At 40.5% G+C, this 144179-nt stretch overlaps 1 protein-coding gene and 1 pseudogene across 4 annotated transcripts; both read right to left on the bottom strand.

Annotated features, from left to right (window-relative positions):
• Positions 1-3490: 3490 nt before the first annotated feature.
• LOC150005846 (large ribosomal subunit protein eL15 pseudogene) lies at positions 3491-4189 on the bottom strand (annotated as a pseudogene).
• Positions 4190-36129: 31940 nt separating this feature from the next.
• On the bottom strand, positions 36130-102166 carry RMDN2 (regulator of microtubule dynamics 2). 4 transcript variants are annotated; one of them, XM_090280219.1, is made up of 12 exons: positions 102052-102166; positions 100541-100636; positions 87857-88324; positions 68496-68670; positions 67392-67494; positions 60501-60561; positions 54598-54673; positions 53632-53709; positions 50191-50289; positions 44684-44737; positions 44517-44597; positions 36130-36232 (listed from the first exon to the last, which is right to left on the bottom strand). In XM_090280219.1, the coding sequence occupies exons 3-12, from the start codon at positions 88306-88308 to the stop codon at positions 36179-36181; spliced, it is 1233 nt and encodes a 410-aa protein (XP_090136345.1). In that variant the 5' UTR covers positions 88309-88324; positions 100541-100636; positions 102052-102166; the 3' UTR covers positions 36130-36178. The 4 variants fall into 4 exon arrangements, with proteins under 4 accessions (XP_090136345.1, XP_090136346.1, XP_090136347.1 ...); XM_090280220.1 differs by lacking the exon at positions 102052-102166 and having other exon boundaries at positions 100541-100662; XM_090280221.1 differs by lacking the exons at positions 100541-100636; positions 102052-102166 and adding an exon at positions 97335-97372.
• Between the last annotated feature and the right edge of the window lie 42013 nt (positions 102167-144179).

The following is a 144179-nucleotide window of genomic DNA, read 5'->3' as shown; positions in this document are numbered from 1 at the left end:
GCAATTTATGGTTAAAAAAGCACTTCCACACACATCACTTCTGCCTCTGCCTTGAATCATCCTGGACAGAGCCAGACCCCTGGGAGACTGATGTTGCTACACAGAGAGACACAAACTCACAAAGCCAGCACCCAATTGAGGTAACTAGGGATCAGAAGCAGGTCAAAGGCATTTTTCATGAAGGAAATATTCTAGATTGTTTGAAAATGTAAGTGTTTTACCATAGACTAGAGAACACAGCAGTGAAATTCTGGAAAAATTTAGACCCATGCAGTGTAATAACATCACTAAAACAAAATTGAAAAACAGATTGTGGCTTCAGGAAGTGAAGTTCTTGTTCAATTATTTTCTTCTTCCCTAACTATTTGATCTCTGTAACTTTACATCATTTGAGAGTGTACCACAGTTTCACAATTAGTACACATAATCTAAGATAATGTAACAATTAAATAAACTAAATTCTTTTTATATAGTCACAGAGAACACTCTGAAATGTGTTTTTGAAGAATTCTCATATGTTCTTAAATGCAGAGCACAGTAAAATCAAGTATAATTTTATATACATTCCAATAAGTCAAACCAGAATTTATTCAGTGTCTAGTTTATATTTCTAAACATTAAGTACTATTAGATAATGTTATGAATTAAACCTGTTATAAAAATAAACACATATCCTGATTCATAGGTGTTCATTGTCTATTCCAGGAGACATACTCAGACACCCTTAAAACAGGGTGATGGATGGTATAACAGAGATATGTATGAAGTGCTATGGGAATAAAGATTAGGAAATACCTCATTCTCCTGAGGAACTTGGGGAGACGAGGGTTAGGAAAGGCTCCACATAGGAGGTGCTATGTGAGTGAGACCAGAGAGATGCAATACTGAGGAAGAGAGGGGAAAAGGTCCTGAACAAGTCCAGGAGGCATGGAAGAGCATGATCATCTATCCTAATCCCTGTGAATCCCCAGGACATGGCACAGAGCTGGCATGTCATATGTGCTCAATAACTATCCGTTGAATGAATGATATGATATTCTTGGGGAGTGGCGATAACCCAGGTGGAGTGGGAGAGTGTGTGTGTATGTATGTATGCTTAGTAACACATTATTTGGGAACCATTTTGGGGACTAAATGAGAATGACTTTTAATTTAATATTTTAAGTGTCTGTGGAAAAATAAATGGTACTTCTTGGAGCCCTTTGATAGAACTTGTACTCTTTCTTTAGCAGCACTCCTGAAGCTCTCTCTTGCTCTGGCACATATGGTAGATAACATGTACATGTTTCACATTCCCATAAACCCCCCCCCCCCACACACACACATTTTCCAGGACATTTAACTTAATAGTACTGAGATACTTAACTCTCGATGCATCAGTAATGGTCACTTGTGATTGAATGTTTGGTCTTAGGTAAGACAGACTGTGGGTCTTTGGCAATTATATTTGTTTTTGTTGTTGTTTAAATTTTTTTTAAAATTTATTGATTTTAGAGAGAGGGAGGAAAGAAGAGAGAAAAAGAGAAAGAAACATTGAATTGCTGTTCCATTTAGTCATGCATTCATTCGTCAATTCTTCTATGTGCCTTGACCAGGGATCAAACTCACAACTTTGGCATATTGGGACAACACTCTAACCAGCTGAGCTTCTCAGCCAGGGCTGGCAATTGTATGTCGATGGCACTGTTTTTTCTCTCACTCAGAAAAGCTTATCATGACTCAAGGAAGAAAAGTTATGTTATTATAGAGATAATCTTAAATCAACCACTGTCACTCTTATTTATTTTTAAGAGACATTATTTGCACTAGTTGGTATTTTATTTTTAGGAACACAATACTTTCAATTTAACAATGCATTAAAATATAACTGGGATTAAGAATCACTACTTTGAATGACAATAGAGCCTTGACATTTGTAGACTGGGCAGTCATGGAGTCAGTGGCTGAGGATCTGTCCCATGTGGTGATCTTGCTGAGGCACGACCCCATGGACAGTGAGGCCACAGTAAGGGGGTGGATCCATTAGCTAGTGAGCCCAGCTCAGTGCCCACCCTCTTGTGTCAAAGTAGTGTGAATGTTTTCTACTTGACTTCAGGGTCTCTGTGGGGATTGATTTACAAAAGAAGTTTATAGAAAATAGCCCCAGAAGAAAACAGCAAGTGATGGTGATGGCAGTAAAAAGAAAGAGCACTAGTCCTATGAAGAATCATTAAGAGTAAAAAGTTCATTTCCACCTCACTGCAGTGTTCAGAGGGAATTTAAAGTCCCATCACCATCCACAAATGCCTCCAGACATAATGTCCCAATTGAGTGTGAAGTGTTGACTGTATTCAACACTTGTCTCAAAATTTTGTGTTCACTGAATTTGCATGGCCTGAAAGAAAGGATTGGCAAGTCAAAGATAAACATCAAACTAGACTCAGTCTAATTGCATAAATTCCAGATTAATGAAGCCTGAGCTAATGAGGTTTCATGGCCCTAGAGTAAGTCTTAATCCTTGTCATTGGAGTTGGTGATGTTTTTCCTGAAGAGGAACACCCCATCTCCTACCCCCAGGGAACAGCCACCATCACCAGGTCCCATTACAACTTGTTCTTCCTTTCCACAACTCTGATTCTGGTGCTTATAAATAATGTGCCCTAAATAATGAGACAGTTTCTAGGTAATTTTTCCAGGCAGAAAGTTCACAGAAGCAAAGGATTATCCATGAGCCTTCTCTGTATGCTGCTTCTTTCATCTCATTTTCTTCTGATTATTAGGCATTGACCATTTGGGAGTTGCCAAACTTGAGTTCTAAATGTCAGTTAATCACTTATATAGCCAGGAAGCTAGATTCAGAGTAAGATCTACTATTCAATTTCAAATCGTGATGTTTTTGTTAGAGCACGAGAGGAAACCATAAATAAAAATCATTGGGATAATCACCCCAAACTAAATAAGAACCCATTCCAATTTCTTAAACTCATGTCTTTCTTTTTTTTTTTTTTCCTTTTTCACAGAATTTATTTTACACCTATCACACCAAACAGCATTATAAACACTGACATAGAAAACTCCCTAACAAGAAAAAGCAGCGATTTTCAACTGGTGTGCCGCAATTTTTAAAACATGCAATACCCAACTATTTAGCCAGGGCACTGACTTCTCCCCTTAAGATTGTCAAATATAAAAATGACTACAGCCAACACAATAGCCATCTGGTGTGAATGAATCAAAATTACACCTATATTTTTGGTCAGATCAGCATAAAACTAATACATTTTGGTGCGTCACAGAATTTTAGTAATTAGTTTATATGTGCCATGAGATGAAAAAGGTTGAAAATCGCTGATAAAGCAAAAGCAAGTGTTTTATCTTAGGAGAAACGATACACCATCACTTATAGTCTCCGAACATTATTGCACTTTAACTTTCATAATTTGACAATGCATTCAGGAAACAATCTGCAGACAACTAGTTTTAACAAATTACACTTTTAAGCAGACATGACTGTCCTAAATTGTTTATTAGGTAAGAATTTTACAAACATCCCTCAGATTAGCGGTAACGGTGGAGCTGGAGAGTATTGCGCCTTCTCCAAGCTGCGCGGCGAGACCCACGGATGGTGTGGTGGAACTTGTGGCCCTTCCCAAGGCCACGGCTCTTGCGGCCGGCAGATGTCAGCCCTCGCATCTCCCTGTGCTTGTGGACCGGTTTGGTGATCCACTGGGTGTCAGGATTCCTTCTGATAGCCTTATGGAATGGATCAATGAGGATAACCTCAAAGAATTTGTATGTGGAATCTTCACCGACCCAGTAAGAATTCAGGACTCTCAGAGCCCCGCAGTGGCGCCCAGCTCGCTCCTCAGCAACAGACTGAAGGTTTCGGGCGAACTTTAGCTGGTTGACACCATGATGGACAGGCTTGCCATAGGTGGCACCCTTGGGAACGGGGCGTTTGCGGCCACCACGGCGCACACGAATCCGATATATGACATAACCCTGCTTGGCCTTGTATCCCAGCCTGCGCGTTTTATCGGGCCTGGTGGGGCGGGGGGCCCTGTGGAGTGCAGAGAGCTGGCGGTACTGCCAGCAGTGCACCCGGAGAAGGAAGCGCATCACATCGGACTGCTTCTTCCTCCACAGCTCCTGGATGTACTTGTAAGCGCCCATCTTGGCTTATCTGATGGCTGCGGCCAGAAGGAAAGGAAGAGCCTTTCTCCTTAAACTCATGTCTTTCAAGTAGTGTCTTGTTTTGACAGAGTGCTTGACTTTTAAAGCTCTTTTAATATTTATTGCCTAATTTTCTGTTAACATAGATCCAATCATCATCATCGGCAGCCGTCCGTCTCGAGAGACGATGGTGTAGCTTCTTAAGAGTCTATCTGCACCGCCGAGAATGGTTGTGTAGTCCGACTCGGGAGTGACACGGTATCTGTCTCCTCCCGTGTTGAATCGACATCTTGCGATGACGCTGGAGTGTCCTCTCCAGTGAAGCTGAAGCTACAGAGCCTGGGCAGGGTGATATGGAGGGTCTGCTGTTGCCCATGCAGCAGACCCCCCCCCCTCTCTTCGCAGCTGAAGGATCCAAGGGAAAGACGGAGTCAATACAGCTTGGCTTCAGGTGCGCCGCAGGAGTTGCCGGTGTTGACTACAACGTCAAACTGCCTTAGGGACTCCGGCTCCGGATTTTCGGGGTTTACTCCCTTAGCCTTTCCCCTGAAGAGGTATGCTGCAAGGCAGCAGAGGTTTTTTGGAGTCAGAGTTTTCCTTCTCTGATGTGCCCTGACTGGAAGATCGAACCAGCGACACTTAGCTCACAGGCCGACGCTCAATCCACTGAGCCAAACCAGCCAGGGTGTAGATAATAGATCCAATAGATAATAATATAAACTGCAATTTAATAGAACACATGTTATTGCACTAGCTTAATAGATGAGGAATGAAAGTAATCACTTGGAGCCATATAGTGAAATGGTCCTTTGTTCTTACTTTAAGAAATATACATGGAGTTCACACAGAATCATGTTTTCTCTCACTTCCCAGTTCTCCATGAAGTGACCAGGAGTTCTATTAGAAATTGGGACATTGCAGTGTTACTTGATAGGGATAGCCTGGACCCAGACAGTGGCACCCTGGATTGAGTCTCCCTCAAGCTGGCCTAACTTTGTGTAGGAAAGATTTCACAACAGGAGTCCAGGTGATTTTGAGAGTATGCTTATTAAGCCTGGGGACAGGGACACAAAGGAAGGACTTAGAGTAGAAGAAATAACAGGAGAGAGCTTAGGCAGTGCTTGGCTTTGGCTCCCTAGAAGAGTTATAGGAAAGGAGTGAGCCTAGGCAGGGCTGCTGTTGGCTCACTGGGACATCAGAGAAAAGGGGCCCTGGAGACAGGATCAGGGGGCAAGTCCTGGTCAAGCTACTGCTGCCTGCTGTTCCTCTGGCTTCAAGTTTCCTGGGGACCCTTACAGTTTAGGAGAAAATAAAAGGTTCTTGCCCAGGAAGGGGCATGGGCATGTTCTAGAGAGAGCCCACTATGAGTCTCTGTTCTGGGGGCTTTTTATCTTTTTTCTGTGGGTGAGAATCTTAGGGGAGGGTTTCAGCAGAATATTCATTAGCTTTCCAGTGCATTTTTAATAGCCTGATGTATTAAAATGAGCACATAGTGGGGTTTAGGAATATTCTTTGGTCTTCTCTACTGTTTTACTTTTACCTTGGGTCTGCCTGGCTTTTAATGGGGTTTTGTTATTTGTTCCCCTGACTTCACCTGTCCTTGGGTTTAGCTGGCATAAGTGACATTAATTGGGTCTCTCTGTTCTCTATTTCCTAGACCAGGGAGATTTAAGCTATGTATTCTTTGGTTAGGGTGGAGAGGTATAAACCATTCACTCTCACGTGTCCCTAGTTAGGGGAGATAAGGTCTTATGATAAACTGTTCAGCTTTGTTTAATTTTCTTGTCTCAATTTCCCCATTCCACTTGCCCAGGAATTTTCCTGGCTTTTTACTATCCTGTCACAGTAGGATACCCAGGCCAGCTTTTCTGCCCAACTGAAAACTAGATTACATCTTGTCAGGCAGGGCATAGGCCCTATGGACTTCTTAAGGCTCCATAAAAACACCTGATATGTGAAAACAGTGTGATGGGCTGATCACATTGCTAGTTTTTTTTAGGAACAGGAGGGGAGAATCAGAGAAATTGGTGCTGTATGTGGGGACACATGGAAGGAGATCTTTTTAAAGAAGGTAATGCTTAGATATGTGTGTATGCTCGCCACAGAGATCCAATAGGGAAAGGAAAGGATGAGGCAGAACAGGAAGGAGCGTGTTATAGGAGTCAAGTCCCTGAGAAGGCTTGGGGATGGCATGGATGCCAATGTGGATGCTGGGACAGTATGGTGATTACCAGAGGAAAAGGAGAGTGGGGGGCAAGTAGCTGAGGGTAAAGGGGAGGGATAAACAGTGATGGAAAAAGACTTGACTTTGGGTGGTGAACACACAATATACAGATGATGTATCATAGAGTTGTACACTTGAAAACTATATACTTTTATTAACCAATGTGACCTAAATAAATTCAATAAAAATATAAGAAATAAAATAAAATCTACTGGTGAGCTTCAGATGAATCTCAAGCCTGACAACTCATAGCTTTGTACTTCTCCCTGAATTTAGGTTACAGTGGGTTTGGTGCTAATAAAGCCTCCCTCTCCCATCATATATGTGGCTTGGTAAAGGTATAGTCTAGACATTTCTACAACTTGTTTCTTGTGCAGATTGGCCCCAGAGGAAGCAGCTTTTACACAGAAGGATTTATAGCAACCTGGTGGTACTATCATATGTTAAAGTTTCTTTTCCAGATGTCTTGACTCCAGTTTTGAATTGCCAGCTTTCTTTTCACAGTGAAAGCTCAGTTTCAGGTTTTTACAAATCAGTTCTGTGTCTTGTCAGGAGTTCATTCTTTTTTATCACTAAATAGTACTCCATTGTATGGATACAACAATTTTGTTTATCCCTTTACCAGCTGATGGACATCTGGGTTGTTTCCAGTGTTGGGCTATCATGGATATTGCTGCTATGAACATTTATATACAAGTCTTTGTGTGGTCATATTTATATGAACCTATTTTACTTAGATATTTGCCTTTTCCAGTGCACTTTGTTTCTTCATGAGAATTTAAGTTTTTATCTGATGCCATTTCCTTTCTGTCTGGAAGATTTCTTTTAGTATTTCTTGCAAGAAAGCTCAGTTGACAATGAAGTCTCGCAGTCTTTGTTTATCTAGGAATGTTTTCATTTCATCTTCATGTTTAAAGGTCAGTTATGCTGGATATAGATTTCTTGGTTGAGAATTTTTCCATCTAAGACTTTGATTATGTCATTCTACTTCCTTCTAGCCTATATTTTTTCATATGCAAAATCAGCTATTAATTGTTCATTTATATACAATGAGACCTTTTTCTCTTGCTGCTTGCAAGATTTTTCTTTTTGTTTTTAGATCTCAACACATTGACCATGATGTATTAGGCATGGATTTTTTTGAGTTTACCTTGAGCTTTTTAGAGATGCACATCAATGTTTTTTATTAAATTTTGGAAATTTCTTGCCATTATTCCATTAAATGTTTTTTTTTCTGTCCTTTTCTCTGTTGCCAATATTTCTGTTTAGTCTTTAAAAAACTATTATTCTTATTCTTATTTTTATTCTTAAGCCTGGTTCCCACAGGGTTTTCCCTGTGATGGCATAGCTTAGTGGTCAGCCGATGAATGATAGGTTAGAGGTTATGCTCGAATACTTTGAGTCAGATAGTTTTATATCCTTTGCCAATGAATCTCTGTGTGTGTTGGAAAATGCACACAAAGTTTAGACAGTTTACAAGTCTACCCCAGACGTTCACTTTTTTCCCAGCTCTTCAGTATTTTATGTGTGCAATGACTCATTTAAGCCAAGAATGTGTGAATGATCAGGGTCTTCTCTGGTCTCTTCTGAGTGAGTATGAGGCCATGGGCATGTGTGCAGCCTTTTAAACTTTCAGGATATGTGGGAACTCACTACTTCTACCTCATTCCCTGGATCATACTGTTAAGTTTCTAGTTAATCTGTCTCTCTTATGCATGCCTCAACCAGGATCACAACTTTAGGCTAGCTGCGATGTTGGCCTTTGTTTCTCACCATGATCGCTACTGTTCATTGCAACACTCACTGGCATTGGGTTTTTCCATCCTTTGTTCCAATCAAGTCATCAGCCTTGGCAGAGGAGCTACAAGATTTCATTGCATGCTCCACCCTAGTATAACTACCATATAAATTGAGTTAGGGGCAGGGAGTAATAAGAACACTTCCATTCAAAAGTGCTACATATTACAATTGTTTTTAGCTAAAGTTCAGTGAGTTTTCTTCAATTAATGCTCTTAATTTGTTATATGCCTTTGATCAATTTCCAGAGTCCCAAAACAGTTGTTTTAAAAATCGTGTCCAGTTATACCATAATTTTGGAGGGAGAGAGTTTCTAAGCTTCTTGCTTCACCATTGCAGAAGTTCTGTCTCTGAGGAATCTGTTGCCCTCCTGTTTTTAAAATTCAGGGTAGAGGAAAAGCAAAAAATCAAGCCCAAACCCACATGTATAGAATTTAAGAGTCTAGTAACCACTGAATGTAATACACATAACAGCAGTCAATGCTTTCTTTTTGTCAGTCCTGTTGCCAAGTGTGTCACAGGTATCATTTCTTCTCATTCTTATAGAAATACAGAGTTTGGTTAAATTCTTGAAAACCCCTTACTTATTTCCTTCTAAAGGGATACAAATAAAAAGAAAAACAATGACCAAAAATTTGATAACTTAAGTGAAATGGACTAATCCCTTGAAAGATGCAAACTACCAAAACTCACACAAGAAATAACCTGAATAAACCTATATCTACTGAAGAATTGGAATGAGTAGTTAATAACCTTCCCCCCCAAAAGGGCCAGGCTCAGATGGTTACTCTGGTGAATTCTTCTGAACATTTATGGAAGAACTTATACTAATTTTCTTAATCTCTTTTAGAAACCAGAAAGGACACTTCTCAACTAATTTTATAAGCTAGCATTAATTACTCTAGCTTCAAAATCAGATAAAGAAAGCTTAAGAAAGAAAAACTACAGGCCAATAGCACCCATGAACATAGATGAAAAAACTCTTAAATGTTAACAAGTCAAATCATAAATACATAAAAAGTATTGTGCACCATGACCAGGTGGGATTTATTCCAGATTTGTAAGGTTGGCCTTACATCTATAAATCAATTAATGTAATCCACCACATCAACCAGCTAAAGGATAATTATCATATGATCATATCAATTGATGTAGAAAAAGCATTTGACAAAATCCAGCATCCATTCATGATTTAAAAAAAAAAAAAAACTCAGAAAATTAGGAATAGAAGGAAATTTTGTTAACTTGATAAAGAAGACTTACAAAAAATCCATAGTTAACATCATAGTTAATGGTAAACTGGACACTTGTCTCCAAAGATCAGGAACAAGTCATGCATGCCCCTTTTCAACATTCCTATTCAACATTGTACTGGAAGTCCTAGCTAATACAATAAGATTTTTAAAAAGAAAATAAAGGTATATGAATTCTGAAGATATAAATAAAACGGTCTTGGCTTGCAGATAATGTAATAGTTTATGGAAGAAATCCCAAAGAATTGACAAAAACTCCTTAAATTATTAGATAATTAGAGCAAGACTGAAGGATACAAAATTCACTTAACAAAAATTAATTACTTGCTTATGTATCTTTTATGAACAATTGGAACTTAAAATGAGAAATATTATCATTTATAATAGTACACAAAAATGGAAGTACCTGGGTATAAATCTAACAAAATACGGACACAATTTATATGTGAAGAAATATAAAATTTTGATGAAAGAAAGCAAAGATCTAAATAAATGGTGAGATATCTATGTTCATGGATCAAAAGTCTCAATAAATTAAGAAGTCAATTCTTCCCAACTTAATCTGTACAATTTAGTGTGGTTCTGATAAAAATGAAGCTATATTTTAGAATGTGAAAAACTGAATCTAAAGTTTATACAGAAAGGCAAGAGACTCAGAATGGCCAATACTATATTGAGAAGAACAAAACTGATGACTGACACTATCTGATTTCAGGACTAACTATAAAGTTACCGTGATAGCATGGTAATGATAAAAATAGACACTTATCTCAGAGGAATAGCAGAGGAAGTCTAGAAATGGAGGCAATGGAGAAAAAAACTGTCTTTTGAACAAATGGTGCTGAAACAATTGGATGTCCATATGCCAAAAAAAAGGAAAAGAAAAGAAATCTAGACACAGATCTTACATCTTTTACAAAAATTAACTCAAAATGCATTATGGACCTATGTAAAATACAAAACCATAAAACTTCTAGACTTCCAGCCAAGATGGAGGCCTAGACAGCCACACTGCAACTCCCTCCACAACTAAGAAGAAATACAACTGCGTCAAAACTAGAGACAACCAGAAGTTCCAGAAAATCGAGCTGCATGGAAGTCCAACAAAAAATGATATAAAGAAGGAATACTCATCCAGACAGGTAGGAGGGGCAGAGCCAGGGCAGAGAGGATGCAGTGTGGTGGTGGCGGCAGTGGCGGCAGCAGCAGACAGGCAGAAAGTACAGTCACACATTTTAAAAAGTGGGGAGGACAAACTTCTAGCTTCCGACTAAGATGGAGGCATAGACAGGCATGCTGCATCTCCCTCCACAACTAAGAAGGAATACCCAGATTGGGGGAAAATCAAGCCTCATTGCTTTTGACTGTGCAAACCAGTGGGGGTTAGGGTGGAGGAAGAAACTGCTAGTCTCTCAGCATAGTCCACTTGTTTAAAGGGCACCCACAGTCCTAGAACGTCCACAGACCCACTGACTCTGGGAACGATGGCCAGGGCAGGGGCTGGAGGGGTGCTGGTCTCGTGCAGAAGTGGGAGAGATGCCTGGAGGAGGGCAAGTTCTGGGCAAGTGGCATTATTCCTTCTCAGACCCCTCCCCCACATATAGCGCCAAAACATGGTGAAACAGTTCACCCATTACTGACAAATCCCTAAGGCTCCACCCATTACAACATTGTAGGAGCGACAGCTCTACCTGGGACATGGAGGCAAACAAATACAGGAGACTTCCAGCCAAGATGGAGGCCTAGACTGACACGTTCCGTCTCTCTCCACAACTAAGAAGGAATACAACTACCGCAAAACCAGCAATAACCAGAAGTTCCAGAAAATAAATGGAAGTCCAACGTATGAAGTTATAAAGAAGTGGTGCTCATTCGGACTGGTAGGAGGGTGAAGCCAGGGAGAAGAGGTCAACCTGTGCTGTCGGCGGCAGCAGCAGCATCAACGGTGGCAGGACAGCGAAAATGCCCCAGCATGGTGAGACGGATCACCTGGTTGTGACAAGTGAACAGGGCTCCACCCTCTATAGCGTAGGAGGTGTGACAGCCCTGCTCAGGAAGCAAAGGTAAACACAAAACTGTTTAAGATTATGATAGAGATCCCCGTGATGCAGTTGATCAGACAGCAAATTTCTAATCTAAGAAGCAGCAGATAGAAAATCTTTCTGAGGTAGTTCAGAGCTTTCATTATAAAAGTGCTTACAGACCTAACAGCAGATCTTAAACAAGACAGGGAAGGAATGAAGGCTAGTCCTGCTGAAATGAAGAAAAACACATACGAAACTAGTGGTGAGGGCAAGAAAACCAGGGATTAATTCAACACATCAAAACATAGGGAAGGAACAAATGTCAACAAGTGCAGAAAGAGAAAACAAGAAGAGAGGAAAATGAGGACAGGCTCAGAAACTCATTGGACAGCTATAAGTGGGCCAACATCCAAATCATAGGGTTTCCAGAAGGTGAAGAAGAACTAGAAATGGAAAAATTATGTGAAAAAATAATGAAGCAGAACTTCCCTAACTTGGGGAAGGAAACAGACTTACAGGTCCAGGAAGCACAGAGAGTTCCAAAACAACTGGACCCAGGGAGAAACACACCAAGACACATTATAATCAAAATGTCAGAAATTAAGGATAAAGAGAGAATCTTAAAAGCAGCAAGAGAGAAGAAGAGAATTACATACAAAGGGGTCCCAATAAGACTCTCAGCTGATTTCTCAAAAGAAACTCTGCAGGCAAGAAGGGACTGGCAAGAAATATTCAAAGTAATGCAAGGCAGAAACCTACAACCACAATTACTCTATCCACTGAAGCTGTCATTTAGAATAGAAGGGCAGAGAGAGTACTTTCTGGACAAAGTAAAACTGAAGGAGTTCATCAGATCCAAAGCACTGTTATATGAGATCTTAAAGGGGCTTGTTTAGGAGAAAGGATCACAACTATAAACATCAAAATGAAAACTATATCACAACAACCAACAACAGAAGCTAGGGAACTGAAACAAAGGCAGACTAAGTAGGTAATGATAGTGGGAAAAGAATTATAGGTCTGGGGAACATTTTGAGGAGAGGTCAGTGGGGAGGGGGGTAGGGGAAAGTGAGGGAGATGGTACAAGAATTAAGAAGCATAGTAGGAGGGAGTGGAGTAGAGAGGAAGATGTTGAGAAGAACTATATGCACAACCTATGGGCATGGACTAAGTGTGGGGGACAGCTGGAGGGAGGGATGTCACTGGGTGGAGGGGAACAAAGGGAAAAGAAATCGGAACAACAGTAACAGCATAATCAATAAAGCATATTAAAGAAAAAAAAAGTTGGGAGGGACACCTGGGGAGTGTTTTTATCTTCTGACCAGACCACGCATCTCACAGTCCCAGCGCCAGGGAAAATCAAGCTTCATTGCCTCTGACTGTGCAAACCAGTGGGGATTTGGGTGGAGGAAGAAACTGCTGGTCTTTCAGCAGAGTCTGCTTGTTTAAAGGGCTCCCATGGTCCTAGAATGTCTGCAGACCTACCCACTCTGGGGACAACAGCCAGGGCAATAGCTAGAGGGGTGCCAGTTTCATACAAAAGTGGGAGAAGTGCCTGGAAAGGGGACGAGTGCTGAATAAGTGGCATTGTTCCCTCTCTGATCCCTCTCTCAGATACAGCACCACAACGTAGTGTACTGACCAATACCTAAGGCTCCTCCCCTTACAACATAACAGGAACAACAGTTCTACCTAAGACACAGAGGTAAACAAACACAGGATCCTGTCAAGATGAGGAGACAGAGAAGTATGGCCCAAAAGGGGGAATGGATCAAAGTTCCAGTGGGAGAACTAAGTGACAAGGAAATAGTCAACCTAACAGATGAGGAGATAGCCAACTTAACAGATGCAGAATTCCAAATACTGGTGATAAATATGCTCACAGGCTTGACAGATATGCTTGAGTATAGCAAAAGCATAAGAGAAGAAGTGCATGCTATTCTAAATGAAACAAAAGAAAATTCACTTAAAACCAATGGTGAAGAGAAGAAAACCGGAATTCAAATTAATGGTTTGTAATATAAGGAAGAAAAAATAGTCAACCGGTACAGAATAAGGAAATAAGAATTGAAAAAATGTGGAGAAGCTTAGGAACCTCTGGGACAACTTTAAACGTGCCAACATACGAATCATAGGGATGTCAGAAGGAGAAAAGGAAGAGCAAAAATTGAAAGCTTATGTGAAAAAATAATGAAGGAAAATGTCCCAAATTTGGTGAAGGAAATAGACATACAAGTCCAGGAAGCACAGAGGGTCCTAAAGAAGCTAGATCCAAAGAGGACCACACCAAGACACATCATAATTAAAATGCAAAAATTTAAAGATAAAGAGAGAATATTAAATCAGCAAGAAAAAAAGCACAGAGTTACCTACAAAGGAGTGCCTATAAGACTTTCAGCTGATTTCTCAAAAGAAACTGTGCAGGCAAGAAGGGACTGACTGGCAAGAAGTATTCAATGTGATGAAAACCAAAGACCTACAACCAAGATCACTCTATTCAGCAAAGCTATCATTTAGACTGGAAGGGCAGATGAAGTGCTTCCCAGACAAGGTAGAGCTAAGAGTTCATCATCATCAAGCTGTTATTATATGAAATGTTAAGGGGACTTATTTAAGAAAAAGAAGATCAAAACTATGAACACTAAAATGACAACAAACTCACAACTATCAACAACTGAATCTAAAAAATAAAAACAAAATCCAACTAAGCAAATCAGAATAGGAACAGAATCGTAGTTATAGGGATCATTTGGAGAGTTATCACCTGGGAGGGAGAAGGGGGAGAAATGGGGGAATGGTGCAGGGACTAAGAAGCATAATTGGTTGGTACGATATAGACAGGGGGAACTTAAGAATAATACAGGAAAGGGTGAAGCCAAAGAACTTTTATGCATGACCCATAGACAATAACTAAGGGGGGTGAAATAGCTGGAGAAAGGGGGATATTGGGAAGAGGGGAGCAAAGGGGAAAAAAATTGGGACTACTGTAACAACATAATCAATAAAATATATTAAAAAAAAAACTTCTAGAGGAAAACCAAAGTGATTTTGGGTTTGATGGTAAGTTTTTAGATACAACAACAAAACATACAGTGGAAAGATTGATAAGCTGGACTTTATTGAAATAAAAAATTCTGCTCTGTGGAAGTCACTGTAAAGACATTGAAGAGACGAATCACAGGCTAAGAGAAAATATTTGCCAAACACATATCTGATAAAGGACTTGTATTCAAATTATGCAAATTACTCTGAAAACTCAACAATAAGGAGGCCAATAACTCAGTAAAAAAAAAATGGGCAAAATATCTGGACACCTCACCAAAGAAAATGCACACGTGGCCAGTAGGCGTACAAAAAGATGTTCAACACCATATGTCATAGGGAATTACAAATTAAAATGATGAGAAACCAGTACCCACTGATTAGATTGGCTAAAATACAAAACAGCAACAACCCCAAATGCTGATGATGATGTAGAGCAATAGGAACTCTCATTCACTGCTAGTGGGTTCCACAGGGAACCCATGGTTCAGCCTCAGGCACTGGATGATTTTCTGGCAAGGAAAGGAGAGGGGTCTTCTTTCATTGTGCTCAAAAGTAATTCTTCTGAGTGGAGGCAGGGCCTTTCAGTTAACAACAGGAGTGAAGAGTAGGATGAATGTTTGCATCAAAGCAGAAATGATATATTAGGGGATCAGGGTGTGTTGGCTGGAGGGACCGTGCCCCTCGAGGAAAGGAAGCCATGGCTTCCAAGGAAGACGTGAGAAAATGGAGTGCCTGGGAACTCAAGCAAAACTGCTTTCACTTGTAACCCACGGACTTGAAACCAGATAGGCCTGAATTAGAATTACATTTCTGTGGCCTTAGGCAAATTACTTCACTTCTCTGGGCAATAGTTATCTCATCTACAAAATGAATGCAACAGAGAGATTGTTCCATGAGGTGGCTCAGACCTGTGAGCTGGGCCTGAACCAGAGGAGGAGATTATGGCTCACAGCCACCCTAGAGACTGTCTGATGGAAATAGATGTTTTCCTGTGACATGCATGAGCTCCTCTCCTCTGCCACCCACTATGTGCTGGTGGCTGGAACAGTCCGTGGTTGTGACCTGGTCAAGCATATAAAGTAATTTCCTGCACCTGGTAGCATTCACGCACTAGCACCTACACCTACCCCCCAACCCCCTTTCACCTTATATAATTGTTTGGTGTCTGTCAAGCAGCACAGAGAACATTCACTTAGTCTTGCCACTGCCCAAGACTTGCCTGCTATGTAAGTTCTCTTAATAAACTCCATTAGTTGCCAGACTGGAGTGGGCAGCCTCTTTCTTCCTATTCTCTGCCCTGCTCTTACAGAGGTAGACTTATCAGTCCCCAGGCTCTCCCCTTGGTCTGTGTGTCCTCACAATGAGGACAATCCCAAATGATGAAAACCCCAAATTGTTACAGAACCCCTGGGCTGCTCCAGTTGAAAACAAACCCACGGGCTCTTTAGTTAGGGGCCCGATTGTCCGCCGCCAAAATTATAACTCTCAATACCAGAGTTTGGTGAAAAGAAAAAGAATTGTTTATTTAACAGTTATATAGATTTAGTTATTTGCGGATTTCTGTTGTTAAGTCTTATGCTCTTTAAAATACCCACAAACACATATCCTTGCCTCCCCCCCTTCCAAACCAGGCTAGTTTTCGGAAAGTCAGAGAAACTGTTTCCCTACTTTCCAAACACAGTTCAGCTTTACCAGCAGCTGCCAATCATTCAATCTGATTGGGGAGGTCCTTTCTGTGCTGTGGTGCCCTCCAGCTCTCAATGCAGGACCGCCTGGATTCTCAGCCTCCTTGCAAACTGCCTTCTTCCTGCAAACCGCGCAGATCTCCTCTCCTCCTCAAAACCGCATGGCGAGAGCCTCTTAAAGCAGCCCGGAGACCCCTTCTCCAAGCCACATGGAGAAGGCCCCTTCACCAAGCTACGTGGAGGGAGCACACGGGAGAGCGAGAGAGCGCGAGCGCGAGTGAGAGCCCGAGTCAGAGCGCCAGAGCGAGAGCCAGAGTGCCAGTGAGAGCCAGAGCCCGAACGAGAGCTTGAGAGAGTCCCAGAGTGAGAGCACAAGCGAGAGTCAGAGCGCCAGAGCGAGAGCCAGAGTGCCAGTGAGAGCCAGAGCCGGAACGAGAGCTTGAGAGACCCTGAGCGAGAGTCTGAGAGAGTCCGAGCGCGAGAGTCCGAGAGAGTCTGAGTCAGAGCGCCAGAGCGAGAGCGCGAGCCAGAGAGAGTCCAAGTCAGAGTGCCAGAGCGAGAGCCAGAGTGCCAGTGAGAGCCAGAGCCCGAACGAGAGCTTGAGAGACTCTCAGCTAAAATGTCTGCAGCTGCTTATATATCCCTGACTGCGTCATCTGACGCAGTGGGCGTTGCAAACAGTTCTGACCATTCACAGGTCCTTACGTAGGCTCTGTGTGCTTTCTCCATACTGTCCCCTGGTTCAAGACTCCTCCCATCTGCCTGAGGCTTTGGATGCATTAAATCCATTTGCATAAGAAAGACAGTAGCCACCAGCCTCAGGCATGTGGAAGCATTTGAAAAGCTGCTTACTTCTCCCCATCCCCCAGCAGCAAACTCTGGGGATTTTTGGACTCCCCTGTTTCTGTAACAGTTTCCCCCCTTTCAGACTAAGACCCTTTATAATCTTATAAAGGACAATGGGCGAAGGTCTCATGCTCCTCTAACTGCTTCCTGCTGAACGTGGTCGTCGTCCTACCTACCCTCGGGTCTAGAAATCCCTAATAAGAGTGGGGATGTAGGGGAGGGTGCCCTTCCCACATGGGGAAGAATCTTGCAGAGTCCAGGTCAGTTGGCTATTCCTGGGTAGCAGCATGCTTGGTTTCCAAGGGCTGGTACTGCTGGACAAGCTGGCATTCTTGTCATATTCTGAGGGCAACAGATTTGGCAACAGGGTTAAAAAAAAACACAATTCAACCTACAACCACTATATACAAAAGGCAGGAGTTAATTTTTCAATGCCCCACGTTAGGAAAAGAAATGGCTTCTTTGGAGGAAGGTGTGCAGGGCATGTCACACCTGTCCAAAGCCCTTTTGCCCACTATACTTAGCTTGGGCTGAGGGGTATAAATTTTGGATTTCCCCCCTCTCAGACCTCTGGGCCCTTTCTGTCCAAGCCATTAGGACAGAAAAGAAACCAGTTTTAAAGTGAAGCCTGCAGACCACCCCATACTTCACCAACTCAGCCACTTAGTTCAGCCAAACTGTTGAGTCTCAGGAGGTGGCAATGCAGATGGGCTTCTTAAGTGAGGCCTATATGTACAGATAATTACTCAGGTAGAGATCATAGGCTTATGCCCTATGAAAACAGAAAGAACATGCATGTTAATTTACACAACACAGTTCACAAACCAGTCTCTTAATCTGAGAGACTGTCTTATTGGGAAGACCTCCAGTTGCAAGGCATTTGACATTCTTCTTGCCTGTAAATAAAGCATCCTTTATAATGTCACAGACTTGGTTTAACTTTTAAGTGAAAACAAACTTTATAGACAGTTAGCTGCACTGAGCATTGCGATTTTCCTTGTGTCACGATTTTTTTCTCCTTAAGATCACCCTCCTTGTCAGTAAAGGGACTGCATTAAGTCCAGTTTTAATTTAGCCTGTTCATTTGCATAAACACAACAAGAGCAGTGATTGATCACATATGATCTTTAAGTCTACTATGCTGGAACTTACGCAAGGAACCTTCATGTTGACTTTTAGTTTGCCCATTAGGGCACAGAAGCTGAGCCACATACCTGACATTCAGCTTTGCCTGCAAACACCTGCTTTCCCAAATCCTTTGGGTTTTCCATTGTGCCTTGAGGTTCCTTTTATCCATCCTTCAGGAAAGCAACCTTCGTTCCTTCCCTGGAAAGACTGCCATGAACCGCACAACCAACCAAGGTGTCAGGCCTTTTTCCTTCTGGGCTTTCCTTAGCTTCAAAAGTCAAGTCCAGTTCCTCAGGGCTTTCTGGTAACAGCCAGAGCCTAAGCATGCCTCCTTCAGGCATGTCATTCCAGTCAAAGGTCTTGGTTAACAATACCTTTATTAACAACTGGTCTTTTTAGTTTTATGCAAAGAAACCTAATGTCATTTCTTACTCCTTTAAATTGCCAAATTCTGGAGGGATCAGGTAAGGAGAAAAATACACAGTGTGAAGGAAAATCCTTGTCCTTCTAATATTCCCAAAATTGCATTTCCATGCCTTATACTTTCTTCTGTTCACTTTCCTACATGTGAAGTTTTTTTAACTTTCTCTGGGAAACCTCAATTTTCCTTTCAGATTATATGGCCAGTACCAATACAGAGAATTCCAGACCCTTCCTAGGCCTCAGGGAATTCTAGACCTTACATAGGTCTCTAATGGCTAATGCCAAACCAATACAGGGAATTCCAAATGACCTTTCATAGGTTCCCAATGGCTAAATGCCAACACAGGGAATTCCAAATGACCTTTCATAGGTCCCCAATGGCTAAATGCCAACACAGGGAATTCCAAACGACCTTTCATAGGTCCCAAGGCTAAATGCCAACACAGGGAATTCCAAATGACCTTTCATAGGTCCCAAGGCTAAATGCCAACACAGGGAATTCCAAATGACCTTTCATAGGTCCCCAATGGCTACATGCCAATACAGAGGTACAGTAACCATACAATTAGACCACAAGTAGTTGAGGTTTCCCTTTTCCCAGGTTTAAAAACTTTCACAACCTTTCTATATATTTACCCATTCAGATTTAACCATAACCCATTTCCAATTCTTTTCCACACTGTAAAGGACTCTACCCAAACTCAGTATTTGGCAGCTAAAATTCCCTAGATTTGCAAGCACATGCCTAAAGCAAAAGAAACACTTTTAATCTGTGTTTCAGTTCACTGTCCTTTTTTTCGAAAGAGTAATTTCAAATCATCTTCCGGAGTGCAGGTCCAACTTTCCCTTTCGGTGTCAGTCCCAGCAGCAGGGTCTGTGTCCTCCTCAGGCGGTGCTCGTTTTACCCGTGTGTGGTGTATCCAGGACTTGATTCCTACCAGCTTCAGTGAAGAATGTGTTGTTAGCAAAACATCATAGGGACCAGTCCATTGTTTAGCCAGCTGCTGTTCGGGACCTTGCGTCTTCCAGGTCTTCAGTAAGACTCTGTCCCCAGGTCCGAATGGGTGCAAGGGTTTTCATTTATACTTCCCTTCTTACGATTTGGACACTCATTTTTCCAATGGCCCTTCTTTCTGCAATAGGCACACTGGTCCTTGCCCAATGGCTCTTTCCTCCTCTCTTTAGGGTCCTGTTTCTTCCTTTGGCCTCTCCAGCCTGTTTTAAAGAACATCAAGTCCTGTCTTCTCTTTTCTACTCCCCTTGCATGGTAAACTTTAAATGCGATGTCCACTAACTGAGAGGGGCTCATTCCTAATATTCCATCTATACGCTGGAGTTTCCGTCTAATATCTGGGGCACTCTGCCCAATAAATGTCATGTTCACCATTCTTAAGTTCTCTTGTGCCTGTGGATCAACATCAGTGTACTTGCTATAGGCTTGATAGATCCTCTCTAAGAACTCAGAAGGATCCTCATCTGGTTTTTGCTGAATAGTCTGTACCATATTCAGGCTTTTTGGCTTGGGTACCCCTTTTCTAAGTCCTTCCAATATACACTTCCTGTAGTGTTTCAAAGGAACTAGGCCTCCACCATTTGGGTCCCAGTTAGGCTCTGTCCAAGGAATTGCCACAGTTGGGTCGGGGGTCCCATGGGGATCCTCTCCATGGAGACGCTGAGCCTCTTCATTAGCCTTACTTGTAACCATTCGCCTCTCATCCCCAGTTAGAAGAATATTTAGGAGAGCCTGTACATCTGCCCAGTTCGGGTTATGAGTGGCAAAAATGGAGGCAACAAGCTCTGCCATTTTCTGAGGATCTTCCCTATATGAGGGGTTAGAATTCTTCCAATTTAGCAAATCTGAAGTGGAAAACGGAGTATGGGCCCAATAGTAGCCAGAGGGCTGGCCTTGCTGATTTATTCCACCTATTGGGTACTGCCGTAGAGGGAATTGGCTTGCTCCAAATTGGGAGGCCCCCTGACTATACTGAGTTCCTTGGCGGGTTCTGGCGGGGGAGACCCTCTCCTCCTCCTGTAAGGGTGGAGTCATTGACTTTGCAGTCACTTCAGAGGCTGGCTCCAAAAAGGGTGGCGCGAGAGAAGTCCCTTGAGTTTGCAAAAGGGTGGGCACCACGGAAGCCACTTCCATCTCTGGAGGTGGTATGGTGGAAGCAACCTCCACCTGCAGAGGGTGCTGTGCCATCGCCACTGGCATTGCAGGAGCTGCGGCTGCCTGCAGAGGGTGCTGCGCCACAGGAACCGCCACCTCGGAAGCCTGGGCCTCCTGCAGAGGAGGTGGAGCCACTGCTGCGGAAGCTATGGCCTCCTGAACTGCCCCCACCTGTGCCTGGCTTGGTGCCAAATTAGGGCCTTTGTCTCCCGGATTTAGAGAATTAAAGAGGGCTACTTCCTCATTCTCCCTTTCTTCCGGCGTTTGACTCTCAGGAAAAGGCTTTGAGACCTCTTTTTTCCTCTGCACCATTAATTGGGCCTCCATTTCTGCTAAGGTCTTATTATGCAACTCTGCAAATGCATTTAGATAATAAACATCTTCCCAATTTCCTGATTGCAGGCAGTACCTTTTCAATTGCTTAATGACATGATAATTCAGGGTACCATTCACAGGCCACCTTTTCTTACCACCCAGAACATACTCAGGCCAAACAGTGTTACAGTAATAAATTAATATTTTCTTAGTCATAGGATAACGACAGTACATATCCCAATTTTCCAAAATTCTCTCCAGTGGGCTGCCATCAGGGACTTGCCCAGAACTGCTCTTATTAACCCAGACATACATGCTAATGGCTATAACCAAAACAATCCCAAGGACTAGAAAACATATATACCACTCCGGCATCCATAATTCTTTTACGTCCAGGAATTCTCCTAATCGGACAAACAAATCTAGTATCCACGATGCCATTATTTTAGAAATACTTCAGAAATACGTTTTAGCAAACAATCTTACTTCTCTAATCCCTTCTCAGTTCTATTTTCTTTTCACCACACTGGCGTGCTTAGGCGGTCGGCGCCCTCAGAAGGTGTCTCTCAAGGGGGTCGACCTGCCACGGGCAATTATTAATGTCCCATCTGGGTCGCCAAATTGTTACAGAACCCCTGGGCTGCTCCAGTTGAAAACAAACCCACGGGCTCTTTAGTTAGGGGCCCGATTGTCCGCCGCCAAAATTATAACTCTCAATACCAGAGTTTGGTGAAAAGAAAAAGAATTGTTTATTTAACAGTTATATAGATTTAGTTATTTGCGGATTTCTGTTGTTAAGTCTTATGCTCTTTAAAATACCCACAAACACATATCCTTGCCTCCCCCCCTTCCAAACCAGGCTAGTTTTCGGAAAGTCAGAGAAACTGTTTCCCTACTTTCCAAACACAGTTCAGCTTTACCAGCAGCTGCCAATCATTCAATCTGATTGGGGAGGTCCTTTCTGTGCTGTGGTGCCCTCCAGCTCTCAATGCAGGACCGCCTGGATTCTCAGCCTCCTTGCAAACTGCCTTCTTCCTGCAAACCGCGCAGATCTCCTCTCCTCCTCAAAACCGCATGGCGAGAGCCTCTTAAAGCAGCCCGGAGACCCCTTCTCCAAGCCACATGGAGAAGGCCCCTTCACCAAGCCACGTGGAGGGAGCACACGGGAGAGCGAGAGAGCGCGAGCGCGAGTGAGAGCCCGAGTCAGAGCGCCAGAGCGAGAGCCAGAGTGCCAGTGAGAGCCAGAGCCCGAACGAGAGCTTGAGAGAGTCCCAGAGTGAGAGCACAAGCGAGAGTCAGAGCGCCAGAGCGAGAGCCAGAGTGCCAGTGAGAGCCAGAGCCGGAACGAGAGCTTGAGAGACCCTGAGCGAGAGTCTGAGAGAGTCCGAGCGCGAGAGTCCGAGAGAGTCTGAGTCAGAGCGCCAGAGCGAGAGCGCGAGCCAGAGAGAGTCCGAGTCAGAGTGCCAGAGCGAGAGCCAGAGTGCCAGTGAGAGCCAGAGCCCGAACGAGAGCTTGAGAGACTCTCAGCTAAAATGTCTGCAGCTGCTTATATATCCCTGACTGCGTCATCTGACGCAGTGGGCATTGCAAACAGTTCTGACCATTCACAGGTCCTTACGTAGGCTCTGTGTGCTTTCTCCATACTGTCCCCTGGTTCAAGACTCCTCCCATCTGCCTGAGGCTTTGGATGCATTAAATCCATTTGCATAAGAAAGACAGTAGCCACCAGCCTCAGGCATGTGGAAGCATTTGAAAAGCTGCTTACTTCTCCCCATCCCCCAGCAGCAAACTCTGGGGATTTTTGGACTCCCCTGTTTCTGTAACAAAAGGACAATCCTAAAATGAACATTGAGCTTTGTAAGACAACCATATGAATTAAAATAAGTGTCAAATAGTATCTGGCTTTTTAATGGGTGCTCAAAAAATATCATTACTTTCATTGTCACTTACAAAACTCAAATCAAAGCTGGACATAAGGGAACCCCATGACCACTTTGGCTTCCAGTGGGCATACCTCACCGGGAGCCAGGTGGACTCCAGAATCAGGTGTCTCCTTCTGTCTGTCCACAGTATACCTGTCGTACCAGCCATGTACGCTAGTGAGAAGCACCCTGTGTAACCCACCCCCTTTCAGTTCTGATTCTAAAAGACTTTCCCTGGGCACCTGCCATGTGGCAAGTTTCATTCCAGATGCTGGCACATGAAGGCTGAAGATGTGTGGTTTCTGTATGGCTGCACCCTGGCTCAGGTGAAAGCAGGACACACACCATGCCCTCCAACACTAAGGCCTTTTCCTAGAAGGTGCAGATGTTTCAGGGTGAGGAATGCAGACAGCGGTAATCAGCCCTGATCCATGCAAGAGACACATTTCCCAGGAAACAGCTTACATAACACCAGGTATCAGTTTTCTCTTTGGCTCTTTACTTCCATGTACCGAGCAAACTGACCCAGTAACAGAGAACACGATTCATCTGATTGTTGGGAAAAACCAAAAATACCCCAAGGGAAGGAAGGGTAAGCATGCTTTGTACAAGGGAAGACTCACAGTTAGTAGTCGGTCCTACCTGGCCCAGATGCTCCTCGTGCCTACAGACAGGGCGCTGGCCCCCGTGAAAGCATCAGGAGACCAAGGCAGACGCCCTTCCGTGGAAAGTCCCCAAGGTCCTTCCCCAGGGCTTGGGAAGTTTCTGCCGGCTAAAATGGAGCCAGTACATGCCTTTCTATGGGCTAAATGGTGGAAGAAACAAACAAAGAAAGGAAGGGATGAGGAAGAATAGAGATGAGAAGAGGGAAGGAGGGTAGCAAGAGTCCTGCATGTCAGGCTTGCAAGCAAAGTCAACAACTACCAGGCCCTAGAGGTTTCTACAGGCTTACAAAACACCTGGAAGGGTGGCATTTTGATTTTTCCTTAAAATTCTCATCCTCTCACCATCTCACTGAAAGAGCTGGGTGTGACTTGCCATTCAGGGTCACTTGCTCTGTCACACTGTGTGAGTTATTGATGCTACAGGGAGCGTGTATTTCAGCTCATGTAAAATGGGCACAGAGGCCCTATGGGGATGATTCAAGGAGCCCAACAGTGTGAAGCATGTGAAACAGTCTCATTTACATCTTTACACAAGCCAACTCCTTATAATAAACTCCTAATTGCGTTTAAAAAACAGTTTGTGGGTTTCCTTCCTTGTGTTTCTTTCAAGCTCTCCATAGCCAATGGGAAACTGGAAACACCAACAAAAAATGTGAATTCAGGAAAGTCTCACCAGGCTTCTGCACTGTGTTTTGGGACCCAGTTCAGTCAGGAAACCCAGCAGCGACTCGCCATCTGTGTGTGCGCAGCCCAGTGTGTGACAGGATGAAGCACACAGCTTCTCTCCCACCATCTGCACAAAGTTCCTTTGATGCTGCTGTGGGCTTCTACAGGGGGTCTGTTCAGTGAGCTCATTGCTGAGCCTGTTTCTGGAGAAACTTATTAACACACCAGAATCTATGGGAAGAGTCAACAAGTGCCTACCAAGTTCTTATATGTGAGCAACATTAGTGGCACTGCAGGGGTCTGTATAAAAAGCAATGTGGAACTGTTTAGGGAAGATAATAACAGCCAGGAAACTGTCCCTCTCAGAAGGGAAGCTGAGAAAGTCTCCATTTCTATGTGCCGATTATTTTATGTATGTTATTTAATCTCTCTACAAAATTCTTCATAGTAGGGATTTTTATTACCACTTTACAGATGAGGAAACTAAGGCTGGGACAGTGTAAGTCACTTGCCCAAGCTCATACGGGTAGCAGGTTCCAGGGCTGGATTTGAACCTAATTTGGAATCCAGCAGTTTTTCTCTTTTGTATCATGTCACCGTTCCCTACAAGCAAACGATTCTGGGAAATAAATGAACTCCAGTGATAAAGCAGCATATTTTCCCATGATCTTTGCTCTTGACCCCCTCCTCCTCTTCCTCTGGAAACAGATAACAAGGCCACCAGGATGCCCGAGGCAGCCTTGGCCGTCCTTGCGCCATAGTGCGCACAGCAGCCATCTGGCCTAGTTGCTTCCCATCAGATTTTTGCAGAAAGAAACACCATACCTGCCAGCTCAGTTCAGCACTTCTCTGGCTGTTTCGCCCATGGAAAGCTGGGAGCCTGTCTCTGTATGTGTTATCAGACCAGCTAAAGAGTTAACATATGTCAACAGAGAAGAAGAGAGCTTTGATGTGAGCCCCGCATCCAGGGAAGCCCTCGCTGCTGCTGTGCTCTGGCCGGAGCTCTATGGCTTTCATCGGGTTCCACAAAATGTCCCACTGCCTGCAGCTTGAAGGCAGATGGAGCTGGAGGCTCCCAGGGTTACCGCTCCTCCCCGGGACCTGCATATGGACAGGGCAGCACAAAGAGGCTGATGATTTCATGGCTCTCCCCTTAACTTCCTTTGGAGAGGGTATCTGGACTCTTGCTGCTCCTACACTGTCCCTGGACACCGTAGCACCTCTGGCAATAAAAGGTGGTGACAGTGAGGTCAGTGCACATTACCAGCAAGGCTCAACTGAAAGTGAATAATTACTGCAAACTATAGATCTTGCAAAGTGTACGCTCATATTTGTCACGTCACATCCTTCTTATGTGAACCCCAGGAGCTGTACACAGCAGGAAGGCATGTCCCCAACAACAGGTACTTGGTTTGCTCAAGATCACACAGAGCCCTGCCTCTGGACTCCTGATATGGATGGCTTGCAGGTGACAGGTGTTCCCAGATGACACGTCCAGTCCTTCTGTGATTAGATCTCCATGGCTCTCTGTCCTGGGCCCCACTTTATCCCTCAGTTGGGCCCATCAATAGCCTAGCTAGGCTATTCTCTCCCTCTCTCTTTTCCTCTTTTTCTACTTTTCCTCTTTAATTCTGAGCCTTGATTTTCTTCCTAGTTGGCATACCTTTCCCTGTTGTGGTATTCCAGCTAAAGAGCGTGAGGACCTTTATTGGGTCATGTATAGCTCCAGAGGCAGTTGTGCCACTTCGAATACACTGCTGGTTCATATGACACTGCCGGTGCCCTTAGGAGGATCTGGACCACCATGGTGTGATGGGAGGGTGGGTCTCAGGATGCTGCTGCCCCCTGCTGGTTAAAAGAGATCTAAACCTGCTGCTTAATTTTCCCTATCCCATCTTTCCCACTCCCCTTTTCTTCCATTTTTGGAAGAAGGCTCATGTATTGAATGACCCATTTCCTATGCCACCTTTATCCATTATATTAAATTGGTATGTGTATTTGGTTGTATTTAGGGCTTTTCTATTCTCTTTCACTGATCTGTTCATCTGTTAATTTACAATATTGTTTTAAATATTATAGACTTACATTAAAAAAAAATCTGATAGGAGTGGTTTTCCTTCCTTACTCTACATTTTCAGAATTTCCACAAGTACTCTTGCTGTTTGTTTTTCTATTTGACTCTTATAACACAAAAAGAATTTTGTTGGTACCTTAATTGGAATTGCACTAAATTTATAGATTAAGAGATGTTTGATAACTTTAGGATGCTGTCTTCTTTGTCAAAATATAGTGTGTCTCTCTTTGTTCAAACCCTTAGGTCCTTAGATTTCTGCTTACCTACCAGGCATGATTCTTGGGTTTATTCCTAGCCATTTGATTTTGTTATGTGGTTATAATAAATGGGGTATTACCTTTTATTACATCTTCTAATTGGCTGTTATTTGTATTGATGATGGTTTTTAAAATTTTCTACATGTTAGTTTTTTACTGTATAACTTCAGTAAATTCTCTTATTGTTCACACTAGTTTTGAAGTTAATTCTCTCGGGTTTTTCATGCATATAATTTTATTTATCTATATATTGGGTTGGCCAAAAAGTTCATTTGTTTTCTTCCCCCATAAGAAGGCTCTAGTAGCGCTTAGTTGTCTTTAACTTCATTCAAAACAATTTTCTTAGATTGTACTGAGACAGCTGTCATATCAGCATGCATTTAAAAAGGAAACTTATCAATATTGGTGAATTTTTGGTAGCCATTTTAATATTGGAGATGAAGGGAAATATACATTTTTGGCATATTATGCTTTATTACTTCAAGAAAGCCCTGGCTGGTTTGGCTCAGTGGATTGAGCCTCGGCCTGCGAGCTAAGTGTCGCTGGTTCGATCTTCTAGTCAGGGCACATCAGAGAAGGAAAACTGACTCCAAAAAACCTCCGCTGCCTTGTGGCATACCTCTTCAGGGGAAAGGCTAAGGGAGTAAACCCCGACAGAAAATCCGGAGCCGGAGTCCCTAAGGCGGTTCGACGTTGTAGTCAACACCGGCAACTCCTGCGGCGCACCTGAAGCCAAGCTGTATTGACTCCGTCTTTCCCTTGGACCCTTCAGCTGCGAAGAGAGGGGGGGTCTGCTGCATGGGCAACAGCAGACCCTCCATATCACCCTGCCCAGGCTCTGTAGCTTCAGCTTCACTGGAGAGGACACTCCAGCGTCATCACAAGATGTTGATTCAACACGGGAGGAGACAGATACCGTGTCACTCCCGAGTCGGACTGCACAGCCATTCTCGGCGGTGCAGATAGACTCTTAAGAAGCTACACCATCGTCTCTCGAGACGGACGGCTGCCGACGACGACTTCAAGAAAGGTAAAAATGCAACTGAAACACAAAAACAGATTTGTGCAGTGTATGGAAAAGGTGCTGTGATTAAGTGAACATATCAAAAGTGGTTTGTGAAGTTTCATGCTGGAAATTTCTTGCTGGATGATGCTCCATGGTCGGGTAGAACAGTTCAAGTTAATAGCAATCAAATCAAGACATTAACTGAGGACAATCAACAGTATACCACACGGGAGATAGCTGACATACTCAAAATATCCAGATCAATAAAGTTATTGGTGAAAATTAAAAATGTGTCTTTTTATTTTATGAAAAAAAAACTCAAAAGACTTTTTGGCCAACCCAATAAATAATGATTTTATTATACTCCATTAATATATTACTTTCAAATGTTGTACTGTAATTTACCCGTCTTTTCTAGTTAGAGCTGGTACTTCCAGAACAATAGTGAATAATGGTAGTGATAATGTCAGCTTTTTCCCATCCCTGACTTCAGTACAAATGCTTTTAAATTCTACGTTAATAAGCACGATGGACTCAGATATATATATTTTATTATGTTAAGTAAGTTCCCTTTAGTTCTACTTCTCTAAGGATTTCCTTTAATCAAGAAAGGAGGTAATCTTATCCCTTAAAATGTTCTGTGTGTGTTTTGTCATGAACAATTTAGCATTGATATGTATAATTTATAAATAAACATAAATATTGGGGGATGCCAATTTTAAAAAACGGATTCAAGCATGCTATCAAAAAACTGGAGACCATTGGGTTTAGAAGATTATAGTAAAATTACTTCCATTAATGTATTAACATTTACTACATACATTTTAATCTTCCTTTTTTAAATGTAGAAGTCACCTCGGGATCTTGAGTGCTTTAGGATCATTGTTATGGGTATCCGTTCACTTATCAGTTGATGGAAGATTCGGTAACTGAGGATCAATTTTTGGAAGGGCTTAGCTCTCCCCAGAAAAATTCCGATTTTTTGTGGCCCTCTGAATGTCTTCTTCTACATTGGACAATTTCAGTGAAGCAGCTATACCCTGTGCTCCCCCAGCCCCTCTCCTCTCACCCCCATCATGTAAGCACCATGGCATGGCAGAGGCAGGGAGAGAGGGTGAGCTGGTGGGGCCTGAGCCTGGTCTCTCTGGATCATGCCTTGCACAGGTAGACTGTCCCAACTGAAAGAGGCACTTTCTGGCAGAGGCCGTGTGGGAGCCAACACACTTATGGGCAGACAGGTCACACAGAGACCTTTTCCTTCAGCCCAGTGGGCCTTCCAGTGGGCGGCTGCCAGAAGTCTTCCTGAGCCGCGGATTCTGAAAAGTGAAGAAACACCAGTATTCTTTGTAGTCATAAAAAAGGGGAAAGATAGCTGGAGGGATAAACATCTCAACCAACAAATTCTTTTTATGGGATGTCTGGCTTTCTGCAAATTTTACTGAACCGAGACATGTGTTCTTCTAAAATTAATACATGCAGTGCAAAAACTCAAAACAATATGCTGATTTATTCTATGAAGATAATTTCCAGGCTAACTGTGGTTTGTTTTACATTTTCAACAAGTGTAGCGAGTGCGTGTGTGTGTTGGGGGTGGGATAGATCTCATAAAGTCCTGGAGATGAAAAGTTTGGGTTCACATCCAGAATAAAATTCAATCTAGCCTCTCTCTCTGTCCCTCTTTCTGTGTTTGTGTATAAAGTTGCAAATTTAATTCAACTTTTAAAATATTTTTTGAGCATCACCAAACACTGAATCAAGATGCGTTGTTGTCTTTTAATCTATTTAGGGAATGAATACATGTGCCTATGGAGTAGAAAACAACTCAAAGAAATATAGACCCAAGTAACAAAATTAGAAGCAATAAACTGTGCTGTGGGAGGTCAGAGGACTCACGACTGGGTATTGGGAAATGGGTTCCTATAAGTACAGAAGAACAAGAGAGGAAGAGGCACAGGCGATCGATACCTCCCTTCTCCCAGCAACGTTTAGTGCCACAGGCTCAAGATACCTGCTCAACTGTCGATGCAGGGACTTTTGGAAAGTCTGTTTTGATGGTCTTACCCTGGGACAGGAGAAAAATTAGAGCTTCTGTCACTCTTTTTTAATGTACTGCTGGTGTTAATTCAAGAAAGAAAAAGTAACAACTGACCAGCAACTGACAAGGATGCTTTGGGCAGTAGGATTCTTGACTTTAGTGTCATTGAGCTAGTCAGAGCCGTTGAGTCACAGAAGGTGTGCCCCTGAGCTCAGGAAAAGATGCTCAAATGACTAGTCAGGGAAGTGCACATTGAAACCTAAAATGAGAGACTGAGGCTGACCTTGTCACGTGTTGGCGAGGCTGTGGGACTGGAACTTGTACACATTTCTGATGGGAATGCAACATGGTACACCCACCAAAAGGCAATAGGACAATTTCTTGTAAAGGTAACATACACTTACCAAGCAACACACAGGTCCACGTCTAGGTGTTTATGTACCCTCTCCATGTCCTCAGAAAGACTTGTACATGAATGTTCATATCAGCTTGATACATAACAACCTCAAACTGTAAACAACCCAAAACAGGTGAAATGATAAACAATTTATTGTAGATTCCAGTTGTGCACTGTTACAGAGCAATGAATGAAATAAACTATTGACATACCAAATAGCTAGATGAGTCTCAAAGATGTGCTCAATGAAAGAATGTGCTCAACAAAAGAGTACCATTTACATGGCATTCTAAGAAAGAAAAAAGATGAATGACGGAAAGCAGCTCTGTGACTGCCTGACACTGGGGTGCAGATGGGAGACTGAGTGGGAGAGGACACAAGGGAACATTCTGGAATGATGCATATATTTTATATCTTGATTGTGGTACAAGTTACGCTGTGGCATGAATTTGTGTAAACTCACCAAACTGTACACTTAAAATGGTGCATTTTATTAAATGTCATTTATATCGCAATAAAGCTGATGCAAAAGAAGGAGGTACCCCTTCTACTGGACAGGCTTCAGGGTCAAGTAAACCGGTGAGAAAGAGCAATCACTTCTGAGGAAACCCCTTGCTGGTGATGGAAAGGTGAGGGGCGGCTCATCCCCAAACCTGCTACAATGCTGTGCCAGGATTGAGGCCAAGTCACGGGCTGGCAGCCGTGGCGCACAGTCCGCTTGGTTAGAGGATTCTTTAGGTCGCTGGCTTCTCTCTTGAACGAGAAACTGAAGTTAGGGTGGAGCTAACTGTGTTGAGAAGAGCGTTCCCCACGGGCTGTGGGCCTCCACGGAGGAGGGCTTCTGTCTGGAGAGCACGTCCCGGCGGAGACCGACGTGGGAGGTCGGCAGAACATGCAGCTTTTACTTCCACAGCCCTAGCAAGCTGGCCTCTGGGTGAAGAAGCCGGGTGTTGTTGTAATGCCTAGCTGAGTTTGGGAAAACGCACACAAACTTCTCCCTCACTCCCAAGTTTCTGGGGCCAGCTCAGTGAGCCAAATGGAACAGTCCTGATTGGGGGCATTTGAAACTGTGAGATAGATCATAATCTCAGCTAAGAATGTTATGAAACGGAAATTATAGTTATGGAACAGTGAAAATTCACATAATTACATTGAAATGAAAAGGGAAACAAAGTACGACCCTGAGCAACATCTTGAGGGGAAATTACCACAACCAGATGGAAGAAAATTGCTCCTTAAGTAGAATAGGGCACCTTTCCAGGCGATTCCCATGAATTTATCTTCTATGGACACTAAGCTCCCTATCCACAGCCCATCTTAAATTACTGTTTTCCCTCCAATGAACCATTTCCTCCACGGTGGGAGATACTAGTATGTTCTTGGCTAAGTTAACAATCACACATATTTCAACAAGCCTTGCTTTGTTTTTAGAAGTCTATCTTTTTTAGCTGCCTTAAGCATTTTTTTAGGTAAATAGCAACAAAGGAAATAGAGTTAGTTCCTAAGGACATTAAACCTTAAATGGTTTAAGACTGGTTGTAGGGCTCTGAACTCTTTGGTCCCTGTATAGGACCCGGCTGGGAGTCAGGACAGCTGGGTCTAGTTCCTGTTTTCTCATTAACTGGGTATGTGACCTTGACCTCTAGCAAATCTAACCTTTGGTCCAGCTTCCTCCACGGGCAAATGAGGATGGAATCACTTTCTTAACCTATCTCAGCATGTAAAAGGCTTTCATGGAAATATTAGATGTAATAACACTTTGAACAATTAAAAGTTTAATATCAATATAAAGCAGGGTTTATTTTTCAGTTAAAAGAAAACTTTGCAAATGTTATAAGCATGATGTATATGCTAGTTGGAGGATCTGGTCTCTACAGCAATAAACATCCTGTGTCATCTTTTTCTTTTCCAATCTGTTAGCAATGAGCACAAGGGTTAAGTATCCTCTAAGAACAGCACTCACACTTGCCAGGGTGTCAGGAAGGGTCCTCTGGGAGTGCTCTAAATAGTTTTAAGTTTCACGCTGGGGTATTGTAGGAGTTACTTTATTGCCAAACCAATAGAATGAAAATTGAAGCCTAGAAATGGAGTTAAAATTAAAATTTCAAAGAGAGAGAGAGAAAAAAACAAAAACAAAACAACGCAGTTTGGTCATAGAAATGTCACAATGCCTAGTATGTGGTCTATATTCTATTATATTTAATGAAGGTTGTAGCAGTAACAAGAAAAAAAGAAAAGAAATAGAATGTACACAGGTCTGTAATGTTTTTAGGAGAGTAAGAGAGTATCCTGAATTTGAAACCTTAAGGGCTGGTCTTAGCAACCCTTCAGACTTACCATCTCTTGTCTGGTCCCTGATCTATTAGCTTCTCCATTTCCTGCTTCCCCCACTCCCAAGATGCCCCATTCCCTCTGCTCTCTCTCTATTACATCACACCTGAGGGTAGAAATGACTCTGTTTTCTTTTAGGAAAGTTGGGAACACATTAAGCATTTTTCTCTTTCTTGAGTGCCTTTACTTAGATAAAAATCTTGATCAAGTATATACTGCTAGACAGGAGATACAAAGATGAATAATGGATGGCCATTGGCCTGCTCACCTTGCTGAAGATCTGAATGGGTCTGCACATCTAGGCGCGTGCATCAGGAAGCTTTGGGGCAGAATTTCTGTCACTTGAGACAGTCATAGAGTAGGCAGGGAGATCTCCACAAGTAGGTCTGGGGAAGGTGAAGGTGGCCCTATGCCATGAAATAGCCCAAGCCAGAGGCCAGAGAACCAGGTGGGGCTTGAACAACAACCACTCCAGGCTGTCAGAAATGCACAGTGTGTGCATGTGTGCATGCATGCATGCGTGCGTGCATGTAAGGGGAAGGTGGTGGGAACTACTCTGGAAAGACAGCCTGGGTAGTAGCACAGGAGCGTGGGGTGTCTAGAAAGATTTGCTGAAGACTTTGGCCTTTATGCTGTAGGTAGTTGGAAGAAGATGGTGAGAGACTGGTATTAGTCTACTCTTCCTCAGGAAACCTCACTTGCATGGATTTGTGCCCATCTCTCTCCTGCTCCTTGTCCCCCACCCCACACAAGAACATACCTAGCCCCAGGAAGGTGGCTTGGGGAGTCACCCACTGGAGGGTTCCCTATGCACCCTATGCTGGATTCAGCAGGCAGCTTCTAACCTCCACCTCCCCTGGCCCCAGTGACAGCTTGCTTCTGGGGCCTGTATCGAGCTTCAGACCCTGATTGACTCCAACAAGAAAGATGTGAACAAGGCATTGCTTGGTTCCCTGCTCGAGGCCCACTAAGGCCCAGGCTTCAAGGCTGGGCAGGTGCCAAAGGTGGGCAGCGCTGGACCAGCTGCAGCAGGGCCATGGCGGGCCCACTCAACGTGCTCGAAGGGCTCAGTCACCGCATGCATCACTAATAAGAACCATCAGGAATAAAAAATAAATGTCAGTCAATCATGCTAGGGGAAAGATAAATTTTTCTATGCTTTATGCTTGCTATGGAAAATGAAGTTAAAAAAATTAAAGCTTATGGCAAAATGAACAAAGAGTGTGTGGCAAAAATGTAGGAAGAAAGTATGCTAGGATGGTGCCACATAGGTAATAAATATATTATTTTTCTAAATTTTATAATATTTGTGGCATTTATCAGCTTTTACATTTTATAATTTGTCGTGTCTTTTTTATTCTAAATAGTTTCCTTCACACTTAATTTTGTAACTGAAATTTTAATTCTTTTTTTAAAACGATTTTATTTATTTTTAGAGAGAGGGGAAAGGAGGAAGAGAGGGAGGGAAACATCGATATGTGAGAAGAACATCGATAGGTTGCCTCTTGCACAACCCCAATGGGGACCTGGCCTGCAATCTAGGTATGTGCTCTGACGGGGAATCGAACCAGCGACCTTGTGCTTTGCAGGTCAGTGCTCAACCAACTGAGCCACACTGGTCAGGGCTATTCTTTTTCTCAACAATCCTCCAATTGTATAAGCTTGGGGCCCCCAAAATTTGGTTTGGCCCTTGGATGATTCCATAATATCAGCTCAATAAATATTTAATTAATTACAACTGCTATGTACGTTGAGCTCCTAGGACTGAAGAACACGAAGGAAATAAAATGTATCTCAAACAGAAAAAATAAATAACTGAATTAGTAGCTTGATTGGAAAATCACTATCTTCCTGACTGGGACCTTTTAAAAATTAAGACAATGCTGAGCTCTGGATGCCACACTACCCCATGAAGGGGCCAGTCTGCATTACTGGAAGTGCCTGTCCAATTGGGCTCTGCTGGAGTTATGTGGCATTAATAATTTCTAGTGCCATTTCTACTCATAATTTCCAGCAGATTATTTTCCCAATCAGGTCTCCCAATTGTAAACTAGTTGGGATGTGCAAATGTAAAGTATTCAAGAAGGAAGGTACAATTTAATTCTTCATATGCAAACTTTATTTGCCAAAGCTTAAGAATGCTAAAAACAAACCAAAAACTGTCTGAGTTCTAGCTGAAGTCCAATTAATAATTAACTTCATGGTGCAATTGCTCAACTTGCTCTATTTTATAGTACAAATACATTTGAACATTATAGAAACTTTACAAAGAAATTCAATATGCTTGAGTTTGCTGTATATATATATAAAGTAATAATTTATAGGATTGAAAAGTGCTGCAGAACTACAAATCCCCACAATTACAATTTCTGTCTTTCAAAACCCGAAACACAGAAAAAATACATGAATCAATGGTTTTCAAGACACTGGACAGCAAGACAGGAAAGGTAGTGATGCTGAGAGACGGATAATAAACACAGTGAGCCCTATTGTGGCCCCAGGTTACTGCCTTGAGTGGGACCACGTAGGAGTCCCACAATCTCCTTGATTTGAGGAGACAAATTGATTAACACAATCCCAATCAGAATCCCAGGGTTTTTTTGGTAGAAATTTAAAAATAAAATTCCAAAATTCATAGGGAAACTCAAACAAAACTAGTTTGACATAGAACAAAGCTGGAGGAGTGACACAGGCAAATACACAGACCTCTTAAGTGAGAGTACAAGACAAAATAGTATACAAGCATGACCTACATCATTTCTGTAATTATTTTTAGCGTCATCCCATAGACTGAAAGTTTGCAGGGTCAGTTCCCAACCAGGGAACATACCCAGGTTGTGGGTTTGATCCCAGGTCAGGGCACATATGAGAAGGCAACCAATCAATGTTTCTCTCTTTCTCTCTCTAAAAGCAATGAAAAAATATCCTCGAGTGAGGATAAAATAATAACAATATTCTATTATAGTTGTATTCTAATATTGTTAACTGCTTTCTTATTATGGGACAGTGTTTTGTTGTAATTAATAATACTGTTATGAACATTTGAGGATAAACCTACTTTTTGTCTTTAGGATTATTTCTATAAAATGAAATTACCAGGTTAAAAAGTTAATGTGTTTGTGGCTCCAGATACATTTTGTCAAATGTTTGTGTCAAAATACCCTCCTACCAGCAGTGTATGACAAAGTCCTGCTTTGTGGCATCATTGCCAACTTTGAAGGTGCCTTGAAAGAAAAAAAGAAACCTTCCTAATTTGAGGGTTAAACAGTATCTTCTCAATTTTATTCACATTCCTGTGATTACTAGTTACTATATATTTCCCCTTTTGTTTTTTGTCTTACCAATGACTGGTTCATATCCTTTACCCATTTTCCCATTTTTCATCCACATGAATGGAATCATTTTGTTTTGTGGAGTTTCCAACAAAGCAACAATAAAATACCAACTAGAGTTCATTTTATTGGACTGACTTAAGTATTTTATTTAAAGAAATATTCTGACAAGTATAGTTTATTCACAGAAAAAATATAAAGCATACATGTTTAAAGAACATTTTATACTGACATTATAGGAAATAGACTTCTGCAAATAACATGATTAGTTTTGTAATTCTATAAGTGAATGAATTCTGCAGAAATATCATTTTATCTTCAAATCTGAGCACATTACCTTTACATAAAAAAAAAGATAATAAGAAATCACAACCTCAATTAAGTTCAAAATTTAGTAGACCACATCTGATTTGCTGAAGAGTAAGTTCTTTTATTTACCTCTTCAAGATAGTGCTTATTTTTTTCACTTCTTCCTCTGCATCTTTGTCCTATAAAGAAACCACAACAGACAATAAAAATTCACACATTCATCCTGACAGTCAAGGTACTTTGAAGTAGACTTTTGCTGAGTGAGGGAAGATGTTTTTGAAAGACCATTACAAAGAAACTGTGGCTTGCTTAGGACAGGCATAATTCAGATCCGAGAATGGAAGTAACATGGCAAGCTATGTCCAGCCTTTTCCTCCACCAGCTGTGGAGTGGTGGGAAACAGGGAGGAGAGCAAGTTAATGAAAATACTGTTTTCTTCTTCAACTCTAAGGTGTGGAAGAAGTACTGGCCCTAGCAGCAGGATCTGAAGAAATCTGAGATTCCATTGTAAGGTCCAGACAGGCAAATACACATTTCAATTACTAACTTTATCAGGGGCTTTATAGTTAAGATTCAGCCCTATAATATGTTTTATAGGACTCCACATGTATTGTTATTTCTTTAAAACAAATGTGTGAGTTAGAAAGCGTGGCAATAAATTCAGGTAGTAGGGTACTCCTATGCATTTTTGCAGTTAACAAACATTTACTGAGCACCCATTAGAAAGAATTTAAAGAATGTAATAAATAAAAATAAACAGATGATAAAAAGTAGACAAGAACAGATATCTGAAGTAGCTGCTAGCTAGGTTTTTTAAATTTAAACTGGAAGTTCTTTAATAGCTTTAATCATAAACATTAATACATGGGCTCAATGGTAGTGTCTGATCAACTAGAAATTTACCTTCTATCAAATCAGTATCTTTGAAGGTTGTGATAAAATGCAACAAACCTATATAGGGTATTAATGTATTATGGAAAAGAACTCTAAAAAAGTCATAACTCATGTTTATCTTTGTTACCCTAGGGTTAGCTTAGTGCCTGGCACGGAGAAGCCCTAAATGTCTGCTAAATTAGTGGTTAGATGGTGGCACGCAGGAACACGAGGAGACAAAGGTTAACCCTAACCCTAACCCTAATCCTAACCATAAGCCTAGCCCACAACAGCACTACCTGGGATATTTGAATCACTTACAAAGTGTGTCTTATTTTTCCATGTTTTCATATACCTTTGCCATTCCAGACATGTACTTCAAAATTAATATAATAATTAGAACACATCATGTGTTCTACATTTCTTCAGTTACATTAAATGCTGTTTTATGATTAAGCAAAGTCTCTGTAAATATGTTTAGAGTTTGCATAAAAATAGCAAGTAATCAACTGATGAATAGTAATATAGTAAAGGAAAAATGTCCCACTCAGCATGTTTCTTGATTTTTTTTCATGATATTAAAAACAGATACCAATGTACTAGATTTTTAATCAACAACTTTGATTAGTCTAACCAAAGACAAGTTATCTCATTGCTTAATATGTCTTATAGGATTCTGATTCAACATTTCCAAGAATGTATTACCAGTTCTGCATCTTTACACTATTTTGAGTAATATGTCACTTGGCAAAAGTCTAAATTATATGTTGACTTGTGTACTGAAGAGTTCCTGATAGAATATTTTTTCCAGTGTGAGTTTTCTTATATAAACTCAAGATGAAAACATTTTTACATTGACTGGTGGCCTGAGGAACTCCCAAGTGTGAGAACATTAAGGTTGACCAAGGTATGTGTGATCACTGAAGACTTCCCTTCATTCCCGACACTGAGAGTGTTTTATGTGGTGAAAATCCGCACATGTCCTGGTGTGTTGCTCTATGAGTAAAGAATCCACATGTTTATTTCACTGAATTGCTTCTCCAACATGAATTGCACTGTACTTCCCAAATGGCTTCCTCCGCCCGGTCAAGGCTTGCTGCTCTCCTTCGTGGCTTACCCAAAGTTTTCTGTACACACCCAGGCTGGAGCTTTGGCTGAAGACTGCAGGGTTTCTCCCCTGTGTGAACGAGCTGGTGCCTGTGAAGGTTGCAGCTGAGGCTGAGGTTCTTCCACACACATCACATTCACACAGTTTCTTTCCAGTGTACACTGTTTCAAGATGGCTGAGGTGAGAGCATCATTAAAGGCTATTTCCCAGAGGTGGCATTCCTTGGGTTTCTCTGCAGAGTGAATTCACCCATGTCACTTGAAGGACAAATTGTTACTGCAGGCATTTCCACACTGATCACAAAAGGTTCCTCTCCTGTGTGTGTTCCCTGATAGAAACAAAAGGCAGCTCTTGACTGAAGTGTTTCCCACATTCATTCAATGGAGGGTTTCTTTGATGTGTGAGTTAACACGTGTTGAGTCACTGTTGAGGTATGAGTGAATATTTCCCTATGATCAGTCTATTCAAAGAACTCCTTTCCAGTGTGAAATCTCTGCTGCTGAGGAGGAGAGGGGAGGCTGTTGAAGTTTCCCCAAATTTATGTATCTATTTTCTACATACCGATTTTAAGGCGATCATTCGGTGGTGATCTCTAGAGTCTTTGGCACAGTGGTTGCATTCACCAGGTGTGTTACTCTCCTGCCTCCAGAGAAGTTCTCTCCTTTGCAGCATGTCAACAGAAGAGCTATGTGAGTAACTATGAGGTCTTCGTTACGCTTCTAGCACTTCATATAGCCACAATATTTATGCAAATGTCCTCCTGTAAGAACTCAGTTATGGTTTTGACCTCAGGAGGAACAGGTTCGCCTTCATGGATCTCACCATGACATTAGGTGGCTCCTTCCTTCACGTCTTCTATATGGAAGTGAGGTCTTGGTGGTCAAGTCTTTCCTGCTTGGACTCTGGCCTTGGGTAAATCTTCCTTGTTCCACAGCTCTCCCCCTTGCAGCAACTAGGAAGTCACATCTGATTTTCAGAGCTGATGTTCTCCAGCCTCACATGCCTGCACAGCTCCCTCTGAGATGGGGCCAGAAGGCCCACTCTTCCTGAGTAAAGTCCACAGCCATGTTCCCAAAAGTCATCATTTCCTGTGGCTGCACTGACAGGAACTCTGCCACCAGCTGTCTCCCTGTTTTCTCACCCAGGGAGAGTCTGAGCCCTAAGCCAGTGGAGCAGAACCCAAATGGACAAAAACTTGAGTGCGATCACCTTGACATTGAGGTTGGTGTCACCACACTCTGCAGAGCTTTCTTCTCTCCAGAAAAAGGCCAGGAATCTATATTTTTTACAAGCCTTCCAACCCTGAGCAAATCTTAATGATGTAAACCTCTGGGTTAAAATTCTAATTTCCTTAGCACCTCAGCTTACATGTCAAAACCTCAGGAAGGCCTCTCCTAGCACCTGGTCCAGGCTGCAGTCACAGGTGTCATCACTCATAAATCTCTGGGCTTTCATTTCCACAGCACTCATCACACTTTATTGCTCTGAGGCGTGCAGGGCCTGCCTTCCCCAAAAGAAAGTAGGTATTCCCTCACTTATCACAGGTATTACGTTCTAGACGCCCCCATGATAGGTGAAAATCCGCGAAGTAGGAACCTTACATTTATTTTAGTGTTTATATATATTTTAAGGCCTTATAAAACCTTCCCACACACTTATAAACCATTCCCAGTCCCTTATTAACCTTTCCCACACTTTTATAAACACTACTCATGTTCTTAAACATATTCTACACTCTTAAACCTACGTAACTTCAACAACATACATATACAGTACCGCAAAATCCCACAATATAGTGAAAAATTCGCGACAAATAATTAAATATATTTTTAAAATCTCGCAATACAGCGAGGCCGTGATAAGTGAACCACGATATAGAGAGGGACTATACTGTATTTGTTTTTTTCTCATTGTATCCCAAGTACCCAGTAGAGCATTCCCATATCTGTGATAGAAATAAAGATAATCTTTGTCACTCATTCAAACACACACATTAGAATTACAGATTTATTTGATCTGGAAGTGTTGGAGATATATCTTTTGGAAAAATGCACCAACGCTCTACTAATGACTGGATATTTATATTAAATTGTTGTGCTCCTAGCATTTGGGCAATTAGGATCAGATAGATATCAGCTTTACTAGACTGGGTACTGATTGAGAATGATCTGAAACTGATGTTATATCGTCAGTTATTTTAAGAAAATTAATAAAAGGAAGGTCTACAAATTTTCTTTAAGCTGTTTTTAAGATCAACTTAAAAAATATAATCAAGGCCATTATATATTGAGAAAGCTTAAGAAATAATACATTTTGAATGTAAATGAATAGAAGGTGAGAGCCAAAAGCATAGAAATAGGAGGTTGTAAACAGAGGACTGGCTCATGAACATGTCTCATCAGAAAGTGGGTAGTCTGTCCATCATTCTACAATAGCTTCATTAATTTTTAAAAAATATATAAATTCTCCAGGCATAGATATGACAGATAAGTTAATCTATAAGAAATAAGTTCAAACCAGAAAGAAATAGACAAAGAAGAATTTCTAACACATGAGACTCTGGACAACATTGCTGGATTTCTGTAAATGACCCACTCATGACCCTGAGCTATGGCACTCCTGAAAGAGGAAAGCAGGGCAGACATTTGTGGACTAAAAATATTGTTAAACCTCTCTGAAAAACCAATGTCTTCACTAAGATAATCAAATATGAGGTCTTAATTAAGATAGGACATTGAAAGCAGAATAAGGATTTTATTACTAAGTAGTTCCTAATGACAAGGAAGATTCTTAGTCTACTTAAAAGGTTGAAAACATAGTCCGGAACTTTAAACAACAGGTAACTTCAAAGACAACTTGCTAATATGAACAAGTATTCTTTACTTTTAGCATCCCCAGCCTCCACTTCTTCCTGTGGTTCTTTCTGGAACATTGTATTTACTACCCATTCTCTAAGAGTTTATCTTAGAAAAGCAATTAATGTCCCTTCAAAAAATTGCAACACATTTTAAATATTTTTTTCTTTACCAGGTTAGCACATCCCTCTGTGAGTGTGTGTGTGAGTGTGTGTGTGTGTGTGTGTGTGCATATCACACGTGCTTTTTATATTGGAGCTTTCTCAGAGTACTCCAAGTCAATAACGTGACTGCTTCCTCCAGGCAAACAATTTTCAGGCTGCTGGTGTAATCATTATGTCACAGCAATCATTCTCACGTTGCCTTAGACAAAGGAATCCTTTTAATTTAAACAAAGACATCTTTCCCAGGACCTGTGCTTACCTTTCTAGGGTCAGAAAACGCCACATGAATAATAGAATACTGTAGTTTCAGGTTCTGAGAATGTAAAGCTGCTCACACACATGTGTCTCACTCTAGTGCCCAAGGGCTGGCATTCCCAACATGCAGTGCAGGGTGACGAGCTCCCTGACAGGGACAGAAGGCACATTCACAGATAGCTGCAATGATGCCAGAAAGAGTTGCAAGTGCCACAGGAAAGAAGCAATTATGTTCTGCAAGCTCACGAGGGAGAGAAAACTAAGCGGCTGTGTTTCCTCTGTTTTAAGGCACTAGACATTTTGGAAGTTAGTAAATTGGTCGGCCAAATCATGAGTGGGGTATAGATCAATCTGGAAAAATTTTATAGAGATGGGGATACTGCAGATAACTCACCTCATCCTATTTTTTAATTGAGAAAGGAATTGAGATACTCCTGGCAGCACATTCCCGACTTGGATACTTGGAGGGGAAAGAAAGAACTGCTAGGAATACAAATGGAAACATCACAGGAGGAAAAAACCTGTAATGTGAGGAATATCTGTTAAAGCTATTTTGCATATTACATAAATATTTTGACAGTGTCCAGCTTTCTTAGTCCCCTTTATTACTAGTCCTATTTATTATTATTGTTAGCACTATTATATTTATTTGTATGGTATTAGTTTTTTGATTCTTCCTACCAACATTTAGTGTGTCCTTATTATATCCCAGGTACTATACTTGGCCCTTGAAATACAGTGGTGAACGAAACACACCTGGTTGCTACATAATCACACAAATAACTATATAATCACAGCTGTGCTAAATGAAGGAAAAGTGCAAGGTACTTTCGTGACCAGGAGGAGTGTCACAGAGGTCTTTCCTGAAGAAAGGACTCTTATAGTGAGGTTTGCAGGATGAGTAGGATTAAAGCTGGTGAAGGAAGCACAACCTGAGGTGGAAGTGTTTCAGGAAGAGGGAACAGTATGTCCTGAGGGAAGAACATGTGCAGAGGAGGAGAGAGAGAGGATGCTGGAAGCTCGAGAGCTTGGTAGGAGCTAGATCAGACCATTGAAGGCTTGTTAAAAATTTTGAACTTCGTTCTAAAAGCAAAAGATTTTAAAGCGTGGAAGTGACAAGCTGAAGTTTCATGTCCTCTGCTGCTCTGGCTGCTATTGGGAACCAAGAATGATGGGGCAGGAGGCCAGAAGCTGTGAGGAGACCCACTGGGAGGATCGATGTGGTGTGCTGCATGGAGTGGTGGCAGCTGGATGGCTCAAGGCATGTTTAAAAGAGGAATTCCAAGAATCGGTGACTGGGTAGAGGCCTGGCTTGGGCAGCTGAGGGAGGAGGAGGTGTCAAGGATGATTCCCAGTTTTCCCAGTTGAGTAGATGGGGGAGCCATTTACTAAAAGGAGAAGATGGGGGAGAGCGGGTGCAAAGGCCTGATGACGACATTAAGTAGGAGATGTCTGCAAGACATTCACGTGGAGATGCCAAGCAAGACCTTACAGAATCAGGTCTAAGAGCTCAGAAGAGGTGTCTAAAGATAGAAATCTGAGGGCCCCTGGCAGGTAGACAGCATTTGAAGCCATGGAGACAGGTTGGGAGGGTAGGGAGGAGGAACGGGGAGAGAAGAGACTTGGGTACCATGGACCAGAACCGGAGGCCTGCAAGGATCTTGTAGCTCTCCTGTGAGAGCCCTGCATTTCATGCATAAACATTTGCACATCATACCAGGTATTATACCTCATGATCATACTGTATTCTCACCTCACATTTTAACAAGAATGCATAGACACTCAGTTTTAAATGACAGCATATAACCTACACTGACATCATTCAGAAGACAGTAGGGTCTCTATCACCAACACAGAGCAAGCCACCAGCAGGACAAAAACCTGTGTTTTGCTCAAAAAGTTAAACAACTTGTCTTCTGGAGAAGGCGTGTTGCTACTGAGACTGCATTTTGCACTATTCATCAATGGAACCAACTGAAGGATTCTAGCTAGAAGGACAATTAACCCTGGAGGAAATCCCAAACATATAAACAGTCCAAGACCTTGCTGAGATGGCTGCTGAAGACGCCCAGTGGACCCGATTAGCAGTGTTTAAAACCAAAGGCATCCCTGAACGCTGAAGTTCCTGGGCAGACCTTGCTTCTCTCCCCACTTTCATCCTGATTTCCCCTCACTGTCCTCAACTCTTCTTCAACACATCTTTGCTTTCCCACCTCTCTGCCTTTGCTCATGACTGGCAATCTGCTTCGCCCACACCTCCACATTATATCCATCCTTCCATCTCTAATGCTACCTGATGTCTTCTAGGTAAACGTAATCTCTCCCTTTTTCAGCATTTCCTTAACCAATTATTTGTATCTCCCTAGGCACTCATGCTTTCTACCTTGAGCTTAGTATTTGGATATATGCCTCATGTTTCCTTCTAGGCTATAAGCTCCTAGAGGGCAATGGGCATGTCTTACATGTTTATATCCCAGGTCCCAACAAATGTCACAGCCTGCATCACTCCAGTGGCGAGGAAGAGGAACGCTTATTTCTGAGGTGTTTCTTTTCAGCTGTGACTCCGAGGATGATAATGTTTGGCGATTGATGCATTTCTGCTTGTTCCCACAATACCAGTAAATGGTTCGCAAGAATGTGGACTGAGCTGTTAACTCTGAAATTTCTAAAACTCAGAGCACATCCAGAATCATGAATTAGTGAATAAAAGGGTAAGAATCAATGTAATAGTTTCTTTTTCATTAATGGTAGGTGTTCAAAGACCAAGAAAATGTTAATAGGCATTTTTAATCTTCTTCATGGCCTGGGAGAGCCACACCCTGCTGTGAGCTGGGGACTGATGGTGGCAACCCCATAGACACACTTCTTCTCTAAGGTGGGCAGCCTGTCTAGCTTGTTTGCTGCCCAGAATTATGCTGTCCCTCCTCCTTCCTAGTAGGGCTTGTCCTATTACCTGCTGTCTAACACCTAACATGCATCAGGATGTTTTAACTGTTGGCCCATGATATGGGAGTCTCTTAAAGATACGAGGGGTCTTCTGGTGAAGTGTTACCAATAGCAATTTTTAAAACTTCATAGGACACATTAAATCCAAGACAAGATGCTTCAGTATAGAAGAGAACTCCATATGTATATAAGCCACTGTTCACCTTGGAAGCTGGAGTAGCACTGGTGAAAAAATAGCTCCGTTGGCACTGTCTGGGCTTACCTCTCTGGTAACACAAGGAAGCAGCATTGCCAGATTACAGAACTTCATGGCATCTTCTGTTCGCTTAAGATCATTACAACACTAGAAATGGAAAATGACTGACATTAAAGGTAATCATGTTTTATGTAATGGATTCAAAGTGACCTTAAAATAGCTGTCTTCATTACCTTGGCAAGGAACATGTAATTGGACTTAGAAAAACCAGGGTGCAGATCTTCCACCTGATTTCAAGAAAGAATAGAACAGAGAAAAAACAGGATGATATTAGAACAATAATAACCAGCGAAGAGGACATGTTTCAATAAATCAAATATTAACCAAATTGCCCTAAGAATTCAGGTTGGTTGTGTCACTTCTGAGTCCTTTCACTGGTTTCAAACTATCATTTGGATGCAAGTATAGCTTTTCTGCTTAGCCAATAAAATGAAATTATTATTATGGCCATAAAGCTCACAAAGCAATAATGAGATGCTTTAAGGTTTTGGGATTCCTTTGTATAGCCATCTCCTCACTTCCTCCTCTCTATCCTTTCTCTTTTTTCCTTTAGAGAACAAAGAATCTGGTGGTACATTCCCCTGCACCTCCCCTGACAAGTTCTGTACATTTCGCAACTTATTTAGGAAACAAGAGTACAGCATGACTGGTATGTCATGGAAAACATCTTCCACTAAATTCGTATTTAATTTCTTTAATTCCAACATGTTCCATATGAGCTGAATATTATCTGAAGTCTACCACCTCCAGTACTTTTAAAGAAAAGATAGATCTTTGAAACAACTAATCCAAGGAGTACACCTACTTGCAGAATTTAATAAGTGGGAGTTATGAAGGTACTTTACTGCTGCTCATCTACTAATCTCCTATGTATCAGTTCCTTTTCTTTATCTCTGATCGATACAAATTCTTTCACGTATATAGTATAGCTACTGGAGAGCTCTTCAGAGAACCTAAGATAGTCTTTGCCTGAGAGTCAGCTTTTGTGGTTAAGAAGACCTACACAGCTAAGCTCCCCCCCTGGCCCTGTTCCCCAACCCAGAGGGACGAAGAGCCCAAGAGAAGAATACTTTTAAAAATTTACCAAAAAATGCTTGTTTTACAACATACAAGCATTCCAGACATTTCCAAAATTAAAAAGTAAGTTTCTCTGTTCTGATTTTATCCTGAATTTCAATCTTATTTTCCAAGTGGTAACCACTACCAACAGTTTGACATGTATCCTTCCGCAACTTTTCCAAGAATATGTAAACCAAAGAAAAGATCATTGATGTTAAAAAAAATTGAAATTGGATCATTTTCTACCTATTGGTTGGTCCAACACGTTTTTTCTACAACATATTACAGCCACATTTTCAAGTTAGCATACACAGATCTATTTCATTGCTTCTAAGAGCTGTATTTCATACTATATGTAATTAAATCAAGCATTTCTCTTAGACATTTAGACTTATTCTTTTTTGGGGGGGGGCATCGTCAAACCATTTTATTGAGGGTCGAAGGGCTGGGAGGACAAGATCTGATGTGCTCGGCTTGGCTGGGATCTCCCCAGCTTCACAGTCGCTGAAAGCTAGACTTATTCTTATTGTTCACTTACTAATAATGATGAATGAAGATACTTACTCCTATATGCTTGTGTACATGTGTGATTACATCTGTAGGAGAGATTCCTAACGTTGAATTCTGAGTCAAAGGATATATATGTTTTAAAGACAGATGTGAATGGAGGGGGAATCCAGGACCTAGGATGCTGAGGAGCACTCTGGCACCTTAAGCCAGTCTATCTCTTGTAAATGACAGTTACTCTCTATAGAATCTGAAAGGGAGGGTCCTGAAAGGAGGACAAAATCTCTTGGCAGCCAGACAGGGTGTAACTCTTCAAGATCAAGTAGAAACACTGGATCTGGCTTAGAACATGCAAGGCTGACGAAAGATTGAAGGAAGTTCAGTTCAGTCCTATAGAGCCATCTATAGTGCCGATGGATTCTGGTTCTCCTGCTTCTTCTGTCTTGTCCAATTATTTCCATTTCAACTCTTTGAGTTTACTAAGAGCATTTCTTGAGCTATTCTAACAAGAGAAACCTATACTGAACTTTGTTCAATTTTAAGTTCTTCCATGTCCAGTAACTGTACCAAGCTCTGTTCAAATTCTATCTGGATAACTTGCCCCAAAATATGTAAATAAGCGGCTTATTTCTTAACGTTGGCCTTTTAATTCTGTATATATACCTTAACACTATGTTTAATTAAACAGTGATTATAAATCAGAACATCTCTTTTTTTCTTTCACAGTTAAAAAAAAAAAGCCCAAAGGAACACAGGCCTTTGATGAACAACAACTTAGAAGAATGTTCTAATTAAGGGGCAGTTTCTAGCTAGACTCATAGGATATTCTGTATTATAACACCTGGCAAAGAACAGTGTAGTTGTTTACTTGGTGTTGGCTGATTCCCCAGAGGCAGGAGCTATGTTGGTTGTTTCTGTGTTCTCTACATTTGACACTCTGTTTAGTACCAGGTATGTACTTAATAAATGTCACTGTGTAAAGTAGCTTTGTTTTAAAAAATCTCATAACCTCAAGCAGAAGCCCCTCTATCTTATCAGCACACAGGAGAAAGTTCTGCAGTTGGTGAAATCACTAAGGAAGATATGGGGATCACATGATTGCAAGCAGTGGACGAGATCAGGGTGGCCTGTCCCTCAACATTGTCACCTGTTATCTACTACACACAGATCCACACGTTCACAGCGGCTTTATTCATAATAGCCCCAAACTAAAAATAATGTAAATGCTCATTAGTAGAGAAATATATTTTAAAATGGTGGTATATCCATATAATGGTATATTACACAGAAACAGAAAGGAGCTACAGATACACTCAGTAAAATAAATCTCAAAACATTATGCTGAGCAATAGAAGCCAAATACACACAGAAGTACAAGTACTATAATTCCATTCACATAAAGTTTTAGAATAGGCAAAAAGAATCTAGTGTCAGAAACCAGATCACTGGATGCTGTCACAGATCCCCTTGACAGCAAAAAGGCAAAGGTTATTCTCTAGGGTAACAAAAATGCTGTATATTTTAAAAGAGGGGTAGTTATATGAGTATATAAATTTTTCAAACTTTACTGAACTGTACACTTAAAATGTGTGTATTTTATTATATATGAACTATACCTTAATATAATCAGAGATTCTGAAATAACGAGTCTGATTCATGGCCTGGGCTGACATTTTTTAAAGTTTTCCAGATGGTTTTCATATATAATCAAAGTTGAGAACCACTGCCTGAGGGAATCGTGCCAGAATTTTTGATGAGGTGGGAAGGATGCCATAGTTAGAAAGAAACAACAGGACATCCACAGATGGCTCCTGGTTCCAAACCGTCTCCCTAGGTGCTTTGAGACTGTGAAGGACAAGATTCCACCTGTTACAAGAGCGAAATAATAGCAGCTAACATTTATTTTTGGTTAGAGCACTTCATGTGCTAGATCCTGGGCCAAGAAAATCACGTGTATTATTTTATGTAATCTTCACAAAAACCACATAAAGCAGGTGTAAGTGAAGAATTTAAGATGAGGAGAAACAAAGAAACATGAATAGGTCATAGAGACAGGGAGCGGCTCTGTTCTCAAACTGGCTGATCCTAAAGCCAGTGTTCCAACATGACCTCCAGGGGGTGCAACTCCACCAAGGTGTGTGGAGTTCAAAGTCCGTGCGGTTCCCTCCTCTCCACCTCCCAGATCCCTCAGCCCTCCACTGCCTTAGCCCTCAGCGTTCTGGGCTCCTCAGTGCCTTTGGTTGTCACAGTAAATATGGGAAGAAACATTTTTGATGCCTTGTCACTCTCTTGACAACACCATGGAATACATTTTCAGTCAGAATCTAAGTCACGACTGAATGGTGAGGTCCCCAAAACGGTTTGCCAAGGTGTTTACATTTTAATGAAATAAAAATTCTGTGAGCTTTTATAGGTGCTGGACACTCTCTAAGCAATTTACTTATATTAACTTAATTAATCTTCACAACAATCCTGATTCAGGTACTATTATCTCCATGTAATTGATTCAATTGAGACAGAGAGGTTAAGTCACTTGCCCAGTGTTAATCAGCCAGTAAGTGGTGGAACTAGAATTTAACCAGGTGGTCTGGTTAAAGAGTTTGCATCCTTACCGCTACATTATTGTGCCTCTTACCACTTCTGATTTTATCAAAGGTACATTAGTACCTTAGAGCTTTTGTACAGTGTCCTGACAACCTGAACCCCAATTATAAATTTGATACTATGAAAAAATAAGTTTCAAGTTCCAATAACATCTTTGCTAATTAACTTATACAAATCTTTTATCTTAAATATACCACGATCTACAGTCTTACAAAATTAAAAATGAGAGAACTCATTCTCAGTGGCAGAAAAAAGGAGGTAGAAATGGGGATGATGCAGGCTTAGACTTCATTCTTATGTTTGATTTGCCATTGTGTGCCACTGGAAAAAATTAAGTTCCTGGGGTATTGATTCCCTCTTTGTAAAACAAAAAAGATCATGTTAAATAGAAAATAAGAAACATGTGATCCTAATACTTTTATTCCCAGAACTCTTTTCCACTGGGCCTATGCTTGATCTCAGAACACTTACTTAAAAAAAATTTTTTTTTTAAATCCTCACCTGCGGATATGTTTATTGATTTTAGAGTGGGGGGGGGCAGGGAGAGAGAGGAAGAGAGAGAGAGAGAAACATCAATTGGTTGCCTCCTGTATGTACCCCAACTGGGGATCAAACCCACAACCTACATATGTAGCCTGACCAGGAATCGAACCTACAACATTTTGGTGTACGGGATGACATTCCAACCAACTAAGCCACCTGGCCAGGATTGCAGAAGATTTACTTTTTCCTCATACATTCTAGGTAGCCACGAGCCACTGTTCAGATATGGAAAGTGCAATGAAACCTATTTCTCATTTAAGTTCTACAAAGTGGACCCTTAAAATACAACAAAAAAATCAGCATGTACAATGGTTGGACAATATAGGTCAAAGCCTGATTTTATCTATATTGCTACAAATCTGAAATCAGAGGTGAGGAAAAAATACCTTAGTATCTACAAAATTCTATAATTGGTTCCAGACAAAGGTTATATGGGTGGGTATATTGCATATTTACATGTGTGCACACATACATATTAGTGCTCAGAGTTTCATTAGTATAGCAAATATACATTTTAAGACACAAATAAAAATACTGATTTGGTCTAATGCCCCCAAAATATTTCAGAGGCTCGCCTGCAACCTACGGAATGGCTTTTAAAATAACTCTTCCTTTTGGCATCTTTAGTTCTTTAAGATTAAACTGTTCATATATTAGGCTAATCAAGAGTATTTGGGACCAAGTCTAACAGTCAGGGCATAAATCCTTTTAAACACATTCACATGACCTGGAGAGCAGCTCTTGGATTTGGTAGTAAGGCCTGAAACCTAGTGCACAACTAGCTGCTCTAAGAAGTACCTTGGATTTGCAACATAACTCACATTATGAGAAGCTTAAAACAGAACTAGGATTCAAACCATTAGAGATCTACACATGGAGAAGAGAAAAATTTCCCTGACAAGGGTAGGAAGGACTGGTACAGATAGTAGCTAGTTTGACACTCAAAAAATGGACAGACAAAACATACCTTAAGGAAATTTTGCAAAGCCTCTTGTACAGTTGAGGATGGTATATTTCCAAATAGAGTAGCAGCCATTTTTCTCTCAATCCAGCTCAGTTTTGAGACCTGCAAATGCAGAGCAACATCACTCTTAGAAAAAGTGTTCATCTTTTGAATGAATAATGTCTCCCCAGTTAGATGTCTGTGTATGTATCTATGCACATAATGCATATAATACATGTAAATACATACCCAGAAGTAATTTATATGAGAGATATCAGCTTTATGGTATTAATGTTTTACCTTCCTTTTTAATATTTCGCACAAACTATGCACTCTGAAAGCACCGGTTACAAAACCAGTTTGAAATACTCATAAGATTTGTGTTCAACCAGGGAAAAAGGGGTAGGGGTGAGAAATAATGTTGACCTTGTCTGTTCATTTGATTCGTGATTCTCACATGACTGCAAAATATTTCTTGATGCAAGAGAGTACTAGTCACAAGACCCTGCCTTTGCTTTCTTCCTGCCTACTCATGCTGCCAACCTGACCCAGAGGGCAGCACCTCAGAAATTTGAACAGAACGAGGATTCGCAACCTAGAGGCGATGTACAGTGAGGGCCCAAAGTACATACTTACAATCCAAGAGGAAAATTTTTTTTATTTTCTTTAACAATTTTTTCATTTCCTCCAAATAGGAATATTAGATGTTTATATATAATAAAAGAATTCAGAAATGAATAGTTAAAAGGATATTGATGCTCTTCCAAACCCCATCAAGTGCCTTCCTTCCCAATTTCATCTGTAGCCATTAAACTCCATTAAAAAAAAAAATTGTTACTGATTGCTATGCTTATTTTTACTTTAAAAAAAAAAAAAACTTTACAGAAACATTGTTATTTCCTTTGATGAGGTCTATTACTTAAATATTTTTTAAAATAATTTTTTATATTTCAATTACAGTTGACATATATATTACATTATTGATAGTTTCAGCTGTACAACTTTTTCACTTAAATGTTATAGTTTTACGGTTTCATCCTGGCTGAGTGTAACTAAAGCTCAGTCACCTAAGTAACTGTGAAATAGTCCATCATTTAAACATACATCAACAATTTTTCATCCACTCTTTTGTCAATGGACATTTGGGTCTTTTCCATTTGTTTTTTTTTGCTCTTAGGAACAAGGCTGCTACAGGCATTCTTTTGCATGCCTTTTGAACCATATTGCAAGAGGTTCCCAAGGGTAGGCACCAGTGTGGGTCATATGGAACGGAAGTAATCAAAACTTTCATTTTAGATTTTATTTACTTTTAAAGAGAGGGGAGGGAAGGAAGAAAAAGAGAGAGGGAAACATCAGTCAGTTGCCTCTCCCACACCCCCAACTGGGGACCTGGCCCACAACCCACATATGTGTCCTGACTGGGAATTGAACCAGTGACCTTTTGGTTTGCAGGCCAGTGCTCAATTCACCGAGCCACATCAGCCAGGGCACAAGTAATTAAATTTAAAAGATTTCTAAGATGCTTATGCCAATTTATGTCCTACAACAATGTAAGAATTCCTGTTGCTCCATATCTTTGCAACATCTCACACTGGTATTTTTAAATTTTATCAAATGAGTAAGAAAATAAAAATGGAATCTCTTTATGGTTTTAATTATTATTTCTTATTATTTCTAATGTCAAGATTTGTTTTTGTTTTGTTTTTTAAGTTCTAACTTAATTGTATTATGATCAGAAAACCTATATAGTAGCAATTCTTTAAAATTTATTAAGACTTGCTTCATGACCTCATGTATGGTCAATTTTGTAAATATTCTGTGTATGCTTGAAAAATGTGTGTCCACCAATGTTAGGTACATATTTTCATATATGTGTATCAGATCAAAGTTATTATATGTGAGGTTCCAATGTTTACAAACTTACTATACTTCTTTTCTTTTGTCTTCTTGTTCATTACCCAGAGAAGTGGGTAAAAATTTACCACTACACAGTGCCCTTACCACCCATGTGTTTTTATCTCTCGTTCATATTCTCCATCCCTTTGTTCCTCTGTGCTGCATTCCAGGTAACTTTTTCAGATTTATCTTAAAGTTTGCTAGTTTTCTCTGTAGTGGTACCTATCTACTGCTAAAATTTTACATTGAGTTTTCTTTTAATGCCAAATAATATGCTTTTTATATCAAAAACTGTCTCATCTTTTTCAATTCTACTTGGTAATTTTTATAATCTCATGCTCCTCATCCATTCCACACAACCCCCCCCCCCACACACACACTGGCTAATTCCTCTTATTAAAAAAACACACAGACAGGTAGCTATTTAATGTCCTGTATTCTATGTTTCCAAAATCTAAAGTCCTTTTAGATCTATTTCTGTTCTTCTGTTGCTTTTGTTGACTGTCTTTCCTGATGGCTTATTTCTTGTATATTCTATTATTTTTTATAGTGTCGGAACACTCTGTGAGAGTTTTATAAGTCCTATGTGAAGATATAGTCCTCTAGGGAGGACTGACATTACTTCAGCCATTTGTTTATGGCATGAAAATCAGGTTCCGTTTTGCATTAAAATTTCCTTTTTGGGTTTTAAAGCCTAAACAAATAATATACATTCCAGCTCTAGACTCATGTGAGGTTGGGTCAGTGGTTTTTAAACCTTAGGGAAGTCTCCTACCTTCATGAGGACTCAGATTCTTAATACTTAAAACTGGCATAATAAAAATTGCTTATAAGAGATTATTTGAGATACGTAATTATAATTATTAGAGCTGTTATAAGGAGCATTTGAGATAAGAAATGTAAAGCCTAAAATGCATATCTGATGTGTAGCAGGTGTTCAATAAAAGCCAGCTTCCCTCTTCATCCTTAATCCTCTTCAAGTCTTATTTTAAGTTTCCTCTTTTGCTTAATTCAGAATAGCATGTCTCTTCATGGTAATTTTTTCAGGCATCTCTTAAGACATATTTTCATACTCTGTTAATTTTCCGTAAACTGATGTCATTTAAGACACTTGGTCTTACACTTACCAGCCACCTTTATTTCTATATGTCTCATGTACCTTTCTAAATTAAGTTTCTTAAAGACAAGGACATCTGGCCAGTGAGCACATAACTTATATTCAGTCAACTCCGACTGAAAGAAGTCCTCCCACAAAACACGGAGCAGTGCACCAAGACAGGCTACATGTGCGGGTGGCAGATGACCCCCTGAGAGCACCAAGGGAGACAGTGTGACTGCTCCATAGGGAAAAGGGAAGGCAGAAAAGGGAGAAAATACACAAACTTATATAAAATAGCATATAAATACATAAATTATAAAATATAAATATATAAACTTATAAAATGTGTATTGTTTTTTATCTATTTCCCTATAGTGGGCACAAGGTAAAACAATAAAAGAATAAATAAGTCACTGAAAATATATAGAGTATATTCAAATAAGATTTATAGATAAAAGCATTCAACTTACAGTATAACAGTATCTTCCCTTGAGGTAATACAAAAAGGCTTCCTCAGGTAAAAATTGGATTGCTTTATCTAGATGTTCCTGAAAGAAAATCCCAAAGAGATATCATCTCCCAAGGTTTCAAAGTAGTGTTGAATGGAACTATACCTAGTAAACTCAAAGAAGCTTTACAATGTTGTTTTGTCCTCTTCCTCAATCCCTATCATTAATAATTAATATGATTAATTATTATCAATTAATTCATTATGAAAAAGGATTGCTCAGAATGAGAATCAGAACTGTGACTATGATTTAATAAGGCTATAGATAATTTAATGGCAAAATGTCACTATACAAATAGAAAACACCTAGTCCCATTATTGTCTGCCCATGACTTCCCTAGATAATACTTTATTCAGAGGCAAGCTTACAAATACCAAATGATTAGGGTATAATGGAGGAGAAAATAGTACAACTAGGGCATAGAGAATCGACTCCACTGACACTGTCGAATGGTTACAGGGAGCTGGGAAACAAAGAACCCTTTGCCCATCCTTATAATTATTGACCCCGAGGGATTATTTATTGAGCTATTATAACTAGAGGCCCATTACTTATTTCATTCATCCATCATGGCAAATATAAGCCCTAGATTGAATTCTACTCCTCCTGCAAATCAATATATAGAAAATGTTAACTAATTAGTCCCAGCCATGTTTATGGTATTGGTGAGCTCAGGACCAATAGGCTAATCCTCTATCTTTGAAAAAATTGTACTCGTTTACTATGTGACTTCTTTCAGAATCTACAATAATAATAACAATCTTTAATCACCCAAATAGTTTGATTCCTTTTGGCATAGTACTGTTTGAAGAATACCATTTAGATAAAAAAGATAAATTCTTAGAAATTAATTTGTTGAATAATTTGATTTAGACCTATTAATGGAACATATGGCTACATTAAAACATTTTTAATATCAAGAAATACCTTGAAGCGATATCCATAGTTGATTTTGTTTTGTAAGCCCTCAAACTCAGATACATGGCCACACAAAACTGCGTACCTGAAAAAGATAAAAGCAGTGGGTATTGTGTGAACTTCTAATCAAATATCATCAAATATAACAGTTAAAAAATGCCTCATTAATATTTAACAAAATTATTCGTGTAGATGCAAAAGCCCTAAAAAAAAAAATGAATGCTTGACATTAGCGTGAGGCCATTTTCCTCATCTATAACTGGGGATATTAATACCGTCCATCTCCTATGCATGCTGTGAGGGTAAACACCTAACACATGTAATTGCTTAGAATACTGCCTGGCATACCGTGAGTTTCAAGAAATTTTAGCTGCTATTAACACTGTCATCAACAATAAAGCCACAGAGAGGCTCTCAGAAAAAATTCTAATCATATAAGTATTAAATTGAAAAATATATCGTATCAACAAATCCCTTCTTCTTTAATAAAAGTAAAAATTTCATGGCTTCCTTAAATGTCATTTGAAAATAAAAACAAATTTCGTGATTAAGACTAAACATAGTCAAAGGTAATGTTAGAATATGCTTTTTCAGGAAATTCTCTATGTCTTTCAATCCTTCCTTGGAAACCTGCAGTACTAGAATAGAGCAACCCATGGATTATTTACTTTTTCCACTGGGAATATAAAATTTACATAAATAATTATTTGACTATAAATTGGGTGTGGTATTTGTTCAGCAATTTGCTTACTCTAAAAATTGGGGATATATTAATTTTCAAATTCAGAGGATTTCTGTCTACTCAAAAGTCTTTGGATTACTTATTTTAGAGTGTTTCTCTCTTAGGCAAAATATTCATTTAACCAAATATTTCAAAAGTAGGTGTTCATTTTTACTTGCATTGTCATAACTGAAATGAGAAAGGTAACTTTGGGTGATATTTATCTCTATTGTTTCTGTGGGTAAGCATAACTTTCAAGCATAATTATGAAGTAAACAATTTTCATGTCTTGGAAGAGTAAGACCATTTCTGGATGCAAAAGATCACACAAGTAAGAAAGCAGGCCCGCTGCTGCTTTGATCATGTCTGCTCCAACTGACTCCGAAGCCACCAAGGACTCCGCCTTGCAGACCTGGACTCTCTCTGGACTCTTGGACTTGGGACATGCCTCTCTTAGGACTTGTGCCTTTTCTGGACTTCACCATGATCCAGTGTAACACAGCACATGCTTTTCTGGACTATTATACAGAGACTGATGATATCATATGCCAGATCCTGAAGGACAGAGCGGACAGATAAGGAACAGGGAACTGTTGGGTTTGGTTTTGGTTTATAGCTTTTTGGTGAACGAGGGAAGTGCTGGGTCCCATGGGACAGGGCTCTGGGCAGGATGCTCACAGACCCCTCCCCAGGTTGGAATATTGTAAATAAAGACCTGTTTTTCTCAACACTAATTGTTGGGTCTTACACTGAGGCACCACGTGAATGAGGCCCCCTTTGCTTGGTAACAATATGGTTTTTGTCTTTCTCTGACTGGCTTATTTCACTTAGCATAATGTTCTCCAGATCCAACCATGCTCTTGCAAAGGGTAAAATTTTCTTCTTTTTTTATGGCCGAGTAGTATTCCATTGTGTAAATCTCCCATAGTTGTTTTAACCACTCGTCTGTTGATTGACACTTAGGCTGCTTCATATGAGAAAATCTTCTCAGTTACTAATGTTATCCCTCATATACTCTGTTCGTTTTAATTTGTGTTACTTTGTAACTTGTACAAGCATACCTTCTATATTTTTACCCACTGACAAAATGACTAAGACAGAGACCTGGAACTTTAGCATCATCTCCAGATTGACAAGGATGTTGTCAGTGATTATTCTGTTGAATAACTGAGGCCCAAACCCTTCTGTCATCATGGACAGCCCAGAAGCTCACCCACATTTCTACATCTTGTTCACAAGAATTTCAGGAGTGAAGTTGCCTTAATGCTTTGCTTAAATCCAGATATACCAGCTCTCATTCCCTACTCTATCTACTAGCAAAGAAGAAAAAAAAAGATCATGTCACATTTTTAGAAAAACCTATAATATGTTGGTTCTGTGTGAATGTCCTTATCCAGAGATACACAGAACAACCCAACTAACAATGCTGGAATCAAAGGGAAAGAGTCACTGATCTACAGTGATGGAATCAACCTTCTGTTTTTGAAAACGAGATCTACTCGCACACGGGTCTAGGCTTTTATAGTGCTCTTGCACATTCTCTCCAAGTCACTCTGAGAAAGAAAACAACCACGAATTATGAATATTGTTACGTAAAATAGGTACATTTTTTCCTTATAAATAACCTGTCACCAGAGTCTTATGTGTTTCAAAATCTTTTGGAAGTCTGTTTCTTTAAAGTCTAAAATGGTATTTATCTTCCTACATATCATAAATTCAAAGTTCACCTGAGCACTTTTTTCCAAAGAATCATCACTTCTTTTCTGGCAAGCAATTCCACCTGTGTCTCTGAGTATGTGCTCTTGGTTTTTAGAGTGTTCATCTTTAAAACTGTAGTTTAAAATTTTTATGTCCTAAACTCTTGCATGTATGGGAACTCTGAAGAAAGTTAATTCACAATGTAGTCTATTACCTCCATCTAGAGGTCATTCTAACCATATGCATTTTGACAAAAATTCTGTACTTTACTGGCATTGGTATTGAATATATCTGTAATCATCAACAAACATTCTTATTTCAACAACTACTGGACAACTCCATTAGTTTCCTTGCAGCACTTCTGCTCGAGCATGAATGCTATTTATACTGTGAGAAAGCAGAGGAAGAATAATGTAATAGAACACTAAGTATTTAAGAATATAAGATCTGCCTTTGTTTCTCCACTTACTGTGTGAACACTGGTTACTAATGACATCACACACACAAACTCATACACACCGCCTTGCGTACCCTACCTATAAAATGAAAAGAAGTTGTTCTGTGAATCACATGCTATGAGGCATATGGATATAATTTGTGTGCAGCAGAGCACACAAATATGTAAGACATTATTTATAATTAAGGTCAGGCCAATTTGGCTAATGAACTGCAAATCCATTGGTGGTTTTAGTCTCTTGATTCCAGAACAGAAAGCTTATGTAGCCTTAAAGTTACAAAGCAATTTTATTCTGGAAAAGATGAAGATGAAAAACAAGTCTTTAAAATAATATTGTTTTTCAATTATTCCCTTGATGTTAATCTTTTATGATAATTATTCCTAAAGATTGCATCTTTTATTTTAAAGTGAAGGCTTATAGACCATCATATAACCCTGTAAAGCACAGGTCGGCAAACTTTTGCTGCAGGGCCAGCAAGCAGACATGTTTGACTTTGGGGGCATAAAGTCTCTTTGGCAACTATTCAATTTCATCGCTAGGCACAAATGCAGAGCAAGGCTGTGCTCCAATAAAACTCTGCTTACAAAAGAAGGCAGTGGGTTTGATCTATAGGCCACAGTTTGTCATTCATGCTGAAAGAATAAGAAAATGTCTTAACATACTAACAAAGATTCCAGCAGAATAAGACCCTTTCATTACACTTTATTTTAACTAATAATAGAATTGGTAAACCTAAATTTACCCATTGCTTCTCAAGTCAAGTTTTAATTTCTTTTTTTCATTACCCTAAACCTCTACTGTTTATATGAATGTGAACTCTTACGCTCAGTAAATATATTATAATACAGTCTAAGAATTTAGACAAAGCTGACATTAGAATTTGTTACATTTTTATCAACTGATTAGATTTTAATATTTTTAATCACTGTAAAAGCTGATACCAAATAAGAAATATGTGAAACACAATTCGCTCATTACTGTGGGTGTGTGTTGATAAAATTTAACTTTGGGGTTAAATCCCGCTGTTATAAAAATAACAATTAGTTCACAAGAAAAAGTATAGAAAAGATGAACAAAGGAGAAGCAGCCAGATTAGCAGATGGGAGACGGGGCAACACACTCAGGAAGAGGGGAGCATAATCTGTCCTCACAAGATGGATTTCATGGTACATAATTATGAAGCCCACAGAGAAGAGTCAACATTTTCCCCTATGAAAATTTGGAAGCTCACACAGATAAATGGCCTCAAATTGAGAAGTAACAGCAAATGTACATTTTTAATGTGATTCTTCATGGATGCAGATGCAGTAAGGGAGAAGGAAGAGGAGAGCAGAGAAAAAGCAACCCAGAAGGAGGAGAAGAAAGAGGAGGAGGAGAAAGAGGAGGAAAAGCTTAGTTTAAAGTAGAACCTGGGTGTTCTTTCTGGACCTAACCCTATCTAACCAGTTCCCAAGCACCTCTGATATCAAAGAAGATGATGAGCATGTGGCTTGATCAGTATAAAGTTAATGCTTTTACTATTAAAAGTAGAAGAACATAAGTACCGAATGCATACATGTTAATTTATTAATAATATTATTATACAAGGGTAAAGTTGGCTATAGAAATAATAGCCAAGACCCTTATATACTGGAGACATTATTGGAAAGATATGTACCAGGATGTTAACTGCAAAATTACCTTTCCCCTAGAGTTCTGCCAGATGTACCCAGGGCACAGACCAATGCTTGATCTATTAGGTACGCCAATTCCTAAGGCAAGACACTCTACTATCCTTGCAGGACATGCTAAGAAAATCGTTCACAGGTTCTCCCAGGCTTAGCCCTTCGCCTATGTCCAGGCTATATGTATAAGAGAAAACAAAGAATTCACTGTGGGAGAAAGAGACACGGAGCGAGATTTCCATGAAGAGAAGCATTAGGGTACTGTGGGTTCCACTTCTCACCTTCTTACAGGAGAGGGCACGGGGCAGGCTTACATCATATATTAAGCCAAGTGAGGGCAGCTTCATAAGACCTCTTCTTATTTTGCATGTGTCCCTTGGAGTTTAGGGGACATAAAAAAAAATGTTGGCTTCTTCCCAGGGAGGTTTTGAGGTGAGAGTTTGTGAGAGGAACTCGCCCTGCTTGGTGGCAGGATAAAGAAACGGGTCTGCTTTGGGAACACTGTTTGCATTTCCAGAGCTGGTGGGGCAAAAATGAATTTCCTGTGGGACACATGTGGACCTGTGGAAAGGGAGCCATTTTGAGAGAGATTTTGCTTAAGAGTGCCCAGAAGAATAAAATAACCTCAAAGAAGGATGCACTTCTGGAAACCTGGGTCTGAGAGAAGGCTCATTAATTAATTTATTCCTGTATCTTCCTAGCACTCAAAGTACTGTACCTGTATTGCTAGGGAGGAAAAAAACCCTAAGAAACTAAAAAGTGTTGCAAAAATGCAACTACAAGGAGTATTGATTAAAAATATACTTATTTGTGCTTTATAATTCTATATATATATGAAGGATTCAACACAAAACATACTCAAGAATAAATTTTTTTTGCCCCAAGGACATTCACCTATCCTGCTAATTAAATATTCCTTTGTTTGAGCTTTCTTATATTATAAACGGCTTTTCTTTGACGTGTAGAATTTGTATACCTTGACTCATCAAGGTATAAGAAATGGTTGATGTCCTTCTACTCTGTGAAGCATTCTTACTACATTTCAGTTAGAAACAGCATCCTTTAGTATCTGTTTTCAAATAAAATGTTATACTAAATTAGTTTTAATTAAAATTCATAAAATTCAAAGCTACTGAACTTGGTAGATTCACTTATGAAATCTTCAATGAAAGTTTACCTTACATATATTTAAAATATACATACTAAAAAAATACATGAGAATAAACAGAACAAGAACAGTTACTGTTATCTACCAGATATATTTTTCAGTGACTGTGACAGGTTAAATGGTCAATAATATTTTAAAATTTCATTGTAATTTATAGAGGCATACTAGAATTTTAAAAGACTGCATAAATTCTATGTACTTACCACAGATGACAATGTCCATTCATGGGTGCTCTAGAAATAGCTTTTTCACCTAATGTCTTTCCTGAAAGATAAATGTACTTACACTTAGTTCCTCCATGTGAGTTGGTAAAGGGTAGATTATTGATTTCAATTAGTGGTTTCCAAAGTATAGTCCCAAGACCAAAAGCATCCCTTGGAAACTTGTAAGAAAGCAAATTTTGGGCTACATAGGAAACTTACTTGATCACAAACTCTGGGACTCAGCAATGTGTTTTAACAAGTCACTAGTGATTGTGATGTATGCTCAAGTTTGAGACCCACTGGATTAAGTGATTTAATCAAGTGCAAGAAAAGTCATTCAATTATCATTTAAAAGCATTAATAGAAATTGTTTTGTAATTAACCCAACTAACATTTGTTGAGTGCTTTAGAAGTGCCACATTACATGTGCTTCTGGGAATAACAAAAAGTCAAATAAGACACAGTTCTTGAATTCCAAGGACTCACAGTTCAGTAGGTAGCAGGTATATAAACAAACAAATTACATGCAAAAAATAAAGGCAAGGTTAAAAAAAAAAAAGAGAGCATAGCAGAGAACAGAGTGAGTAACTCTATCTAAAAGGGTAAAGGATGGCTGCCCAGAGAAGTTCTCACCTAATCATTCACAATAAAGAAAAGGCTCAGTACAGGAATAATTTCCCCAAATCATTTTACTTAGTTTAGAATGACTTTTAATAATGCAGTGATTCCTTTGTCACCCTGGCTGGTTTGGCTCAGTGGATTGAGCGTCAGCCTGCGAGCTAAGTGTCGCTGGTTCGATCTTCCAGTCAGGGCACATCAGAGAAGGAAAACTCTGATTCCAAAAAACCTCCGCTGCCTTGCGGCATACCTCTTCAGGGGAAAGGCTAAGGGAGTAAACCCCGACAGAAAATCCGGAGCCGGAGTCCCTAAGGCGGTTTGACGTTGTAGTCAACACCGGCAACTCCTGCGGCGCACCTGAAGCCAAGCTGTATTGACTCCGTCTTTCCCTTGGACCCTTCAGCTGCGAAGAGAGGGGGGGTCTGCTGCATGGGCAACAGCAGACCCTCCATATCACCCTGCCCAGGCTCTGTAGCTTCAGCTTCACTGGAGAGGACACTCCAGCGTCATCGCAAGATGTCGATTCAACACGGGAGGAGACAGATACCGTGTCACTCCCGAGTCGGACTGCACAGCCATTCTCGGCGGTGCAGATAGACTCTTAAGAAGCTACACCATCGTCTCTAGAGACGGACGGCTGCCGACGACGACGACGGATTCCTTTGAATAGAGGTGTATTGGCTTGAAAAATGCAAATGCTTGCAACAAAACTGAACCGCATTTTAAACATCTTTCTCAAAATGTGAGTGTTCTATTTTATAACACCTCTTTTTCCCCTGCCATTTTTTTTTGCCTGAGAAAGAATATCCAATGACTGGCAAAATGCCCCTCTAAATAAGCAGTTGAGATAATCTTTATAAATCTCTATAATTTAGTTATTCTTCTAATTGTTAATTTGCTAAAGTGGTACTTTATAGTTCTATCCATTAAGAGAAGTACTTTGTGTAGAAAGCTCCATAAACAAGAAAAAAAGTTAAAAAATGAAGTATTTTAATAATAACTGATATTACATTGTAGACATATCAAAAGAGTTAGTAAGTTATAAGTGATTGAAAAACATACTTTTTAATGTGCAAACAATGCAACCAAATCAACATTGTAGCTATGTTGCCAAATGAACAAAAATAGCCATTAATATACTTCCATGAGACTACAATACAGGAGAGAATAGAAGGGAAGTTGGGTAGTATACAGCCTGGTTTCACAGCCTCATACAGGTGAAGGCCGAAAGGAAAGATACTTCCCTTCCAGAATTGTATTTGGTGACCTATTTGAGGTGTTTGTCTCGATCATTTAGTTCCAGAAATTATAATAATGTCCTTTAGATATAAGATGCATATTTTACATGTAATACAAGTTATGATCAATCATAGCACATCAAAAGATGTATTGCATAATGGTAGATCCCAGTTTGAGTTTTATGAAATAATTCTGCCTTCTCCAGTAACCAAATCTTCCCTCAAACAACAATTTCAATATACTATCCTGAGAAATTACACTCAGCACTCTTCCTCCCTCATACTGAGTTCCAATGTCCTTCAATGGCTGATCTAAGCACCTGTATATTTACTTTGTCATCACCAAGCACTTACGGCCTGTACACTGAGTTATAACTCGCTGTCTCCATATTGTTCTATATAGTAAGTTCCTTAGTGCTGCACTGTCTTAATCATATTTACATCCATCCTTCTCTCCTTCCTCTCCTTCCCTTCACCCTTCATTTTACCATTGTTCCTGGACACAGTAAGTTTTTAATAAATAGTTCTTAAGTAGATAAAAAAAGCAATTCTTTTTAATTTATTTCAATATCTAAATGAATACATCTGAGGTTTCACTCCTTTTTCTTTGACACAATAAACATTTTTTCTTATTCTGAATATATCCTATTCTAATCTATGCTCCACTCTTGTCCCTAAATTTCCTCCAGCCTATTTCTTTTCCCACTTTTAGCAGCTCATACATTAATTCAATTAAACTCTCACTCCATTTTAAAACATAGATCTCAAGTAATGTTACCTACATGAAACCATTTCTTCCATAGGGAAGATGTCCCTGCATCAATGCCCATCCCCACTGTCATATCCTTCTGTTATGCAGTCTCTTCACACATGCCTCCTTCTTTACTAACAACTTTTTTCAGTTTGTTTCTTTATATATATGATTATTTGAATAATACTGCCTCCCCCCAAAAGCTATAAGCTCCTCTGTAGTCAGAGAACATGTCAATTTTGCTATATTATTTCTACATCAAAATACAGAAGGAGACCTAACGCCCAGGGTAGGATTTATTCTGGGAATGCAAGGTTGATACATTTGCAAATCAATAAATGTGATTCACCACATAAAGAAAATGAAGGATAAAAACCACATGAGCATATCAATAGATGTGGAAAAAAGCAATTGATAAAATGCAGCACCCACTTATGATAAAAGCTCTTAGCAAAGTGGGAATGGAGGAAATATACCTAAAGATAATAAAGGCCATATATGACAAATCCACTGCCAGCATCATACTCATTGGGCAAAACCTACAAGCATTCCCCCTAAGAATGAGAACAAGACAGGGATGTCCACTTTCACCTCTCTTATTTAGCATAGTACTGGAAGTCCTAGTCATAGCAATCAGACAAGAAGAAATAAAAGGCATCAAAATTATAAAGGAAGAAGTAAAACTATTTGCAGATGACATAATACTGTACATAGAGAACCCCAAAGATTCCACCAAGAAACTACTAAAAATGATAAATGAATTCAGCAAAGTAGCAGGATATAAAATTAATATCCAGAAATCAGTTGCACTTTTATATGCCAACAATGAACTAACAGAAAGGGAAATTAAGAAAATAATCCCATTTACAATTACTTCAAAAAGAATAAAATCCCTTGGAATAAGTCTAACCAAGGATGTAAAATACCTATACTCATAAAATTGTAAGACACTGAAGAAAGAAACTGAAGAAGATACAAATATGTGGAAGCACCTACAGTGTTCATGGATAGGAAGAATTAACATCATTAAAATATCCATGCTACCAAAGCAATCTACAGATCCAACACAATTCCTATCAAGATTCCAACGACGTATTTCACAGATCTAGAACAAATATTTCAAAAATTTATATGGAACCACAGAAGGCCCTGCATAGCAACAGCAATCCTGAAAAAAAACAAAGTTGGAGGAGTCACGCTACCTAATACAAAACTATAATATAAGGCCATGCTAATCAAGACAGCATGGTAGTGGCATAAAAACAGACACATAGATCAATGGAACAGAATAGAGAGGCTAGAAATGTAGGGGACTGCTTTGTGTGGTGTTGGAAACTGTAGCCTCACAATGATCTTGGCCTTGAAAAAGGTCTGCAAGTCTCAACTGGAAAACCAGGAAGGCTGGAGGCAGGCTTCATCCGATAACCACCCCAAGGGTTCCTGTGGGCAATCAGGCTTAAAGAATATACATTATGCTTTGAAGCTTGCTCTGCTCTATATATCTCATGCTTATCATAAACAAAATGTCCAAAATATCAGACCAAAAAAATGTATGAAAATCTGCACCTGGTGATTGCCTGGTGCCAGAGTGTCCAGCAGACCTTGACTTAAAGCAATCACTGTGTTCCTTTCGTTGTTATCCATAATCTATAGAAGTTGAAGTGTTTGAGGCGAATTGGTGATTTATGTACCCTGACTGTATATCCCTACTCATACCCTTCTGAATAAAAGGCATGAGGAAAGGGAGTTTGGGGCTCTTCTCCTCTTGAGAAAATTGCCACCTCTTTTCCCCTCCCAGACAAAAGATTGTGTCCAGGATAGGTCATTTCTTTCAACTATGATTAGGAGACTTCTGCAGGACAGGGTCATCCTCACCGGGTAGTGGCAGACTGCCACACAGAAATAAACCCACACCTTTATAGCCAATTAATATTTAACAGAGGAAGTAAGCACATATAATGGACTAAAGATAGTTTACTCAATATATGGTGTTGGGAAAATTGGACAGATATGTTCAGAAAAATTAAACTAAACTGCCTTCTTACACCACATACAAGAATAAATTCAAATTAAAGACTTAAATATTAGATGCCAAACCATAAAAATCCCAGAAGAAAACACAGGTAGTAAAATCTTGGATACTGTTTGTAGCAATATTTTATCTGATATATCTCCCCAGGCAAGGGAAACAAAAGAAAAAATAAACAAATGGGACTACACCAAACTAAAAAGTTTTTCACAGCAAAGGAAACCATCAATAAAACAAAAAGACAACTCATGGAATGGGAGAACATATTCACTGATACATCTGGTAAGGTGTTAATATCCAAAATTTATAAAAAGCTTACAAAACTCAACATCCAAATAACAAACAATCCAATTAAAAAATGGGCAAAGGACTTAAGTAGACACTTCTCCAAAGAAGACATACAGCTGGACAACAGACATATGAAAAGATACTCAACATCACTAATCATCAGAGAAATACAAATTAATACCAAAATGATATATCATCTCACACCTGTCAGAATGGCTATCATCAATAAATCAAACAAGTGCTGGCAAGGATGTGAAGAAAGGGGAACCCTTTTACACTTTGGTGGGAATGCAGATTGGTGTAACCACTGTGGAAAACAGTATGGAGATATCTCAAAAAAATTAAAAATGGATCTGTCTTTTGACCTAGTAATTCCACTTCTGGGGATATATCCAAAGAAACCCAAAACACTATTTCAGAAGAACACAAGTATCTCTGTGTTCATTGCAGCATTATTTACAATTGCAAGGATATGGAGCAGCCCAAGTAACCATCAGTAGATGAGCGGATAAAATAACTATGGGACATTCACACAGTTGAATACTATTTGGCTGTAAAAAAAGAAGACAATTTTACTCTTTGCAATAGTATGGATGGACCTGGAGAGCATTACGCTAAGCGAAATAAGCCAGTCATTGAATGACAAATACCATATGATTTCACAGACATGTGGAATCTAATGAACAAACTGAACTAACAAGTAAAATAAGAGACAGACTCATAGATAAGAGAGCAGGATGACAGCTAGTGGGGAGGGACGTGCAGAGGGTGAAGGAATCAAGCAAAAGGGAAAAAGCACTCATGGACATGGACAGCAGTGTGGTGATTGCGGGGGTCAGGGTATAAGGGTAGGGCTAAATGATAATGAAAAAGTATAATAAAAAATGTTTTTAAGAAAAGAAAAATGTATTTAATATTGATGAATCTTGGAACAGTCTGCATTGGTATGCTTTGATTTTCTTAGAAAAATATCAGTTTGTTTTCTTTGGTTACATTTTTATTTCCTTCAAGTTAATAAATGTCTTCTCTAGAATTCCACTTTGTGATGGCCTACAAGATGACTTGCTGTGGAAAAAGGGCCCCCAAAACTGATGAACAAGAGAGGAATTCCTCCTGTCCTCCTCCTGCTGAGAGAGAACTACAGTGCCTTTTCATTTCCTCAAGTATCATTATCTTCCTACTGCTTCTTCCTCCTGCTATCTTAGACAAGGAAAGCTTGGAAAAGAGAGGGCTTTGGAAGAAATGAATTAAAGAAGTTTTTATGTCAAATTACTACCCTGAAGCTCATGGATGACAGTTAAGGGACTTGTTGCAAGAAAGAGTTTTTCCATTCAGTGAGAGTCAGGGTGAGACATATATGTATAAACAACTTGTCGTTCTGGCTGTTTTTCTTTTGTTGTTTTCTTATGGAAAATTTCAAAAATAAGCAAAAGAGTATAGAGGACAGTATAATAAACCACCATGTGCTCATCACTTAGCTCAAACAATGATCAACTCAAGGTCAATCTTGTTTAATCAAAATAAATTTTGAAAAAAACATTAAAGTGTGAGTAGTTGTTCCGTTGTGGTACCTGGAATTCTACATTACAGGAAGTAGGAAGGTTATGTATTTTAATTGGTGGTTTGTTCTGAGAATAAGTGTCTTCTACCTATTTTTGCTTCTCGAACATTAGTACTTCTTCATGTCTCATCTTTCTGTGATTTTATTATATAAACATTAAAAGTTAAAATTTGAGTTTTTCAGTTGTTTATACTAATATACTCAAATATTTTTAAAGAACATATACTTAGTCCTAAAAAACTTTTCCGTCCTTAGACTATGTATATTTTTCAGTACCAGGGTATATTGAAATAGATTAAACATATTGGTTTTAGCTAAGAAATTTAGCTTTAAGTAAAATTCATTAGTGTTTTATTATAGGTAATAACTGCCACTTGGGGATAATCAAACTTAACAAAATACTTACCGACATTAGCATAATGTTTCTTTTCTTGTGTATTTGTAGACAGCTCATACATGTCTCCATAAGCACGAGCAAAACGCCAAATAAACTCTATTTCATCTCTAAACTGAAAAGATAGAACTGCATATTAGATTAACTCAGTACCTTAACCAAACTATAAATGTTTTCCATTGCAACTTTAAAAAATTAGTCAGGTAAGCTGGTATTTATAGAGGACTGAATCTATTCCTGTGCATATAAATTTTGGATTAAAATATTAATAGCTACAAAATGTGATTTAATATAGTATTACATAAAACCAATTAATGCCATCCAGACATCAGCTCCACACCTATGTAGGAGCCAGAATCCATACATTCTTCCTGGGTTGTGGTATCCTCTTCTTATTTACTTTCTAAGTTATCTACTATCAATATGAAACTTCAACGAGCATTTCAGGTAATATCGGTAAGTTACTATAGATCACATATACTCAAAAGAGCAGTCATTTATTTTAACCTAAATTACCTAAATATAATCCTGGAGATTTAAAAACTTCTAGACAATGTGTTTAGAGTTGCAAATTCCTCAAAGGTTAGACTTGTTTATGGGAGAGAAAGAGATTTATTGCTCCTTGTGATATTGCAAATCCTTATTTTTGGCGGTGGTGCTGGTGGTGGTGGTGTTGGTGGTGATTATAACAATGGCAAGGATGGGCTTTCCCAATTCAGTCCAACATTAAACACTGAAAAATAACCACTGATAGAAGTAGATTAAAATACTTATATTAATAACTCTAAGTTAGAAAACTTAAAATGTAGCATTTCCTCCTCCCCAAGAGTAGAAATGTGTCTTATTATGTATCTGTTATAAAATATTTATTAAATATAAGAAAGTAATAAAAATCAAAATAAATCTGAATACTCAACTGATTCCCATTTTTGTAATCTTTGAGCCTAATAAACTCATAATACTTTATAAAACTTTTAGTTGTATTATAGAAAATTTTTGCATCATTTAGCTTCTATAAACTGTGACACAATTGTTAATGGTCATAATATGAACGGGATAGTAGATCAAATAAAAAATTAAAGTTCTACAAACATGTTATTATCATATATCTTTTACCTTTTCTTTGTAGTTGCAGAGAAGTTCAAAACTCTCCATCTTGCTAGAATCATTCATACGTAAGTTATCTGCTTTCTGAAGAAGGACATCTAAATTTAATTCCTCAATATGTATGTTAAGTGCTTTAGGGACTGGGAAACTCTGTTCTTCTGTGTCAGTATTAGCTGTAATATACCTAAAATTGCAGAAATAATCATCAACTCTCTTGAAAGTTATACCATAATAATGAGAGTGGTCCTTTAAAAAACCATTCCACGCCTATGCTGAAACCTGCAGTGCTGCCCCTTTCACTCAGAGAAAAAGCTCAAGTCCTCACCATGGTCTACAAAGTCCTATGAGATTTGTCTCCCAGCCCCAACTGCCTCAATGGTTCCTACCCCTTTTCTCACTCATTCAACTCCACACTGGCTGCCTAACTGTTCCTTAAACATGCTAGTCACAGTCCTACCTCAGGACCTTTGCATCTTCTTCCCTCTGATGGAATGCTCTTCCCTCAGAAAAGCATTAACTCATATCCTCACCTCCAAGTCTCAGCTCCAATGTCATCCTCTCACATGGCCCATCCAGACCACTCTATTGAATGCTGCAACCTCCACCCTCCAACCCACCCACATTCCCTTCACAGCCAATCTCCTTTACCATGCCTAGCACTTCTTTCCTGAAGTAGGGATCATCTTCTACTATACTATATGATTTACTAATCTACTGCATGTAATACTTTCTTCAGTTTCACCCCACTAGGTTATGTGCTCCCTTACACTAGGATTCTTTGTTTTATCAAGTGATGTATCAAGTGCCTGGAGCAGCACTTGACATACAGTGGATATGCACTGAATATTGTTGAAAGAATGATACAGAGTTGTTGGAATTCAGCAGGCACTCAAACACACACACACACACACATATACACGCATACATATATATATATAGTTCTAGATGATGTTCTAACTCTTTAAAAATTCATGCTACCTTCCACATTGCCTATTTTTTTTTTTTTGGCAGCATACAAAAAACAAAACAATTTGTTTTCATTTATTCAAACCTTGTCCTGTTCGAAAAGGATTTTCAGGAGGTATTTAAGGATGTATAGCATACAAGAGAACTAATTAGAAGTAGTGAAAAACCATAAAGAGAAGGCCAAATGTGAGTGAGGTAAAGTAAAAAAAATACATATACTTTAAATATCTATATCCTTACTACAATCGACACAAATGTCTGTATCTTCCAGCAGCCAATGTAGTCACAATCCCCAGTAAATACTAACAAAGATACAAATGAAACAAATTTTTAAGAGAACTGTATTTCCCATACAAAATAAAGTTATTTCGAAGCCCTTATAAAGAAGACACTATATGAAATGATATTCAACTTCAACAACATTATTAATGGAAACTTAATTCTTCCAGTTGCCCAAGCTGACACACTTAGAATCATCCTCTTTTTCTCTCCTAAGCAATATCTAGTCTGCTAGAAATTCTTTTTGGTTCTATCTTCAAAATACATCCAGAATATAGCCACTTTATTACCACCTCTACCTACTACTGCCGTGGTCTAAACCACCATCATCTCAGCTGGATTACTATAAACATCTCCCTGCTTTAGTCTTTGACCCTTAGTTTATTCTCCACATGGTAGCCAGAATGGTCTTTTAAAAACCTGACTCAAATTATGTCACCCTGTGCTCAAAACCTCCAATGGATGTCCAAATCAGAATGAAAATCTAAGTCCCTGTAGTGGTCTACAAGCCCTACACAATCTAATCTGGTGCCCCTGGCCTCACCTACCACTCTCCCCCTTGCCCACAGCACACTGGGCCCCCTGGCGTCCTTGGTAGTCATTGAACACATCGGTCACGCTCCTGCTTTAACAGCTTTGTATTTGTTGTTCCTTCTACCTGTTACGTTCTTCCCTGTATAGCCATGTAGCATAACTCCTTGTCTGTTTCACATACTTGTTCAAATATAATGTACGAACTAACCCTCTTTTATTACAGATTATATGATTATTTACATAGAAAACATTTAAAAATCTGAAGTTATGAGACTAACAGGAGAGCTTAGCAAGTTGGCTACATGTAAGATTGGCATATAAAAGTCAGTTTCATTTTTATATATTAGCAGCAAAAACACCTAAAAAGCATGATTAAATAAAATATTTAATTTATAATGATTTTAGAGAATATCAAACATGTAGGAATAAATCTAATACAAATATGTAAAAATTCAATAGAGAATATTATAAAAGATGCATTAAAAGATTTTTATAAAAGGGCATATTATTCATGAAAAAATATATCAAGTTCATGGTTAAAAACACTGAATATTATAAATATGTACATTCTCTCCAGATTAATGTACAGATTCCAATGTAATCCCAATTTTATAAACCTAATAGGAATTTTCATAAAATTTAATAAGATGACTCTAAAAGTGATATGGAAAAGTAAAGAGCTTAGAATAGTCAGAGTACTCTTGAAGAAAGAGAGCAGGGAAAGAAGACTTACCTCACCAGAAATTAGGACCAATTATAAAGCTACAATAATTAAAGACAGTGTGTACTGGTACCAGAATAAATGGATTAGAACAGAATAGAACAGAGCCCAGAAACAAATCCATACATGTGAGGGGGGACCCCCCAAAAACCTGGAATTTTATTCTGGAGGGTAGGCCCCTTATAGTACTGGTTTGCCCCACTAGGTGAGCATTCTAAGGACCCTTCTGTACCAGCATACCAGCATACCAGATGGTGTTGTTATGAGAGGCTGTGATCAGCTTCATTGAATTTTTTTTGAAGACTCTTTCAACATGTTTGCCCATTTCATGATGGGTGAGTTACAAGAGTACCTGCCCACACTGTGCTGAGTGTTCAGCAGTTTTTAACTAAAAACTTCCAGACCCCCATGCCCCACCCTCCCTATTGACTTTGCTTTGTTTCTCTGGATGAAAAAAGTCCCAAAGGGAACTGTTTTGCTGATGTGGAAGAGATGAAACAAAAAATGGCAGAAACACTAAAAGGCATCAAAATTGATGAGTTCAAAAGCTGTTTTGAGCAGTGGAAAAACATCTAGATAGGTATATTGCACCAAATGAAGAGTACTCGGAAGGTGACTGAAGTTTACACATGTAAGAATAAGTACACAATTCTTAATAAATTCTGGTTTTCCTGGGTCCCCCCCTCACATATGGAAATGTGGTATATGGAGTTGGTATGTCAGATTGCATGTCAATCATGGACTGAGCTGAAAAAAAGTGGTTATCTCTAAGAAAAAAGATGAAACTGAATCTCTACTTTATAATATTTAAAAATAACTCTAGATAGTATACAGAATTAAAATAATTTTTAAAACTAAGTAGAGAATATAGATGAATATCTTTCATTCTTTGGGGTAAAAACTTTTTACCTAAGATACAAAAACATTAACTATAAAGAATTATTAATTATCTATGATTAATCAATTTGACTATATTAAAATGAAAAACTGCTGCTAATCAATAGATACTTTCAAAAATACAAAAACAATTTAAAAACCAGAAAAAGATATTTTGTAACACACTTAACTGGAGAACATCAATATTAAAAATATATAAATATTTCCCAAATTCGGTAACAAAAACACAGTAAACTCCATAGAAATATGCTAAAGAATATAAATATGTTTTCCCAAATGAGAAAATACATATAGCCTATAAAGAGATGTTTCATAGAACCAAGAAATGCACATAACCAAGAAAAGATGTCAAACATTCACTAGTGATGAGAAATGCAAATAAAGGCCACAAAGAGCCACAGTTTTACACCTTTTCATTTACAAAATTTAAAAATTCTGACAACACCAATTTGGAGAGGAAGTTGATCCACAGGGTCCAATGTGCATGTAAATTGGTAAAACCAGTTGGGAAAGCACTTTGGCATTATCTTTTAATATTGCACTATCACACACCTAGCGCCCAGTAACCCAGTCTCCTTCAGATATACAAAAGGAGATCTGTATGAGAATAGAGACAACAGTACTTTCACAATAGCAAACACCAGGAAACAACCTAAATGTCCAACAAGAGAGCGGATGGATATTAAATAACATTCAAAATGAAAGAAGGGAAGTGACGTGCACATGCAAAATATAGAGGAGTCTTAACAAACTTATATTAAGTGGAAAAATAAGCTCCTAAAGTTATATACAGATGATCCCCCTTCTATAAAAACAAAGTTAAATGTTTTTTAAGGAATAAACACATGCAATAAAATTGTATAAAAAGGAAAGCAAGGAATGAACAATATATAGATTCAGAAATAAGGGCAGGCAGAGGAGCCAAATGGTTTCATGAGGATTACTGTTTAGGTCCTATCTGTTATTTTAGGAGGTGGTTTCACGGATACTTATTACATTATTTACAACTAAAATAAAAATGAGTAAAAGTGACACATGCATGAACCAATGATAGGGTCTCCATGAGCTGGAGATAATTTTTAATTCAATTCTATGCACTAGAGATATAATAAGAAAATTATAATAAAAAGAAAGTAATGACATTAATATCAGACAAAAAACTTCTATGCATCTAAAGACATAAGCTTCAAATATATAAAAAGCACAAATTAAAAGATATATAAAGAAAAATTAAATCCACTAATCAGAATGGGGGATTTTTAACATAACATTCTAAGTAATTGATAAAATATATGAAAAAATAATAAGGATACAATTTAAACACCAAAATTAATAAGCTCAAAGCTAACCAACATACATAGATCTAGACATTGAACATCTGGAGAACTCTTTCTTCTCTAGCACATATGAAATATTTAGGAAAACCATCATGTACACAAGACCACAAACCAAGCCATAAAAGATAATGAACAATTTGTCCTATAGACCATATTCTCTGTTCACAATGCAACTAAATTAGAAATCACCACTAAAACTAGAGGAGAAAAACTAAATATTTAAAAATAATTTAAAAATATTCTTCTAACTGTATGCTTACCTGAATGGCTAAAATGAAAAAGACAAAATCCTAAGGGTTGGTGAAGATGTGTGGAAAATGAAGCTCTCATATATGGCTGATGGGAGTGCAAGCTGGTACAATAGCTTTCGAAATACGCTTGGCAATACATCCTAAGGCCAGAAATGTGTATTCTAAGGACCCTGCAATTTCACCCCTAGGTATATACCCAATAGAAGTGTGTACTTCTGTTTATCCAGTCATAATATTCCATAACTTGAAACTATGAAATGACTATTAGAAAGAGAAAGTTTAAAATATTGTGGTATATTTACACAATAAAATACTCAGTAATGAGAATGAACAATCTACAACTATACACAATAAAATGAATGAATATCCCAAGGTCTGTCAATTGAGAGAAGCTAGACACAAAAGAGTATACAGCATATGATTCATTTATACAAAGTAAAAAAAAAAAAAAGTTTAACCAATTTATACATTTAGAAATCAAGTAAACACAAAGGAATGCAGTAAGGGAGGAAATGAGGACAAAAAAGCTATATAAGACACATAGAAAAGTAATAACAAATGGCAATAGTAAGTCCTTCCCTATTAGTAATTACTTTAAAAGTAAATGGATTAAATTCCCTAATCAAAAGATACAAGTCGGTAGAATGGATTAAAAAAATCAGGATCACTATATGTTGTCTATAAGAGACTCATTTTAGAACTAAGGACAGATAATGGGTTGAAAGTAAAAGGATAACAAAGATATTCCATGTAAATGATAACTAGAGGAAAACAGTGCTGGCTATACTAACATTAGAGAAAATGGGCTTCAACTTAAAAACTTGCAAGAGACAAAGAAGGACATTATACAATTATAAAAGATTCAATTTGCCAAGAATATGTAACAATAATAAGCACATATTCACTAAAAATTAGAGTTCCTAAATATACGAAGCAAACATTGACAACTGAAGGGAGAAAAAGACAGCTATGTAATACTATTAAGGAGACTTCAATACCTCACTTTCAACAATGGATAGAACAACCAGACAGAAAATCAACAGGAAACAGAACTGAATACAATTATTGACCAAGTTGTCCTAACAGACACATCCAGAATATTCCACTCAATAGTAGAATATACATTCTTCTCAAGTGCACATGTAATATTCTCCAGAATAGACCATATGTCATGCCACAACACAAATCTTAATGATTTTTCAAAGACTAAAATCTTCCAAAGCATCTCTTCTAATTTCAGTAAAATGAAATTAGAAACCAACAACAGAAGGAAAACTAGAAAATCCACAGATATGTAAAATTTAAACAACATACTTTGAAACAATCAACGGGGCAAAGAAGAAATCACAAGGGGAATTAGAAAATATATTTAACCAAAAGAAACAAACACACTATATACCAAAAGTTAGGGGATGCAGCAAAAGCAGTGCAAAGGGGGAAATTTATAGATTTAAATGCATACATTGAAAAGAAAGGTCTCAAATCAACAACCTAAATTCACACCTTGAGAACTAGGGAAAAAAAAGTGAATTAAGCCCAAAGCTAGCAGAAGGAAGGAAACAGTAAAGATTAGAACAGGTGTAAACACAATAGAGAATTTAAAGAAAAGAGAAAATTAACAAAACCAAGAGTTGGTTATTCCAGAAGATGAACAAAACTGACAAACCTTTAATTAGATGAAGAAAAAAGGAGAGAAGAATGAAATAACTAGAATCAGAAATGAGAGACTATCACTCCCAATTTTACAGAAATAAAAAGGATTATCAGAGTGCTATGAAAGATAGTATACCAACAAACTGAACAACCTAGATGAAATGGACAAATTCCTAAAAATATACAAACTACCAAGTCTGAATCAGGAAGAAATAGAAGATCTGAACAGATATATAACAAGTAAGAAAATGGAATCAGTAATCAAAAACCTCCCAACTACAAAGAAAAGTCCAAGACTATATGGCTTCATGGTGAATTCCACAAACATTTAAAGAAGAACTAAAATGAGTATTACTCAAACTCCTCCAAAAAGTTAAAGGGAAAGAACATTTCCTAACTCATTCTATGAGGCCATCATTACCCTGACACCAAAACCATACAAATACACTTTAAGAAAACTAGAACAATATTCTTGATAAATATTGGTGCAAAAATCGTCAATAAAATACTAGCAAAAAAAGATTGAAAGCACATTAAAATGGCTATATGTCATGACCAAATGGGATTTATTCTAGGAATGCAAGGATTAGTAAATATATGAATATCAACCAATGTAATACACCACAATAATAGAATCAAGGGGGGGAAACAATAATAATCTCAATTGGGGTAAAAGAAAAAAAAGCTTTGGACAAAATACAATACCCTTTCATGATGAAAATGTAGGACAAGCTAGGAATAGAATGAAACTACCTCAACATAATAATAATCATATATGAAAAGCTCACAGCTAACATCATAATCAATGGCAAAAGATTGAAAGTTTTTCCTCTAAAATGAGAAATAAGACAAGAGTGTCTGTTTTTGCCACTTATGTTCAAAACAGTCCAGCCAGCGCAAGAAATAAAGAGCACCAAAATTGGAAAAGAAGAAAAATTATCTCTTAGCAAATGACATGATCTTGTTTGCAGAAAACCCTAAAGATTTCACGAAAAATTAAAAATTAATAAATTCAGCAAAGTTGCAGGATACAAAATAAATTGCATAAATCAGCTGTGTTTTCATATGAGCAATCTGAAAATAAAATAAAGACAACTACTCTTTAATACCACCAAAAAGAATAAAATATGTAGAAATAAACTTAACCAAGGAGGTGAAAGATTTGTACACTGAAAATGACAACACATTGATGAATGAAATTAAAGAAGACACAAATGGAATTCTCATGCCATAGGTTTGAGGCCTTCATATTGTCAAGATGTCAATATTACCCATAGTGATCTATAGATTCAGTGCAATCCTTCTCAAAAATCTCAACAACGTCTTTTGTAAAGATAGAAAAATTGATCCTAAAATTCATATGGAAGATCCTGAGTAGCCAAAACAATCTTGAAAGAGAATAACAAAGTTAGAGGTCTCATACTTCCTGATTTAAAAACTTCTTGCAAAAGTACAGTAATTAATGAAAAGTGTGTACTCACATAAAATCAGAAATATACATCAATGGGATAGAACAGAAAACCTAGAAGTAAACCCTAAGGTACATGGTCAAATGACTTTTGACAAGGCTATTCAATGGAGAAAAAAAGTCCCTTCAACAAATAATGCTGGGTGAGGGGGATGGGGGGATAGTAAAACACAAAAATAACATCTTAGCCCAATGACAAATTTAGGGGACATTTTATTATGACAAATAATTTAAAATAATGCATATTCCTTTCTTCTAAAAAGACTAATTATATTCTAACTTAAGTATTTTTAATTGTCTATATAGATTGTCCATTTATTAGTTATTCTGATATGTATATTTATAAACCTTATATGAAGGTTAAATATGAAAATATATTCACTCAAAAATAAAAATTTTAAAGATAATTTAAAAACAATTTTATTTAAAAATTGTAAAATTAAAGTTTTGGAAAAACTGAAAAATATTAACTTTAAAAAATAAAAATAACGAATACACACATTTTTATCTCTGATTTCAGAGTTCTTAATACTTAAAAGTATTAAGTTAAAACATGGCCCAAATGATCCCTGGCTGGTATTGACCAGTGGATTGAGTGCTGGCTTGCAAACAGAAAGGTTGCTGGTTCAATTCCCAGCCAGGGACAAGTCCCCAGTTGGGGGCGTGCAAGAGGGAACTGATCAATGTTTCTCTTACACATCATTGTTTTTCTCCCTTTCTTTCCACCTCCTTTCTCCTCTCTACAAATAAGTAAATAAAATCTTTTAAAAAAATAAATAAAACATGGCCTAAATGGAAGAACAAAACAAAACTCTAGAAAAAGAACTACACAAAATGGAGACAAGCAATCTGCTAGATGCAGAGTTCAAAACACTGGTTATAAGGATACTTAATGAACTTAGGGGAAGAACAGATGAACTCAGAACTTCAACAGCATAAAAAGGACATGGAAACCACAGAAAAGAACCAGTAAAGAATGAAGGATACACTAACTGAAATGAAGAACAATTTACAAGGAATCAACAGTAGAGATGATGAAACTGAGGATCAAATCAGTGATTTGGAATATAAAGAAACAAAAACACCCAACCAAAATAGCAAAAAGAAAAAAAACCCCTAAAAATGATAGTGTAAGGAGCCTCTAGGACAACTTCAAGCATTCCCACATTTGCATCATGAAGATGCCAGAAGGAGAAGAAAGACAAAAAGAAATTGAAAAACTATTTGAAAAAAAATGACAGAAAATTTCCCTAACTGGTGGAAGAAATAGACATATAAGTCCAGGAAGCACAGAGTGTCCCAAACAAGAAGAACCCAAAGAGGCCCACAACAAGACCCATCATAATTAAAATGTCCAAGGTTAAACACAAAGAGAGAATCTCAAAAGCAGCAAGAGAAAAGCAGTTAGTTACCTACAAAGGAGTTCCTATAAGACTGTCAGCTGATTTCTCAAAAGAACCTAAGCAGGCTAGAAGGGATTGGCAAGAGATATTCAAAGTGATGAAAATCAAGGACCTGCAAGCAAGATTACTCTACCCAGCAAAGCTATCATTTAGAATTGCAGGGTAGGTAAAGAGCTTCCTAGACAAGAAAAAGCTAAAGGAGTTCTTTATCACCAAACTTATTATTTTTTCAATTTATTTATTGTTTTTTCTATTACAGTTGTCCCACTTTTTCTCCTACTGCTCCCCCCACCCACCCACCTCTTCTCCCACAGTCAATTCCCACCCCATTGTCCATGTTCACGGGTCATTCATACTGGTTCCACCAAACTATTACTATATGAAACGTTAAAATGAGTTATTTAAGAAAAATATGATAAAAATATGAACAATAAAATGGCAATAAATACATATCTGCCAACAATTGAATCTAAAGAACAAAATAAGCCAACAAGCAGAACAGTGACAGAATGATAGATACAGAGAAGGATTTGATGGTTGCCAGATGGGAGGGGTGTTGGAGAGATGATTGAAAAAGGTGAAGGGATTAAGAAGTACAAATTGGTAGTTACAAAAACAAACAAAAAAACAAATTGGTAGTTACAGAATAGCAATGGGGATATAAAGAGCAATATAGGAAATGGAATAGCCAAACGACATATAAGCATGACCCATGGACGTGGACAATGGTGTGGGAATTGCCTAAGGCAGTGGGTGGGGCTGAGTGGAGGGGGGGAAGGTGGAAAATTTGGAAAAACTGTAATAGCATAATCAACAAAATATAATTTTTAAAAAGTATTTAATTAAAATATCTGGTTTTAATACAGTCAACATAATTCCATGACAATATGTTTTTACTCATGATTTGATCCTTGCAGTAGTAAAAACATTATCTGTTTAGTGGAGCATAAGAAGTATAGCTAACAAGGCTTACATAAATTAAAATTTCTAAATTGATAAATACAAGAATATACAGGGTGGAGAAAAAGTAGGTTTATAGTTGTGAGTATGCAGAACAGTTTATTCTTGTATTACTTTTCATTAATTACTGTATTATTTTCCACATGAACAACTCTATATCTACTTTTGCCTCATCCTGTAGATTATATAGGGATACTATCTCTGAGGATTAGACTAAGATAAAAGACATTAAATTCTAAAAGAATGTTATACATTTAGAAGACCTATATATCAAAGCTTGATGTTATTTTCAGGCCACAGATGTATTATGACAGTCACTCAGAAATTTGGGACTAGTCAATCTATAAGCAGCAAATCTGTTAAAAGCCTGAAACATATGAATAAACTTTAACTTCCATATTCCAATAATGTTAGTGAACTATCTTTCAAAAACACAGAAATTAAAATTCCATTCAGACTGCAACACAGAAATCCTCAGAAAATGCAGCGAAGCTTAGTAAGGGAGAAGACATCTATGAGAACTGAACAGTGATTTCTACAGGCTATAGCGTGTGCCTGGTAGGAAAACTTCTTATCTGAGCTGCCCTTCTAAGACAGGGTGAAATCTGAGGTGACCTTATTTTAATAGGTGAAGATTTGTCTTCCTCTTGAGAGGAGTCGGCAGTATTTTCATCCTCAAAGGAATTTGCGATAGCTTCATTTAGAAACGGGGTAAAGCTCTTAGTATGCTTATAAAACGAAGAAAATCCAACATTATGGGGAACAGAAGTTACACTTTGAGAGGGATGCTGTTGAATCATAGTTGGAGAGTGATTTGTACAGTGACTTTGAGAACCAGGATGTAGGGAATCTTTCCATAACTGGCTTCTTTCTTGAATATCAGTGGCAAAGTCGTTTTCTTGGTAAGAATAGGAAATGAGAGTTGGAAGAGAGAGGAAGGTGTCTGTGCTTTGTTGAAAGCTGTCTCTAACAACAGAATCCTGACTGGCTGCGGAATTAACTTTTCTTTCAAAATTCATAAAATATTTAATGTTATAGTCAGTAGAACAAGAGCTTATATATTTGTCAGCATCAGTAATACTTGAGTTTTTATAAAGTATTTCAATTTCACTTGGATTAAATATGTTGTCACTACTTGGTTGAAGATCAAAACACATAGCACTTTCAAAACAGGAAATTATACTTAATTTAGGGGCAGAGGAAAGTCTTCGGGATTTAAAACGGAAATGTTCCAAGGAAGATTTTAAATCACTGAAGCTTTTTTCTTGAGAATCAAAGTTAACTCTACTCGGTTTACTGCAAAAGGAAGCACCGCTTTTCTTAAGTTTAACAAGTAAAGAAGGTCTTCTTCCATAGAAAGATGAATGAGTAGATATATTTGATGGAAAAGATAAGTGTTTACTTCTTTGAAGTAAACTGACACTACATATCTTAGGATGACTTGTTTCAAGATGAACAGATACAGCTGGTTGAGTTACAGAAGAGGCTCCACAGCACAGGGGATCTGAAATAACTTGATCCACAGGACTATTTGGTTGGAAGCTCTGCTCCTCTTTGCAGCAGCTAGAGTGAGAAAAGTGTCAAATGAGGAACAAAAATCAGGAGCAGAGTTGGAAACTCTCAGGCATAAGACCTGGGTTCTGGGAATCCAGGCCTGGTTTTAGCAAGCCCGCGCATAATTGCTGGTGTCAAGGACTGCCTAACCCTAAATAAATCTGCTGCCCCTGGCACCAGTGACTGCTTGTGTCCTTCCAAGGTATCCTGACCAGCAGGCAGGAATTTAGCAATTTATTTGTTCTCAGAATCAACTCCCACTCCATCATCTGAGCCATCTGCAGAAAGTCCCTTCAACTCCCCCTACCCTTAGCTGCCCTAGACTCAGGTGACTATCAGGAGATGGCAACTGTCCAACTGCCAACCTGCTGGCTGTACAAGGGGGCAATTTAGCCTGTCCTGCACTGCTTACGTATTCCAAGCCTCAGAACTCCTTAAAAACTCACTCCGCCCTGACCCTCGCTGCTGGTGTCTGCCCCAGCCTCAGCCTGCCCACCATGTAGCATACTCAGTAAACCATCTTGTTCAGCGTTTGGCTGCTGCCCTTCTCTACCTCCGCCAAGCCCCTGAAACCTAACAAAAACCTACCAAGCCCCCTGAGGAATAATATCCACTTTATCAATATGGAGAAAACAGAGGTACCCAAAAGGATGCCTAAGTCTAAAAGGTTGTCTCTAGTTATATACCTATCTATTAAACCTTGGAAGAATAAATTGAAAGACTCCGGGAAGCTGGTAGAAAGAAAGATCAGGTGAACCACACGAGAGAGCACCAGAACCAGAGTATCTCCTGAAGGGAAAGGTGAAACTTTCTGTTTTAAAAATAATAAACCATAATATTTCTTTGAGACTAGTAAACTACTCTATTTAAAGGAGTTAAGTAGAATAAATTCATACCCTGTTGCTCCATGCATTTTAAAATATTAACCATATGAAACAGTACTTCTCTGAAGAGTATTTCAGATAAATATCCAGATATCCCAGATATTCAGTTATTGTGGGAAACTAAAGGAAGCATTAAAGCTTGATTTATAAATATATCGATGCTTTTTATAACATGAAACATACAGGTAAATTTTTTCTTTTTAAAGGCTTACCTTAAACATTGTCCCATATTTTAATCAAAAATAAATCTCTCCCTTCCTTTCTAAGCCATCACTTTTAAGTCATAATATACCCTGTGTAGGTGGAACAGGTCAGAAGACTGAATGTTTTTAAGCTGCATGTGTGATTAACATGGCAATAACACAGAATGTGATGATGGGAGACTCTAGAATCTAATGACATCAGTTTAGAATAAAATTGTCCTGTGGCTCACCCTTTCTGAAAAGCTCCAGTTCCCATGACTGTGGAATGTGTATTCTAACTTAATTATGTTTCAGGAGTCAGCCAACCAAATCAAGCAGTGAGACAACAGCAAAATGAAGGCCAGAACATAGATGCCCGCACAGTCCTTTTCTTGGGATTGTCTCTCTCACTAGCTGCCCTTCATACCGCTGGCCGACTCATTCTTCTTTCACTTGAACACACTTTACCCCAGATTTTTACATCCTCCAGTAATATGGGAAAGTGGTCATTATAAAGTTTGATCCAAAGATATATTGAGAAGGCAAAAAACCCTAAATGGCAAATGCTACTGCCCCCTGAATGAAACAAGCTTCCTCTACCTTGGCATTAAAGTGTCCCATTGGATTGCATGAGCCACATGCACAGACTATGGAGATCTACTGAGCCGCTGTTTATAACCCCTTGAAACAAATTATACCTATTTAAAGGCAAGATTCGCAGAATTAATAGAAGAAAAAAAACTGTCCTTTCCCTTTCCAAACCAACTTGAAGCACTGGCCACAAAATAGGTGTATGTGTATAGCCGCTTATGACATAAAACCCCCTCTCAAATATATTTCTTTTCACCTCTATATCCTGAATGCCCTCCTATCATTTCCTGCTTTTGTTCCACTCCTAACAACCTTCTTTGGGAAACCCTTGAACAAATTCCCTTCCAGAGATCTAAAGCTCTCTTACTCTTACCATACAATTATTGTTTTGTAATTTGATTTTACCCTACATACAAGCTAATAAATTAATCTGTAACTGTTGCATGGATGCTGAAGACACACTATTCTTGGGTCAGAGACCAAGGACTTTACTACTCACAGCAAATCAAACAGTATGAGCATAAGCATAGTTGTGTTGGTTCTCCTTGACCCCAGGTCCCACAGGGCAATGCAGAGGGCCCAGAAACTCTATGTGCAGTAAGTTGTGTTACAAAGAAAGGAACACTGAGCTTAGGGTATCCACCACTTTTATAGCAAGCAGTAAGTAAATCTGCCACACCTGCTTTGGTTTTGGAGAAAAACATTCTCTCATTCCTCAAGATTTCTTACCACAAGCCTGAGAAATGGCCAGGACAAAGGATGGTCATGTAGACTTTATACTCTGCACAAAATTAACTCAAAATGGATCACAGACCTAAATATAAAATGCAAAACTATAAAACTCCTAGAATATAACATGGGAGAAAACCTAGATAAATTTGGGTATAGCAATGACTTTTTAGAAGCAACACCAAATGCACAATTCATGGAAGAAATAACTAATAAGCTTCTGCTCTGTGAAAGACAATGTCAAGAGAATGAAAACCCACAGACCGGGAGAAAATATTTGCAAAATACATATCTAAAAAATGGACTCACCCAAGATATACAATGAACTCTTAAAACTCAACAGTAAGAAAATAAGCAACCCAATTTAAAAATGGGCCAAAGACCTTAACAGACACCTCACCAGAGAAGATATACAGATGGTAAATAAGCATATGAAAAGATGCTCCATACTGTATGTCATCAGAGAAATGCAAGTTAAAACAACGAGATACCTCTACCTACCTATAAGACTGCTCAAAACCCAGAACAATGACAACACCAAAATGCTGGTGAGGATGTGGAGCAACAGGAGCACTCATTCATTGTTGGTAGAAATGCGAAACTGTTCATCTTGGAAGTGAAGACAGCCACTTTGGAAGACAGTTTAGAGGTTTCTTACAAAACTAAACAGACTCTTACCATACAATCCAGCAATCATGCTCCTTGGTATTTACCCAAATGAGATGTAAAATTACGTTCACTCAAAACTCTGCACATGAATGTTTATAGCAGCTGTCTTCATAACTGCCAAAACTTGGAAGCAACCATGATGTCCTTCAGTAGGTAAATGGATAAACTGTGGTACATCCAGACAATGGAATATTATTCAGCACTAAAAAGAAATGCACTGTTAAGCCATAAAAAGATACAGGGAAACTTAAATGCATATTATGAAGTAAAGGAAGTCAACCTGAAAAGGTTACATACTATGTGATTCCAACTATATGACATTTGGAAAAAAGTGAAGCTATGGAGACAGCAAAACAGTCAGTGGTTGCCAGGGGTTACGGGGAGAGAGGGATGAACAGGCAGAGCACAGAGGATTTTTAGGGCAGTGAAAACACTCTGTGTGATACCATAATAATGGATTCATATCATCAAACAATTGTCCAAATCCATAGACTACACAACACTAAGAGTGGACCATAATGTAAACTGATTCTGATGTGTTAATGTATGTTCATTAATTGTAACACACTTCTCTGGTGCTGGATAATGGGGAAGCTATGCATGTATGGGGTCAGGGATTATATGGGAAATCTCTGTACCTTCTCCTCAAATTTTCTGTGAATCTGAAACTGCTCTAAAAGAAGTAAAGTCTTAATTTTTTTTTAAACTTTTATTAGTATTTATTTTATGCTTTATTTACTCCCAGGTCATAAGCTTTTGTTTCTTTAGTTTCTTCTGGGCTATCTTTTTCTTCTGTGCAACCTCCTTTTCTGGTTTAGGAACAACCTGCTCTTTTTCAGGAAGGACCATCTCAGTGTGGCAGGGAGAGCTCCTGTGTGGGGTAATCCGCCCATGAGCTCTGTAAATTCTGCACCACATCTTGGCAGCTTTGTTCACCTGGATGTGCTAAATGAGCAGAGAATCTACATCTAAAACCTTAAGTTCAGCATTACTCTCTGCATTTTTAAGCATCTGCAGCAAAAACTCAGCCCTCTTTTTGGGCCACTGATCTTGTGTCCAGCCCCACTATTTGGCCAGGACACACTGACCAACTCCACCACATTGTAATGACAGAATGGGACACATTGCTTCTGTAAAGTGACATCTTTCAGATACTTGGTGGCTTTTCAAATATGCATACCCTTGATGGCCTGGGCATTTTCACAGGTGTTCTTCAAGTGAACATAAAGATTTGAACCTCTTGATTTGAATGACTTTGTGGGGTTTTCTGTGTCAAGTAAATAGGGAACCATTTTCAGAGGTCACTTCTTGTTGTCTTTAAGTAGAGGAAGAGCAGAGGCTCCTGGGTAAATTCATGAGAACTCAATCTAAAGTCTAAATTCAAAAAAAAAAAAAAAAAAAAATCAAGAAAACGAAGTGCTCAGGGCCTTTTCTTGGGACACCTAGCAAGATGTGTAAGAGAGTAAGAAGCCCAGGGAGCACAGCTCTCACTATGGTCATCTGCTATTGTTTCCCCTGTGGTGTGGAATGGTTGTCTGTTGTTCCTAAGTCACACTAAGATCCATAAGTGCCTTTCCCAAAAGGACATCTTTTGCACAGTAAAACAATAGACTATGTAGTGCATAGAAAGTTTCTACAAGAAACTTCTCTTTCCAAAATTGGGCCAACTTGTTGTTTAACAGTCCCACCTCTAGAAGCACTGGCCCACTGAGCTACCCCATGGGAAATGAAGTCAGGAGCAGGTCTCAATGCTGACAAATATTTCTGCCCGAAGGAGGTAATAAATGAGGTCAAATCATTCCACTCTTGCACCACTGAAGTAAATCTATGAAAAGTGTTTAGGTGTACGTATTTGGGGGACGGGGAAGAAGAATCCAGATCTGCCTAGACAATTGAAAGGAAATCACATACTAGTATGGGTAATATGAGGTTGTTCAATATTTTTCTGGATAGAGTATTTAGATAAACCTCTATCCCCAAATTGCCCTTCATTACTTATTTTTAAGAAAACCTTAACTAAGTCTAGCTCCCCACCAAATTATTAACCCCTCATAATGGCATGCATCTGAAACTTCTCCTTCAATCCACTCTCAGCTCTCATTCTATCAGCTCCATGATCCCAGGCACCTTCTATGTTCCTCATGTCCTGTGCTCACCTAAACTTCTTCTCCTTTTTTAACCTCAACCACTCTATTCCCACTGAGACCACTATTCTATTATGATATATTTCACTGTGCCCCATGAACATCTTGTTCACTTGTAACCATAACTGCCATTAACTAAAACTACAATTTCATCATGATATCTCAGCAGAAGTTTAGAAAATCTTCTAGAACAAAGCTTCTCAAACTTTAGAGTACATCAGGGTCACCAGGAGAGCATGTTAAAATGCAGTTTCTGGGGCACTATTCCCAGAGGTTTGATTTACTAGGTCTGGGGTGAATCTGAGAATGTACATTTCCATTAAGTCCCTATGCTAGATGGGATGTTGATGCTTATGTTCCACAGACTACACTTTGAGTAGCTCTGTTCTAGAACATCAGGGTAATGAATAAACCCTCAGAGTAAAAGTTAAAAGGGCCTTTCAAAATCCCTCACAGAAGCCTCCTATGTGAGCTGGGGTCCAGGAAGGACAACAAATGATATCAGGACTAAATATCCCTTATCTTGGTTCCTAGATGATAAGTCCTCAAGGACCCTAGATTATACCTGGAGAGGAGGAAGAAGGGGGAAGAGGGGAGAACCCTGAATTCGACTGAGTCTTTAACAGAAAAAGACTAGCTCTAAACTAGAATTGATTGAGTTAATTTGGATTGACAAATTCAAGTTTTCCCATATAATCCAAAACAGAGCTAGTAAACTGAATTCAATTATAGAGTAATGCATGTTTACATCTTCAGCTGATCTGAGTGTAGTGAATGTAAATTATTTAATCTATTACATTAATTATATTTATTTGTATAAACAGTTTACCACATATACCCAATTATGCAAAGTAATAACAATGTTCATCACTAAATTAGCACCAGATTAACTTTTTTTTCCCATTACGATATTGAACTCTACCCATATAGGTTTGCTGTTGGTAGTTTGCTATTCAGATAGCATGGTTATCCTTATGTGACTTGAAAGATAGAAATAGTACTTCTTGGAGATCACCAAACAAGTTAATAGGCTATCTCTAGACTTTCCCTCTCCACTATTAGGTCCTTTTGAAAGAAAGAAGGTTAATTAATTCACTAAATAGTAGCTACTAAATGCAGCCTAGTAAATATAAAGAAACAGTATATGGACAAGGGTTTGAACTTATCCAATAACAAACTCCAGGTAGTTTTAAATACAACAGAAACAAAAAAGTATATACTTCAGGTCAACAGGTACAGATGTGTTCCAGAAACATCAGATATGAGGAATACAACAAAGAAAACATGGGGTCCCTGCCCTAAAGAATTTCAGGCTCTGTAATATTCACTAGTGCATCTTTACTTACTTGCCTATTTTATTCCTCAAAAACACGAGCCAGACACTATTTCTTTATTCATAAATCGTTTGTTTTTCCTGTAAGAGAATATTATGTATGTTCTTGCTTTTAGAATTAAGTAGATTACCTCATGTGAGGATGAAAGTGAATCACTTGTACATTCTCAAATCTTTTTAGGTCTACACTGCCCAATCCAGTGGCCACTAGTTCCATATGGCTATTTAAACTTAATTACAATTAGATAAAATTTAAAAATCAGTTCCTCAGTTACACTAGCTATTCTTCAAGTGGCTGCTACATTGTGCAGCACAACTTTACACCATTTCCATCGTCACACAAGATTCTACTGGACTGAACTTACTGGACTATTCTTATAGAGCAGGTCACACAATGGCCACATGTGAAAATAGGGTACAAACTTTGGCAAATAAGTACTGTCTTCTTCAATACTCACATGATGCCACCTAGCACTGGCACTAGTAAGTTACTTATATTCTTTTTGTCAATGCAGTCTATACTAGCTTAAATATTGAACTCAATTGAATATGGTTTCAATTTTAATATAAGCCAAATTAATCACTTTTTAACGTTTTGTTTGTAGTATACGGAGGAGGGGGGAAGTAGGTTTACAGTTGTGAGTACGTGAAACAGTTTATTCTTGTATTATTCACTTATTATTGCATTATTTATTATTATTAACCTACTTTTGCCCATCCCTGTATATGACTGGGGAATGCATAATAAAAGTGCCTAAATAATAGCAATAATAAAACAATCAGTTCAACATGGGAAATGTTTTAAAGCAACTTACCCTCCTTCACTTTCCGCCTCCTCTGAACTGTTACTTGTTCCTGAACTTTGAACTGTGGCAGGCCTTCTTTTCCTAGCTCTGTGCTGAGGACTAATCCTATGAGCAGTTGTCTTTCTACCCAGTTCACTATGTACATATTCCTCCAGTTTTGGAATGGTTTCTTTAAGAATTCTAATTTCCTCTTTGAGTTCTTCCACATGTGTCAGTAATTCATTTAACTTCTCCAATATTTCAAGTTGCTTTCCTTGAAAGATTGCTGCTGTTCCTTGGCCATTATGCATTTCATCTTCCAAAGTCATCGAATCAAATGCATTACCCAGAGAAAGAAATTTAGGTAAATTCATTGCTGTCTTTGGTTTACGAACCTTGTGGTACCACAGAAGAAGCAAGCTGATTCCAGTCATTCCCACCATGATGCCAAGTATCAGTACTTTGTTTGTGGAATGGGGCATTTCCTGGTTCTTGTTTCTAAAATTAAAAAGCACAAATGTAAATAAATGTTTCTGTCTTTGCCCCAAATAAAAATATTAGAGTTTTTTCAATCCACAAAAGCCAAGTCTACACCACATATACACACACAAAAAACTTGATAAATCATAAATCATAAACTAAAATATATTACCTTTATAATGTATGTGGCCAGGTGGAAATATTTACTTTAAGATATTACTGAAGTCACTGTAAAGTATGAACTTTAATTCAGAGTTTGTATTCTACATGACTGTTCTCATATTTATTCTTTACAATATCTTTTTAAAGGTGTGATAAATAAGCATAAAAACAGCATTATAAATGTCTGAAAAAACTATTAAAAATTCAAATTTTTAAGAAAAGTGCTTAACTGTATCTGAAATCTTTTAAATATGCTTTATTGATTATGATGTTACAGTTGTCCATATTTCTTTTCCCTTTGTTCCTCTCCACCCAGTGACCCCCCTTCCTCCGGTTATCCCTCCCCGCCTTAGTCCATGCCCATTGGTTGTGCATATAGTTCTTCTCAACCTCTTCCTGTCTACTCCACTCCCTCCTACTATGCTTCTTAATTCCTGTACCATCTCCCTCCCTTTCCCCGCTTCCCCTCCCTGCTGACCTCCCCCCATAATATTCCCCATACCTATAATTCTTTTCCCACTCTCGTTGCCTACTTAGTTTGCCTTTGTTTCAGTTCCCTAGCTTCTGTTGTTGGTTGTTGTTTTATAGTTTTCATTTTAACGTTCAGTTTTGATCCTGTCTCCTAAACAAGTCCCTTTAACATTTCATATAACAGTGGTTTGGATCTGATGAACTTCAGTTTTACTTTGTCCTGGAAGCCCTTTCTCTGCCCTTCTATTCTGAATGATAGCTTCACTGGATAGAGTGTAGGTTTTTGCTTTTCACTATTTTGAATATTTCTTACCAGTCCCTTCTTGCCTGCAGAGTTTCTTTTGAGAAATCAGCTGAGAGTCTTATTGGGATCCCCTTTGTATGTAATTCTCTTCTTCTCTCCTGCTGCTTTTAAGATTCTCTCTTTATTCTTAATTTTTGACATTTTGATTATAATGTGTCTTGGAGTGGTTCTCCCTGGGTCCAGTTTATTTGGAACTCTCTGTGCTTCCTGGACCTGTAAGTCTATTTCCTTCCTCAAGTTAGGGAAGTTCTGCTTCATTATTTTTTCACATAATTTTTTCCATTTTTAGTTCATCTTCTTCACCTTCTGGCAACCCTGATTCAGATGTTGGCCCCCTTATAGCTGTTCCATAGGTTTCTGAGCCTCTCCTCATTTTCCTTACTTTTTGTTTCCTCTTTCTGCACTGCTTGACTGTTTGTCCCTTCCCTATGTTCCAATTTGTTGATTTGATCCCTGTTTTTCTTTCTCTCACCACTAGTTTCATATGTGTTTTTGTTCATTTCAGTAGGACTAGCCTTCATTCCTTCCCTGTCTTGTTTAAGATCTGCTGTTAGGTCTATAAGCATTTTTATACCCAAAGCTCTGAACTGTGCCTCAGAAAGATTTCCTATCTGCTGAGCTGTTAGATTAGATATTTGCTGTCTGGTCAGCTGCATCACCAGGATCTCTATCATGATCTGTGCCATCCTGACTATTTTGTGTTTACCTTTGCTTCCTGAGCAGGATTGTCACACCTCCTACGCTATAGGGGGCAGAGCCCCATGCACTCATCACAACCGGGCAACCCTTCTCACCACACTGTGGTGTTTTCTGTGGGGGTGGAGGTCCAAGATGGATTCCTGCCTTTCACTCTCCTCTGAGAGACCAGGAGCCTCCTTCTCCTTCCCTACGCCCTCTGGCCCTCACAGTCCAAGGCAATGGGGGTCTGCCTTTCCTGGCATTGGAATCGCAGGCTGACGGGTCTGGTCTGCAGCTGAGGGTGCTCCCCAGGCGCTTCTCGCCTCCCCTTAAATATGGGTGTTTGTGCTTACCGCTGTCCCCCTGCCATCGCCACAGCTGCCACCGCCAGCACAGCTTGACCTCTCCTTCCCGACTTCATCCCTCCTACCCGTCTGGACGAGCACCACTTCTTTATAACTTCATATGTTGCACTTCCATTTATTTTCTGAAACTTCTGATTATTTCTGGTTTTGTGGTAGTTGTAGTCCTTCTTAGTTTTGGAAGGAGACAGAGCGTGTCAGTCTAGGCCTCCATTTTGGCTGGAAGTCTCCTGTGTGCCTGAACTTTTTATTTGTATATAATTAACTAGTGTGTTTATTTATCAGTCTTATCTTTAAGGAAAGCTAAAAAAGAAGCTCTCTTAGCACATAGTCTATGTTCATATTTATATTTAGAGTGATAAACAACATTTTAATACTCCAAGGCTTTGAGATACAAAATAGATTAGAGAGCTTTGACAAGTTTGTAACCCAGCCCCCATCTCTGATTTTTTCAACATGGAAAGCAGAAATGCTAACATATGTGCTGCCTTCATCTCCTTTCTTCCTATGATCTGAATTCTTCGGCTCCTTACATTTCTATTTCTTCCTAAGGTCTTAATGTTTTCCTTTCTTTCAAATTTCCACTTTTAAAAAAAGGAACAAAAAGTCATTTCTTTGATTTTTTTTCTCCTGAAATTTCATCTTTCTGCATTCAAGGCTCAAGCTCTGGCCCACCTAATTCCATATAACCTCAGCTACACTGACCAAATAAATGCACCTAATCTTACTTTAGTATAGCCCACCCTCACCAATTTTATTGTTTGTCTCTGTTTTTAAATCAGAAGGCCATTAAAGAAAAATAATAATATAAAGCCCCCTTTCCTTGAGACTTTAAAATGGCAATAAGTACATTAGAACTATGATGAACTTATGTAATTAAAGTAAAATATAGTGGTTTTTTTACAGACTTTGAAGTTCCTGAAATTGTTTTCCCATCCATTTCGCCTATTTTGTAAAAAGGTAAACACCTGTATTAAATTTTGTTAGCAACCTAGGAGAAATGGTACAGATAATGGTAAACCGTCTTTTAAAGGAAATTAAATTTGTAAAATTTTTGGTTTGTTTTTCCTGACACTTTCCCAAGGAGCAGATTATTATAGCACTACCACCAATCATCCCTGAGGAAAGGAAACAAAGGAGGTAAATTCTTTAATCTTCTCAGGTTTACTATTGGAGGCAACATCTGGGCTATGGCACAGGACAGGGAAAACCAAACAAAACCTGGTAGTCTCACCGAGTTGAACAGAGATCAGAGTTCAGAAAAACTGAAACACCTACGGTAGTACTGAAGATGGAGGTATGCAGAGAAAGAGCTACAGAAATCTGTATAGGAGTCGTCTTGAATCTTTAACTGAATACCAGTCAGCACATGCAATTTCCAGGGAAAGAACAATTAACAGGGAGCTATAAGCTTAACCATTCCTAAAGATTACACAGAATTGAGAAGTGTTCAAATTCCCACCAGCCAGAATGTTTCAGTAGAGAACTCAAAAGGGTAATGCCTTGGTAATCCTTGGTAATGAGGCTTTATTAACCCTAGAGTTAAGGCTATTTAGACTTGCCCTAGAAGAGCTTTAAAATGAGCTTCTAAAGGATCAAACTTATTTACAAGTAATTTGACTACCTTCAAGAAAAAGAGAAAGGCCAACAGTCTTTAAGGGAATAAGAAAAAATCCAGAACTCAACAACATGAAAGTCGTAACATTGATCATCCAATAAAAAATTATTAGGTATGTAAAAAAACAGAAAAGTTAAAATTACTGTTACAAATATGTCCAATATTTCATATAAATACTTAAAATATGTTAAAAGAAAACATAAATATGATGAAGATAGGAGATATTAAGCAGAACTAAACAAAACTTCTAAAGATAAAAAACCAGAATATTTGAAATAAAATTTTACTGAATGAAATTAATAGCAGAAAAAAGTAACACTATTGGAAAATAAAAGTCAGTGAACCTAAAGATATTGCAATAGAAACCACCTGCTATAGACTAAATGTTTGTGTGTCATCTCTCCCCTCCAAATTCATGTTGAAATCCTAATTTACAAGGTGATAGAATTAGGAGGTGGGGACTTTAGGAAGCAGGGCTCTCATGAATGGAATTAAGGACCTTATAGAAGAGACCCAGAGAGATCCCTTGTCTGTTCCACCATGTGAGGTTATAGCAGGTGCCATTTATGAATCAGGAAGTGGGCCTTCACAAGATACTGAATCTGCCTGTGCTTTAATCCTGCATTTTTTTAGCCTCGAGAACTGTAATAAATTTCTGTTGTTTATAAGCCACCCAGTCTATGATATTTTGTTATAGCAGCCCAAATAGGCTAAAACACCATCCAAAATGAAGCACTCAGATTAAAAATAAAACAAAACAAAACTCAAGCAGTCTATGGGGCAATATCAAGCAGTTTCAAACATATATACTTAAATTCACAGGGAAGGGAGAGGAGAGATTTGAACGGAAAATGGATAAAACTTTTCAAATTGTATAAAACCTATAAACCCAGTGATCCAAGAAGGTCAACAACACAATTCAAGCAGAATAAGTGAAAAAAAACAAAGCAAGGTACAACATTATCAAAATACTGAAAACAAGTGATCTTAAATATCTTAAAAGTAGCAAGTAGGGAAAAAACAGCATGTTATGTGGACCAAAAAAAAAAAAAAAAAAACAAGTATAAGATTACAGCAGCTGCTGTGTCAGAGACATCAGCTCAGAAACTATTCAAGCAAGAAACAATGGAGTGACATCTTTCAAGTGGTGAAATAAACTATCAATTTACATTTCTATACCCAGTGAAATCTTTTTCAAAAGTGAGGATAAAATATTTTTTCAGACAAAGAAAAGTTAAGAGAATTCATTGTCAGCAGATATACACTATAAGAAATGTTAACAGAGATTCTTCAAACAGAAGGAAAATGCTAATGTTACAGAGCGAAAGGGGGTTCTTTCATGTGGCGCCTTGGTGGAAAACCCAACAACTAGTGTTGAGGAAAACAGGTCTTTATTTAGAATATTCCAACCTGAGGAGGGCAGTGAGTGCTTCAGCTCAGAGCCCTGTTCTCCCATGGGACCCAGCACTTTCCTTGCTCCCCAAAAGGCTAGAAGCCAAAAACATGCCCAGAAGTTTCCCATCCCTTATCTGCCAGCTGTCTCCTTCAGGATCTGGGGTACGATGTCATCAGTCTCTGTATAACAGTCCAGGAAAACATGTGGTGTGCTGCACTGGATCATGCATGGTTCTCTCTCTGCCCTTTCAAAGCTGCATGGAGGTCTTCTTCTATCACCTTACAAACTGCATGGTTCTCCCTCTACTCTCCAAAATGGCTGCTGCCTTATTTTTAAATCTCTGACCATGGCCTGTGATGCAGTGGGAAGGGTGACAGGTTCCAACCATTCACAGAACCTTGTGCAGACCCTGTTTGCTCTTTCCTCGCCATTCTATGGTCAAGGCCCCTCCCATCTCCTTGGGGCCTTGGAAGAACCAAAGCCATTTGCATAACTGAGACACTAGCTACCAGCCATAGATATGCCAAGGCATCTTGAAAGCTGTCCCCTTCCCCTCATCCCCCAACTGCAGGCTCTGGGGATTTGGGGGAGCCCTGCTCTGTAACACTAACAGATAGAAACTTGGGCTCTGGCCAGTAGCTCAGTTGATAAGAGCATGGTCTGGATATGCCAAGGCTGCAAGTTTGATCATCAGCTGGGGCACATACAAGAAGCATCCTACAAATGCATAAATGAGTGGAAGAACAAATCGATGTCTCCCTCTCTCTCTCTCTCTCAAAATCAATTTTAAAAGAAGACTATGTGGGAAAATGGCACCAAAATATGATGATATAACAGTATATCTGTTGGCCAATGGGAACAACCCAATTTTTTTTTTAAAAAGGAAGACAAATTAATGAAGTAAAAGAAAGATTAGAGAATTACTGCAGCACTAAACTTGAGAAGACAAAGGTGATGAATCGTCTCTAGTGCACAAGTACAGAGGTTGATCTTAGATGGAAACAAATTATTCATTCACAATAACGAAAGAAAAAACAGACCATGTAACCAGATTCAGGAAGGTGGGAAGATATGATAGTGGGATCTTATGAAAGTTCTCTTTGATCACTTCACTGTTCCAAAAAAAAACAGGAAACAAACATCTGAGAGAACGGGAGAAGGAGTATTGGAAAGACACAAATTCTGAATGCAGTTGTATACCCAAATTTGCCTTCCTATGGTTTATATCCTATGATCCCACATATTCAAGCAAAGTATTATTACTTCTTATGGCCAAATATTATAAATGTGAGGTTTCCAGTGATGCCCTATGAAAAAGTAAGAATAAGAAACAAGAATCTATTTCTCAGAGGTCTGCCTAAAAGAATGTCTCTCTTTAGATTCCTAATATATTAGACCATACGCATTGAACATAGGGAGTATCCTATTTGGATACCTCTAAGTGTAAAAGAGGAGGACTAAAGATTTTAAAACAATAACCTTCTAGAAATTGCCTCAGATGTTGTTGAATATTATATACAAGAGAGTTAAATTCTTCTGAAGCCAAGGGTTTCAGTAGAAAGTTCATGTGCTTAATCTAGGTTGTCTGACCTCAGGGTACAGCTTGCCTAGAATTAAGTTTTTTAAGCAAAAAAGTATTTTTACCTTACTGGTATAACAGAACTGAAAATCTCATCATCTATACACTCTCATCCACCAAGGAGACTTGTCAGCAGTATATTCAGATCAATTTGTAACTTCAGCTAAAGTTGTAGGTCATTATTATTAGCTGTTAAATGTTACTTCCACAAAATAATTATATCACATAATAAACTATGTTGAAATATTATTGCAAAAAGGCAAGAGATTTAAGAAAAGCTACTATGTGTCCCGACTTACAAATACATACATCTAATAATCATGCATCAACCTTGATTTTCTTGGCTCTTTTGGGGCGAGTAATAAGACTAATGCAGGGTGTTCGAATGCTGATGCTGAGATCTATGAAAATAAATATTCCTATTCTGATTGCTTTCTTGGCTCACTCCTGCTGAGCCTTCCTTGAACTTTACATTAAATAACATAGTCTAGTTTAATTTTTTTTTCATTTAATAACTAAATAAATGGAAGTCAAAATATACCTAGGAAGGAGATCTTATCCCTGAGATGGTAGCAGGTTTAAACAGGTGGGAAAAAGCATCAGATTTTGTTTGACCTCCTTAGGAAATATGTGTACCATTCCTAATCTATCTCTTTGAGGCAGGTCCTATTGATATCTCTATTTTGCAGATAAGCAAACTGAGGCATACAGCATCAAGTCATATACTCAAGGGTCATCCAAGTAGGAAGTGAGAATTGCCACCCTTGATAACTACTGAACGCACTGCTGCAAGATGAGGACTTGGGACACCACAAGGACAGGAAAGAGAATGCTGAGGGGCTGACATCTGACTTTGGAACTATGACAATCAACTGGAAAAAAGCAACAAGAATCAACGGAGCAGGTCTTGGTTTTTAATAACCACAATTAGAAACTAACAGCTAAGCTGTGTTTAAATTTCCTATCAGTATAAAATAAGTGTGTTTCTAAGCAAATAATTTGAAAAATGCCACTAAAAAATACTAATGTAGAAAATAAATCACTTGCTTGCCTGCAGTATAAGGTAATATTACATCATTTATATAACTTTTCTGTGTTTAGTTATCAAATTAGTAGTATTCGCTTGCACTTGAGTATAAAAACACAGTCACTTTAAAAACCTATTGACTAGATAAATCAGATGCCACATATTATTCTTGTTACAAGTTTCAATTTGTAAGGTATTAGTAATAACAATGAAAATGACAGACATTATTTTAATATAAATTTTTGGCATCTAAAATGAATGTGTAATACATAATTACAGGTATTCAGAGATGAGAATCAAGAATTCTACTGGAATAAATCATCAAAATGTTAACTCAAAGGAAATTTCCACATTGAAATATGTCTTTGTAGAAAGTCATGAAAAATTAACTTCAGAAAACTAATTTTTATGGTGTAGTTTGAATTAACTTTTTAAAAGTATGCTTTATTAAGTTAATTATAATGCTTTCAGCAATACCTAGCATATATATTCACTTAATTCACCAGAAGAGTCTTAGGAGGCAATGCATAAAATATGTAACTGATAAAGCAAGGGGATATATGAACGATTCTGCAGCAGGGGTAAAGGGACATTACGGGTTAGAGCCAAGGCTGAGGTTTCAGTTTACCAAGGAATGGCTCTGCGACCTGGACTTAGCGATCACATTCCGCACAGCGACCTGGGTAGTCTGATAACTTTTAAGTGAATTCCAACACTCATATTTCATCAGGTTTTCATAATTTTTATTTTACAATTTCCTTTTCATTAGGACTCTCTGACTTGGCTTGTTTGCAAATGTTTGTCGCACTGAAAACCTGCCCTTCGTTTTGGGTAAAAGAAAATCCGAGTTTGTTTCGAGCAAACAAAACGTTTGTCGGCGGCTGAAAGACCCAGAGAGCTGAAGCGCCAGGCGAGCAAGTGTCTCCGGCAGAAACTCATCGGGGTTCCCAAAGACCCGCCGAGCTGAGGCAGCATACCGCCCACTCCCCACACACCCCACGACCCGCGGGCCTCTAGCTTCCGAGTAGCTCCCACCACCACCGGGTAAACCCACAGGCGGAAGCCAAAGACCTTCCCCGCGACCCGGAAGTGCAGTGCCCGCCACCGGAAGTGCTGCCTCAGCCTTCTGCACACCCCGGCTGCGTCAGATCCCGGCCAGCAAGCAGAGCACTGTTTATTACTGCACGCACCTGAGCTGGCCACACTGGCCTCTCTGCGGACGGAGACTGGGGACCGGGGACCGGGAACCTGCGGGAGGGGTAAATGGGAGGGAAGCGGCCAGCAGACCGTAGTCCTGCAGCCCTCGGGTCCCGAAGTTCGGCGCTGCGGCCGGTCGTTGTGTCCTGACCCAGAGAGCGGAGGCGCCGGAGGAGGAGCCCGTGGCCCCTGGCCCCTCGGGTCCCGCCCTCTTCGCGCTGGGTGTTAACTCACCTGGGGCTGATGCCGGGCGCACCGTATACAGGAGATAATTGCACTCCGCCCAGCCCGCAGGGCCGCACGGGACATTGTAGCCCGGATGCTGTCTCCCCTCGAAGCTCGTCCCCTGTGCTCCCTTTCTCAGGGCCACCCACGGTTGGTCCCATGGGAGGCTTGGCGCCGGCTTTCCAGCGCGATCCTTCCCATCACTGCAGCTCCCCCAAGCCAACCCCCGCCCCTAATATTACCCTTTGTGCCCTTGTGTAGGCACAGCCCCAGCGTGACTGGGGCAGACGCAGATGTCTTCAACTAATTAGTAATGGCCACGGCCACGTTTCCCTAACTTCATTTTAACTCATGTTCCCTCTTAATGAGCACAACCTATTCGTCCCCCCACCATTCTAAGTTGTCTTTAGATGACAACCACCATCTCAAATGCTTAACGTTTGATATATAAGCTTCACTTTCTGTGGTTTGTATAATGAAAATTAAATCCTGCCAAATAAACTTTTAACAACCTGCCAAATAAACTTAACAACTTGCACACCCACTCCCTTCTGTATATCCCTCATTTTGAGCTTTAAATTCAGGCTTGCGGAGAACTTAGCCTTGGTTACTAAATTCTTCACCAATGTACTGAATGGAATCGAAATGGGTACACTCCTCTATCAAAAAAAAAAAACAAAAAACAAAAAAAAACCTTCCATAAAAAAGGTAATAAGGCTAATTTTACTGTCTATACAAAACTTACTGATGGGAATTCTATAGGATCCTGACGACTCTAAGGTGGTTTTTGAGCTTTGAGCTGCTGCATTCAAGAAGTAAGCCTAGCCATAGTCATTTTATTAAAACTGAGTTATGCTTTGGAAGACACAGACCTTAAGGTTTGAAACTAGTGAATCACTTTCTTCTAAGAACCACTTTCACTGCAATTGTGTTATGGTTTGCAAAGACATTACAATATAATGCTAAAATTTGCTTTAACCAGAATACAATATAATGTAAACCTGTCATGCATGGTAATAATAGTTCAAAACAAAACAGGATTTAGTTATGAAAGAAACTTTACTGTTTCTTTTAAGAAACTTCTTCTTAAAAGAAGCTTAAAGCACCTTCAGATTTAAGCTTTTCCAGAGAGAGCCCACTGAACTGTTCACTGCGACATCCCCAGCACAGAACACAGAAATCCTCAGCGGAGAACAGGGCCTTACCAACTCTCTGCTCCAACAGGCAGATGGTAGCTGGTAAGCTGGTACTAACTTGTTCTTCAAGTTCAAGAAATAGGGCAAAATAACTGGACTCTTGCTGTGTCCCTATGTAACACCGGTTCCTATGCCTGCTCTCCCGATACCTTTGATTCTGTCCTTTGATTAGTAAAATTATCTGAGACATAGAAACTCAGGTAATGGTAGCCATTGATCTTTGGTAAAGTTAAAGTAGCAAAGAGGGGAGTTATCTTTACCAGGCACTGTTGTAGGGATTATATAACAAAGAAGAAATGACTCTCCCCACCCTTAATAGGAGTGTAGTCTTAAAAGAACTTCTGAAAGAAAAAAATAAACTTGGAATTTCAAAGTTGCTGTCATGGACTAAATGTTTGTGCTCCCCTCAAATTCATGTTTAAGCCCTAATCCCTAATATGATTGTGTTTGGAGTGGGGCCTCTGGAGATAATTAGGTCATAAGGTTGGAGCCTGTGTGACTGAATGTGATTACTGTAATGCCCTTAAAAGAAAAGTAAGAGAACGGAGCTTGCTCTCCTCCAATATCATGTGAGGATATAATAAACCAGCTGTCTGAAACCCAGAAGAGGATCCTCACCAGTTTAGGTGATGGCTTCAAAGGCATCAATCATCTCAATGCAAATGCAAATTTCTGTTGATCCAGATACTTTAAAATACTTTGGTACCACCAATTTTTCTTCCTATAACCCTGCCTCCCCTCTCATGTTACTACCTGAGCTCACACTCTTCATTTGTAAACTGAGGGCTGACCTGTAAATATAATTAAAACACCTGGTCCTCTCCAACTCCCACTTTAAAACAGCAAAATATACCTTTTTGTCCAGATGGGATTAAGGGAGTATTTTACTGCTAAATAACTGAAGAAATTATTTTAAAATTAAGAACACATAATAGAATGAGTCAGAGAGCAAGGAGAGATCCAAGTCTGCCTGTACAGACAAAGAGCAGGAGTGGAGAAAGGAGCCAGCCAAGCATGACTGAAGCTCCAACTTCTCCTGTGAACTGGATGGAGAGCAAACAATGGCAGCTACCACAAAAACCATGATTGAATCTTATCTTATATTCAGTTCCTGCTTCATTCTTTACATGAATTAATTTGTCTTCCCAACAATCCACTGAGGTTAAAAACAAAAAGTTACAGGTAAGGAAACTGAGGCTTAGAAAGAAAGGTGAAGAAACTTGTCTCTGGCCACGCAGTCAGTTTTAGAAACCACTAACTGGGTGCCAGGCTTTACTGTCTGTGACAACGTGTTTAAAGGGCACTCTTCATAGCACCTTTCACAAGCACAACACAGCTCCTCACGTGACATTGTTCTGTCTCCATCTCCCACTTCAGTTATTTGCAGGTCGTCTTTCACTGCTCCTCTTGAAGGACTGAATCTCTACACTGGAGAACGTACCCATAGAGGGTTTTTCTGTGGTGTTTACCATTATCTCTAAGCCACAAGGTGTCTAACTATTGTGGGTCTATCATAGTCAGATTAGACTAGGAATACAGCCTAGGGAAAGAGGAGAAATAATACTATGTCTAATATAAACACTTAAAAAATTATCCCTAGAATGCAAGAAAATTACCCAGCAAATTTCTGAAAAATAACTATGACTAAATTGGACCTTTCAAGGAAAAAATACTTCCTTTGAAAAAGGCATGAAGATAAGTTTATTAAATATTTCAATAAGACTAAGTGATTAGTGTAATAAATTATTAATCACTTAAACACAAGAAAATAGTTGACCCAATATGCCTGTACTGAATAAATCAGAAACAGTATTTTAGAAAGATATGTAAGAAAGAAAAGTTAGCAATAATATTTACATAATGCTACTTAGCAATTCAATGTTGAACTGATTTATTTTAAAAAATTACGTCATTAAAATACAGAATTCTTATTAGAAACTGTTTTGTTGGAAAAATTAAGTTTTTGTTACATAAACAACCATTTTCAGAAAGGCATATGTCTCGCCTAGTGATACTAACCTCGCTCAATGATTATCAGCCGTTTTTTCGTGACACTTCATGGTAGGAATAGTTTCTTCAGAACTTGCTTGTTCCAAGTGCAGCCTTGGATACACTCTAAAATGGAAATCAAGAGATTCAGAGCAAAGAGTAATTTTGCCCCTCCCTTCTGCATACTTTCTTCATCCTGAGAATGTTCAAGGATATCCTTGACCATATATATATCAACTTCACAAGTCAAGGTCAGTTTCATGGTTAGTGACAGATTGAAAATAAAGTTGAATGTCAGAATGTTTTTACAATACGTGGACTATTAAATACATGAAGTTTGCAAAAGAACTACTCATTCAGACACAGGATTCTTTGACTTTTTCATCTGAAGCAAAACAACTTTTCCAATGTTTCTTAAAAAGGACAATTCTGACAGTGTTGACATTTACGCTCTCTTAGTAATGGAAATGTCCCATTTCTCAAACAGAAGGGCATTAAGAGGAACTTTTCTACTGCACAGAATGACTGGCCAGTCACTCATGGTACACAAAGCACAACTGAGGGGGTGCCTGTACTTAATTAATTAAAGGCTATTAACAAACCACTTAAATAATTTAGATATTTACATACTGAAATGCAATAAGGCTTTACAGTGAAAATAGCTTACGTGATTTTCATTGAGTATTTAATTGTGAGACTACAACTTTATACATAAAGGGACGTCCATCATCTTCCTGTGCTCAATGTAACTATGCAAATATGACCATAATTAGGTATCATTATTTTCCCATGTTTTTAAGATGTGGAATCTGTAAACATTTTTCATTAAAATAATATACTGTGGTTTAGGTGATGGCTTCAAAGGCATCAATCATCTCAATGAAAATGCAAATTTCTGTTGATCCAGATACTTTAAAATACTTTGGTACCACCAATTTTTCTTCCTATAACCATACCTCCCCTCTCGTGTTACTACCTGAGCTCACACTCTTCACTACCAAAAACTTTAAGTTTTCACTGGCAGACTTCACTTGCTGACTTTCCTCTATTAGTCTACTGTGGAAACCACTAAAACTGCACTGAAACTGCTTTTTCTAAGGACAGAGTTCTTCTGATTGCCCAAAAAGAGTGGCTTTTGAGCTCTGTGAAACAGTCTCTAAACCTCAGTACTATTGACTTTTTGGACTTGAGAATTTTTTTGGATGGAGAATTCCTCATACTGTTACTGAACAGCATTTGGGGTCCTGCTGCCCATCGCCACCCTCTAGGCAAAATATCAGAGGCAAAAGTTTGGTGATAAAGAAGAAGAGTCTATATTCAAAAGTAGTTACTTAAGTCTATCAAGTCACAGCTTTAATCACTTAAGCCTATCAATTAAGGCTAAACTCTAACACCTGAGTTCTCCTAGCATTCCCCTGTTAGTTTCTGTAGGGTTAGTTTACAAACCAAAGCAACATAATACACAAAAGCTACACAATTCCAAAAGAATGGCAGGCTTCTGCCTCAGGGCCTGTTCCCTCTAGAACACCCTAAGAACAAACCTGCCACCCTCTGCCAGGCCAGCTGGATCCTAGGCCTTATGCAGAGTTCCTTCCCATCCCAAACACCATCTGTTGGGAAATGCAGGCATCCTTGAGGAAGAAGAGGCTGACAGCCAGAGCCAGAGCCAGAGCCTGAGAGAGAACAAGCTCAGGAGCCAGAAAAGCTCATGAGCCAAAGAGCTGGCCCTCTTTTCATTTCCATTGGCTTGGAGGAATTCAGCTTTTCGGTCAATCCCATCCTAGACTGCTTTCCATTGCCGCAGCAGACCCCTCCTATAGCCCCTCCTACTTCTCCCCAGTGACCTTAATCAGGCCTCTCTGTATCAATTGTTGTTCAGCAGCATCCCTGGCCTCCATCCACTAGGTGTTGGTAGATCTATATGTTAACATGTGATTTCGTAGACTCCTTGCCCTTAGTTAATAGGAAAGAGCAAAGTCAAACGCAAGTACGTTTTTTCTAGAGAATTAAATAATGCTGGGTTTGGCTTATTAAGCAATGCCCCAACATTAAAAGAATATGCTGTAAATTCTTAATTCTGTATTTTGAGTAATTTTTCTGAAAACCATGGGCCATGTCTCATTCATTTTTCTACCCTCAGTACTTGACATGCAGTACTCTATATCTTAAGTGAATGAGTAAATTAATGGATAAATTAAAATATTTAGATATCTGAAATCTTTAATTTTCAACCAGATTTGTCAAGTTTGCATATATGCCTATGTGATTGCTTTTTTTTTCTTTTTAATTTGGCTAATGCAGGAAAGGTAACTTATAGGGGAGAAAGTACCATGGGTCATGGAACATGCTGAGAATGGAAAAGTGAAGTTTCCAAAATTTAATGGAAACTTTTGACTCCACCTTGGAGACCTAAGTTTTGCCTAAAGCTGGCCCTGTTTCTCAAACTACTTTTCTCATCAGAATTTTACTATCCACTCTTTGGAATTATTTCTAAATATGTATGCTTTTAAAGCGTTTTAGTGTCACCAGTTTCTACTTTGCAAAGCCCCCTAAATCTTTTAGGTAGCATTTGTAATTAAGGTGACAAACTAAAAGACTGAGAGGTTCTTAGTTCTGAGGTGGAGCCCAGAAATTTGCATTTCAAAATTTTATCCTGAATTGATGTTGCATGGACCACCCTTTGAGAAACACTGTGTGTAGCAATGTAGGTGACGATCTACTGCTGAATTTCTAGAGTAAAAATGAGATCAAGAAGATTTATTCTGGAAGAACTACTGTTGAATATGTTCTTTATTCAATTTTTGGACTTTTATTCAAAAAGGGTTTCTACGACCATGTTGAAAAAAAACAAATGAAATTCCCTCTCTGGAAACTGGGTACTTCATTGGGGATTCTCCTTTCAATTTCTCCTGTCAGAGAGAGAGAGAGAGAGAGAGAGAGAGAGAGAGAGAGAGAGAGAGAGAGAGAGAGAGAAAGAGAGAGAGAAAGCAGTAAGAAAATGATTTCCTCTCTCTTAACATAGAGGAAACTGTTCCTGCTTCTTCACCCTCTTTCGACAGAGGCACCTCTGCTCTGGGTCCTGTTTGGCAGCTCTTAAAGCACACATGTTCTAGAAAGCCTTCATGGCCTGAAATGAGGTGATCATCATGTGAGCAGCACCTGCTCTTCAGTAGTTGGCTAACAGGTTTACTGTCACCACCCAGGTTAATCCATTGTGTCACAGCCTCTTAGAGAGTAAGTGTGATGTATCCAGGTCATTCAGGAGTAGAAGGTCAGTGCACCTCATCTGCAATTGAGAGCTTCTTGCTATTCTAGGTCAACTCGTTGCTAGGGTACATGTCTGCTGCCTGCTGCCTGAGGAGTGATAGCAAGCTTAGGCTCAGGCAGGGAGTGCAGAGAAAGGTGAGATGTGTGTGTTCCATGTCACTGAGACGGCTCTGACTCCTGGTGACCTGTCAGTTCATGGTGTCCACAATATCCTGTTCTCAACAGCCCTGCTTAGCTCCTGCAGAGTCCTGTTTAAGGCTTCTTTTATGAAGTCAATGCATCTCATATTTGGTCTTCCTGGTTTTTTGCTGCCTTCTATTTTTCCCCAGCATTATTGTTTTTCCCAGAGAACCCTGCCTTCTCATGATGTGTCCAAATTAGGGCAGTTTCAGTTTTGTCATTTTTGCTTCCAGTGATGTTTCAGGCCTCATTTGCTCTATGACCCACTTGCTCATCTTTCTGGTGGTCCAGGGTATCTATAGAGGTCTCCTCCAACACTGTAACTCAAATGAATCAATTTTTTTTTTTATATTAGCCCTCTTTACCGTTCACCTTTTGTATCCATACAAAGTAATTGGGAACACGAGGGTGTGGATGATCGTATCCTTGGTCTCTAATGACATATCTTTGTTCTTGATTATCTTTTCTGATTCTTGCATGGCTGACCTTCAAAGTCTCAAGGTAAAAGAGTGCTAATTAGTTTTTAATGCACAAAATTAAAAGTTCATTTTAGATTTCTCTTTGGTACATTATTTTTCTTAGTAGGAGAAAACTTAAAAACAATAAAGAATAAAAATGCTACCCTTTAAAGAAATCCTCTCTTGGGGATATATTTATTGATTTTAGAGAGGAAGGGAGGGAGAGAAAGAGAAATATAGGTATGAAAGAGAAACATCTATTGGTTCACTTACTGACCAGGGATCAAACCTGCAACGTAGGTATGTGCACAATAGCTAAATATCCAGGATAATAAATAAGTCTTTGATCTGTCCTGTAACTCCACATCAGAATAATTCAGGCCCAGACAGTTTCTACCTCATGAGAGTAACTCTAGCTGAGCTAGCTTTCTTACTACCATGCTTTTGCACTTGAAGGAGAATGTGTTCCAGCAACATATTATGCTGCCAGGCACATCATTAACAGGGGCCTAAGTAACACAGGGGTTGCTCTACACTGGCTCCAAAATTTTGTCAAATTGGCCAGGAACATGCCTGAGATTGTTGGGGTAAAGAACAAGGTTTATGTAGTGCATGGAGCAGAGGACTCCATTAAGTACCTTCACAGGAAGGATATTGGTGGGGAGAGAGTGCAGATGGACTGAAGGTGCAGACTTGCTGAATTGCCTGCTGCCTAAATGGTGGGGCTGACTCCAGGTCTCAGGAGACATTGATGGGCTCCTTTCAGCCTCTACAGACTTTCAGGAATAAGCCCAGACCTTGACTAGACCAGCTCTATCTCCCATGAGAGAGATTTGAAATAAACTTCTGGATCCAGACATGCCACAAGGACAATGTCAGAGCTACCTGTAGGCCTTCTGAGTCATGGTTTGGTTTTTCTCCTCTTCAAACCACTCCCTTTCTCACAGCCTCTAGGAAAAAATTACTGATGCCTGAAATGCCTTTACACAAGACTTTTCAATCTATTCTTAAAAATAAATGAGTTAAACTGTAATGTCCAAGAGAAGTAATAGGTTAATAATATAGTCACACTAGAGTGAAATCACTCTGTTAAACTCAGTTATTAAGTATACTTGGGTGGATGAATGCATAGGTGTTTTTTGTTTTTTGTTTTTTTTGCTAAATTATAAAACCTTGGTTTTACAGCTGATTTGCCCTCAGAACACATTTTTATTCACTTGCCATTGAGAAGTCTGTGGTAGGTGTGATGATGGGGTCAGACACAGCGTGAATTTCCTTGTATGGCAATAGGCACTAGTGTAAACCTTGAGTGAAGATAGGGTCCCTCCCCCAGTTTCATAATAAAAAGCAGGTGATTCTGGACTTCAGACTCCTTGGACCTGGGGGTCCCTCAACCCATGTGGGACAAACTTGACATCTTTTTGTGCATTAGCAAAACAAAGAAATGGAGCAGAGGGTTGAATGGTCCCAGGGCATAGGGTAGGGTCAACACACTGAACACTAAACTGAAGGGTCAGTCACTGTGAGTAGCAATTTAGTTTCAGCAAAACAGCATCAATTATCATTAAATTAATATTGTTACCTTGAGTTATATGGGTATCGTTTATATTTAATTTCTGTTTTTCCTTTATTGTTGTAAAGGGACATCAAACATATGAATTTTATATACCTATTTTATATTTGTACCTCTTTAAGAAACACAATAATGGAAATAAGTCAACATAGGAATTCTGCTTATTTTTCTTTAAAACAGGTTCATATATTACTAAAGTATGAGAAACTCTGATGAAAGCATTACCCATATGGATCCATTCAATTATCCGATACTAAGGAAAAAAACTTTATATTCTCAAAGCTAAATTAACCTACTGCACTTCTGAATTAGATTAACTGTAAGGCATGTAGTCAATGGCCTTAACTTTGGTGGGAGGTGGTGGTAAAAATGTCTTATGAAATCCACTATAACAACGTCCTTCAATAAAACAAAACATTGCTAGTATAGCAGATAAGTCTTTCAGTCACAAGATCCAAATATGCAGAAATGTTACATTCTTTACCAATCTGTGACTGAATTTAGTGAATGAACCCTTAGTCCTGCTTAGCAATGCAATGGAAATCAAAATTGCCTATTTAAGGTAAATCAGTTCCTTCCAGATTTTAAACCTGGGACTCTCCCTGACACTGCCTTTCACGTTTTCTCCTTTGCCCTGAGGGTGAGCTAAGCTCTTAATGAGGCTCCTGTGTAATCCTGACACCCCACCAGTGTGGCCGCTCTGTCCCCATTCTCTTCCCTTGACCCCCAGCTCCCACCTCCACCCCTGCCTTTGGGTTCACGCTCTGACTTCAGCTGCTGCTGGCTGTGGGCATTTCCATGGCCTTTAGTTTCAAGGACCAGGGTTTTGTTTCTTTTGTGGCCCAACCGTCAGCTTTCTTTGGTCCCTGGCTCTGGGTGTTTCTGCCTCCCCTCCCTCCCTGTTCCAAGCCCTACCTGCTTTCCTCCCTGGGTGGAGTAGCAGAACTTTCTGAGACAAACTGGCCTTTTCATAAAAATGACGGTGACACAATTAAGCACAACTGTCTAAAAAGAGACTTCCTGACCATGATCTATTGCGAAATCCTTAATTTCCTTTTACATAGTTGCATGAAAATTGAGATTATGATAGAGGAAAGAAAATAAGAAATCAGCCTTGCTCCCAACAATGCAAGTACTGCTCTGGGAAACCAGGGGGAATTTGACCCTCTCTTCTGAGATAAGGGAACAAAGTCAGAGAGAAGATAATGTTGCCTTGGGGAAAAAACCTTTTCTTTCCATGATTTTCCCTCCAGGGAGCCTTGTTGCTCTTGGGGAATCCATGCTCAGCACTGAGCCAGGGTGCGGTTCTGTGCCAGCCGGCTGTGTCTGTAAAGCACTAAGCCTATCAGATGAAGAACTGAAGAATACTAAGTACTCCTGGTCCAGCCAGGGCCACAGGGCCTTGAGTGGCGTGGGGGTGGTGTATAGAAAGTAAAGTTTCCAAAAAAGTCCAAGCCAATAAGGAAGGGGAGGTTGAACAAAGAAAAAAGAAAAGAAACTAAAGTTTCTCGTTTCTAAAACACACAGCAAGAAAAAGCTCAATGATACCATTTCACCGCAACTTCTAAATGTTCTTTCATGGGGGTTTCATGCAGGTTAAAGGAAGAGTTTTGAATAACGACAGGCTGTGTTTAAATACACATCCTTTTGAAAGTTCAAATTTAAAAAGAACTTTTACATGGATGTAAACCTATCAAGAATTTTTCTGGGGAAGGTGGTGGTGGTAGGCATTGTTTACAGCAGTCTTGATGGAAGAAGGCCGGGAGGGAGACCTGGGTGGCTCTTCTGAGCTCTGAAATGGATTTACTTCATGCCCTCTAGCAAGGGTCTTTGTCATAGGCGAGTCAAGGACCTAGCCTTGAAGTTGTGTTGAGGAATAAAGTCGATAAGATATATTGTCTGAATGTCTGCAGCTTCTCGGAAGGATAGTGCTGTACAAAGAGCAGATGTGCCTTTTTTGTGCACCAGTGAACCTGAGGGTGACCTCTTCAACCAGCTGGCCCAGCCTTCTCCTTTGGCAGATGAGGAACTCAGAGAGAGGAAACTAACTTAACAAGGTCACATAGTCAGTGAACGCAGAGTGGATCCATAGCTCAGGTCTTTTGGCTACTGTGAAGTTTTTATTTTCCCTGAAGTCCAATTCTGAATAAAGAGTTTATTTCGTGATTAACTGTGTCAAAGTAACAACGTCCACACTTGTAAAGAATGTTTATGAGTTTATTTGAGCCAGAACCAATGACAATGGCTGGGGAGCAGGATCTCAAATCCCCCAGGAAAATAACAATTTGTAGTTTATTTTATGCATTTGAGATTGAAGGGGCATGTGAGGAAGATGACGTGAAGGTGGCAGAAAGCACGACAGGACTGGATTACAGGCCAGTTAAGACTGTGTGCTCCCTTGAGGATGGTCAAAGTTTAGAAGGAGGGGTTTGAAAGGGGGCATTTCAAAAGTGTGTTAACCTAAATACACAGAAACAATGAACAGGGTTTACTTAAGGCAAAGATAAGCCTTCTACTAAAGAAGTTATGTGTCTGAGGAGTGACTACCCACCAGACCTGCCCAGTCAGGAATTTATGGTCAGATCACCCTGTGAGGTCACTTTCCACAGAAGCCCCTTCCGGTCCACAACATGCTCTTCACCAGAGACTAGATGTGGGAGCGCAGGAGGAAGAAAAGGATGAGTGAACAAGGCAGGACGGAGGGTCGGAGGAGAGGTCTGCGGGGGCGGGGCGCGCTGAATGTGCGTACAGGGCGCTTCCCAGCAGAGCAATGTCAAGCACATTGCTCTTGTTTTGTTGTTTTGTTTTTTGTGTTGCTTTCCTGGTGAGCTCTGAAGAATTTTTTGAGGGATTCAACTCTTACGTTAAGAGCATGTTACAAGGTGACACCTAATTAGGAAACAGTGTTCTCTGAAAGGGGAGCCTCAATCCAGACTCTGGGTGACAGTAGGTGCATGTGGGTAGAACAGTATCTCATTCTTGGCAGCCTGAAAGGGTAAATGAGAGGAAGCCCAGGGAAGAGAGGGAGAGAGCCAGCAGGAGAGTGACAAGGAAAGAGGTTCACTGTCCTCAAATAACAGGGAGGGCAGTGTGATCCCTGGGCTAGAGTGTGAGATCCCAGCTGCTGGGCCAGAGTCATGATGGAGGTTGGAAAAGATGGTCAGAATGGAGTCAAACTGGAACACTGTCTAGAGAGTCCCAGGGCCCTGGCTGTTTCAAAAGGAGACTTTGGGCAGTGATTCCACTCCTGAGAGAGAGCCCTTTGACTCCTAAAAGGTCTGGAACTTATAATAAATAATAACAAATAATATTTATTATGTACTTCCATGTGTATGAAGAGGGATAAGCATTTTCATGCTGGCTTATTTGATAATCACAACAAACTTTAAGTTGAATTTTATTATCCCTTTCTATAGGTGGGGAAATTGAGGTTTAGCGGTGTTAAGATAATGTCCCAAGATCACTCAGCTTATAAGCAAGCAGAGATTCCAATCCAATTCTTATTCTAAACTTATATTTTTAGTCATTACACTTGACTGCCTTCCGCTGGATGGGTTATGACTTCCTGGGGAGGAAGCAGACTTATTCACTCAAGAGAGGTCAGTGACCATGGACAATAACAGGGTCTACATTCACGACTCTCACGGTGTTTGCGCTGGGACAGAGATGGGGTGAAGTGAGTGGGGACTCTACACACTTGGAATCTGCTCTTGGGGTCTGGTCTAGGCTCTGCCTTTGATTTTTCTGAGTGAATCTGTCCATTCCAAGCTCAATGTCAGGAATCAGAGACTGATCAATTGAGGAGGAGAAAAAAAAAAGAGGAGGAGGAGGATGGGGGCTGGGGGCTGGGAAGCAGCAGGCACTGAGCACAGTCAAGGCCACCTCAGATTATTCATCTGCCACAGGGCTGCATTTCTCTACAATTTTTGACTCTTACCCTGTGGTCTTGTGAAGTCAGAGGGCAGGAGAACTCAGGACCAGGGATCTAGTTAGACCACAGAGTTCGTTCAGGTGGAAAAGGAGGCCAGGTAATGTAGGGCAGGTGCGTGTGGGTGGTGGGTCCAGGTGAGGAGGTGGGATCCAGAGCCACAGCATCGCTGTGGGCACGGACCAAGCAGCAAGAGGGTCTGGAGCAAAAAGAAGGGGACTATGGATCCATGAGCTCATTCATCCCTGTCAGGAGGAGTGCAGGTAAGTTTCAGGCAAGTTAGCCAGGCTAGAGCACTCAGGGCTTGAAACAGAAATACAAGACGAGCCAGTGGTTTGTAGGTGCTGTGTTTTAGCATCTAGCCCAATTGTGCAAGTTCTCAGAGCTGCCACCAAACTAGACAGACCACTTATGCTGGCACAGAATCTACACCCTTGCTCATCTTGCTGGTTTACTCCGCTCAGGTTGGGTGGAAAAACCGACCACGAGAGGGCAGGAGCGAGCCACTGAGGCTGTCCTGGAGGATTACTGCAGAGGACTGGGTGCGGTGGAGTGGCCGACATACCTAGGTAGAAAATGACACCCATTCCTTAGGTCCGTCCCTCGCCACCCCCACCCCCCACCCCCGGAAATTCTGATTCTGTAGCCTGGGTGGGGCTGGCAGTCGATAGTTTTAATACACAGTCCACATGATTCTGAGGCAGCAGCTCCACACAGCTGGCTTCTGGGAACTGTTCCCCTAAAATATTCAGAATCTTCCACTCATCTCCATTAGTCCAGGACGACAAACATGATGGTCAGGAGAACGATATAAAAGGTAATAAAGATGGGCAAACCCCTCTGAGGTTAAAGAGCTTTAGAAGCCCCTGTGTGGCCTTCCACCTCACACCCCCTCCTCCCCAGAGGGGACCTTGATCCTGAGGTTTGTGAGAGCTGTCCCCTTCCTTCTCTTCAAAGCGTAACACCTCGGTTTTTATCCCTAAATAACGTATTATTTGACTTGAGCCGATTTGGAATTTTTTAGTAAAAGAATTTAGTTTTTTTAGCTACAGTATGTTTTTGACACAAACCCATGTGCACTCACATGCTTGTAGCTCATTACCTCAGAGGAACAGCACCTTGGACATGCTTACACAGATTTATCTCCTCTCTTGTGAACATTTAGGGAGCTTCTCTGGGTTTGCTTGTTTGTTCCTTAGGAACAATGCTTCTAGGAACATTCTTGCACATGGAGAATTTTGCAAGAGTTTTTCTGGGAGTAGGATTGCTGGGTTTTAGTTTATGTACAATAGGCACTAAAAAAGACTGATAAATTTGATCACCTCAAAAGTCAGGAACTTTTTATTTAAACAAAATGAAAAGGCAGGCCACACATTGGGATAAGATATTTGCAATGCATATACTTGACAAAGGACTGATATCCAGAGTATACAAAGAACCATGAAGCAATAAGAAAAAGGCAGACAACTTAGTAGAAAACATGGGTAAAAGCCAACTGCACTTCACAAACAAACAAATCCAGTAGACCACTAAAAATATTAAAAGAGACACAACCTCATGAGTTATCAGGAAAATGCAGGTGAAAGCCACAAGGAGATACCAGCACATAGTTTAGTTTGGTCAAAATTTAAGAATTAGCCAATATCAAGTGTCGTTTAGGTTATGGGATAATAGAAACTTCTACTCATTGCAAAGTACATGCATGATCATTTCGAGAAACACTGGCATTCCCTAACTAATCTTCTCAAGGCTCTGGTGTCAGAGGACAAGTTCAAGAATGCGGTGGGTCTTGAGAAGCCAAGTGTCCAGCACTGAAGAGGGTGACGAAGGGGAGCTGGTGCGGGGTCTCCAGGAGCTCTTGCTTCAGTGCAGCTATGACCTCTGTGGGTTCATGTCCAAGCATCTGATGGGTTGGCAGGGCCTGCAGTCTGGAAGAAGAGCTGGACCTGAAGCAGAGGAGAGTAAGGACACTACCAAGCACCTTATCTCATCCCAAAGACCCTCAGAGCAGATGGCTCCTGCTTCACTCACTCCTGCTTCCCAAATCTCAACCTCGTTCTTTTGGCCAACTGTAACCAGCACATAGAGGAAAGGGAATTCTGGGAAATGTAGTTTCCATCTGTATTAGTTTCCTATTACTATGGTAATGAATCACCACTGTCTCAATGGCTTAAAACAATGCAAATTTATTAGCTTATGGTTTTGGAGGTTGGAAGTCTAAAATGGATTTTGCTTGGCTAAAATCAAAGTATAGGCAGTGCTGGACTCCCTTTGAAGACTGGGGAGACAGTGCACAGGTTTGGGGGGCTGTGATTCAGCCCACCACCACAACACAGTCCAGCCACCTTTTCCCCCAAACTGGACCCTTTCTTGTGGGATGTTTTTCAGTTTGCTCACTGAGGTGCTCACAGTGTATGGGCCTCTCCTTTCAGGGGACAGTTTTGCTGGTAATTTATTGATTCTCTGGCTCACAAAATCTTTCTGGACTTTCCTTTCTCTCTCACACCTGCTGCTGTCTACTATTTGGGCACACCTATCTGTGTTCTGGGGTTTTGGGAATTCCTTTCCAACCAGTTTTGTTAAAGATGTCCTTAGTGTTTTTCTTTTATGGTCCTAGTAGCTATGTGTTTTTGTTTTTTTTTAAATTTTTTAATGATTTGGAGAGATTAAATAAAAGTATACTACCACCAACTTCTTACTCTCTGAATGATCTGCACTCTTGCCATGGTTTTGAAACAATGAATAGAACAGCATTTTAAAATATTGAAGTTACAAAAAAGTTACAATAATAACGATTAATGAAGGTTTTCAAAAGCCCTTTCCTGGGAGTGGATTTTCTAGATAATCTCTTCCTTAACCACCCCCTGTAAGTGGGATTCAGCACTGAACTTCAAAGCTGAGTAGTGCTTTCTACTCCTAGAAGCAAAACTGGATATGAGGGCAATATGGTCACGGTAACCCTTCATTAGGGTCAGAAATGAAATTGCAAAGATTTAGGGTCAGGATATCTTGTCAGCTGAAATATCAGTTATAAATACCTGTTTTAAAGATTCTCAACATAGTTTGATTTCTTAGTGTCAAATAAGTGGTTTAACTTGATCCCAAATGAGAGTTTAGACTGTGAACCACAGTGAAGGGCCACTTACCTCAAAGCTTCTGTTGCAACCACACACACACACACACACATACACACCACATACACCACATACCACACACACACACACACCCATACACACACACACACACACCACATACAACACCTACCACACACACACACACACACATACACACCACATACACCACATACCACACACACACACACACCCATACACACACACACACACACCACATACAACACCTACCACACACACACACACACACACACACACACCACACACACACACTACACACCATGCACCACATACACCACACACACACACAGACACCATCACCACCCCATTTGAAGTGTTTGGTCTAGGATGTGGCTATCTTTCTGGTCATAATTTTCAAATATCTATTTCTGTACCGTTTATGCAGAACCCAAATCTCTAACAGAACATACCCTTCAAACAAAACTTATTCCTTACATTTGGGTAACCACAGGCCACCCGGAGGCCTTCAGAAACCAGATTTTCAGAAACTGTAATTTACAGCATAGAAGGAATCATGGTGTCTTGAATTGAGGAGGACCAAAAAGATACAATGATATGACCCCAAAATTTAAAAACGAGGAAATCTAGCAATTTGTACCAGTTCAGATATTTAAAGTGCCTTAAAGTGATTAACGGTGGAGCTCAAGTTTCAGCTGAGAATGCCTTGCTCTCTGGGGGTTAAGGAAACCCTCTCATGTAACCAGACTGGGCTCCTGCCTTCTCAAATGTTTCTGTGTTTTGCATCCCCTCAACTTGGAAATTCAGACCCTTTGAGGTCTCTGTAATTGTTCATGTCAAGCACTTTTAGAAGTTAATAGTGTCACTGACTTGTTGTAGGTGATCATGTGATGCCACATTCCTGCCATCTCCTGTAATTCCTCCAACTTCCTAACTCCACCCCATCCCTCCAGAAGGAGCGTAGGGAGCAGACATCCATCTCCTTGTACTGTATGCCCTTTCCTCCCAAGGCTTTGGCACCAGTACCCCAACACATCCCCTCCCCTCGCTTCCTAGAGACAAACCTGCTCTGAGTATTTTCCCAACAAGGATAAGGATGGGAGTCCTATGAAGAGAAATTCACCTACCAGTCACTGAAGTAATAAAAATGTCTTCATCTACTTACATATATGGCAGACAAAAAGATTATAAACTTATGAAAAGTTATTGAGACTCTCTCCACAGAGGAAAATCCATGCAGAAAAGACCAGACAGGTGAGGACAATGAGAGGATGTCTAAAGCCTGCTCCTCAATAACCCTTCCCTTAGAGGGTTCATCGAACGCACCTTACCTGAATTTATGCCTCTCCTGACGTTACAGAGTAGGTTGCTCTTCTTCTGCATTCTACTTCTGGGAAGGTCTTCTTGCCCATTAACTAAATCTGCCATCCTCTTCCTTCTCCTAGGGGTACACAACCAAGAAGTCAACTTTCCACTGCTGGGTTTTGCATTTATTTCTCTTGCTTTTGAGAAGGCAACATTGCAATGAACTGTACTCATCTGATATTTCTTGTGTAGAGAAATCAGTTAAGTTCCTATGACAAAAATGAGATGGATTCTACTATTTTTTTTTAAGAGGTTCATGTGCATGTGTGTTGTTTTACTGATGAGGCTGTAAGCTCCCAGGATATATTTTTCCACCTCCACCTAATCTAATACACTGCCACCTACTTGCTTCAGAAATGAACATACATCACTAAACTTCACTGGGCTGTTTCCTGCTAAGTCATACAAAAGAAGCCACTGTCTTTATTCAAAGGACTTTAGGTAGTGACCTGATGTAATAGGAGACGTTGGACTGAAAGCCTGAGGGCCTCCCTCCCAGAGGGGTATACAGGCAGGTTATTGGACCTCTCTGAGTTTCTTTGTAAAATGAGTAAAATTAATTACTTCCCAGCATGGCATTGCGATTGTTTATGGTAAACTTCTGGGCAGACTGCAAATCACTTTACAATATTGAGATATTAAGCCAAGATTTAGCCATTAATACAACATGTGAAAGGAAGGAAAAGTGAATCCAGTCAGTTCTCTGAGTGTTCAGGGGCATTTATGTGGATATGAGCCTCCAATCCCTTTCTCCAGCTCAATTTTTCATACAAAACCTCTCTTTATCTTCAACAATGGCCTTGGCTTTGTGATGCATTGGCCATGGCCTGGGTCAACTTAATAAATCCAAACAAGCAGCTTAAACTCTGCCCTTGTTTGGAATTGATCTGGTTGCTTCTCCGGGGCTGCAGGCTCCAAACCTATCCCTATGGATTGTGCCTTTTCCTTCTCTCCAGTCCTTTCTGGGGAAACATTCTATTGCATATAGATTGAGATGTAATTGGGACAGCCAGGCTAATTCAGGTGTAAGCAAATCTTTATCTCCCTGATCTAACCCAATCCTCCAAGGAGGATCTCCCCAATTTGTTTTGTTTTTTGGACCCAGGGATGCTGTCTGGCTATGTTTGGTAGGGGCCTGGTTAGGATGGAAATACTAGTAATTTATCAAGGCCACAGGGTTGGATTGGATCTGGAAAATCCCTGCTGAGTCAGGCATTAGCTCTTTAGTTGCCAGATCATGGGGAGATCCAAGGGGAACAGGGAGGGGCAGGAATAGTCTGGACAGTGAGGGTAGAGAGGAGGTGGTTGGAGGGGAGCCCTTAGAGGAAGTGGGCCATAACTATTTACCTGCAATGGTTTTATGGGGGGACACACAAGGTGAATACCTGCCCAGGGAGGGAGATATCTGGCTTCATAGATGAGGAGCTTGAATAATTGGGACTAGGTCACCCTACCAGGAATGGCCGCTTTGCTGCCCTCTCCAGCAATTGTCCTCCATTATCTGGGCTTCAAATCGTGAGGCCAGAAAAGCCACCTGGTTTCTATGGCAACCGTAAAGCAGTTGCTATGATGGGATAAGTCTTTATTTCATCAATTACAGCTTTGTTATTGGTTCCTTAAATTTGATTTTCTTACACTTTCTTCTGTCCCTTCATCAGTCATTCACATCAACCAAACTTCACGAAGCAGCTACCGTGCAGAAGGGGCGAGGTTCCAGAGGAGGTACAGAGGACCAGAGAACCTAGGGCTTTCCAGAGGCCACAGGCAGAAGTGGACAAAGGTGTTGCCTGAGGGAGCCCAGAAATTCTTGAAGAGCTGAGCTGAGAGAAGGGGGAGTGTTCCTTCAAAATCACACACAGCAGGAAGCCCTTGTGCTAACAGGGAGGCAGACCGATGGAGCCTGGTAAAGAAAAGCTCATCCCAGGAGAGACGTGTCTGTGGACTTACAGGTAAAATTAGATGATCCCAGAGAACTCGGCATTGAGAATGGTTACAAATGGTGGTAAAGCGGCAGTGTTCCAACTTTGCTTAGAAGCAACCCTTATGCAAGCTTAACATATAAAAGGGATTAAAGCAGAATTGCGAGGAGGGTGGGGTGGGATGAGATGGAGACCACCACGAAGGGTAAGGCTCCAGTTTGGAAATGACCAGCAAAAAAGAAGGCCCTTGGTGCTGGCAGATATTTGCTGGAAACCTCCTGCACAGATCAAAGGGAACATGAAGAAGCTTACTGTCGAACCTACAGAGTCTCTTTCTCCTTTCTCTTTGCTACACTTTCTTGGGTCTAAAGAGAAAGACTTTTCTCTTCTTTACTTCCTGTATGAACTTTTTTCATCCTCTATGGATGTTCATATGTTAGAGGAGGAAATAAAAGAATCTGGAACAACTCTGTGAATTATGCCTGGTTTTTAAGCTTGGTGTTCTGACAGAGTCCTATTTCAAATAACTTACACTATTATTCAAAATAGTGTCCCCATTGGCATACCTGCACAACAATGTTAATCCTTGAGATAGATGATGCCTCAGGCTTCATACAGAGAAGGCCAGTGCCCCCAAATGAAAATGGGAAAGCACATTAACATTTTCAGACTTTGTCTTTATAGAGCTGCATCAGTTGACTTCTACAGAAGGCTTTGCAGTGTATTCTACAAACCGCGGCTGGCCTGCCTTCATGTTTTAGCAGCTAGCCATTAAAGGCTGCAGCATGGCTCTCTAAAGACTCTGTCTGGGTTCTTTGACATGATTAGTGTTTCCTCCATAATGCTCCAGCTACAGTAGCTCCTTGCTTTGCTCTTTAATCTCTTCCTGCCCAAGGCCACTGGGGATGCTCTCACCCACCACAGGAAATCTCCAGTTCAGAAATGGTCTGTGTTTGGAATGCCTGTTAGTGCAGCATGGGAAACCCTGAACTCATTTTTCTGTAGAGAGACTGTTCTAAGTATTTGTCAGGTCTCCAAGTCAACCCACAGAGGCCCATTCAACCCATAGTACAGGTAATGAATTTCCCCTTTGCTCCTTTTATATATCATGGAATTATAGAATGTCAGAGCTGAAACAGAATTTAGAACATTGTGTTATACACTGATAACAGAGTCATTTTCCACTGTATTCCATTACCAATGCCCCATATTCCATCTTCATTAGATATTAAGTAGGGTCCTGTGGTCTAGTCCAGAAACCCAGGTACCCTAACATGGTAAATCAAACAGTCAGAAAGCTGGAATGGTCTTGCCACATAGAACTTCGCCTTGGCTACTTTTCTTTATATCCTTTGAGGCATATTGCAAGGACCAGGTTTTTGTCAATGATGTCCCTACATCTGTGTACACAGATGTGGCCAATACTTATGCACCTTAAATCAATATGATGGTGGGAAAACCAAAGGGCTGCGGTGTGGGAGCAGAGGTGGGAAGGAGCACCTCTTGGCATCATTGGGCCAGGCATATTTCCATGGTAGGGGGTCCCTCTCTTTGCTGCTGTGCAGTTGGTTTTTACTATTTTTCCTTTTAACAAATGAGTGCCAAAACACCCTTAGTTATTTTACAATTGTTTATTTTAAAATTTTTATTAAATTTGTTGGGGTGACACTGGTTAATAAAATGATATAGGTCTTGAGTGTACAATTCTATAATACATCCTCTGTATATTATATTGCATGTTTATCAGCCAAAGTCAAGTCTCCTTTTGTTACCATGTATCCCCTCTTTACCCTCTTCTACCTTCCCTATCCCCCAAGGGACCCCTACTTTTATTTTGTTTTCAAAAAAATTTAGTGTATTTTATTGATTATGTTGTTACAGTTGTCCCAATTTCTTTTCCCTTTGCTCCCCTCCACCCAGTATACCACTTCACTCCAGCAATCCCACCCCACTTAGTTCATGTCCATGGGTCATGCATATAAGTTCTTTGGCTTTACCCTTTCCTATATTATTCTTAACTTCCCCCTGTCTATTTTGTACCCACTGATTATGCTTCTTAATCTCTGCACCATTTCCCCCAGTCTCCCACTTCCCCCTCCCAGCTATAACTGTCCAAATGATCCCCATACCTATGATACTATTCCTATTATGGTTTGCTTAGTTTTTTTTTTTTTTTTTTAGATTCTGTTGTTGATAGTTGGGAGTTTCTTGTCATTTTAGTATCCATAGTTTTGATCTTCTTTTTCTTAAATAAGTCCCTTTAACATTTCATATAATATGGCTTGGTGATGATGAACTCCTTTAGCTTTACCTTGTCCGGGAAGCATTTTATTTACTCCCCCATTCTAAATGATAGCTTTGCTGGACAGAGTAATCTTGGTTGCAGGTCCTTGCTTTTTATCACATTGAATACTTCTCTCCAGTCCTTTCTTGCCTGCACAGTTTCTTTTGAGAAATCAGCTGATAGTCTTATAGGCACCCCTTGGTAGGCAACACTCCACGTCTCTCTTGCTGCTTTTAAGATTTTCTCTTTATCTTGAATCTTTGGCATTTTGATGATGATGTGTCTTGGTGTGGTCCTCTTTGGGTCTAGCTTGTTTGGGACTCTGTGCTTCCTGGACTTATATGTCTATGTCCTTCACCAAATTTGGAGAGTTTTCCTTCATTATTTTTTCACATAAGTTTTCAATTTCTTGCTCTTCCTCTTCTCCTTCTGGTACCCCTATGATTCAGATTTTGGCACATTTAAAGTTGTCCCAGAGGTTTCTAATCATCTCCTCATTTTTTTCAATTCTTGTTTCCTCATTTTGTACTGGTTGACTGTTTATTTCTTCCTTATGTTCCAAATCATTGATTTAAACCCTGGTTTCCTTCCCTTCACCATTGGTTTTGTGCAGATTTTCCTTTGTTTCACTTAGCATAGCTTTGACTTCTTCCCTTATGCATTTGCCATACTTAAGCATATCTGTCAAGCCTGTGAGCATCTTTAACACTAATGTTTTGAACTCTGCATCTGTTGTTAGCTTGGCTATCTCCTCGTCACTTAGTTCTGTCACTGGAACCTTGATCCGTTTCCTCTTTTGGGCCATACTTCTCTGTCCCCCCATCTTGACAGGCTCCTGTGTTTATTTGCCTCTATGTTTTAGGTAGAGCTGACACACCTGTTATGTAGTAAGGGGCAGAGCCTTAGGTGTTCATCAGTGTGGGTGACCTGTTTCACCACGTTGTGGTCCTGTACATGGTGGAAGGGTCTGTGACAGAACAATGCTGCTTGCTCAGCACTTGCCCCCTTTTTAGGCACTTCTCCTACTTCCTGGATGGGCCTGGCACACCTCTAGCTGTTGCCCTGGCCATCATTCCCAGAGCGGGTGGGACTGCAGATGTTCTAGGATGGTGGGGGTCCTCTAAACAAGTGGACTCTGCTGAGAGACTGGCAATTTCTTCCTCTGCCCCAACTCCCACTGGTTTTCACAGTCAGGAGCAATGTGGCTTTATTTTCCCTGGTCCTGGAACCGTGAGCTGTGTGGTCTGGTCTGGTGCTGGGAGCACTCCCCAGGTGTCCCTCCCTACTTTAAAAAATGTGTGACCGTGCTTTCCACTGACCTGCTGCTGCTGCTGCCACCATACCATGTCCTCTCTGCCCAAGCTCTGCCCCTCCTATCTGTAAGAAATGAGTATATCTTCTTTATATCTTTGTTTGTTGGACTTCCATGTAGCTTGATTTTCTGGAACTTCTGGTTGTCTCCAGTTTTGAGGTAGTTGTATTCCTTCTTAGTTGTGGAGAGAGAAGCAACGTGTCTACCTATGCCTCCATCTTGGCCAGAAGTCCAGGACCCTTAGTTTTAAAAGCATCTTTAGCAATACAATTTTGTGATTTACATATGCATTTTATCCATTTCTAATTATTGATATTTTTGAATCTCAGTAAAATCCTCTCACATTCCCTACAGAATAAATTTGAATTAAAAGAATTTCTCTTTAGATCTAATTAAAAAGGGGGAAGAATGGCACTCTAAAGTGGTTTGTCTGCAAGAAAATACCTTGGGGGAAATTTTTAGCCAACTTGATTCAAGTCAAGTCAGTAAATCTCAGATAAACACTACATGCTGGAGTGCAGAGAATTTAAGGTCCCTGTCCTCAAAGACCAGGTATCCAGAGGTATCACCTCTTCATCCTGGGAGAAATAATATGTTATCATTTATTTATTTAGCAAACATGTATTCTACCCTTGAGAAATTCTATTCCAGAAAGAAATAGAGCTTTGTAAAACAAAAACAAAAACAAAAACAAAACCTTTGATGGCATAGTGAGATAATAGCAACAGAGGAATCCACGCAAAAAGCTATAAGGACTCATGGAAGTGTAGGTTTATCATTCTTTTCATCCTTGGTTATGGTCAAGGTTATAAATCAAACTAAGAGTCTTCCTGAAATGACTTTCTTAAATAGATGTGTATAACAGGCAAACTTGGCACACCCATACAATGAGATACAAGCATCAGACCACTTAGGATGAAGCTCATATCAGTGAATGAAAAGCAGATTTTCATGGATGGCTCCAAAGTGAACACCCACAGAGGTCTATCAGAAGGGGAGTCAGAGCCATGGTCCATGAGTTGACAGAAATGATAACAACTTTGGAGCCAGGTGTAAATTGGATTTAAATCTGGTTCTCACTTATCTGTGCCATCTTGGGCACAGTACCTGATCTTTCAGCCTCTCTACCTCACACAATTGACGTAAAGTTCCCTGCACAGACTAATGCATAGTATGTGCTCAGTAAATGTCATGTAACAATGACCACATTGTCCCGCTAGTTTTGGGTAGATTTTATATGTATCATTTAATCACAAAATAACCTTACAAGTATAATTATTTATATTTTACAGATAAAAAGACTGAAGGTTAAAAGTCACATATCTACTAAGTGGCTTAGCTGGTACTCACCCCATTTTGTCTTTGTACAAAGTTAGTCCTCTTAATCATTACATAAATAATTACACTTTAACTTCATCTGACTCTGGAAGTTGCTTGAGGAAATCATAATCTAAAATAAAAATGGGTAGGTGAATCTATATCAGTTAAGTCCTGAAATTATAAAATTGTCTTTGCCTCATTCAGCCCTAATTTTCACTAACAAATTGTTGTAATCTTTCATAATTTTATTTCTTGACAGTAGATGGCACTGGTGATTGTCAAATGAGACAAAGATGCCAATATACAACCCACCTCAACTACTTTCCTTAGCCATTAAAAAAAACAACCTGGTGAAAAAAATTTAAGACTTTTTATTCCAATGAAAGATTGAAACTAAGAATTTGGACCTGCCATGCAATTGAGCTGTATATACAGAAATGGCTTATAGTTGTACAATAAGTAATACAATAACTAATAAATAAATAATAATACAAGAATAAATGCTGTGTTTCATGTACTCACAATTATAAGCCTACTTTTGCTAACCCCTGTATATATGAGCTCCGTCCAGAAAAATTCCAGCCATTGTTAATACAGTATTCCCTCACTTATCACAGGTATTACGTTCCAGACTCCCTCCCCCATGACGTAGGAACCTTACATTTATTCTACACTCTTAAACCTACATAACTTTAACAACATATGTATACAGTACCACAAAATCCTGTGATATGGCAAAAGTCTGTGATAGATAATTAAATATAATATTTTTAAAAATCCTGCGATACAGTGAGGCTGTGATATGTGAGCGCGATATAGCCAGAGACTACTGTATAACAAGAACGGTTAGCATAACATCGATATAACCTGGCAGCCAAGGAGAGTAGACTGAAATGCACATGCGTGAACAATGATGCCTTCACTGTACTAGTCAGTCAGGGCAGTAGATGCTGTTGAGTGAGCATGTGTACTGTGTGGCCATCACATTAAAAATGAAATAGCCAGTAGATCAACAAATCTGTATCAAATTTCATATTAAATTTGAACATATCTCCATGGAAACTATTTGGATGATTCAGAAGGCCAACGCAATGGGCAACTGGTGATGGGCAGCTTCATCATGACAACAAGCCTGCTCATGCACAATGCCTCATGCAGTGTTTTTGGTGAAATATCAAATCACCCAGTTGACTCAGCCCCTCTACAGCCCAGATTTGGTGCCCTAGGACTTCTGGCTTTTCCCAAAACTAAAATCACCTTTGAAAGTGAAGAGATTTCAGACCATTGATGAGATTTAGGAAAATACCACGGGGCAGCTGATGGCAATTGGGAGAACTGTGTGAGGTCCCCAGGTGCCTACTTTGAAGGGGGCTGAGGCATCATTGTCCTATGTACAATATTTCTTGTATCTTCTTCAATACATGTCTCTATTTTCCACATTACGTGGCTGGATACCTTCTAGATAGACATCATATATTTATGGAATGTTCAAACTTAACACAAAATTTGATGCAGATAACATCGATGTCACACAAACCGTTCTTGTTATATTAACAATGGCTGGACTTTATCTGGACAGACACAGAGGCAGATATAATGGCGGGTGCACCGGGCACGCGCCCTGGGCCCTGACTTCTGAAGGCCCCACAAAACCCCAACTTTACACTTCTTTCTAATGATACCAGGTTTGGTTTCATATGTGCAATTTTAATTATGTACAAGTTTACAGTCGGCGGTAAAACCTGATGGTATGTTTATATTCACTTATTTTCATTATTTCATTACTACGTTGCATATTATACACCCACTACACTGCATAGGCCCTGCACAGCTCTGCTACTGCTCATCGGAGCAATAGAATCATATTTGCTACTTTGTACCTACAAAGGTTCTCCTGTAGTGCAGACTTATGATGTATACAAATATGTAGGGCTGTAAATTAGTTTGTGGATATATACTTATTTCATTTACGGTTTAAAAAATAGTTTTCTGTGTGTATAAATAAATATGCAGGTAAGTTGAAATTTTATTAAAATAAAATTAATTCCTATTGTTGAAATTACATTAAGATGAAATGTTGTTGCAACAGTACCTGGATTTTCGTAGTTTATGAATAATTTTTGAATTTTAATTAATCATTAATTTATTGCACTATAACAAAAAATCTCTTCTCTAGTATTCTAATCATTCAGACTATTAAATTTTATATTTTTCTTTTCTTTGGTAGCTAGAAAAATGAAACGACATCAAAACTTTGTGATTATTATTATGCTATTATTAATTACATTATACATATATTCAAATTTTACTGGAAATAAAGTACTAATAGTACATAATATTTTTTATTTATTTAAAAATATGATTAACATGTATTTTTATTTTCCCTGTCTCTGTCTTTTTTTTAAGGGGCCCAATATTTTCTTCTGCGCCCGGGGCCTCAACTCACCTTAATCTGCCCCTGGACAGACATCATATGATCCATATGTGTTTAATTTGGATCTCTAGGGGAAATTTCCTGGGCTATTTGCAAATTTTTATGAGAACTAATATAGTAAAGTTTAACTATTTAGACAAACAATAAATTTAGAGTTCTTTTACTGACAGCTTTATTTTCTGTACCATAATTTTAGGAAGAGATGAATATGAATTTAGTTATGTATATATAATCTTCCAGAGTCCTGAAGATAGTATAGAGGAATATGATGAAACATAACAAATTAATTATATGACCGTTGGTCAAGTTACTTAAACGTCTAGGTCATAACTTTCCTCATCTGTAAAACTGAAATACTTTCTGCCTAATTCTCTGGACAACTGCATGGGTCAAATACAGTATTGTAGTGTGAACACCTTGAGAATTATAATGTTCTATATCCAAATATGCTTTTATTTATTTTTTTCCCATGCACTCAGCCAATAGGTACAATTCATAATACAATGAGAACTGAAATACAGAAGAAAGGACTTGAGTGTTCAATTTCCTCATTTGTCCACAAACAATTTAATAATAACTTTTGGTGTACTAGATTCATGTAAGATAAAGGACTAAGGTATTTTCAACCATAAAAGTCATGTTTAACTTATTATTCAGCTGTCCAGAAAGTTGAATAAAAGAACACTTGAATCCAAAGCATATAAGTTAGTTGAGGTAGCCTGTACATTCTTCCCTGGACTGTCCTCTCCTCCTGTCCTCTGTAGTAGTGTGAGTGGCAGGGGTGGGGGCAGGGACACGTGTGTCTGTGGGGCACAGACCAAGCCGACACCTGAGTAGACAAGCTGCAGGGATGCCATAACCCTAAAGAAGCCTACTTGGAATTTCTCCCTTGGCTTTCACAAGAAGCTCTCTCTCTCTTCTCTCTCTCTCTCTCTCTCTCTCTCTCTCTCTCTCTCTCTCTCTCTCTCTCTCCCTTTCTCTCATTTTTTAAGAGCTTTATTGAAATAGATCTGACATTAAAAAATAGACACTTATCAAAAGAAGAAATTCAAATGACCGGCTCTCAGGTACTCAGCATCTTTAATGATGGAATAAAAACCAGAAGAAGATATCACCTTACACCTGTCAGGGTGGCTGTTATCCAAAAAAGAAATGTTTGTGGAGGATGTGGAGGAAAGGGAACCCTTGGCACACTCGGGGGGGGGGGGGGGCAGTGCAGTGTAAATTCATGCAGCCACTATATAAAACAGTATGGAGGTCCTCAAAAAATTTGAAATATGATCTTCTGCTCTTCTTTTAACAAAAGATTCACAAACATTTGCTGACGATGGTAGCTATTGTTATTTCTGCTTTAGGAAGGAACCCTGGGCATCTCATAGCAACAGTTGCTGGACCTGAAGCTGCCTCTCCAAGAGAACAACACACCCTCCACACCAGCCTCAGGGAGGGGGCGGGGCAGATTCACCTTCTTAATTTCTGCCAGGAATCAATGACCCGTTTCCACGATCCACTATTTGAACTTGGCTTTAGGCACCTAAAGCATCCTTACCATGGTGTAACTATGACTAGCTGGCTGCCTTCTAAAAGTAGAGGGCTCAGACTCCTGCCCCTGACCCTCTCTCCTGCTTTTACAGATGCTTTCACTTCTGCAGGCAGGAATCCCTCCCCAGCCTTCATCAGGGCTACCACCATACATACGCCCTCAGGAACATTCCCTTATCCCATGTGTGATTATAGAGCTGTCTGTGTGGTTGTTAATTTCTCCCACTAGCTCTAAGTTCAGGAGGGATGTGAAGCAAGTCTGTTTGTCTTCCTGCTGTGCACACACCAGCACACAGCAGGTGCTCAGTGAAGAGCCACCAAATGAGGGAAATAATGATTGGCTTTAATTGTCCCTGGAAAGGACAGGTAGGTATCTAAGGATAAAGCCAACCCAACCACTAAGCACCGAGAATGACTGCCTTTCTGCTGTTTCTGGGGCCCTTCCAGAGGACAGACTTGGGGAGGAGAGAGCAGGGTTTCTCCTTGAGAGAGGCTGGGTTTGTGGGTCTGCAGCCTCCTCATGCTCTAAGACCTCTGTACCTCCCTTCTAAACCAAACCCCACAAGTGCACCTGGGTTACCCCTTCCCCTTCTTCCCTCACTACCGAAGCTTGATCCTAAATAAAATTCTGCTCTAACAAGAGGCAAATAATGTTCCTCTCCTAACACAGTTGTTTCCTTTTTAAAGCTTTCCAGGGAGGAAGGGGGTGGGCCTGTGTGTGGCCGCACTGCTGCCTGCCCTGCACGGAGGGGAGCCCATTCTGGAGTCCGGGGCCTCTCCTCCCAGAGGGGGCGTGTGTGGAGCCCGGAAACACAGTGGCCCAGCGTCTCAGAGCCCCGATACCATTACCTGCTGGACACAAGCATCCTCTGGAAGGGTGGGAACTGCTATCTTGGTTGCCCTCCCTGCTGCAGCTCTGGGTGAGTTATGTGTGAGCAAGTGCATTGCAGGAATGCAAGGTCACTTGCCTTGGCCACAGTCTTATTGTCCTGGAGCAGGGGTCAGGGCCACGGGGTCAATGCTTCAATGGGACACAGGTGTCCTGGCCAGCTGGTTGCCTCTATTCACTCTCCACTCCCCTTGCCCAGCCTCCTTCCTTCCTGCCGCCCCCCTCTCCAGCTAGAGTTCATGCATCATGGTAAAGAAACCTCTGGTGTGGTTTGCTACCCACCTCCCAGCCCAGTTAGCACTTGGTTTCTGGACTCCTGAGCTCTGCTGGTCTCGAAAGGCCGAGGTGCAGGGACAGTAGCAGACCTTCAGGGGGGCTATCACAAAATGATCTCGAAATCCCTGGTGTTATACAGCTGCCATTACTTCTCTTCACCATGTGAGAAATGTTACACTGTTAGATGGCTTACAACCAACTTAATTTAGAAAATACAAGTTCTGTAATTTTGTTCTTTGGGGTTTTTTTGTTTTTGTTTTTGGCTTTCAAATAAGGTTAATCATTTTCAGACACACCATTGTCCCTTATTGAAGGCTGTGTTCTTTAATTTGGTTTCTTTATGCAGGAAATAGATATTGCTTAATGGAACAACCACTAGGAAAACATATTTTTCCGTTTTATTTGTAAAATAATGTATATAATGTTTGAAATAGCAAACACACTGAAGCCATTGGGAGCTTAATTACTCAAATGTTATTCAAATAAACTGCTCAGGAACTTTGATCGTGCCAGGCAACAACAGAGCGAGGAGGAGGGCGCTCAGCGCCTCTGGGTGCAGAGGCGTGCGCAGTGCCCACAGGCACGTCCTGCTGAGCCAGATGGGGAGCAGCTGCCACGGAGAAGCCCTGAAAGGAACACTAAGGCTACTTGGTGAGCCCGCCATTCAAAGGATGGAAAAAGTCACCCTTCTACCATTCTGGATGACAGCTTTACTTTGCTTAGTTAGCCAAATTCTGTTCATTTTTGCCAAGTCAACGCGTTCAAAAACAGTCTTTTGGAAAAGCACTGAGTAACCTTAAAAGCTCCATCAGACACATGGCGCTGAGAAAGCAAAGTGCAATGCTCCATCGCTGTTCCCCCTCGTTGTCCCTCTGGCCCTGTGCTCCACAGGGTCCCTTGCTGGCCCTGGTTGCCCACTGGCCCTCTAGACACTGACCATCCTGCGACCCCAGCCTGGGCAGTGCCCTGATCCCTCAGCCCCTCTGCATCTTCCTGCTCCTCATCCCTCTCAAGGAAGAGGGGGCCTGTTTTTAAGACTCTCAAAGTCCTGGAATGTCTGGGGCTACCTCAGCAAATCAAGTTCAGTCCAGAGATAACGACCAGAAACATTCATCTATAGGGAAAACTCACCATGCAAATCAAAACCCTGTGGCAGGAGGGTGGGAAGACACCCATATTTGAGGCACCCCACAAAGTAACATGTAGGAAACCCCTCCCCCACCTTTCAGGTACCACAAAGTCTCCAAGTCCAAGATTAAAGATGGAAGCACGCCCACGTATAGCCTCTCGGCAGGATGCAGGTGCGGTTTTATCATTCCTGTATTTCCAATCATGAGAACCAGGGTTATAGTCTCATTTGGATCCTGATACAACTACTCTCTTAGCCTTTAGAAGAAACTTTATTTCTCCTTCAGTTTGTAAATTTATTATTTGTCTTATTGGAAAGCAATGGCTTTGCTGCTGTTTTTAAATTTATTTTTACTTACAGTTGAGATACAATATTATATTAGTTTCAGGTGTACAGTACAGCAACTTCTGAAGTGATCCCCCCCACAAGTCTAGTACCCTTCCGACACCACACATTGTTATATTACTAACTATTTCCCTATGCTGGGCTTTACATCCTCATGACTATACTGTAACTACCAATTTGTACTTCTTAATTTTTTCACCTTTTTCACCCATCCACTCAAACCCCCTCCCATCTGGCAACCATCAGTCTGTTCTCTGTGTCTATGAGTTTGTTTCTGTTTTAATCTAGCAAACTGAGTAAGTTTTGTTCATCACTATTTCCTCTCTTTTATAATCTCTGAAAAAAAATAAGCAAAACAAAGATGTATTTGTCTCTGATTAGTTAAAGGCAGTAGGAGGTCTTCACATCCAGCCCTGGGTTGCATTTGTCCCAGGGAAGCTGAAAACATCAGAGTGGCACAGACCAGTTAAAGGACAAATGCTTTGAAAGGATGCCTCTACAGACTTTCAAGAGGGACAACCACCACAGGTTCCTAATTTCAGATGTAAAACCTCCGCCCTTAAGTTCTCACCTCTAAGCAGCTCATGGGGAAAAGAGCTACCACCTGTCCTGAAATTTGAAGGCATTTCTGAAGTCATGTAAGACTTCTCCTGGGCAAGGGACAAAGGGAACAAGGGTGTTGTTGTAGCTAAGACTGTGTACCTGCAAGCCATGTGGCTCTTCAAAAATAGATGTTAGAAGCCATAGTAAGAAAATAGAACCTCAGAAGTATGATAAAAGCAATCATTCTCAAATTCTAAAATCTGCTACTGCTGGGTCAAGTATTTTCACATAATTGAAGTCACATTATGTGTGTAGAGTCCCGGTGGCAGCCGTCCGTCTCGAGAGACGATGGTGTAGCTTCTTAAGAGTCTATCTGCACCGCCGAGAATGGTTGTGCAGTCCGACTCGGGAGTGACACGGTATCTGTCTCCTCCCGTGTTGAATCGACATCTTGCGATGACGCTGGAGTGTCCTCTCCAGTGAAGCTGAAGCTACAGAGCCTGGGCAGGGTGATATGGAGGGTCTGCTGTTGCCCATGCAGCAGACCCCCCTTCTCTTCGCAGCTGAAGGGTCCAAGGGAAAGACGGAGTCAATACAGCTTGGCTTCAGGTGCGCCGCAGGAGTTGCCGGTGTTGACTACAACGTCAAACCGCCTTAGGGACTCTGGCTCCGGATTTTCTGTCGGGGTTTACTCCCTTAGCCTTTCCCCTGAAGAGGTATGCCGCAAGGCAGTGGAGGTTTTTTGGAGTCAGAGTTTTCCTTCTCCGATGTGTGTAGAGTAGAAGTACAGATAATGATAACAGATTTCCTTCATCTAAGTCACAGATTCAGATATTAAAAGTCAGATGTTCTGGCTCCCCTACTAAGTTATGCGACCTTGGAAGAGTCACAATTCCTTATATACCACCCATAAACAGGGCCTTAGTTTTCTATTTGTCAACTTATTTATTTAGGATGTCCTAAAGAGGTTTAAGAAATCATATATATTTCTATGTTAATTAATTCATTTCATTGCAAAAATAAAATATTATAAAATCAGAAAATAGCCCTTCACTCCAGAACTCATTCAAAACATGTGTGCCATCTCCTCTTCTGTGGCCCTAGTTGGACTTGGGTCTTGGGGGAGAAGCCGTCACAGGTTCACTTTCAGGTGCTTTCCTTCCTGCCTGCTCATCTATTAGTGAATGGAGGTGGACCCAGCTGACATCCTGTGAACATTCTAGCACAAGTGGCTGCAGGAGCGGCTGGACCTGAATGGCCTTGAGACACCGTCCACCAGGGATGGAGAAGGATGCCTGAGGATCAGGCACCTGATTCTGCCTCTGCCACAGCCTGGTCTCCTCGCTGAGAACAGGGAAGGGTACTGTTAAGGAAAGCATAGCCCTACATCAAGGGCCCCAGATCCTCAGCTAGGGGAAGTGCACAAGAGCGGGGTATTATTCTTTTCCCATTGTACAGATGAGGAAACTAAGGCTTAGAGAGAAAAGGTGCCTGGCCCAGTGTCCCACAAAGTCAAGGTTGACCCAGGACCCTGGAAAGGGAGAGAGGACAGGGAGGAGAGATGTAAGGAAACTGGAAGAAGGAGAAAAGGAGGACCCTGGAGCTCGGGCTGGAATCTGTAGGAGTAGGGAGATGCCTAAGCCCCCCAGGGACCCACCCACCTTCTCCCTGGGGCTGGGTCAGAGCTCCAGCAGCTGTGCGCGGCTGCCCTCTGGCGGCAGAATACGGAGACGCGTCCCTCTTGCACCGCCCCCCACTACCGTAGCCCTTTTTAAAAATATTTATTTATTTATTTATTTATTTATTTATTTATTTATTTATTTATTTATTTATTTATTTATAGAGAGGGGAAGGGAGGGAGAAAGAAAGGAGAAACATTGATGGGTGATAGATACATCAATGGTTGGCTCTTGTACACCCCAAACCGGGGACCTGGCCTGCAACCCAGGCGTGTGCCCTGACTGGGAATCAAATGGGTGACATCTCACTTTGCAGGGCGACACCCGACCAACTGAGCCACACCGGTCAGCCACCCCCACCCTCCACACTTCTAATGGAGCCTGTGGGTGTTAAGTCAGTGAGGCACCTGCTGTGCACCAGGGGCTGAGCTGGAGATCAGAAAAGGACATGACCCTGTTTTTGAGAATGCTTGGTTTAGGGGACGATGGAGGAGGGAACTGACCACGACCACCTAATGGGGTAGGGGCTTGACTGGGGGACATCAGGTGTCACATAGTAGGGCTAGTTTAAAGCAGGGCAGCCCCAAATCAAGTGGGCTGAGGGGCCCAAGGGTGTTCTCCCACACTGGCCTGTCTATGGACACAGTCCCAGAGCAGAGGGGACTTGGGAGGTTTGCAGCTGTGACTGCAGAGAAGACTCAGGGCTGTGGGGGAGGGGGCAGACAGGATCGCACTGCTCAGGGTCCTTACCTGGCCTCACCTCAGGTTAAGGTTTGGCTTTGGGGCCAGACCGCCTGAGGCCTTATGACTCTTGTGACCTGGGCACTTCGTCCTTGTGGACTTCAGCCTACCCACTGGTAAGATGGTAGTAATAGGTCATGACCTGACAGCACTCTGTCCCTGAAACTGTCCCTGGGAACCTCGAACAGAACAGGAGGGGAGCTGCTGTTGAGGGGGTGACTGGGCAGTGGGACAGCTAGTGGAGGAATTCAAGAGGGCCCCCTCACTCCACCTGCCCCCCTGCAGGTCAGCATCACACAGCATTGAAGCTGCTCCCACTACCAACAGCCACTATTCCTGGTCCCCAAGTAAGAAACAAGCAAAAACTCAAACTTAAGGAGCTAAGGTCACCAGGCTGTCACAGCCACTGCTTTGGAGTCCCCCAGCCCCACTGGAAGCAACAGCAGGGTCAACTGGCCACCAGAGGCCAAAGGGCTGGTGTGTGGGGACGGGGAACAGGAGGCACGTCCCAGTGTGAGCCTGTCTGTGGTAAGGACCCTCTCCCTCCATGAGGTACCTCACAGAGCGGCAAGTGCATCTCTGAACCAAAAATTGACACACAGGCTTGACCAGAAAGTAAAAAGATTTCTTTCACTTGTGAATTTATTCATTTGAGATGTCCTAAAGACATTCGAGGAGTCAGATGTTAAGGAATCAGTGTTATTACAAAAATAAAATTTTATGAAATCAGGAATGTGTGCTGTCCACTCCTCTGTGGCCCTGGCTGTGCCTGGGTCTCAGGGGTGGGACCTGCAAAGCCCCCATTTCAGGTGCTCAGAGGGGCTGGGAGACAGATAGGTGAACAAAAACAGCACTGTATTTTGGAAAATACTAAGAGCCCTGAAGAAGACAGACTTAGGCGATGTGACTAGGGAATGATAGGGACGATACTGGTTTTCTACTGTGGCCCTAACACATGACCTCAGAGTATGTGCTCCATCACAGGTGCTGTGGGTCGGAGAACTGAGGCGGGTTCATCGGACTGCGCTCCACCCCGGAGTCTCCAGAGGCCCCGTCCCCTGCTCATGGGGTGCTGGCAGAATCTGCTCCTTGTGAGACAGTTCCCTATCAAGTCCCTGCCAAAGCCACTGCTGGCTTCCAGGAGACCCCAAAAATCCTTGGCCCATGGTCCCTTCATCCAGTCTCAACCAGTTACCTTGACTGCCCTGGCTGACCCGGGAACAGGAAGTGAGGTAGCAGACCCTCCATGGAGGGGGCTGCACAGGGGGAATGTGGACCCTTTATGAAGAGTGTAGGGCAGGGGTGATGGGGACCCTACATGGGATGGGGCAGGGCAGAAGGGGATGGGGTCCCTCCATGGAGGGGTTAGGTCAGCGGCGATGGGGACCCTCCATTGAGTGCCTGGACAGGGGTGTAGGGGACACTCCATGGACGGGCAGGTGAGAGGGGTAATTTAACCACCTCTATGGAGGGCCCCCTGTTCCCTTTTCTCTGCTTCTTTCCAGGGTCTCCAGTGTCCCTGTTCCCACTGTTCTGCCCCTCCCACCTTCCCCTGTCCCCCTGCCCTGTCCCTTCTTCATAGAGGGTCTTCTGGTCCCCTGCCCTGTCCACTCACTCCCAGGCCTCTGAGGGGTGGCTGCTCTGGTCTGCTGTCTTCGCCCCTACTGCCCTACTGCATCCCACTCTCTGTGCCTGAAGCACACCTTACCCTCTTCATCGGACTAAATGGGCGATTTTCACCTGGTGTGCCACGTGGATTTTTAAAACATGAATTATCCTAGTCAGGGGACTTGGCTGGGTTGTGCACCAGCTCCCCAGTTGGGGGTATCCTAGAGGCAATTATACATTAATGATTCTCTCCTTCTTTTTCTCCCTCCCTTCCTTTATCTCTAAAAATAAGTAAAGAAGAGCTTTTTAAAATAATTTATAAACACATGAAAAACCTGACTATTTAGTCAGGGGACTGATGCTTTCCCCTTAGATTGCCAAATTTTAAAAGTGACTACAAGGCATCAAGCAGGAGCCTAAAGAAATGCCTTTCTTTGGTCTGTTGGCCATTTCAGAAGGGGGAATGTAACAGTCAATTAATAAGAAACATCTAAGGAAACAGAAAAAGAAGAGAGAGAGAGGATAAGTGAGAAAGAAAGAAAAAAAGGAAAAGAAAACACGAGAAAAGCCTTGAAGAGAAACCAGCACTCCTGACTAAATAGAGAGATATCACATGTGTTAAAAATCCTTGCAGCACACCTGTGAGGCATGGCACACTGGTTGAAAATCACAGGTCTAAATCCCACCTCCTCTCAAGAAACATCTCAAATATCATTTCAAGTGTCAAATCACAGAGTGATCTTCAGAGGGGAAGTGAGGTGGGGGAAGTAGAAGACATAATAGGGTGAATAAATGATGATGGAAGAGGCGTGGGGTGGTGAACACACACTCTACAGATGATGCATTACAGAATTGTATTTCTGAAACCTATATAATTTTATTAAGCAGTGTGACACCGATTTATTCCATTAAAAATAGATAAAAGGTAGAGCTCTCATGAATGGGATAAATACCCTTTCAAAAGAGAGCCCATCCTAGACTTTTGGGGGGGATTACTTTGTAAGTTATATAAATATCTAACCTCTATCCTGTACACCTGAAACTAATATTGAATGTCAACTCTAATTTTAAAATTTACAAAAATTATTAAAAATATAAAAATAAATGAAATAAATAAAATTTAAAATACATAAATAAAAAATATAACTCAGACTGATCTTTAAAAAATATAAATCAGATCATGTCATTCTCTGTCTAAAAGCCTCCTGGCTCCAGTAGCAGTCAGCTGTACAGACACAAAGTGTTGGGATGGACTTACTCTGCCAGGAGAGGAGTGACCTGTCTCTTCCTCCAGGTGCCTCTGTCACTGCTCTGGTGGCATCTAACAGTGGTTCAAGGCAGAACTTTGCTTCCTTGAGAGTGTGCTAAGCATTCACTATGGCTGCTTAGTTCTAGTGTGTGAGAACACACACACGCACACACACACACACACATTAAAAAAAATTCTTAATGGCTCTTGTAGCATTATCAACCCACCCAAGAAACCTTCTATACCCCCACCCTTCATCCTCCCCTGCACCCCAACCAGCCTAGCTCACCCAGCCCTGGGGGCAGAAGGCCAAGATGGTGCTGCCCAAGCAGCCAGTGAACATGCATCTGGTTGGATGTCTGAACATAAATGCAGTTCTTTCAGGCAGGAAGGGGAGGGAGGCATCTGCTAGGACTGGACATGAATGAGGGGACTAACCTTTCCACGATACAGGGAGGGGATCACAGTTGCATGACCCCACCCTGCCCTCATTCCATCACTTCATCCCAGGGGATCCATGAATAGCCCACAGCAGAAGCAGCTCCCTGGCCTCTGAGAACCCACGGACCCTCTGAGGGGCACTTCAGCTCACACAGCTGATCTCAGACTATGGATCCTGAACACCTTAAGTCCTAGGATATGGCCTGTTTTGACTTTCTGGTTCCATTTTACAAAGAAAGCCAGGTCTGGGTTCCTTGTACACTGCTGCTGCAGCTGCTGTGAGACAGTGTGGAAGTTCCTCAGGAGGGAAAAAACAAACAAACAAAAAGGAAATACAGCATTACCAAGTGCTCCAGAATCCCACTTCTGAGTGTTTGTTCAAAGAACTGAAGGAGGGTGTTGAACAGATATGTGAACACCCATGTTCACAGCAGCATTACTCTTAATAGTGAAAACGTGGAAGCAACTCAAGTGTTCCACTGATGGGTGAATGGGTGAACCCAATGTGGCTGATCCATAAGGTGGAATGTGATTCCTCCTTAAAGGAGGGACATTGTGAGAGATCCAATATGACAGCGGAGCAAGTGGATGTTACACTCACCTCCTCCCAGGACCAAACTGGAACTACAATTAAAATATAAAGCAAGCGACCTGAATGAACAACTGAAGACTAGCTGAAGAGAAGTCTTACAACCAAGGATTTAAAGAGCTGCCACATTGAGACTGGTAGGAAGAGAGGGTGATGCGAAAAGGGGACAGACTGAGTTGTGTGACCCTCAGGTGGTGGCAACTCCCTGCACCTTCCCCTGGTCTAATCAGCACCTCCCCCTCACAGGAGATGCACTAGCCCCACTCTTCCAACTCCTGGCTGCCTTCACCCTGCTGAGCTCGGCCTCTGAGCAGAATCTTGGAAAGACTGAGCTGTGTGGCACTAGGACAGGGGTCATTTTCCCCTTACACATCTAACCTGTGCAGAGCCCTCCCTTCACATGGCCAGATCTTGGTTGGTTTGGGCCTCATATACTGTGCCTTCCTCACCTGAATGACTCCCCAGGTCCTGTCCCACCACCAAGATTTGTGAGCACCCATCAAGTGGCAGCTAGACTTGATGAACCCTGGGACATTTTCTAAGTGCCCTAAAACCCAACACTGAAACTGAGTCTTACTTGCCCCCAAGCCTGGTGCTGGCAAAAGCCAGCCTTGGTGTGCTGCCTGGACCTTCCACATTCACCCAGGCACAGCAGAGGCAGCCACAAACTGTGAATTGCTTTGTAGCTCCAAATAGGCTGTCCAGGATGAGTCACAGGCAGTGTCTGATATTGTTCAGCATCAGAATCCTTCCCATGAGGCCCAGAAACAACACATCCAGTGGCCAGCTTCAGACAATATCAGAGGAGAATCCAATTAGCTTCACAAGCAGCATATCCAAAGGAATACCTTGGCAGGCCCCAGATCCTGCTGAGGCAAATTCCGCTTTGTGTGAATTTATGTGTATGGGGACTAGCACCGTCAACCAGCTTGAGGGCCAACCTCACACATGAACAGGCCAATAGCAATCAAGATTCAACTACAACAGAGGGCCCGCATAACCCACACAAGGGACATTCCTGGAACACCCAACTCAGGTGATCAAGGAGACTGTGCCACTGAATCCCACAGGACACTCACAACATGAAGCCACCCTGCCAAGACTGGGAATCATAGCAGAGCTACCTAATGCATAGGAAAAAACACAAAGAGGCAGTCAAAATGAGGAGGCAAAGAAACATGCCCCAAATGAAATAACAGAAAACAGCTCCAGGAGAAAAAAAGTTAAATGAAGAGGAGGTGAGCACTCTACCAGTTATCGAGGCCAAAACAATGGTTATAAGAATGCTCAAGGAACTGAGGGGAAGAATGGATGAAATTAGGGAGAACTTAAACAAAGAGACAGTAAGCATGAGAAAGGACATAGAAGCAATAAAGAAGACCAGTCAGAAGTGAAGAGTACAGTAAGTGAAATTAATACAGCAGAAAGAATAAATAGTTGATTGGATGAAGCAGAAGATTGAATCAGCAATTTGGAAGACAAGGTAGCAGAAAACACCCCAACAGAACAAAAACAAAACAAAACAAAACAAAAAAAAAAAAAGAATTTTTAAAAATGAGGATAGTTTAAGAGACCTTTGGGACAACATTAAGCATAACAACAGCCACATGATAGCAGTACCAACAGAGGAATTGAAAGAGCACAGGATTGAGAAACTATTGGAAGATATAATGACTAAAAACTTTCCTAACCTGGCCCTGGCTAAGTAGACCAGTTAGTTGGAGCATTGTCCAAAAAGCTTGTGGGTATGACCCCCAGTTGGGGACCATACAGGAGGCATCTGATCCATGTTTCTCTCTCTCCCCATGTCCTCCCTGTAAGCATGTCCTCGGGTGAGGATATAAAAGAAAATTCCCTAAAGTGGAGAAGGAAAAATAGATTCACAAGGCCAGGAAGTGCAGAGAGTCTCAAACAAGATGAATCCAAAGAGGTTCACACCAAGACACATCATATTGAAAGTGGCAAAGATTAAAGACAAAGAGAGAATCTTAAAAGCAGCAAGAGAAAGACAGTTATCTACAAGGGAGCTCCCATTAGTCTGTCTGCTGAGTTCTCAACAGAAACATTTCAGGCAAGAAGGGACGGGGCCAAAATATTCAAAGTGATGAAAAGCAAGGATCTACAACCAAGACTACTCTACCCAGCAAGGCTATCATTTAAAACTTAGGGGGACTTGCCTTGGCCAGATTGCTCAGTTAGTTATACTGTCATTCTGACGTGCCAAGATTGTAGGTTTGATCTCTGTTCAGGGCACATACCAGAAGCAACCAAATGAATGCATCAATAAGTGGAACAACAAATTGCTGTTTCTCTCTCTTTCTCTCCTTTCCTGTCTCTCTAAAATCAATAAATTAAAAAAATTTTAAATAAAAATTGAAGGAGAAATAAAAACTTTCCAGACAAGAGAATGCTAAATGAGTTTGTTACCACCAAACCAGTATCATAAGAACTGTTAAAGGATATTCAAGAAGAAGAAGAAGAAACAGAGAAACATAGTTAAAAGAGTAAAATGGTAATAAGCACATAGATATCGATAATCACTTTAAATATAAATGTCTTAAATGCTCCACTCTCAGCAAAGTGCGAATAGAGGAAACATACTTCAACATAAAAGCCATACATGACAAACCCACAGTCAACATTATACTTAATGAGCAAAAACTATAAGCATTTCCCTTAAGATAGGGGACAAGAGAGGGATACCTGCTTTCATCACAATCATTCAATATAGTACTGGAAGTTCTAGCCACGGCAATCAGAGAAGAAGAAACAGAAGACATCCAAACGGGAAAGAGAGAAGTAAAACTGTCATTATTTGCAGGTGACATGATACCGTATATAGAGAACCCTCAAGATTTCACCAAGAAACTACCAGAACTGACATATGAATCCAGTAAAACAGCAGGATACAAAACAAACACCCAGAAATCAATTGCATTTTTATGCGCCAATACTGAACTATCAGAAAGGGAAACCATTGCAAGAACAATAACAAAACCCTAGGGATTCATTTAACCGAGCATCTAAAAGACCATCTCAGTGCCTCAGCCTGGTCCTGGCAGCAGTCAAGGCCCCGTGCCCATGAATGACGCTACTCCAGGATGTTTGACGATCAGAAGGAAGGTGGCACCATCAGTGGAATGTGTGCTTTTTCATTATCTGCAGATCACAAGTGCAGAAATGATACCTGTGCTCTATAAAAGGTAAGGGAGGATTGACAACTTTTCTCTGTGTACTTAGCAGAATGGTGCTCAAAATTGTGGTAATAATAATACCTTGTCTTCATATACTCTCTCCTTCCAGAGACGGCTTTGTCTTTCAATTTGTCTGTGAGAAAGGAAAAGTAACGCTGGTGGGTGGAATGAACACACTTCATTCAGCAGGGGTTATAGGAACATGAGAGACAGAAAGTGACTCCTCAAAAGTCTGACACTTACTCAGTGGTCAAGCCAGGGAGAGTCTAATTGCTCATCAGAGACTCTGTTCATTAGGGTAATATCAAGCTGTCATAACAAACATTTCGGTGTCTGAACCCAGTGAAATCTACTTGCTCCTGTGTCCCATGGCACGGGCCACGGAGCCATGGCAACTCATTCTCTCCACACAGCAACTCAGGGATCCAGGGCTTCTCTGCCATGTGGCTCCACCAAGTGCCTTGGAGGCCTGCTGCCCCTCCACATTTAGCTGGCAATGAGCACAGACCAATGGTGGCAGGACAGGTGGACAGGCAGTGTCAGGGAGGCCTGGGAAGAGCCACTCATGACTGGTCCCACCTGACTAGAGCTGAAGTGCATGAAGAGAGGGGCTCAGAAATGCAGAACAGCATGAACACCATATGCCTTGGAACTGAGGACAGCTCACCCACCCTCTTGTTCCTTCATCTGTGAAGACAACCGGTCCACCTTCTTCAGGAAGAATATGAAGAGAGAAGAATAAAATAAAAGTACGTCATGCCAACCCACTTAGCACTTCAAAGGACTGTGAGTGACGAAAACACTGTCCACTTATTTCTGTAGAAAGTTTATTTGCTGTCCAGACTCACTTTCTTCCCTTCCTTTCTTCTTTTTAAAACAAAGAGAATGCATTGTTCTGGAGCCACCAAGACAGAGCAGGTCCAGGGCCAATTGCCCTCCAACCCCACCCCCGCCCCTACCCCACCACTAATAAAAAGCATGAGCTTGGGACAGAATGGAGAAGCTGGTATCTGTGGATTCTGGAAGGAGGCAGCAGCAGGCAGACTGGGGACAGAAGTCAGAACTGGATGAGTGCCCAGCACTGTGGTGACCTGACTGGTTTCCCCGCGTTGATCTCAGCTCTGTCCTGAAGGCGGTGAGTCTCAGCATGGCTCCATGGGCAGGACAGAGGGACACAGAGAGGGCTGGATGGGGGCCTGTAGGAACCAGAGTGTGGGCCGCTGGGTACCCTTCCCTCCTCTCTCTGACCCTGCTCTTACCCTAAATCTTCAGCCATAGCAGGGGCGTAAGTTCCTGAAATGCTGGGGCAAAACCTGTCTCTAGAGAGGGCCTGGGGAAATGGGCCTCTGTATTCCACAATTTGGGGGGAATCCCTCTTATTTTTATCTTTTTTTCCTCTTGCCAGTGTGCCGTGAGACCCACCCAGTTATGTGAAGCTTCAATACAGCACACGAAAGGAGAGGGATCTAAAGATTCTGAGAAAAACCAGAGCGTCCAGCCAAAGGACTGGGGAAGGCAGCAGAGAATTGAGAAGACGTGCTGGCCATGAGCTTGTGCCCACATGGAATGTGCCCCAGAGGCCACCCTGGGATCTCTGCCACGCTGGCACTGAGGTCACCCCACAGACACTGAGACAGACTTGCTGTCTGAACTTAACGTCCTCACAAACTTAACCAGTGGTCTCAACCTCTGCCGCTCAGCAGTGGAAAGATGGACTATGGAGTCCCATTTAGTATGGAGAAAGGGTAGTACATCCGTTGCTAGCTTCATCCAAAGTTTGGAGGGAGAAAATAATTGAATTGGAACAGGCACAGAGGTCAAGTGGGAGAAGCCAGAGCTCCGGAGCCAAGCCCGCAGACCCGCCTCACCCTGGATTTTAGTTTTGAGAACAAATTCATTTTTGCAAATAACTCTATTTTTCTGTTGTGTTTTTAGTTTTTCCTATGTCCTATGATAAAGACTAAATTTCTTGTCTGCAAGGCAAACATAAGCAAGTGAAGAGCAGCTCTCAGCACTCTGTGGCTGGGGAGGGAGATGCAAACTCAGCATGAGTCCCAGCAAGTGCACAGGCCCGGCCCGACCTCAGCACCCAGGGAGACCAGGTCTGTTTTGCGCCCCTAAGTGGGTGCGCCTGGTGGGTCGGCCAGTGCTTGCAAGATGGCCCACCAAACCTCCCGGTTCTGATGGAAAGCGTGGAGATACTATGACCAAATCCATGCCCCTTAAACCACAATCAGGTGTGGCACCCTGATTTTAAGTCATGTGGGTTTCACTTAATTCATCCAACATTCTGATGACTAAAGGGAGAGATTCTGTTACAGCTGTTATTGGGGGAGAGGATGGGATGCGTATGAGCAATGGCTTCGACAGGGAATTGACCCCCAAGGCCCCTCAAACATGGGATGGTTTGGTACCAAATTACACCCATGATGAGGACATGAGAACTAATGCCTTCTCATTCGTATGGCCCCTTTTCTGCCCTTATTCCCAGTGACCCTGCTGTGTGCTGTGACCTGTTCTACAGGCCACCACACATGCCTGGACATGGGCAGGAGTAAAAAATCAAGAAAAAGAGAAATAGGGAGGTCTCCGCCTTTTCCAGGTGCTCGGAATAACTGAGAATTTGCTGGGGAAGAGACCAGAACTTTCTGCCAGATTCCACTGTATTTCAGGATTTATAGAGTATGGCATATTTAACCAGTGCACAAAAGCCTTCAGTTCCTCTGAGGTTTGCTGGCCTCTGCTCCTCCTCTGCGAGACCCCGACTCCATGCACTGGGTCACTTTGTGAGTAAAACCATTACTGGCCTACAGGGATAGGAAGTGTTAGATAAAATAACCTCAAATTAAAAGAAAAATAATATCTACCCTCACTGATGTGCCTTGGAAGTCAGCCCTCCTCTGACTATACACAGGCCTTGTTTGAGAACATTTTAATGTTATTTCTTAACAGCAATTCTTTTGAGTTTATCACTCTTTCCCCCACCTGCTGTCAAGAGCAGAGAAATACAAACTGTCACCATCTTGAGGCACCTCTGTAGATACTACAGTGGGAGCTGGACCATGACGAATTGCAGGGACAGGCAGGAGGCAGGCCCCTTGCACTGGGCAGTGGCAGGAGCGAGGGACTGAGTGCTTTTCATTAATAGACCCTCCATCCTGCCCAATGCCACCCCAATGTCCTTTAAGCAGAGATGCTTAATTTATTGTTGCTGGCAGTTTAAGTGAGCTTAATGTGTGGCATGAGGTCAGTCAAACTTCTGCTCTGAGGATTCTGATCTATTCTTTGGCTTGTCCCAAGGCAGCAAACTAGAATTCTTTCTTTTATAACAAGAAAAACATAGTTTGTCCACAGAAGGAAGGAGAAATAAATTAGAATTCTGTCTTATAGATGGGCAGACAAGGGGGAAAGTATTGATTTATATACAAGAACAATTTACATCATGCAGGGTGCTGGATTTGTGGTTATAATTTTAGAAGTGGGTTAGGAAACCCTTTGCGACTGGATGGGTACGGGGTGTGTGCTAGGCCAATGGAAATCAGGGCATGCATTCAGCAGCTCTGCACAAGTTCCTGATTTCAGTAAATTAGCAGATGAACATACCAAAAACTGACATTTTATTAAAACTAACTTATTTACTTTTTTCTGAGTGTTGGCCATAATCACTAACATCAATTATCAGCATTTTGCAGATGGAAACAGGAGGTTCTAGGGTGAAATTCTGCCTAAAGAAGGTTGAATTCTGATGCATTTTTACTATTACAAAAATAGTTGGGGTCTCTTCTTGGGTTGCTTATATGGGTCTAGTCTCTGATGTCTCTTTCTCTACCTCACATCTGCCCTCAATTCTCCTTCTCTCCATCCCTCTCTGATTTCCTCCAATCCTAAAAAATCCACACAGACTGAACCATTTTCTGTAACTAATACAACAGCCCTCTGGCTGGTCCCATTTCTCCCCAGCAACCTGAACAGATAATAACGTTCCTCTAACTTACTATGCCCCATGCTTGACATGCACACACAGACCCTTGTGCCTTCTAGGCTGTCAAGAACACACCTCAGCTCATCAAGGTCACCTGTGTCTGAGATCCCATCAGCTTTCTCCACCCTCTGGTGGCATCTTGTGACACTCCTAAGTGGAATCCCTACTTCCTACCCCAACACCTGCCTTCACTGCTTTTTGCTCTAGACTTCCCCAGGTGTCATCATTTGCCTCTATGCCAATCGATATGATTCACACCTTTTGAAACCATGTTTTATCCCTATTTTATTTTGACTTGGGATAAAACCAGCTGTTCACCAATCTGTCTCATCTAGCATCAAAGAAAACCAGAACAGATAGTAAAGTGATAAAAACCGATTTTATTCAGGAGTAAAATAGGAGAAAAGAGACATCATGGGCAAGAACTTACAGGGAGGAGCAGGCGAGTCAGTTATATGGAAACATTGGGACTGGGGGAGACTGGGGTAAAGCAGCTCAGCAGGATGCTGCTGAAGGCAGGCCATGGGGTCTGAGATCACCTGGGGATGGTGGGGTGAGGAACTCTATGAGGTACAAAGGCTGGGAAGATATGGAGCATGGATGGGGGAGGCCAGCTGAACCGACTCAGCAGGAGTCTTGCTAAAACTACACAGTGCAGACTTCTGGCCAAGATGGAGGCCTAGACTGACACGCTCCATCTCCCTCCACAATTAAGAAGGAATACAACTACCACAAAACCAGAAATAACCAGAAGTTCCAGAAAATAAATGGAAGTCCAATGTATGAAGTTAAAAAGAAGTGGTGCTCATGTGGATGAGTAGGAGGGGCAAAGCCGGGGTGGAGAGGTCAAGCTCTGCTAGCAGTGGCAGCTGCGGTGATGGCAGCGGGACAGCAGTAAGCACAGACACCCATATTTAAGGGGAGGTGAGAAGTGCCTGGGGAGCACCCCCGGCTGCAGACCAGACCCATCAGCTTGTGATTCCAATGCCAGGGAAGGCAGACCCCCATTGCCTTGGACTGTGAAGCCCAGAGCGAGTGGGGATGGAGGAGGGGGCTCACAGTCTCTCAGTGGAGAGTGAACAGCAGGAATCCACCTTGGACCCACACCCCCAGGGTTGTCTGGTAGTGACAAGTGCATGGGGCTCCGCCCCTTATAGCGTAGGAGGTGGGACAGCCCCACCCAGGAAGCAAAGGTAAACACAAAACTGTCAGGATAGCACAGATCATGATAGAGATCCTGGTGACACAGCTGACCAAACAGCAAATATCGAATCTAATGAAGCAGCAGATAGGAGGGGGAGGTAAGCAGGGAGGGGGAAGGAGGGAAAGGGAGGGAGATGGTACAGGAATTAAGAAACATATTAGGAGGGAGTGGAGTAGATAGGAAGATGTTCAGAAGAACTATATGCACAACCAATGGGCATGGACTAAGGGAGGGGAACAACTAGAGGGGGGGGTCACTAGGTGGTGAGGAACAAAGGGAAAAGAAATTGGGACAACTGTAACAGCATAATCAATAAAGCATATTAAAAAAAAAAAAACTGCACAGTGCAGAGATGAGCACAGAAGCACCAAAGTGGAGGCCTCATTGGAAAGTTCAGGGGAGCCTGAGTAGACTCTGGCCAGAGACAATCCCTGTCACTAGAGGGGGAGATGTCACTAGGCTGTGAGATTCCTAAGGACTGCGTGGAAGAGCTTGAGGGGAGTGTGGCTGGCTCAGCAGCACCCACCACAGCTTGCTTCGTGTGCCTCCAGGACACTTAGGGTGCGTCACTGTCTCCAGTGGTGATGTAAGTGGCCAGGCTCCTGTCCAGATCCCCACAGGTGACTGCCTCAGAGTACCTGTGATGGACCCCACCTGTGCTGCAACATCATTTCTGGAACCACAACATGCTCTTGCTTGGCCCCATTGGACTTTTGAGTACTTTCAGTCTCTTTCCTTAATAAAAACACAATAAGCACAAGTTTAAATAAAGTAGTAACTCACTGCAATCTTTCTTCAGTTTAGTCACACCCAATATGTTGAATATTTCAAAAGGAGCACACATTAACAGTTTTAAACAAGGAGGCATGAAGGTCACATGGATTTGTCCCCAGAGCAGGATGATGACGCAGCCTGACTGTCATGAAGACAGACTGCTCTGTCCCCTCTAAGTCTCCACCTTGAGGTGGGGTCTGCACTGACTTCAGGGAACACTGACATCCATCAGGTTCCTGCATGGTGGTTAAGCTTGTCTTAATCACCCAGGGCCCTGGGTCCTCCCAGATGCTGAGGGAGTCACATACGCTGTTGGGGTGGGAGGAAACAGAAG

The sequence above is a fragment of the Furipterus horrens genome, unplaced genomic scaffold (assembly GCF_987537825.1).
Source record: "Furipterus horrens unplaced genomic scaffold, mFurHor1.1.pri manual_scaffold_6, whole genome shotgun sequence".
Taxonomy (NCBI): domain Eukaryota; kingdom Metazoa; phylum Chordata; class Mammalia; order Chiroptera; family Furipteridae; genus Furipterus; species Furipterus horrens.
The sequence above is the reverse complement of the archived record's forward strand: the minus strand, read 5'-3'. Positions and strand labels throughout refer to the sequence as shown.

Bases quoted from the DNA above. Each gene is read 5' to 3' on its own strand.
- RMDN2 (XM_090280219.1), bottom strand. From the start codon at position 88,308: ATGCCCCATTCCACAAACAAAGTACTGATACTTGGCATCATGGTGGGA. The intron at 67,495-68,495 runs GTAAAAGATATA...CTATCTTTTCAG, and splicing joins TCTGCAACTACAAAGAAAAG to TTTAGAGATGAAATAGAGTT. The intron at 44,598-44,683 runs GTAATGAAGACA...TTCCATTTCTAG, and splicing joins ATTACATGTTCCTTGCCAAG to TGTTGTAATGATCTTAAGCG.